This window comes from Centropristis striata, chromosome 22 (assembly GCF_030273125.1).
Source record: "Centropristis striata isolate RG_2023a ecotype Rhode Island chromosome 22, C.striata_1.0, whole genome shotgun sequence".
Classification (NCBI taxonomy): domain Eukaryota; kingdom Metazoa; phylum Chordata; class Actinopteri; order Perciformes; family Serranidae; genus Centropristis; species Centropristis striata.
In genome coordinates this window covers 2,615,549-2,759,727 of record NC_081538.1, presented here as the reverse complement: position 1 = coordinate 2,759,727, position 144,179 = coordinate 2,615,549, and the positions used below count along the sequence as shown (strand labels likewise).

At 38.1% G+C, this 144,179-nt stretch overlaps 2 protein-coding genes and 1 long non-coding RNA gene across 3 annotated transcripts in view; all 3 read left to right on the top strand.

Moving 5' to 3' along the window:
* Positions 1-38,600: 38,600 nt before the first annotated feature.
* On the top strand, positions 38,601-96,940 carry sema3aa (sema domain, immunoglobulin domain (Ig), short basic domain, secreted, (semaphorin) 3Aa). The gene is made up of 17 exons (XM_059325450.1): positions 38,601-39,512; positions 60,230-60,390; positions 64,788-64,850; positions 71,593-71,712; positions 74,608-74,698; positions 74,792-74,911; positions 79,072-79,214; positions 80,238-80,352; positions 80,459-80,528; positions 84,151-84,295; positions 84,396-84,615; positions 86,792-86,883; positions 87,000-87,041; positions 87,274-87,431; positions 91,078-91,145; positions 91,240-91,388; positions 94,450-96,940. The coding sequence occupies exons 1-17, from the start codon at positions 39,407-39,409 to the stop codon at positions 95,167-95,169; spliced, it is 2,583 nt and encodes an 860-aa protein (XP_059181433.1). The 5' UTR covers positions 38,601-39,406; the 3' UTR covers positions 95,170-96,940.
* Positions 96,941-98,431: 1,491 nt separating this feature from the next.
* LOC131960290 (uncharacterized) lies at positions 98,432-102,463 on the top strand. Its single transcript, XR_009389632.1, has 3 exons — positions 98,432-98,593; positions 98,861-98,929; positions 102,342-102,463. It is a non-coding gene; the product is annotated as an uncharacterized LOC131960290 (long non-coding RNA).
* A 16,703-nt stretch (positions 102,464-119,166) lies between these two features.
* Positions 119,167-144,179, top strand: part of pcloa (piccolo presynaptic cytomatrix protein a) — an 87,016-nt gene continuing 62,003 nt past the window's right edge. Inside the window, exons 1-4 of the mRNA XM_059325460.1 lie at positions 119,167-119,544; positions 122,911-123,638; positions 123,696-124,075; positions 126,131-127,162. Coding sequence (XP_059181443.1) covers positions 119,333-119,544; positions 122,911-123,638; positions 123,696-124,075; positions 126,131-127,162 — 2,352 coding nt within the window. The 5' untranslated portion in view covers positions 119,167-119,332. The remainder of the gene's footprint in view (positions 119,545-122,910; positions 123,639-123,695; positions 124,076-126,130; positions 127,163-144,179) is intronic.

The following is a 144,179-nucleotide window of genomic DNA, read 5'->3' as shown; positions in this document are numbered from 1 at the left end:
TGGATGTTGGTTTTTTGGATGAGCTCCAGTGCCTCCACCAGTAATACTCTGCATGTGCTCCCCACATACAATCAATTCACACACACATTCTGCCCCCGGGTGCTTTGGCTATTGATGGCAGTGATGATGGACTTGGGCAGACACAGGAGTCATGCAGGGGGGGAACTGGGTCAATGTCAGTCCCGGTTCGGGATCGACCCGCCTTGAAACGCCCGTCACTCAGTGTTAATGAAAGTGGCCGATCGATGTGGGTGCACCGTCCTGTCACTGCTACAGAACTCATCAGCCCAGCTAAAGTCATTGACCATTGATGGGGTTATTGTTCCTGCTCTGCTAATTAAGTAAACATTTATCTGAGCTTTTGTCTCCGTAAAGGTTGGAGGATAAAAAACTGGTCTTTAAGGCCCCGTTTACACGAGGACGCTTGCGGGTAAAAACGAGAAAATATTTTATCGGAAGTGCCTTTCGTTTAGACCAGGGGTCTCAAACTCAAATTACCTGGGGGCAGCTGGAGGCAGTATCAAAATGATAAAAAAAGACACAAAATGACAAAAAAGATACAAAATAACCAAAAAAGACACAGAATGACCCAAAAAAGACACACAATGGCCCAAAAAAGACACAAAATGACTGAAAAAAGACACAAAATTACCAAAAAAAAAAGACACAGAATTACCAGAAAAGACACAAAATTATTATTTTTTTAAAAATACAAAATTACCAAAAAAAAAGACACAAAATCACAACAAAAAAAGTAATTAACGGTACCTTCCACACACAACACGGTAAAGTGCCATTCATATGAAACACATTAAACTTTCATATCAAGGTGGGGGCCACAAAATATCGTCACGAGGGCCGCAATTGGCCCGCGGGCCGCGAGTTTGAGACCCCTGGTTTAGACGGTGACGGTGTTTTTGGGGCTTAAAAACGCAAAAATCTGAAACCACCCTCCAAAGTGTAAAAGTTGAATCCTCTCCTCCGTAGCGTGTCGTCTACACTGACAAGACACAAAACTCTGATCTGATCTGCTCACGTCACGTATGTGTCTACGTCACATACATGCTCCAGGACAGGAAAATAAACAAACGTGGGATTATTTCCATGGTGGGACCTTCAAGCTGCTCTGGCAGCTCTAATAAACTTACAGGAGTCTTTCCACCAAATGTCCAGGATATGTACAGATAGTATTAGTGAACAGAGAAGGATCTGGAATTACCTCCATCACATTCTGGATGCAGCGATTGGTGGGAGGAGCCAGACGGCTGTGAACGAGACCTGGGAGATCTAGTGATGGTGGAGAACTTTGTGGAAGGAGTAGTAATGGCAACAAAAAGACACAAAATGACAAAAAAAGACACAAATTGACCAAAAAGACGCAAAACAACCAAAAAAAAAACAAAAAAAGATTTAAAATGACCAAAAAAAAGACACAAAAAGACGCAAAATAACCACAAAAAGACACAAATTGACCACAAAAATACGCAAAAAAAAAAACAAAAAAAGATTTAAAATGACAAAAAAAGACACAAATTGACCAAAAAGACGCAAAACAACCAAAAAAGACGCAAAAAGATGCAAAATAACCAAAAAAAGACACAAAAAGACACAAAATAACCACAAAAAGACACAAATTGACCACAAAAATATGCAAAAAAAAAACAAAAAAGATTTAAAATGACCAAAAAAAGACACAAAATGACCAAAAAAGATTCAAAATTACCAAAAAAAGCCAGACAGCTGTGAACGAGACCTGGGAGATCTAGTGATGGTGGAGAACTTTGTGGAAGGAGTAGCTGATGAAAATGTGTGGTGTGAAAACTTCCACATGCCCAAAGATGCTCTTATCGCTTTAAGTGATGCCATCTGGCTGCATACAATTGAATTTCACACACTTTTGCGTCACCGTATGCAGCAGATTTCCTCCCGAAAACGCTCGTCTAAACGAGGAATAAAAAGTGAAGACGCGACGCTACTTTTGCGTCTTCTGTTCAGACCGTCATCATGTAAACGTAGCCTGAGTAAACATTTATCTGAGCTTTTGTCTCCGTAAAGGTTCGAGGATAAAAAACTGGTTTTTAATTCTCATCATAAATCTTGTGCTCTAGTTTTCTCCTTGGTAAAACCCTTTTAGCACAGAGGCTGAAAAACATCTTGTACAGCTTCACATAATTATGTATGACCTAATCGGGGCAAACAGATAAATTACTAAAACTGCTGACAGGCTAACAACTTACAATGCTATGTATAATGCTACTTTCCTGCTTGGGTTAAGCTTATATATAGCAATATTTCAGTCCAGACATTCTTCAACAATTAGATGTTGCTCCACGTCTGTTTTTCCCTTTTGAATCAGAAGAAATCACACATTTAAACTGAAAACACAAATGTTTACAGCTGAATTATGGCCCAATTAGCGTTCATGAAAATAAGCTGTTTCCCTGCAGTTTTGTTTTTGCACGCCAAAGTTCCAAGAAACCAGAATAGCTTCCACTGTGAGGACCTTAATCGCCCTCTTGGTCCATTCATCCTCTTCCTTTAAATTAAATAAATGATGGCCTGTCCCTGTTAATGAATTTCATCTTCATCAAAAAATGATCTCAGTCCTCTCTGGGCTGAATTATCTCTTAGAATCAGAGCCAATCCTGATGGCTCAAAGGGAGAAAAAAAAGAAAAAATCCACATACTCAATGGCAGAATATTACTATTATTATTGTAATTCATCCTTAAGTCCTCATATAACCATCACAAGGTCCTTAGATCCTAAAGAAATTGTCTTAAGATCCTTAAATCCTATAAAAATTGCCACAGAATCCTTAAATCCTTAAACACTTTATATTATATATTATTTATTTGTAAAAAAAAACAACAAAAAACTGCAACTGATGTGCACTGATTCCATCTAAAACAATCCAAAACGAATGTTAAACATGTTTGTTTTTCTATCGAGCGTCATATCCACTAGAATGTTTTGTCACAGTGTGAATGTGGGACAAAACTTTTAATGAGCATGAGCCTCTGTGGTTCCAACAAAGAGACTAGGACATGGCGGTCCAGTATTGTCTGCTTCCCTGTTGTTCCTCGCTGATAAGATTCAGCCTTGTGTCTGCTCATCCATCTAATTATCTGTCTACCTGCCTGCCTCTGTCCATCGCCACCCTCCTCTATTGTGATTCTCTCCAGGAAGGGCAAACATGACTCGCTGACCTCTGGCCATTAGGGACCTTTCAAGCTAAAAGAAAGCTGTGACCCCTTTTTACCTGTGGCGCTCAGGGTCATTGAACGCCACTGTTTCAAAACCATTATCATCATTTGTAAAGAGGATAATGGAGGTTGGAAGGTTTCATACACTGTAAAAAATGTTTGTAGAAATAACAGTAAAACACTGTCAATTTCAGGTTCCAACATGGTCTCACAGAAATCCGTGGAATAGCCACGGAATCGCTCAAATTTCCGTGAAACTGACACGGATTTCGCTACAATGCAAGTTAATGACAGTCATATCCCATGGCTATTCCAACATACAAAGTGATTATGTACATTCACTGAGTGAATATTTAGAAAATAAAACATATATTTCTCGCTAGAAATGTGATCAAAATCCATTTTTTTGCAGAAACTAAGTCAAAATATTGATTTTTTCACTAAAAATGAGAGAACTGTCCGCCATGTTTTTTGTTCTGACCGCCGGGACCTTGAAAGTCACGTGACTTGGACCATGAATAGCCACGGGATATGACTGTCATTAACTTGCATTGTAGCGAAATCCATGTCAGTTTCACGGAAATTTGAGTGATTCCGTGGCTATTCCACGGATTTTGAGTTAAGCGAATCCGTGGCTATTTCACGGATTCCTGTGAGACCATGTTGGTTTCAAAACCATTATCATCATTTGTAAAGAGGATAATGGAGGTTGCAAGGTTTCATACACTGTAAAAAAATGTTTGTAGAAATAACAGTAAAACACTGTCAATTTTCATCAGAAATAGGTTGTAAAATTAAACATTGTACATCACCGTAGCAGATACTTTTAATTACTGTCAATCAAAGAATAGTAAAAAGCTTTAAATTCTACCGCCATAAACTGTAGAAAACACACAGTTTTGCTGTAAAAATATAAATTTTTCATGTAAAGTTAATGGAGAAATACCACGATGACACAATTATCCTAAAAGTAATGGGATTATTCAGTATAAATTACAGTTTTTGCTGATATTTACATTTACATACGCTCACTGTATTTTTTACGGTGATGTTCTGGCAACCACAGCTGTCGGTATTTTGCCGTAAATTAAACAGATTTTTTTTTTACAGTGTAGCCTCAACTTTGACGACAGCTTCCAAATGGACAACCCAAACTGAAACCAACTTCTTTCTCTTGACACAGCTTCTCTTCTGCACTTGGGGGTTAATATATAATCACACACTCTTCCAAGATCTCAAAGACACAGAGAGGGCTTGACCTGGATTTCTGCAAAGCTCTAACTCTGGGCGACAGTCGTACTATTCAGGGATATCAAGTCTTATCATCTTTTTTTTTTTTTTTTTTTTTCTAAGTAGGATCACTTACTTTGGTAAAAGCTCTGGCTTGTAACAATAGGCCTTATTCTCTCAGTGATTGAGGTGCAGCTTTACGTTATAGCCCTTGATGCATAGGAAGGTAATTTCATGGCTCCTTCCTGCAGACATGAATCAGACACAGCGCTCTATTATCAAGCCCTGGATATTAGGCTCCTAGCTAGGGGACGGAGGTGGAGGGGATGTTAAGCCTCAAAGTGGCTGTGTGTGTGTGTGTGTGTGTGTGTGTGTGAGGGACTTGAAGCCAGGGAGAACCTGAGTATATGTGGTCTTCATGAAGCAAAATAGATGGAATGCACTGTAAAAAAAAAATATTGATAAAAAACGGTAAAACACGTTTCCAAACATTTACTTCAAAAATAGTAAAATACAGAAAATGTCAATATACGAACCGGGTCTCACAGGAATCCGTGAAATAGCCACGGATTCGCTTAACTCAAAATCCGTGGAATAGCCACGGAATTACTCAAATATCCGTGAAACTGACACGGATTTCGCTACAATGCAAGTTAATATTTTTTCCTATTGCTTCCTTCCAAGTCATGTGACTTTTAAGGTCCCAGTGGTCGGAACAAAAAACATGGCGGACAGTTCTCAATTTTTTTGCGAAAAAATCAATATTTTGACTTTGAAATGGATTTTGATCACATTTCTAGCGAGAAATATGTGTTTTATTTTCTAAATATTCACTCAGTGAATGTACATAATCATTTTGTATGTTGGAATAGCCACGGGATATGACTGTCATTAACTTGCATTGTAGCGAAATCCGTGTCAGTTTCACGGAAATGTGAGTAAATCCGTGGCTATTTCACGGATTCCTGTTTGACCAGGTTGGACAATAAGACCCAAGGTGTAATATTCAGGAATCTTTCTTTCAGCCATGTTGACTCTTTATCTGTTCAAGTTGTTCTGACTGAATCTTGATGTGTGCCTTCATGCATCCACGTCATCCGCATTCACTTCCACAACCATGGCGCCCACGTCCTCGTCTCTCATCGCCCCTTTAGTCTAAACAGCCTTTTTAGCTGTTTACCCCAAACAAAAAGATGTGTGGAAGGACACAAATATTCACTCAGTGAATGTACATAATCACTTTGTATGTTGGAATAGCCACGGGATATGACTGTCATTAACTTGCATTGTAGCGAAATCCGTGTCAGTTTCATGGAAATTTGAGTGATTCCGTGGCTATTCCATGGATTTTGAGTTAAGCAAATCTGTGGCTATTTCACGGATTCCTGTGAGACCAGGTTGCAATATAGGTTACCTGTACAGGCAGAGAAATACGAGCTATATTTACGTTTTACTCTATCTAACTCTAAAAGTTATTTACAGATAATTTCTTTTAAAATACAGATAATATACAGTCTGTGTTTAAAAAAATATGTACTTCAGGTGTTTGACAACTTTTGTTGCCAGACTTTTTACAGTTTTTTGTATGATTTCATAGTTCTTTTATTTAATTTTTTTTTTACATTAAATTAAAAACTTTACTGTAATTTTACTTCAAGAAACATGATGTGAATTTACATTGACTTTAATTTTGTGTTTGTGCGTGTCTAATTTCCTGTCATGTTAAGCGACTTTGATTACCTTTAAAAACGCTATAAAAATTTAATGTATTATTATTATTATTATTATTTATTATTATTAATTTACATTCACTGTAATTTGACATTCAAGACCATTTAGCATTGACATATCCTATAAAAATAATGTAAATAAAAAATGTTCAAACTTAATGTACATATTTCAACTTCCATTGTATGTTTAATATTCGGAATAAATAATTAAAACAAAAATTGCACTTAATGTAGAAATATATAAATAAATAAATAAAAAAAATTCTGTAAAATAATCCCATACATTCCTGGAAAATGAATGAATGAATGAATGAATGAATGCTTTATTTCGGTTACAAAAAACAACAAAAAAAGACAACAAAATAAAATCATGTTTTTACAAAAGAATCCATCAGACAGCAACCGAAAAAGGAACAGGCTGAAGCCCCACTAAAGGCTTATTTTTTGCCTCTCCTGTACTATCTACATGCATATACATTACATTATATACATTACATTAACTGAGTAATTCACATTGTTACAAAACACATGATGCCTTAAACTGAAAAATCAAATTCAATCAAATTTCATTGTAACCCTTGATAATTTTAGATTTTAGATTTTTTAGATTTTAAAGTCTTCTTGAAAACTAACACATCTTTATTTCATCATTTAGTCCATTCCATAATTTTACACCCAAAACTGATCACTTTTTTTTTTTTTACAGTGTAGAGTTGGGGGTTTGAGCGGTCCTGCATGATGTATCGTGTTGCTGACTGTGTGGCTGCTGCAAAGAACAAAGAGGTGTTTATGTCGAGCCTGACTGATTTGTTTTTTATTAATGTCTTACCTCCCTTTTCTCCCCCACTACCATCAGGTCCACACATCACTCCCCTTCCCCCAATATATTCACTCCAAACGTCGCTTTGGAGACCACACTCATATCTTCTGCATTTGTCTCACACTTTTACACACACACACACACACACACACACACACACACACACACACACGCATTCTTGTACTTCTATCTTTGTGAGGACCCTCATTGTAATAGTGAATTCCCTACCAAGGTTATAATAGTTTTGGATTTTTCATTAGCTTGCGTTTTAATTTCGTTGTGAATTTTTGTTTTCGAATTCAGCTAGTTTTTTTTTTATTTTTATTTTTTTAAACATGTTTTTATTTGAAGAAATGAGTATTGATCACAGATATTCAACATACATCATTTTTCTTATTTTCTCCCCCCCCACCCATCCCCATCGTGCTGTCAATACGGAAAATAAATTTAAAAAAAATTAAATAATGAAAATAAACTTGTGAGTGAGAAGTACACCTTAAATGTTATACGAAAAAAAAAAAAAGAAAAAGTTACAGGCATGAAAATATATCCAAGGTTAAAATAATATTGTAATACAAAATAAATCTAATATCTATCTAAATAAAGTTAAACTAAAATGAAAAATATATATATATATACATATATATATACATACATACATACACACATACATATACACACATATATATATACACATATATACATACACATACATACAAAAAAAAAGTAATTCAGTTAGTTTTAATGAGTTTGCTACTTTTAGTTTAGTATTTCTCTTTTGAAATGCCTTAGTTTTAGTTGAGTTTTTATTAGTTTTAGTTTTTAGTAATGGGGTATCTGTTGGGTGGGAGATTAAAAGAGGTCACAGTAAATTTTGCTTTTATTTCCTTTGTCTGAACCATCTTCATTATGTATGAAAAAAATAGAAAAAGACAAAAACAAAGGACATTTTCACTATAATTTTAATTAGATTTGTAACCACACAATACAGTTTCAGTTAATTATCATTATCATGTAACCTTTAACCCTTAAAACAAAGTCTGAAATCTTAAAAAAAAAGCCTTTAAAGAAGTGAGGACTGGCCGAAATGTCCTCACTTTGCAAAAAATGTCCTCACTCTGTTGGTTAAAATCGTGTTCCGGTCCTCACTATGTAGGAAGTACAAGAACACACACACACACACACACACACACACACATATGTGCAGGGGTTCTTGCCCGACTCAGCTGGGGCCCCTCTGAAACGTGCCATGTATTCTCCCAGAGTGGATGAAGCGCCCAGGCAGACATTCATCCCCACTTGAGCTCCTCTTTCTCCCCCCGAGCCATTTACACGGTGGAAAAGGTTAATTGCTTGAAACACCAGCGGTGTTATTTCAGCTGAATCCAGAAGCGTTGCATTTGATATTAAAACAGACAAGAGACGATAACAAAGTGCGTGCCAACAGAGTATTTGCACATGTGAATGGGATATGCTCTAATTCTTGGGATACGTTATGGAGATAAGTGTAAAAGCTTCCACTTTCCTTTTTTTTTTTTTAAATATCACAGCCATGGTGCAGTAAATAGAGAGACAATTGGAATTCAAAGCAGCTTTTACATTACATTACATGTCATTTAGCAGACGCTTTTGTCCAAAGCGACTTACAATAAGTGCATTCAACTAAGTACATTTACTCAAGTACTGGACTTAAGCACAATTTTGATGAAGTTGTACTTGAGTATTTCCATTTTATGTAACTTTGTGTATTGTAACTCCACTACATTTAGAGGCAAATATTTCCTACATTTAGCTGACAGCTTTAGTTACTTTACAGGTCGAGATTTAACATAACTTGATCACTTGTAACGTGATTAGACTTTTTTAATTAAACCCCAATAAAGTATATTAAGTAGTTAAAATGAGCCTTACCTTTACAAAATGAAAACACTGCTTACATAAATGCATCAATAGTAATAATAATACAATAATATATCTGGAACATATAAACCAAATAAAATATGAACATGATATAAAAGTGTATTTGTGTGTGAATTAGAATTTTAAAACAGCAGTTAAATGGGCTTTAAATTAGCTTCAAAGTTGTTAAATCATTTTCAGTTGAATCTGCCTTTACTCTCAGCTGTCCTCACCCGTGAGTGATGGGTCCATGTGCAGAGAGCTGTGCTAATCCCTTATGACCACATTGTGCGCGGTATCGTCACCCCATGAAGACCATTAGCATCATAGCTGTGGGTGATCGGTTTCTACAGCTCAGGGTCAGCGCTCGGTTTACTTTGAGGCTGCCCGGAAGAAAGAAGGATGTGGATCAAAGTGAGGATTTTAGAGGAGACAGACAGACAGAAAGAGCTTAACGGAAAGATACATTTGACTTGACAACGCGGAAAAATGTTGTGAAGGAAAAACCCAACTGACTAAATGTTGACGGGTGGTTTCACTAACTCACCAATTAGCATCTGCTCCCTGACCTAAGATAAGCTAATCACTGAGATCTCCCTTTCTGCATCCTGATTCAACAAAACAATATTATGTAATGACGTTAAGAGGGCACTACTTTGGTAGTTAATGTGAACTTTATAGCAGCTGTGAGAAAGTCTTTGGATTATACTTTATCATTTCTGAACTATCAAAGTGAAGCATTAAATTAACCTGGAGGTTACCAAACACTCTTTTAACCCATTGAAGCCTGGAAAGCGGATATGTCGTTTTGTAGTATTTGTTTAAGCTCTCAAATACTTTTTGAATTTCATTTATATCTGCTACAGAGGCTGAAAAATCTATTATTTAGTAGGAGAGTTGACACTTCTGTTGAATTTCCAGAAAAACTTCAGGTTTTAGGGGCTTATTTTATAATCGCCCAGAGGTTTTACAGGCGTTTTAGGCCTCAATGGGTTAAAAAGGCAAAGTATTAAACAAGTTACCTTGCATGGCGACTGGATTCTCATAATATCATGAGATCACGCAACAATCGCTAATACATCTTGCCAGACTCCAAGTAAAGCTTTTAAAGTTCTGACCTGGCAGCTTTGTGTTTGTGACGAGACAGAGAGGTTCAAAACAACAATGGCGGCTCCTCAAGAGGTTAGCGCAGCTGCAATAGCATCCGTTTAATCAGAACTGGAGAGTATTTCACCATTAAAAGAAGAGCACTGAAAGCTTTTACTTCTCTCCCGTAACAATGATTCATAGATGGTTCATCCAATCACCTGCAATGGGTTTTTTTTCTGCACTTTTCCAAACAATTTCCAGTGACAGTTTCTCAGTTTGTTCTGGGTAGTAAACCATCTGGCAGCAGCAGGTTACCAAACAATAACCAAATGTAACAGAAGTTTGTGAAATTAAAAAATTTCCTTGCTGAAATAAGTACGGACAACCCTGGAAATATGTTTCTCCAAAACCTGGTGGCATGGTAGAGTCTTAACTTGCATTTTTAGATGCAGCGATGAACCTGTAGTAATGATCTCTGTGCATTGAAGGTGACGGACATCCAATGTTGGTTTCCGGCCCGTTTCGTGCAGACATTTCTAATTAATTAATTAATTTTATGGATGTAGATGTGAAATACCTAAATTCATTGCAATTGTACGTTGATGAACATTGTTCTAGTGTGGTGATTTGTTTGTTGGCATGCTAATGTTTCCAAATGATGGGAATGTCGTATATGTGAACCTCATGGTGGCGCTAGAGAAAAAGTTGATGTATGTTTGTACAAAATTTCACACCAATGCATTTGGTTGTTAGAGTTATTTTAATCTATACTGAAGTGATGGACATCCACAGAGACATGCTGCTAACATTATAACAGTATAAATTAATTAAAAATGAGCCTCATAGATTAAAAAGCATCCTACAATTCACAGTAGAGTGCCCTTTAAATGTTAATTATTTATTTTCAGTGTATTTTATTGAAGATTGTGCGTATTTACATGTTATCATAAAGTTTAATTAAATCCAAGGCTGAATTTCTGGCACAATTGCTGCCTCGCTTCATGAATTACAGTTATTTTCTCTGCATTCAGCTTCATCAGTTGTATGCTCATAGTGAAAATGTTTTCTGTGTGTGTGTGTGTGTGTGTGTGTGTGTGTGAGGGTTTTATGTGATTCTGTGAGCGCTCAAACACGCTAAGTGTAAGTGGCGTCGGAAAGGCTAGCATCGTCAAACAAATTACACAAAGAGAGAGCTAGCCTGTGCTCTCTAACACGTTACAGTGATTGAGCCTGAGAGGTAGAGTGTGGCATTCTTTAAACACGCCGTGTTTGGGGAGAAGTGGCGTATTGAAACACACTGACGAGAGAGAGATGGGGGTCGTGGAGCAAAATGCATTACGGAGTCGGAGAGGTTGAGGGAGTGCAACATTTCTAAACACATTATGGCGGAGCGGCGATGGCATGCTTAAACAGAGTGTTGATGGAGAGCCGAGAGAGAGGGGGGGTCAAGAGAGTTTCTGTTTTATTTCGGCGAGGTGTGTGTGCTTTGTCTGTCCATTGAGTGCTGACTGAGTTTTGACATCAGCTCAACCTGGGTACACAAACTTACCTCAGTGATTCGTCTCACCTAAAGCACTCTTGAGGGTTTATTGGCACACACACACACACACACACACACACAATGACTGACAAACACACATGCAAAGAGACATGCATGCATATGTGAATACACTCACAAATTGACATGCAAAACCCAGTCTGTCTTGTTATTTTAAACTCGAGGCATCCAATAAAACAGCATGTAGAATCACTTCCAGAACTACACTCCTGACCCCGCCGATAAAGCCCGTCATGAAAGATTAAGCTCAGATCCAGCAAAACACTTCAAGACATGTTCCCCCATACTTTATCTTGGCACCGTGTCCAGCCCAATTAACCTTACAACAGGGCCTTTTTCACGTTGCCAACTCTGAAGCAGCAGGGGTACCTCATCCCTGGCATTTTTCTTCGCCTGGCAACAGAACACCTTCAACAATGCAGGAAAAAATGCTCTCTTCTGCTCCTGTGGCCGCACTCAGGTTGAATCTTTTCAATTAGCCAGGTTGACTTTGCAAGGCTAATTAAGTCCTCATCCTTGATGAGCTGTCTGACTTCTCCTCCAAGCCTCTTACCGGGGGCTTACAGCCCCGCGGGGGCCACCGGCCAGACAGATTGTTGTCCAGCTGGAATGGGATTAGCAGCCCGCCAGGGGCCTGAGGCCCACAGTCCCCGAGCTTTTGTTTGAATGTGAAGTGTCGAGTTGGAAGGGCTGAAGCAGGCAGAGAGGATTGAGGTAATCCCCTCCTCTTCAGGACTGCTCCCCAGAGGAGCCAATCCCTAGTAAACCTCTGAACGCTGTAGACCACCAACCACCATCAGAGCCACTGTTTACCCATCACACCCCAGCAGGTAGAGGGCCAAAGAAGCAGACTCCCCCGCCCCGACATGAATCAATGTATGTTCTGAATGCTCATATTGAACGACTGTAATCAAAACATGTTTTTCCCCGGCCAAGCGTAAATGATAGGAGTTGTCTGGCAGGATTAGAGGCTTCACGCTGTGTAGCAGCAGGATGTGAAACCCACCTAGTCTGCTGGGAGTTTGTTTGCTAGTACAACAAGATTATTAATGTAATCAACCAGCTGCCAATCTCTTAAAGAAATTGGATATTGGCAAGAAAACATTTATTACACATCCAAACAAAAACTTCTAGAAATCCCTGAGCACTAAATAAAACATATTTGCAAAGCTGCAGACTTTAGACTTTTTAACTACTATGCTGGCCTTCAGACAAAACTGAACATTGTATGTTACTTATGTATCAAATGATTCTTATTAATAAATGACTGATTTTACATAATGCTGACTCTCAAAAGCACCCAAACACACCTGTGCTATGCAGGTGTTCGCATGTTCTTGCTATAGTGTATACAGTATGATCATACAGTGTTGGTGTACACTATAAGAGATGATTCAAAAGGTAGGAATTTTGTTAAAGAACATGTCTTGTTTTGTGATGTAAGTCTTGCCTACATTTTTCCCCTGACAACTGTTGTGTTAAGGTAATCCCATATAGAGAAGATGAAGACATGTTAGTCACAAATAGCTCCGCTGCCGAGGCTAAACTTGTCAGTTTTGCAAAATCCTGAAACAAAGAACACAGTGAGGAGTTTGTTTTAAAAAAAAAACTCCACCCTTTTTAAAGGATTAGGGGAGGGTAGAAAAAAAGTAGAATTCTGTAAATTGTCAGGTTAGTCACTGCAAAAAAATCAGGTTTTGCAAGTTCAAACCAGCATGTTATCACTGCTCGAGGGTGAATCTGTCCTTGCTAGTTGGCTAATTTGTTTCACTTATAAAGCGAATGTTAAATATTATTTTGTATTGTTTGCATTGCATTTTTGAAGATACAAATGCAGCGTAAGGCTGAGCTAGCAGTGTGACCTCTCTCACGGTGCACCTGTGCCAGTGAGTCAGCTCCAGCATTGAGCCAATACCAACAGGCTGTCTTTCATCGCAGTGTGACAGAAGCACATGAGATTAGAGCAGAATCCACCAAAAACAACCACACTGAGCTGAGGGATAATCCAGAGCCCAAACATCAGAGGGAAACAGGAGGACACTGCTTCATCTATCATCCAACAAGAATCCGCCCCGAAGAAAAACACAGGGACGAGATGCGCAGCTATTGTCCAACCTCGCTGGCACAGGAGGGGGGGGAGGAAAAAAAAAAAAAGGGACGTGATGAGTTTCCATGCCTGAGGTGACGGCTGAACCGCTGTGCCATCAGCCTCCAAACATGTGACACTGTCGAAGCAAACAGTGGCTGCATTTATATGAAAGTATCAAAAGATATGTTCATGTTTGTAGTCTGCGTCATTTGGAAGTACACTGCAAAAAAAGAAAAGTTGGGTGAACTCAAAACTTCAAGGCAACAAACTTCGATAACATTTTAAGTTGGACAATTAAACTAAATATTAGTTATAAGTTTTGTTTTTGAGTTTGCTCAACTCTGAATTTCTCTGGCACGATTGTAACGCCGCTATGAAATGTCAGCTAATGTTGTGACCACAATTTTGAGAAAGCATTGATACGCTAATGGCTACTCTTGTAGCTGTAACAAGCAGCGCCGCTAGCAGCAGTTAGCCGCTAGCATCAGTTAGCCGCTAGCATCAGTTAGCCGCTAGCTTTTGCTAATGACCGAATTTCACAACAAAGAAATAAGAGTTAGCAGAACTATTGTCCCTTGTTTTGAACCCCAACTTAAAGATATAAGTAACAACAACTCACCAACTTGTTTTTGAGCAGACAACTGGCTTCCTTTGTTGTGCTAACTTACATTATTGCCCTAAATGCCAGTAATTTATATTTCCAAGTTTTACCAACTTAAATCACTGTTTTAGGCCAAAAAATACAAGTTGGCTTTTTTGCAGTGTAGACATGTGCAAAAAAAGTTGGCAAACAAGTGCAGCTTTAGCATGCTGACGCTCTGAATAGACTTCAGCCTTCAGGGCATTTTTTTTTTTTTTAAAGTTCAGTATGGCAGCGCTAATTTGAACAGTGCACCATTATGCACCATTCACTGCTCAGGTGACTGATGTGGTTTTTCGCTGTCACTCTTGTCCATCTTACTTTACAGTCATCACAAAGGCTTTAGTTCAAAGACGTGATTCAATGCCAGAACATATGCAATACAGCTGTTTGAGACACTTAATACATCCGTATCATCTTAATCTTTTCTTTTTATCATCAACCAACACCCCTACCACACACACACAGCCGCCCCTCTCATGTACAGTATCTAGTTGGCTCTCCCTATTGAAATGCAAGATGGCTAGAGTACAGTGAGTCTGTATGTCATCGCATAATGTGTGTGTGTGTGTGTTTGTGTAGCGAGCTTTGCCCAGTTCTCACCAGCAGGACAAGAGGCTGTTTTTATAGCTGCATTTCTTGCGTCAGTTCTCTGAGATGTCAGGACTGACGGGTCAGAGAAAAGGAGCCTCCAACCGGAGAGGAATGAGACTGATCCGCTGCCAGACAGCCTCAGCTGGGGGCGAGCAGCCAGTTGACTTTCCTAACAAGTCCCCGCCCCCAGGAACCCTCCTCCGTCCACACTACGTCCACCCTGCCCGGAATTTATTTCTGGACGTGCACTGATAACAGAATTTGCGGGGAACTATCCAAACACACTGCCCCTGTGTTGCAATGTGCACTGCGTGTTGTGTTTTGGACACAAATCTGGATTACTCCATTAGATGAGTATCGCTTGTCGCTGCTTTGTCAGCATGTTAACAGGGAAAAGAAAGTCCCCATTTGTGCTGATGAGTAGTGGAACAAACCACAGCTCAATATTTGTCCTGTAAATCGATTCTATTTTGTCTCCTAAATTGCCAGATGCAGCACTGTTGAATGTGGATCTTTATGCTTAAGCTCCAGATATTTTCTCTCAAGCCCCAGATGGACTGTGTTGTGCCGGTCGAACAGAGCATACAAATGACACACTGACTTATTTATTTTTACAAGGCTTGTTGTACAGACACAAACGGCTGACGTTTATATTCTTCCTCTTCTCTGGTCAAAAGAGGAGTTCTCAAAAGTCAGCATCACGGTCATTTCTCCTCATCTATGGACACTTTTTTTTTTCCTAACTCATGACATTCTTTAAAGACATTTATTATAAGACAGTAAAGAGTAATGGGGTGTTTCATTTGCCATAATGAAACCTAATCACCCTGTGGACAGTGCTTTGAATCCATCTGTCCAGTGGTTTTATAGTCCAAGTTGAGCCGGGGAACAGTCGGCAGTCGAATGCAGGGATTCCTTTACATCTTAAAGGATTGAAGTGTGCGGATGATGATGAGATGAATAGTTTGAAGTCCCAACTTTTTTTTTCTCCCCTTGGGAAAAGATTATTCTGACAGATGCTGGTGAATCCTTTAGGAGAAATCGCATTGGGAGTTGTTTGCAGGAAATGAAACTTTTATTTTTACTGTCGTTTTTACTGCACAGCAAAATGACATTCCAGTGTATAGTTTTTAGGCTTCTTCCTACCAGCGTTTAAAAAGGCAAAAAAATTGCAACAAAATCAATTAATTCAAATGGAGCCACCACAATCAGATGATGAACCAGTGGGGGCAAATTAATGAGTTTAACTTCCGTTAAGCTTAAGGACAGTCATGAGACCGGTCGTTGTATAAAAAAATATCTTTTGACTTAACTAATTGAACTCATTTTCCAAGGAGCAGCCCATTAACGGTTGCTAATGGAAACCTAGCAAGCTTGCTAACAACACTTAGCAAGCTTCTTCGCTCGATGAGCTTCCTGTTCCATTTTAATACTATAATAGTATTAAATTAAATGATGTGTTGTCTTGAGAACAGATGCCAGGAAAGAAAAAATCAAGCTTTAATAATTAGCTAGCACTAGCATGTTCCCAGCTGGATAACGTGTTAGCAGCTAGCATGCCAGCTACATCAGTTTATGGACTAGCCCTCTGTTGTTTATTTAGGTTTTGTTTTGTTTTTTTACTTTTATTTTTTTGGTATCTTAGAGGAGGCCTAATTTTATTGCATACAATTATTGAAAACATTTAAAAAAAACTCTTGAGGGTCGGTTATGTTAAATATATTACATAATTCAACTGAAAGAAAAAATATATATATAAACATTTCAATAAATAATAAATGAATAATATAAAAATAAATTGTTTGATGAAAATTAATAAAATTGGTGCACTTCCCAACCTACTACTACAACTACTTTACCTATATTCAATATATAAAATAAAAACTAACTAAATAAAATTAATTAGAAAATCAATTAAATGCATTGCCAAAACCTACTGAAAACTATATTATAAATATTCAACATTTTGGTAAACTACAAGGTCGCCCACACAGTTGGAATAATTTTGTTTTCAAGACATAATCCTTTTAATTGTGGTTTCATTTTCATTGTGATATGTTTGTAAGAAATGTATTAATACAGTTTTGAGAAGATATACACTTTATCTGTCAGAAATAAAAAACATTCACAATCATTTGATGGAAAGAAGTAAAAAATATTTTATTCCAACTTTAGGGCAACTGTGTTTATTAAGCATATTCCAGTAACTTTGTAACTTAGGAAAAAAGAACATTGCTGTGAAGGAATTTGCTGTGCTGGATTTACAAGAACAGACAAAACAAAACAAGAGCATCATTGTGAAACCGAATGTGGCATAATAATCATTTTAATTGAATATAAAATTGTATTAATGGCTCTGCCCTATCTCAAAGAGACTATTGTTGAGATGTATTAGCAAGATAGCAACCATTCTCACACAATTTTTAGCCGTAAAAGGATCTCTTCTTTTCTGAACAGCACCATTATCTGCATATAACTTTTCTATAGTGTCGAGGTAAAAGTTTGCTGTTTAGTATCTGCCTGACTGTGTTATTTTCCAAGCAAGTGTGAAAGATAATTGGTCACCTAGGAGGTTTTAATGGAGCTGCTTTGATGGAGTCATTTAGTTGCACCGCTTTGCATTTCATCACTTCTGTCTGTCAATTATACTTGATTTACAAGGTGTCGAAGGGACAGCGAATGTGAAGCATCAATTTGTGAGTGGGTGATTGCACTAGAGAGAGAGGAGATGGCGGGATATATCATTCATTAACATGGCAGGATGTCCTTCAATTATCCCTTGTCGAATTGGAGTGAGTCATTTCAGTCATTACTCTCATGAGGAACGACCTCTCGCAGGTATACAGCCAAAGTCTGCATGAGCTTGTGTGACTTGTATAAAAAGGTGCATAACCACTTCAGTAGGAGACTTTTTTCCGGAGGTATTGTGCTGTACAGGTGGGACTCATCGCTCACCATACCGGCCTGTCAGAAATGTGTTTGCACAGATGGTTCGTATTCACCCAGGGCCCTATATGAATGCTGTAAAGCAAGCAGAATAGGACGACTTTGTCTGCACAGAGAATGGAATAGAGCGTTTTGTTCTCAGTGTTACATGACACAGAGTCTCATAAAAAGTGAAAGGCAACAGACACAAAACACTTCCCGCGGACGGACCGGGACACAAAGGTCGCCCGGAGTTCCCCAAGGCTGTATTATGAGCCCTGATAAATTTGAACTGATAATATTGTGCTAATGGCTTCGGGGAGAGGGCTGGGACAATAAATAAAAGAAAGTAATTACCTTGTTAAAAATGGGGGCCATAAGTGTTCAGGAGTAAGGTCTTTTATCTGGAGTAAAAACAGGGTTAAGTAATGAGAGGTGATGAAGTTTGGTGCCAGTCGAGCCGCGTATCCGCGATGAGTTTTCATCTCCTGATAAAACACAGAAATGTTTTCACTTGGCGTGGAAGTGTTAGCCTGTTCACACAGCTGGGGCGAATCACCCTGAAATATGTAGCGGCTGAGTCACCCGCATGCCACAACACATCGACTATATTAAAAGGAGACATTTACCAACCAGGCTTAAACACATAATTTCACTTTCAGATAGCTTTCCCTGGGATCATATGGTAGTGATCAATGTTGGGCTTGCTCCTCAAGAAATATATTGTTCTCATTCGTCATTTCAGAAGGAATATTATCACTTTACCTACTCCCAGAAGCAGTGATTTATTGCACTTTTTTTGCATTGTTATGCACCATTATTGGAAAGTGCTTCTTCTCCTACTCCTAAATATGAGGACAAATCTGCTACCTCTCCTCCCTGTGAATGATCAGAAATAAAAATGAAAAGTAATAGTGTCGAAATCCAATATCCCATTCATCCTAGAGTATCTGTTCTTACTCATCCATGCACCATATGTGAGGGGAGGCAGCTAATGATAATTTGGAGGATGTGGTATCATGTTTTTGCATAATTTTCTTCATATATCTTAAAGTGTGAACATTAACATGACTAACTTAACTAAATGAGACTTTGTGGCTGTGATATAATTGCTGGAAATTAAAAAGTAATTTATCATGTTGCTCAACACTGTGAGAAGTACTTATATTGTTGAGTAATTAATTATCTCCATGTGCAACCACAGGGGCATGAAAAGTGAACATAATGTGGAAGTGCTTCTAACCTGCATTCTTTCTAACTATATAGTGGTCTATTAGAAAATTACTTCTTACTTCTTACTTGATTCTTACCTTGGTACACATTTTCCTCATGGGTTTATAGTCTCAATTGCTAGTTTCAAGTCTTCTTTAATACAGCATGATGTTCATTTTATAAATTATGGTCCCATTTAGAGTAAAATAGACAATGTGTGGTCACCCTGTGGTTGGCAAGTCACTGCTGTGGTGACCTGTCAATCAGGAGAAGCTACAATGTACAGTAGTGTTCAAAATAATAGCAGTCCAATGTGACTAACCAGATTAATCCAGGGTTTTAGTATATTTTTTATTGCTACATGGCTAAAAAGGTACCAGTAGGTGCAGTAGATTCTCAGAAAACCAACAAGACCCAGCAATCGTGATATGCAGCTCTTAAGGCTGTGCAGTTGGGCAATTAGTTGAAAGGGGTGTGTTAAAAAAAATAGCAGTGTCTGCCGTTGACTTTACAAACTCAAAACTATTTTGTACAAACTTTTTTGTTTTCTAGCAACCCTGTTGTAGGGGTATCTGGTTCAGATACACATTGCCTCCAGCAGGGGTACCAAAATATTTAGAGGTAAAGCTAATTTAGATCAATTTTGCTATCAGAAATTGACTAAATTTATATTTAATACTTTAAATGAATTAAAGTTACTCGATGGGGCACCACCTATTCACTTAGGAATAGGAAAAGATAGCAAATTATAGTTAATCAGTCTCATAAAGTTAACAAATTATCAATTTGGAACATTGATTATTAATTATGAATATAATTATAATCGAATTACCTTATTAATATTTAGTAACGGTTGAAGGAATTTTGAGTTCTTTCCATAGCAGAGGTTAGCAAATCACTCATTCATGTGCAACATTAAAGGGAGAAGCATATTAATCCAAAAACATATTTATTCTAAATAAAGCAAAGCAAACAGAACGCACAATAACTAATCTAAAAGACTATTTACAGTGGAAATGTGGGTGAAAGAATGTGTAACAAAATGGCTGCCGAAAGGCGGTCATTTAAATGAATCAAAATGGCGGAAGCCCTTTTGTTCTTGAAGAACAATAGACCATGCGGTCGTGAAGGTCTATGTGTTGTAGGAAGCCAAATTAAAGTATATTTCATGTGGATTAGTGTGTGAGTAAATCAAAGGAGTTATAGCTAATTTACATGTACAACTTGAGATATGTAGAGCAACATTAATCATACAACTTCAAGTGATCTAACTACACAAAATATCCCAACAAATATACTTAAACACACAACAGATCAACACCATTGATTAAAACTTAACAAACTTGTTCTTGCTTACTAACTGCCCAGTACTATACCACAAAGTCCAGAGTTGAAAGGGGAAAGCAGCACTCCTTTTGAGGAAGAATCTGGTTCCTGGTTGGGTTTTGGTGGTTATAGCGTTGGTTGCTGTTGGCTCCAGAAGCTTGGTGAGGGTCTCTGTGATTATGTCCAGGATAGATCACAGGCAGGAAACTTAGAAGCGTTGTGGTGGGCCCACTTGGTTTGGGGCCTCTTAGAGCTGGAGACAGAGGGAAGATGTCTGGTCTTCCTCCTGGTCTTCCTCCTGGAAGATCAGACCAGGACAGCAGACCTGCTGTTCCTCAGGGAGTTGAGAAGAGAAGAGAGCAAGAAGGGGTGGCTGCAGGACACTTTTGTGTCTCAACCTGGAAGTTGTATTTCCTGTTGGTATCAGCCAATGAGACGCCTTTAGGTATCTCCAGATACCTGTGGGGGTGGGGTCGTTTGTCTTTGTTTGGAGGGGGACAAAGAACGACCTCCATCTTGAAGCATGGAGAGAATTTGTTGACAATTCTCACTGAATTCAGTCTTTAATCCAAATGAATCTTCTGGAGTAGCTGTGAGCCCTACACTGTGAATCACTAAACTAATATTTAGTTGTATGACCACAGTTTTTTATAACTGCTTCACATCTGTGTGGCAGGGAGTCAACCAACTTTCAGCTGTTATTCCACTGCAAGATTCTCTAACAACATTACACAATTAATTTACATTTCTTGGTTTTGCTTCAGAAACAGCATTTTTGATGTCACGAGTTCTCAATTGGATTAAGGTCCACTCCATAACATCAATGTTGTTGGTTTGGAACCAAGATTTTGCTGGTTTACTAGTGTGTTTGGGCTCATTGTCTTGTTGAAACACCCATTTCAAGGGCATGTCCTCTTCAGCATGAGGCAACATGACCTCTTCAAGTATTTAGACATATCAAACTGATCCATGATCCCTGGTATGTGATAAATAGGCCCAACACCATAGTAGAGAAACATGCCCATATCATGATGCTTCACTGTCTTCACTGTGTTCTGTGGCTTGAATTCACAGTTTGGGGCTCGTCTCACAAACTGTCTGCGGCCCTTGGACCCAAAAAGAACAATTTTACTCTCATCAGTCCACAAAATGTTCCTCCATTTCTCTTTAGGCCAGTTGATGTGTTCTTTGGCAGATTTTAACCTCTTCTGCACATGCCTTTTTTTTTTTAACAGAGGGGCTTTGTGGGGGATTCTTGTAAATAGATTATCTTCACACAGACGTCTTCTAACTGTCACAGCACTTCCAGGTAACTCCAGACTGTCTCTGATCATCCTGGAGCTGATCATTGGCTGAGCCTTTACCATTCTGCTTATTCTTCCATCCATTTTGATGGTTGTCTTCCGTTTTCTGCCACGTGTCTCTGGTTTTGCTCTCCATTTTAAAGCATTTAGCTGAACAGCCTATAATTGTTTGCACCCCTTTATAAGTTTTCCCCTCTCCAACTTTTTAATCAAAGTACGCTGTTCTTCTGAACAATGTCTTAACAACCCATTTTCCTCAGGCTTTCAAAGAGAAATGCATGTTCAACAAGTGCTGCTTCATCCTTAAATAGAGGCCACCTGACTCACACCTGTTTTTTTTTGGTTTTTTTTCACAAAATTGGTGACCTCACTGATTGAATGCCACACTGCTATTTTTTTGAACACGCCCTCCTTTCAACTAATTGCCCAATTGCACAGCCTTAAGAGCTGCATATCACGAATGCTGGGTCTTGTTGGTTTTCTGAGGATCTACTGCTCCTACTGGTACCTTGTTGTACCATAATAACTTAGTGCTTGCTATGCTAACGACAATTTTTTTTTTTTTTGCTAGCATAAATTAGCACCCCAATTGATGTCACAGTTTACATAAATTACATATGCACCTTGCTAAGTAAGCTAGCTAACATTAGCTGGTAACTCAGTGCTTGCTATGCTAACAATAATTTTTTTTCCTAGCATAAATTAGCATCCCAATTGATGTCACAGTTTACATAAATTACATATGCACCTTGCTAAGTAAGCTAGCTAACATTAGCTGGTAACTTAGTGCTTGCTATGCTAACGACAATTTTTTTTTCCTAGCATAAATTAGCACCCCAATTGATGTCACAGTTTGCATAAATTACATATGCACCTTGCTAAATAAGCTAGCTAACATTAGCTGGTAACTTAGTGCTTGCTATGCTAACGGTACCTAGTCCTGCTGGGTTTGTAACCTATGTAACCCCCCCAGCTCCAGCCTCTTGTCAAAATCCGGTCACTTCCTGCTCCATAACATTTTGAATTATGACTCTGTTTAATGATTTAAAAAGCACTCATGACTGTAGCAGAAACACTGGGGCAGCCAGAGTCCCTTGGCTAGCTTTTATGCACATAATATATTAAAATATTCAGATATCTATTAAATAAAATGGGTTGTGATGTTTTGTAGAGGGATATAAAAACAGTAACTTAATGTAACTTAATGTAATTGACCACTGGACACTTGCTCAGCAGCGTGAATGCACTTAGTCCCATTTGCGCCCTGTCTATCTATCTGTCTGTCTGTCTGTCTGTCTACCTCTCCTTATTTAACACGCATATTCTTAGAAGCGAATGTGAGCCATATTAAATCTGACTCCTCTGCCCGAGCGGTAATGCGAGCGCCGGCGGTTAGTTTTATATGTTTCACAAGCGTGTAAATATTTAATAGAAGAGCGGGACGGAGTGCTGTGTCACTGTTCCTGCCCTGTCAGCCGCACAGACGCAGAGAGAGAGAAAATACTGGGGGAATTTCTTTCTGACAGGAGAAATTTATGGAGCAGCGAGAAGATTCATATACAAGTCTTATTCCTATTTCGTCGCAGTCGGATTCTTGGGTCGAGTGACACAGACATGGATATACAAGCTGTTTATGGTTGCAGAAGATGTTAGTTGGTATAGATGTTGATGTCTAACTTGATATGTATGAAACATGGCTGACAGCATTCCAAACTCTGGATGTGTGTTTGGTCTATTTGGTTTTTTGTTACTGTATTCGAAAGTACAAAGGCTGATTGGACTTCAGATGCAGTTTCTGGTCTCGTAGCATTTTCCATTCATATTTGTGAAACCCACAATGGTCTTGCGCAGATTTCGATTTATTTGGAATCCCAAACAGTCGACGAGATGAATGCCTGTGCATGACTAAAACAAATCATCAAAGCTGAATTACACTGACGTCAAACTCTCATTTGGAACTCTTTGTGGTGAGCTGATATTCATGGCCATTATAGATTTGCATGGCTAACATATTGCCGATAAGTTGAAAATCAACTACACATCATATCCCTTTCTTTAGTTCCCCGTGTTTCCACTCTGATTCTCCTTTATGAATTACAATCAAATAAAGGGAAAAATGCTTTTTATACAGTACAGGCCAAAAGTTTGGACACACCTTCTCATTCAATGTGTTTTTCTTTATTTTCATGACTATTTACAATGTAGATTCTCACTGAAGGCATCAAAACTATGAATGAACACATATGGAATTATAAACTTAACAAAAAAAGTGTGAAATAACTGAAAACATGTCTTGTATTTTAGATTCCTCACCCTTTGCTTACTAGAATATAAGACATGTTTTCAGTTATTTCACACTTTTTTGTTAAGTACATAATTCCGCATGTGTTCATTAATAGTTTTGATGAATTTACAATGTCAATAGTCATGAAAATAAAGGAAACGCATTGAATGAGAAGGTGTGTCCAAACTTTTGGCCTGTACTGTAACTGATTAAGTCATTATTTAAAGGGATACCATGCAGGATTTTGAATAAAAAAACAAAACAATGTCTAGACTCAAACATTACTTATGACCCACTAGAATAGTGTGGCAGTGTCTGTATCTGCAGAGATCCGGCCCTATGCCTGAATGTTCTCCTTTCCTTTCGCTGTGTTTGGGCGTCACCCGTTGTACACAAAGTTATGAAAATAACGAACATAGTGCTGAAAACCCCACTTTAAATTTGGCAGACAAAGCTCATTCCAACACAGCAGTAAATCTGAGGTTTGCTTTCAGTTTTGTTGACCTGGAGGAGACGGACAAACTTAGAATGTTGTGTTTAAAAACAGTAAGCAACAATTCCTGCATATTATGCCTTTAAGCACAATTGCCCAAAAAAAATCCCACAGATTCCAGCTGCTCGAATGTAAACAGCTTTGATTTGGGTGTAACTTGGGCATTGGGATATTGCGATGGGCAATTTTTCTATTTTCTGACATTTCATGGACCAAATCATCTCTAAAATAATCTCTAGATTACTTTGTGGCAGCCCTAGAATGGGTAAATTGTAAAATGTGTATTTTTTTTAGGTATTTGGTTTTGAAATATGTTTTTTTTGCCAACATTATCTTTATTGAGTTTTCAAAATGTTTCCAAAATACATAAATATACAGAAAAAAGAGTGCTCTCACAACAAAGGGGCAACTAAATTATTGTCCAGCATTCAGATTGTCCTTCCTTGAAAATCAGAAATTTATGAGATAACATAGAGCAACACTTAGGTGAAAATACAAATATAAAATACAAAAAAATAAAAAACAAACAAACAAAAGAAACAACAACCAGAATAATAATAATAAGAGTTTCTCCATCTTATCACGAGTTAGCCCAGGTTATTTCACTATTTAGCATGGTTCAAAAATACAAATGCAGATGTACAATTCACACAGAATAAAGATATCACATATCAAAATAAAAATTATTTTAGATCACTGCAAGGGATTACCCCTAACTACGCCTCGTCAGCTTCATTCCCCACATTACTTAAATCTACACTCTCCATATATTCCATAAAAGGACCCCAAATGCTTTGAAATAGTGATAGTTTCCCTTTAATATTGATGTTTTATTTTGTTTAAGTATAAAAAGTGAATTGTTTATGGTTGTGTTGTGTGTTCCAGCTGTAAATCGAGATTACCAGTATTTCTTGATGCTATGACAGCATCAATATTTGTATTCTGAAATAAAAAGACGACAAGTTGCAGTGTGAGTTGAGGACACACAAACTGTTCTTTAAGTCTGAATACCAAGTTGATGTCAACCATGTGACTGACAGTAAAAGACTTGATTCATCCCTCCACATGCATTAACTGATGCAGGATTTCAGTAATTGCCTCCACCAAGGAGGTTATGTTTTCAGTTAGCAGGATTAAAGAAAAGGTACATGCTAGATTTTCATGAAACACAGTGAAAGGATGATGCATGGGCCGAGTAGGAACATATTACATTTCTGAGCAGATCAAAATCTCAGGGCGGACACACAAATTATTTTACACTTTCCTGAACTTTGCGAGAAAGGGCATGCGCTCTCTGAGTGCCCTTCTAGCCATCAGACAGAAAGTGTAGAAAAAATAAATATATTTTTCTGTTATTTCAGTGTGGGCGACTCAAAAAAACATTCAGAAAAAGTGAAACTAAATTGGCATTTTCCAACCTTATGTGAAATCTCTGCAGACAAGGTCCCGACCTGATGCTTTTAGTCTCATCATTACTCCCCCACCTCAACAAACCCTTACCACTCAATTAGTTTACACTTTAATTTCAGCGAGCTAGCGGAGAAGCTAATGCTCTTTGAGAGATCTCTCAGCGGCTTTATACACTTTGACTGTGGGTGTAGACGGGAGGGAAAGCAGATCTCTCCAAGGTCTATAAGCTCCCTGATTTTGCCCATATAGAAGGAATAATGAGCCTCTCCACTGTTGTCTCAGCCCGACCCCGGATTTAAGTCCTCCCCCAACAAGCCTCCATTCACAAACGGTGTGTTTTTACATTTACATATACATACGATTTAAAGGAATCCTTCAGGTCTTGGATTAGTCCACGCCCCCCCTTACTTAAAGTTTTCTATTGGTCTTTTCCGCATCAGTGGTGCCTCATGATGAGCTTCCTTTTGACTAAAACCAGTTAGAAGTCTTTCATCTCACATTTGGAAGTCGCTCAGTCATTCATTCGCAACATCGTACTTCTTCAGCTGGTTTAGCTGGTGTTTTAGTTTTTCATTATGATTTATGTTAGTGTGGCTCCGTCTAGTTTTACTTGAAACGCACACTTCAATTATGGAGCGTGAGGATGTAGTTGACGCGTGTCTTAAGCCGAAAAAATCCCACAGTTTCTTTCTTATGGTTTATTGAAAACCTTTCGTTTGAGCATTGCAAACAATAAACTGCAGCAATCCAAAAAATAATAATAATTATGAGCACGGTCAAAAACTAGTGTGCTCTCCTCGTCTCCATAATCCTAATAATCCGAATGTTTTAAGTCTCGTCTAAAGACCCATTTTTATTCCTTGGCTTTTTAACACTGCGTGAGTTTTGTGGTCCTCTGTGTCTTTTATTTTATTTATTTTACTACTTTTAACCGCGTCTTTTATTTTATTTTCCTATGTTTATCTGTTTGATTGTATTGTTTTATTTATGGCATCATTTTAGATTTATACACTTATTATTTATTGCTGATTGGTATATGGAATTGTTTGTTTTATTGTTGATTTTATGTACAGCACTTTGGAGACGTTTGTGTTGTTTAAATGTGCTATACAAATAAAGGGGATTGGATTGATTGGATTAATTAAAACAAGTAAGCAATTATGACGCTACACACATCTCAGCCAATAAGAAGAGTGCAATTCCTACGAACCAATATGCATTCTTACAACTTAAATAAAGAACTATGAACTATGAAATACAAATCTGAATTATTTATCAGCTTCTCTACAGTGTACAAAATGGCTCTAACAATTTATTTCCTAAGAATTTACACCTCTGCTCAGGACATGTTGTTCCTCAACAAGTGCACACCAGCTGATGTGTATAGCTTTTATGCGCATTTTTAAAAAAAGTTTTATAAAATGTTTCCATCAAGCTTTTCTTATGCAAATCTTCAAAATATTCACAGAAATGTGTTGGTTAAAATATAACTACTGTCTGTTTTATTTAAGTTTTAGACAAAATCCAAACTTTTTTGAAATCCTTGTTGTTCTATTATATTCTAACCCTAACCCTAACATTTTTAGAGTCACTATATAACCCTCTGCATCTAATACCAACACAATGTTTATTGATTAATTGCACTACAGGTACATTAATGCAGCTGTTCTCAACCTTGGGGTCGGGACCCCAATTGGGGTCGCGAGATGATTTCTGGGGGTCGCCAAATCATTTTGAACACAACATTTTTGGTCATTCGTGTTTTTTTTTTAAAAGTAATTTTGTGTCTTTTTTTGGTCATTTTGTGTCTTTTTTTGGTCATTTTGTGTCTTTTTTAAGTCATTTTGTGTCTTTTTTGGGTCATTTTGTGTCTTTTTTGGGTCATTTTGAGTCTTTTTTGGTCATTTTGTGTCTTTTTTTGGTCATTTTGTGTCTTTTTTAAGTCATTTCTTCGTCTTTTTTGGGTCATTTTGAGTCTTTTTTTGGTCATTTAGTGTCTTCTTTGTCATTTTGTGTCTTTTCTGGTCATTTTGTGTCTTTTGGTCATTTGTGGTCATTTTGAGTCTTTTTTGGTCATTTTGTTTCCTTTTTTGGTCATTTTGTTTCTTTTTTGTATGATCTGAACTGTGCGTGTGAAATTCTGTTCAGTGAGCGGGGGTCGAACCAATACTCGAATACCAATCTTACAACTTAAATAAAGAACTATGAACTATGAAATACAAATCTGAATTATTTATCAGCTTCTCTACAATGTACAAAATGGCTCTAACAGTTTATTTCCTAAGAATTTACACCTCTGCTCAGGACATGTTGTTCCTCAACAAGTGCACACCAGCTGATGTCAGACAAAACAACTCCTCCGTCCTCCTCCCCCACACCAGCGTCAGCAGGATCAGATTTTATGAATCAGTGTTACGTTTCAGTCAAATCTCCCCGCTTCCTGTAAACGGTTCCTGATCTGCCTTGCACCACCGTCATCGTATGAGTGGAGCGGACACATCTGTGTGAGGCAAAGCTCCACAGGAGACTTCCGTCGCCAGAAGATGGATGGAAATGTATCAGCAATGAATAAATACGCCCAACAACTTCCCTTCATCCCTCCCTCATTGCAACAGATGTTACAGCTCCGTCGTGTTTTCTCTCCCATGGTGCAATGTGGTTCCACTTTTGTTTATTTATCCACTCGTTCCCGTACTTGTCTTGAGTGGATGCGGAAACTGGATGTGCACGCATTGGAGCTACGTGAATGTATGTGTAGGTGGAAGGTCTTGCAAAAAGGAGATTACCCAAGCCCCGTCATGCACACGATGGGGCTGCGTGACCCCCTTTGTAAACCTGGAGGCCGACCTTTGACCTTTTGAGAAGCGATGAAATGGAGGGAAACCTCCCATTTCCCTCCGCCGGGGTTTGGAGGCTCTTCTAGTGTAGAGGAAGCATTGTTAATGAGCTCTAGAATGGATTTTTAATGAAAGCGCCACTTTGTTTGAAGAGTACGAGCGGGGCAAAAAGAGCATGCAAGAGCAGAAACAGGTGTTGACTGGACATATGATGAAATAGGGGGATTATTTGATATTTTTTGTCATTGTGAAGGCCTTAAAATTACATGGAAATGTGTCTTTAATGGCGTAAATGCCAGACCTTTTCTCAATTACACTCCAGATGTCTCTTCTTAAGCCGAAAAAATCCCACAGTTTCTTTCTTATGGTTTATTGAAAACCTTTCGTTTGAGCATTACAAACAATAAACTGCAGCAATCCAAAATATAATAATAATTATGAGCACGGTCAAAAACTAGTGTGCTCTCCTCGTCTCCATAATCCTAATTAAAACAAAGTAAGCAATTATGACGTTACACACATCTCAGCCAATAAGAAGAGTGCAATTCCTACGAACCAATAGGCATTCTTACAACTTAAATAAAGAACTATGAACTATGAAATACAAATCTGAATTATTTATCAGCTTCTCTACAATGTAGATGTAAATAGGGGGATTATTTGATATTTTTTGTGATTGTGAAGGCTTTAAAATGACATGGAAGTGTGTCTTTAATGGCATAAATGCCAGACTTTTTCTCAATTACACTCCAGATGTCTCTTCTATTCAAATTATCTCTTTGTCTGGACTTTAGAAACGCTGGAAACCTTGAGTTGACACTTTCACATGCTATCGGAGACGTACTTTCAGGCTTCATATACTGTGATATATAGCTCATTGTACAGCTCTCACTGACACAGACAGGTTTACAGAGTTACCGTAATGATTGCCTACACAGATGTGTTTTTTCTGTTCCCTTCCCATGCCTTCACATTCAGGTAAATGTTTAATTGTGACATACCGCATGCGCAACTGCTGATATATTAGGTGATCTTCCTCTTTTACAGCCAAATGTGTGTGATGAAAAAGTCCAGAGTTGCACAGTTATCTCCTTAACTTATGCTCCTCATGTTCTCCTCCCTTTTTTTGCAATAAACGGCGTCAATATAACTCACCCATGTGCTGATGTTTTACAGTTTTACTTTCCTCACTTGTGATCTGTTCCTGCATATTTTATGGTGTCATATGATCGTGGATACAGCCTAGTCTAGATTTATTCTAGCTCAACCTGAAAATTAAAAATATTTTTTTTTCCTGAGTTGCTAAGTGTTATAAACTGGCTGTAGAGATTATTTTGAGTACAATAAAACTATATGGCATTTGGCTTCTGGTGCTCATAGCACAAAAACTAGTTTAACGTAGGAACTATTTTCTTTATAGTGTACTTCCTGCTTAAAACTGCTGTCAACAATGCTGTTAAGTATTCTAAATGTATTTCTTTTTTTGCGCTTTAAACACCACAAGCCAAGTGCCGTTTACAAATCATTTCGGAAGTCAGCTCTGTCTCCACTGTGTTAATGTGTTTTAGTGTCTGTTTTGGTAATTTTGTGTCTTTTTTTTGGTAATTTTGTGTGTTTTTTGATCATTTTGTGTGGTTTTTTTTGGTCATTTTATGTCTTTTTTTTTGGGTCATTTTGTGTCTTTTCTGGTCATTGTGTGTCTTTTTTGGTCATTTTGTGTATTTTCTGGTCAGTTTGTGTCTTTTTTTGGTAATTTTGTGTCTTTTTTTTGGTCATTTTGTGTCTTTTTGGTCATTTTGTTTCCTTTTAGAGCCATTTTGTTTCTTTTTTTGGTCATATTGTGTCTTTTTTGGTCAATTTGTGTCTTTTTGTGGTCATTTGTTGTCATTTTGTGGTCAATTTGAGTCCTTTTTTTGCTTAATTTTATGTAACTTTTTGGTCAGAGAGATGTTTTAGTTGTTGTCTGCTTCATTATTTGTCCAAAATATCAACTGAGCTTGTATGATCTGAACTGTGCGTGTGAGATTCTGTTCAGTGAGCGGGGGTCGCGACTCAAAAAGGTTGAGAACTACTGCTTTAATGTATGACAAAAAACACGTTTTCCTGATTTTGGGGGTGAACTGTCCCTTTAAGGCCTTGGCTAACCACCTCACAAACAGAAATGCTGCTCTGTTATAAAAAACCCTTCTTGCTACTGTTCTTCCTCTGCTCCTCCACCCGTTTTTCCTGACTATCTCCCTCCTTTTCCTCATCCATGTTTCCTGGACATGTCATTCGCTGAGTCAGGGTTTGCTGTGTGACCTCCCGTAACACGGACTATAGGAGGTGGCGTTTGGGAACAGGAAGTGAGTAGGAAGAGGAACTCCCCCTGGCATAAAGGACGTGATAGAGAGTCCGTACCTTGAACTCCGTGTGTCATTTATCGAAACAGCAATAAGTAATTGTGTGGTGGCAGTGGCCTCTGGGAGGCTGCGTAAGCTAGGCGTGTGCTAAAGAAGGGGAAAGGTCAAAGGTCAGTGTGTGTACGGGGTGGGACATTTCCGATGTTCTCTGTAAAACAGACATCTGGGGTCATGTTACCATAATCATTTTCTCTAACACACACACACACACTCATGCAGAGAACATTAACAGCGCCTCCCATAGCGCCGGATGAAGATACACCATCATATCAGTAACAGCACATTGACACTTGCCACACACACAGACCTGTTTGACGCCTATCCCCTATCCGCTGTGTCCTCATAACCAGGGTGTCTCGTGTCCTCTTCTATTTTTACCGGCAGGCACTGAAAGCCTCTGGAAGCTCCTTGTCAATGGGCATCTCATTCCACCGCCAACGGCGTGTCACCATTTATTAAGTCGTCATTACTCAGGGCCACTCCGGGTGCCGGAGGGGGGGGTGGTTGCAAATAGATCGGCGAGGATAGGTCGGACTGTTGCTGCACTCCCTAAAGGGCAAGCCATAACGGCGTGTTCCAGCACATCTCACTCCAACGGTGAAGATCGATGCAGGTAGCCCGGCTGCCATTAGTTTGGCTAATGCAGATAAATGGGAGGAAGGTGGCTGATCGGGGCGGAGCAGAGAGGCAGAGGTCGATGGAGGGAGGCTGAGAGCGAAGAGAGATGATCTGATGATGGTCATTTTGTGTCTTTTCTGGTCATTGTGTGTCTTTTTTGGTCATTTTGTGTATTTTCTGGTCAGTTTGTGTATTTTCTGGTCAGTTTGTGTCTTTTTTTGGTCATTTTGTTTTTTTTAAAATAATTTTGTGGTCAATTTGTGTCTTTTTTTGGTCATTTTGTTTACTTTTTGGGTCATTAAGGCCTTACCGGCCTTATTTATTATTATTATTATTATTACTATTATTATGATATATTATATTACTTTACTTGTAATTACTCTATTTATATTTTTTCATTTTACTTTTATATTGTTTATTATCTACTATTACATATTATGTTATATTATATTATATATATATATATTATATACTGTACTATTATTATTATTATATACCGTCTAGTCACTATAGCATCGTTGCCATCATATCACCAGTTTAATTATTACCATCATCTTGCCAACCATCCTACCAACTGATGATGTTCTTTTCTTAACTTCTTAAGTGTCCTTGTTCTTTTCTGTGTTTTTTTTATCTATCTATCTATCTATCTATCTATCTATCTATCTATCTATCTATCTATCTATCTATCTATCTATCTATCTATCTATCTATCTATCTATCTATCTATCTATCTATCTATCTATCTATCTATCTATCTATCTATCTATCTTATTTCTTTTTTTAGTCATTTTGTGTCTTTTTTTGGTCATTTTGTTTCCTTTAAGAGACATTTTGTTTCTTTTTTTGGTCATATTGTGTCTTTTTTGGTCAATTTGTGTCTTTTTGTGGTCATTTGTTGTCATTTTGTGGTCAATTTGAGTCCTTTTTTGCTTAATTTTATGTAACTCCATTAGTTTGGCTAATGCAGATAAATGGGAGGAAGGTGGCTGATCGGGGCGGAGCAGAGAGGCAGAGGTCGATGGAGAGAGGCTGAGTGCGAAGAGAGATGAGAGTACCTTCGTGTGTCCGTCCACACATCTTTTTGTTTGGGGTAAACAGCTAAAAAGGCTGTTTAGACTAAAGGGGCGATGAGAGACGAGGACGTGGGCGCCATGGTTGTGGAAGTGAATGCACAATGGAGGACGTGGATGCATGAAGGCACACATCAAGATTCAGTCAGAACAACTTGAACAGAGAAAGAGTCAACATGGCTGAAAGAAAGATTCCTGAAAATTACACCTTGGGCCTTATTTTCATAGATTTAGCTGTAGTTTTTCCCAGCTTGGGATAAATAAAGTCTATCTATCTATCTATCTATCTATCTATCTATCTATCTATCTATCTATCTATCTATCTATCTATCTATCTATCTATCTATCTATCTATCTATCTATCTATCTATCTATCTTTTATGGCTGACTATAAATTAAAATCTAATTTAAATGATCAAAAGTGAAAGTACTTTTTCTGCAAATTACATATTATTAGATTTCACGTTATTAGACAAATAATATTGATGAATAAATGCAAAAGTAGCACTAACTTTATGTTGGTCAGTGAAGTTTGGGAGGTTCCCGGCCCCTCCAAGAGCCACAAGATAATTCAATTCAATTCAATTCAACTTTATTTATAGAGCTCATTTCATGCACAAGGCAGACTCAATGTGCTTCACAATGTATATACACAAGTACAGTTCAAAACAGAAAACAAGACAACAGAAAACAAACAAACAAAAACAAACACAATTAGATGAGAGGACTTGTAAGATAATTATTAGGAAAAGAAAGAAGAAAAATAAAGTTTTGAAACACATATTTATAGTAATAGTTTAGACATTTCTGTAATGATTGACTTTAAAATATAATAAAAAATTGGGTAATTTGTTCTTTCTGGGTACAGCTTCCTCCCATAGTCGAAAAAACATGCAGCTTAGGTTTAATTGGTGACTCTAAATCGCCCGTAGGAGTGAATGAGAGCGTGAATGGCTGTCTGTTTCTATGTGTCAGCCCCGTCTCTCGTCCAATGTCAGCTAAGATCGGCTCCGGCCCCCCGCGACCCGACTTCAGATAAGAGGTGAAGAATGATGGATGGATAACTTGATCTCTCTGGGATTCAAACAGTTATTTAAATGTCAACCAGTGTATTGGAACAGTTTAGAGGGAAACTCCTGGAATGTCTGGGAGATGAAGAGGAGGCAAAACTAGACCAGCGACTGGCTTCATCTCGAACAGATGTATTTTATGACAATCATACAATTGTTCTTTTTTAAATAAAAAAATAAATACATCCATCAGATGACTGTAGTGCAGTAAAAATTCACTATTTGTCTCTGAGATGTAGTGGAGTTGAAGTATAAAGTAGCACAAAATGGAAGTATTTAAGTATGAATACCTCGAAATTGTAAATAAGCATAGTACTTAAGTAAAAGCACTTCCAACACAGCAGTTATGATTACAATGTGCACACATCTGGGAAAATAAAAAAGGTTGACGAGGCACAAAGACGGCAGTGATGGCTCAGATTATCTAAACCAGTAGTTCTCAACCTTTTTGAGTCGCGACCCCCAATTTAACATGCGACCCCCGCTCACTGAACAGAATCTCACACGCACAGTTCAGATCACCCAAAAAGAAACAAAATGACCAAAAAAAGACACAAATTGACCACAAAATGATAAAAAATGACACAAAATGACCCAAAAAAGACACAAAATGACCCAAAAAAGACACAAAATGACCAAAAAAGACACAAAATGACAAAAAAAGACAAAATGACCAAAAAAAGACACAAAATGACCAAAAAAGACACAAAATGACCAAAAAAGACACAAAATGAGTAAAGAAAGACACAAAATGACTACAAAAAGGAAACAAAATGACCAAAAAAGACACAAATTGACCACAAAATGATCAAAAAAGACACAAAATTACCCAAAAAAGACACAAAATGACCAAAAAAAGACACAAAATGACCAAAAAAAGACACAAAAAAGACACAAAATGACCCCAGAAAGGAACAAAAAATGACCAAAAAAGACACAAAATTACCCAAAAAAGACACAAAATGACCAAAAAAAGACAAAAAAAGACACAAAAAAGACACAAAATGACCCCAGAAAGGAACAAAAAATGACCAAAAAAGACACAAAATGACCAAAAAAAGACACAAAATGACCCCAGAAAGGAACAAAAAATGACCAAAAAAGACACAAAATGAGTAAAGAAAGACACAAAATGACCAAAAAAAGGAAACAAAATGACCAAAAAAGACACAAATTGACCACAAAATGATCAAAAACTGACCCCAACTGGGGTCCCGACCCCAAGGTTGAGAACAGCTGATCTAAACCACTTCATTTGGAGGTAAACCCAAAAGAAAACGCACCTGAAATGTCCATTATTACACAGGAAACTGGACTTCAGCTATGCTAAGTACAGAAGGTCAAAGTTGTAACAGGGAGATCGGTCTTTGAACTGTAATCGGTATTTATTATGGACAGTTTGGATAATAATTTTACAGTTTGGCTAAGAGTTTTAAGCACCGATGCTGTGTTTCCAAATCATAGCAGCTATCTCGGAGGGATAAATATTATTTTATAGGAATGGTAATGGCCAAAACTACAAAAACAAGATCCAAGTTCCCAAGATCCCTAATAAGCCGGCCCTTTAAGGATCGGGTTCCTTTAAGGAGACAAATGTCCCACATGCAACTTTTCTTGTAAAGTTCCTGGAAATGATTTAGGACACCGACTGCAAAAAGTTATACCTCAGCTTTATAGAACACACAGACACACACAAAATCTCAGGTTTTTCGTGTCTGCTTTCCAGTGCAGCAACAATAGTTTTGTAACATAAAGCAGCGCTGGGAGTGCTGGAATATGAGGGTACCCTTATATTATAGCACACCAGCCCCAACTCTCAGGTTGTTTTCTTTTGAACCTGGTCTCACAGAAATCTGTGAAATAGCCACGGATTTCGCTTAACTCAAAATCCGTGGAATAGCCACGGAATCGCTTAAATTTCCGTGAAACTGACACGGATTTCGCTACAATGCAAGTTAATGACAGTTATATCCCGTGGCTATTCCATAGATATTTGTTCCTATTGGTTTGTTCCAAGTCACGTGACTTTCAAGGTTCCGGCAGTCAGAACAAAAAACATGGCGGACAGTTCTCTCATTTTTAGTGAAAAATCAATATTTTGACTTGAGTTTCTGCATAAAAATGGATTTTGATCACATTTCTAGCGAGAAATCAACATGGTCTCACAGAAATCCGTGGAATAGCCACGGAAACGCTCAAATTTCCGTGAAACTGACACGGATTTCGCTACAATGCAAGTTAATGACAGTCATATCCCGTGGCTATTCCAACATATAAAGTGATTATGTACATTCACTGAGTGAATATTTAGAAAATAAAACATATATTTCTCGCTAGAAATGTGATCAAAAATCCATTTTTATGCAGAAACTAAGTCAAAATATTGATTTTTTTTTTACTAAAAATGAGAGAACTGTCCGCCATGTTTTTTATTCTGACCGCCAAGACCTTGAAAGTCACGTGACTTGGAACAAACCAATAGCCACGGGATATGACTGTCATTAACTTGCATTGTAGCAAAATCCGTGTCAGTTTAACGGAAATTCCACGGATTTTGAGTCAAGCGAAATCCGTGGCTATTTCACGGATTTCTGTGAGACCATGTTCCAAGAAATATATGTTTTATTTTCTAAATATTCACTCAGTGAATGTACATAATCACTTTGTATGTTGGAATAGCCACGGGATATGACTGTCATTAACTTGCATTGTAGCCAAATCCGTGTCAGTTTCACGGAAATTTGAGCGATTTCTGTGTGATTTTCATGTTGAAAGCAGCGCTGGGAGTGCTGGAATATGAGGGTACCCTTATATTATATTATAGCACACACTCACCACACCATGCAGCCTCAACTCTCAGGTTGTTTTCTTTTGGTGTCTTGAGGTGTGTGAGTTGACACATCAGCACTCCTGTTTATCAAAGCTTTTATCACCTCAACACTGCTATTTCACCCTCGGAGAGGAAGCAGGAGGTGCCCACACACACACACACACACACACACACACACAAACACCTGCAGGGGCGAGCGGGGGTTGAGAGGAGCGAGGAGGGAGGAGGGGTTGTTGTTGACCTGCCCTGCTGATGTGAATGACTTAACCAGATACAGGATCTGCCTCAGACTACACAGGTTAACTACCAGCATGTGTTCCCTCTCAACCGGCAGATTTCATCTGGATAAGTCAAAAACACTCTCAAAGGCTCGACCCTCTGTGGGAAAATTGCTGCTTATAATTTATGTACAATGATCCTCATAACTCTCTGAAAAAATGTAAATTCTGGAAATCAAAAGACAGGCCTTTTTAAGTAATCTCCCTTATAATCTACTTTGTTGAAGCTTGGAGAGAACATTATATGGCTATTCTAGAAATTAGAAACTCTTGTTCTGTCTCGCCTGGTCCTGATTTATTTCCCATAACTTTTCCCAGGGCTGGGAATATTTCTCTATGTTCAATTCTCCTCCCACGTTTCAATCTAAACATCCTGAAAAAAAGTCATAAATATGATCCACAATGCAATTAAAATTAAGAAAGATAATGTGGATGATCCTTTTTCACCAGTGCTGAACTCAAAGTGGTGTATTTTCAGTATATAAAGTGAAGTTCAGATGGTGAAAAAACTGTGAATTCCTCCCACATTCCCTTATGTCTCAATCCTGTTCTCACATATATTATTATACATGTTTACTCAGACAAAACCAAACAAATAAGTCTAAAGATTCAATCCAACATGGCTGTATAGTCCTTAAAGTGCTAAAAAAATAAGTACAAGTTTAAATAAAAGTTAAATATCCATAGAGCAGTAGAGGTACCCCAATCCTTTAGTTGAGGAAAAAAAGAAATAAGACAATTTTAAAATACTCGATTATAAGTAAAAGTCAGAAATTAAAATGTTATTTAATTAAAAGTACAGAAATATTATCAGCAATATGTACTTGGTACCAATACCAAAGGTGTGCATTTTGCATGTAAAACTCCTTTTACAGTGTAATTTTATTTAAGAAAAGGATTATTCTATAATATTATATCATATACAGTTACATGCATGTTGTCCGCGACCCCCGCTCACTGAACAGAATCTCACACGCACAGTTCAGATCACCCAAAAAGAAACAAAATGACCAAAAAAATACACAAATTGACCACAAAATGATCAAAAAAAGACACAAAATGACCAAAAAAAGACACAAAATGACCAAAAAAGACACAAAATGACCAAAAAAGACACAAAATGACCAAAAAAAGACACAAGATGACCAAAAAAGACACAAAATTACCCAAAAAAGACAAAATTACCAAAAAAAGACACAAAATTACCAAAAAAGACACAAAATGACCAAAAAAAGACACAAAATTACCAAAAAAAGACACAAAATTACCAAAAAAGACACAAAATGACCCCAGAAAGGAACAAAATTACCAAAAAAGACACAAAATGAGTAAAGAAAGACACAAAATGACCAAAAAAAGGAAACAAAATGACCAAAAAAGACACAAATTGACCACAAAATTATCAAAAAAAGACACAAAATTACCAAAAAAGACACAAAATGAGTAAAGAAAGACACAAAATTACCAAAAAAAGAAAACAAAATGACCAAAAAAGACACAAATTGACCACAAAATGACCTAAAAAGACACAAAATGACCAAAAAAAGACAATCAGTGACCAAAAAGACATTTGTTCAATGTTGGCCCGCGATTTTATTCCAGTTTTAAATTTTGTCCCATTGTGTATTTGAGTTTGACACCCCTGGGTTATAAGACATAAGGTGACCTGAATCAACTGACAGGGTCAGTAAAGCCAGTTTTCATAGCACGAGTTAAAGAGAAATTAGAATGAAGGAAATGGAAAATCGATGACTAACAAAAAAAGGAAATAAGTGCAGAAAGACAGTCCTATAAAAGCCACGATACTTCCCATCCAGTATACTGGTTCCATCGCTGCCCGCCCCCCTCTCTCTCTCTCTCTCTCTCTCTCTCTCTCTCTCACCAGCACTCCCCTTCTCTCTCTCTCTCAGCTGCTCTCCCTCCCCTCCCCTCTCTTCCCGTGGATAGTGTAGCTCTCTCTCTCTTCCTCTCTCTCTCTCGCAGTCTGGTGGAGCCGCACACAAGGATTAGAGGGTTGCTGTGAGTGTCTGCTCAAAGAGAAGAAGCCAGAAGACAGAAAGAAAGAGATAAAAAAAAAAAAAAGATCTCCAGAAAAGGATAGCCTTTACTATTGTGGATAAGTGATCTGATTTACCTTTTACACAGGCTCTTCCTCTCATCTGACGCCAAGCTGAAGCCCTGCTGAAGCCTTCACCTGGGGGAAGACACTGATAAACCAAAGGGACTATATAGCCTGGACCTCCACCCGGGGAGCCATGTGAGCGGCACCCCTCCACCCACTTCACACTACAGAAGTCCCCCCACAGTCTGCTCTCTGAGCTGGGGAGCAGGATTTTTATTTCACCCCCCCACCTTCCTTCTCCCTGGAACCTCCACTTTCAGGGACTCTCCAGGCTCGGCGGACCCCAGCGGGAGACACTCATCTCTGGGTTACTGGTCGGGGGTGTGAGTGCCCCCTGGTCTGGAGGCCAGCCAGCAGCACTCCAGCACCATGGATTACCTGTTTGGGATTGTAGTGCTGCTGTGCGGGGCGGTGCAGCCGGGAAGAGGTGCTGAGCCCAAGCACAACGTACCCAGGCTAAAGCTGTCATATAAGGGTAAGCCTATTCTTCTGTTCTCCCCTGACTCCAGGATATATGGGACCGCGGTGGTTGCTGGTGCTTTTAACGCAGCTTGTCTCGTCTGTTTTGTTGCCCGTGGGTGCTCTTTTATGCCTTTTATCCCTTTCATCCATTCTTTCTTATGTTGAGTATCCCTTTTTTCCTCTTCTATTTCTGTGAGTCTATTTCTGCCTCTGTGTCTCTCTCATTCACTCTTTCTCCCTCTTGGTCAGCACACATCTAACTCCCTGCTTAACCTCCTGTATTCCTCTCTCCCCATTAACTCACTCCTTCCTCTGCCTGTCTCTCAGAATTCACTATTCTTCTTACAAATAGTCAGATTGGTTCCATATGCTGAGGAAGGACTCTCGCCTGGAGTTAAATGTATATATTGGCCCCTGTACCAATTTTCCCCTTGTGCTGTCCCCTTCTGCTAGCACTGTACAGCCCTGTTAAGTGCTCCGAACAGGCAGTGGAGCCTCTGTTTTAATGGCTTCTGTCCCAAAAACTCTGCTTTCGGTCATGACACAGAGCCTTTTCTTTAAGGGGCCGTGCAGGTTTCCCCCCCTGACTTCTCGGTGTTGTAAATGGATCCAGCAGTTGTAGAGTTTTGTTTAAATGGAAAACTATATATGCATGTTGATTTAATGTGTGTGCATTAAATAATCCATGTGCAGCAGAATGCATTTGCAGAGAACGAGAGAGGGAGTTTCGTGTGTCTTTTTATATCGTGCACGTGTAAGTTTTTGACGTATACAGCAAACATGTTATTCTCTCTCCTTCTGTGTTATTTTGAGGGGAGACTGCGGAGCGCCGGTTCTTCCTCTCCTCCCTCTCTCTCTCTCTCTCCCTCTCTGTCTCGTCTCCTCTCTCACACCCTACACTAAATCAGGCTCTTTGTAATAGCAGACTTTTCATCTCAGCTAGAAATAACTGGCAACATTTTTGGCATATTTTGGGCAGGTTTTTTTGCTTCTTTTTTAATGTCAGTGAGGGAGGCTATTGTGGTTCTTTGTCCTAAAACATGACCGAAAGTATATGGCTGGGAGTGTGGTCTCCCGATTCTTTATTTTAGTCCCGTTTCTCTCATAAAACATGCCCTTCTGAAAATTTATGAACGTGCTGATTTGCCGTTGTTTAGCAGCATCCCCCCTCGTGCGTTTGACTGTCACCCAAAGCTTTGGTTGCTCAGATAATTTCAATTCACGTTTAGGGAAAAAATCAGTCATGGAGGGGGTGAATGTGATGTTTGTCACTCTAATTCATTTTCTATCTTTAGCCGAGACGTTTGGTGTAACTTATGTTTAGAGGCCTGCTATATGACATGCTTTATTCTTTAGATGGAGTGCAAGTTGTAATTTTGGTATAGTATATTTCCCTTCATCACCCCTTCAACTTCCAAGTGCGTATGGCGATTGTCTGCGCTCTAAATCTAAAATAAAAAAAGCACTTTAACATTTAATTAGCTGTCCTGATGGCACTGTTGTTTGCTTTTGCCAGCACATCACAATAAAGGATTTTAAACGGGTGATGACATGCATTTATCACTTGATTCAAATGAATCTGGAAAGAATCATCGCTGAACTTACCTGCCACAAGTCATACATCCCCTGGGCTCCATCACGTCAGTTCACACGCAGCCGAGCCTCTAGGCATGATGGGAAAAATGTCATCCCTTCTTTACGCAGCCATCTGTTTCAAGAATGTGAATATAGTTCCCTCCTGCCCCCTTTTGTGATCCTCTCCACTGTTCAGTCTGACAAGTGAACATGTTGCTGACAACAATACCAGACAAGAGATATGTCATCAAGCATCAAAGTCTGCATTGACTCACTGTACGAGTGATGGATGAGAGAGCAGGTCTGCAGGGAAAGAGTACCCTGTCATGATGGAAGCACTTTAAGTGGATGCACGATTATTTTTTGCTAAAAGTACATCAAAGCCTTGTTGTTTATGTGTATGTGCGCGTGTGAATGTTCTTGCCACGTCTTGGTGTGAGGACTCAACACCCTCTCCTGCGATTTCTTCCCCTTTAGACTGTAAGTGGTGTCTGGGTGTGTGAGTTTGAGTGTGTTTTAGCGAGGCAAAAATGTGTCAGGTCTGGCGTGCACCCATATAATTAGACACCTGGTTTTGTGCGTGTGCCCGTGCACGTATGCATGCATGAGCTCACCAATCGGTATCTTTTATTGTCCTGTTGAATCAGTGTTTCTGTAATTATGTGCGATTGCAAACTGCTGTTGGTTCCACTTGGTGTGTGTGTGTGTGTGTGTCATTGTGTGAGTGATCACGAGGTGTAAAGGCATCAGTGTATCATGCGCCGATGTCTTTGTGTGTCACTGCTCGGCAGTATCTCGGGCCCACAGGTGTTTGATGGCTCTCTTGATGCCTGTCGGGGGGGGACAATTCCCCGTTAACTCCCACATTGTGGGAGGACGAGAGGCGTAGTGGGGGTGACGGCAGAGGGGAGGAGATTTGCTTTTAATGAAGGAAAAGCTGGCAGACGTACAGTTAGGCGACGCAGAAGGAAAAGGGAGGCTGGTCGTTAAGTGAAGTGTCACTCATCCCCTCTCCCTCCACCAAGCCGGCATAGTAATTAAGTCAAATAAACGACAAGGAGGAATCCTCCTGGGAAGGACAGTCAAACAAACGCAGAGTGGGACGATCACACGAAAAAAAAAAGAGAGAACCAAGACGAGAACAAGGAGGGCCTGTGATTTGGGGAAAGTCAAATGAACAGCAAGCAGGGTCCCGTGAAATCACTCTCCAATGAGTGCTGATGACACGCCTCCAGGGACCGATAGTCGTCTGCTAGAAAAGGACAGGCGAACGACTGCAGAGTGAGCAGTTTGAGAGGCGGAACGTCTGAGAAATGGAGGCAGGTAGATAAAATTACCTCTCATGGGACGGCTGGCGCAGCAAGTGCCGAGTAAATGATTTCCCACCGGGGTCAGTTAGACATCTCTCTCAGCTGAAAGGATCTGGCTTCATGGGGACAGAACTATGATCACAAGAGTTAATGATTTTCTCTTCTCCTTGAGACTAGAATAGCTGTTACTTTCTGTGCTTTGACTCGAGAGGAAGAGAAAAGGTGAAACTCACGTCCAAGTTAAAAAGGAAAAGATCAAGTTGAACAAAAGCTGACTTGTTCGTGCACATTGTGTTGCAATATTTATCTAAAACAACCCAATTTGGACTAAAAGTGAGTCATCAGAACCAGGAATTGCTCAGCAAAGCATAACTATCAACATATTGAAATCATCATCTAAAATACTGGTGATTTAATGTTGCACAACTGAGACTGCTCAGTGCTGCAGCAATACAGCAACAATGCAAAAATGCAAGGATAAAGCAATGACACACTCCCATGGATCAATGCATACCTGCACACAATCACATTCCTGAACACAATCCATCCCCAGCACCCATCCATACTGTACAGCCACCAGGAGGAACACTGACCCCTAAAGGTCAATCGATGCACATGCAACACAAAGTATATTCTGCAGAACTTGACCCTATTGTGATCCCTTTAAAAAAGGAGCCAGCGAGCGGCACTTTAACACTTAAAAGGCCTCGTCAAACAACCTGATAATTAGCCTCGGCGCGGGTAATTATGGAGCCTACTGTATGACCTCTTAATGCCATCACAGCCGCCCCGCGCTGGCTGCATGGGTGGAGGAGACACAGACTGAGAAAGAGACAGGGAATCTGGAATTGGCTTACAACCTTTCAAAATAGACACTTGGTGTGGAACCGCACTCAACGCAGTCTGGACTCAGCCCCGTAATAAGCCGGTCTGTGTGTGCGTGCGTGTGTGTGTTTGTGTGGGCGTGCCTGCCTATAAAAATACGGACTGTTTGTGGGTGTTTGCAAGTGTGTTGGTTTATCAGTGTATCTTGTCTCTTCATTCTTTTCTATGTGAATGAGTGTCTCTGTTGCTCTCCGTTCCTCTCTGTTGTATCTGTCCATTCTGCGGGCCGGGGCTGACAGAGCGGATGTAGATAATTATAAGGTGTTCTCCCAACGCGCCAACTTTGGAGATGTCTGCCTCCCTCTCTCTCTCTCTTTCTTTCTCATCGTTCTTTTCTTCCTACTCCCTCCTCCCTCTCCTGCGGCTCGGCCGCTTCTCAAAGAACCACAACACCGCAGACCCTAAGTACAATCTTCAAGTAGGCTGTGTGTCTCTGTGTGTGTGTTTGTCCTCTTTTTTCTCCTTTTCCTGTCTCTTTGATTGCAGCTCGGTTGATACATATCTTTTGGCTATCCTTTTTTTCAACTCTTTTTGCACACACACACACACACACACACTGAGCTGCCCTCATCTTTGCTCCCACACAGCCACATTCCAATAGTATAAACCAATGTTTTGCAGTGGCTTGCTTTTCAACTGTGCCCTTATGCTACATCCGAAATATATTACATTTCCTTACACTGACTCACATACCTGACCACAAGTTGAAAGATGGTGCAATTAACTGTGTGTAAGTGTGTATTTCTGTTGACACTCATTGCCCCACGGATAATTGTGCAATGACACAACTCACTTGCAAAACAAAAAGCTATTCGTCACTTGTCATTACAGATTGTTTCATGCTATCTAACTTATTGCATGTAATTTAAGCTAATACAGGACGGCGGGAGTGTGTTATCATTACCCCATGTTGCAAAATTGGCTGGTATAATGTCAGTTTATGACCTTTCGATTGCATGCGTCTGTAGTTTGCTTTCCAACTAGCTGCATGTGTTGGAATGCCGTGCATATCCCAACTGTTCATAAAATGTTCTCTAATTACAGTGCTATTTTCCTTCAAATTTTTTATTTAAACCAAAACGATTATCAAAAACAATCTGGATGTGTGCTCAGAACCACAAAAGGATGTAGCGTCAGCGCAATGTGTGTTTGCTAAAAGATTAATGAGTCCGCACGCAGCAATCGTGTGTTTTCAGTGTACATTTTCGTCTGTGTGTACATAAGCGCTGTACGGACATGCACGCAGGAAAAATACCCCGCGCCTTTGCATCTGTGTTTGGGATGAGGGCTTGGGTTACAGCACGGTGCAGATTGCTGGACCGTGGGTATGAATGGGTCCCGCCACCTGCTAAGTCTTGTCAGTCAGATGGAGAAAGGGTGCACCGTTCAATCTGAACAGAGTCGTGTTACAAATGAGGGGGACATCTCTGCGGGAAGACAGACTGAAGGACTGATGGACAACAGACGGACACGCAAAAACGAAAAAAGCGGCAGAAAAACAGAAATGTTAAATAAGTAGAGCTATTGCGTTGTGACGTTTTGTGCAGTATCGGTGCTACTAAAGTTATCACGATACCAGAATTTAAACTTCGCTACAATACGAGCATAAGATAAAATAAAAAATGCGATTCCTCTTTCGTTACCATGCCAACAAGAAAAAAGAGTCCTACGCACACGAAATGATTTTTTCTTATCTTTTTAAAAAAATTCACAGTTCCTCGTTGCCTTTTTTTTAATGTTGACTATTTTTTGTTTTTATTATCTATTTTTTTTAAAGTCCTGCGCACACAAAGTATGATTTTTTCTTAACTTTTTTTTAAAAATTTCACAGTTCCTCATTGCCTTTTTTTTAATGTTGACTATTTTTTGTTTTTATTATCTATTTTTTTTAAGTCCTACGCACACAAAATATGATTTTTTCTTATCTTTTTTAAAAATTCACAGTTCCTCGTTGCCTTTTTTTTAATATTGACTATTTTTTGTTTTTATTATCAATTTTTTTAAGTCCTACGCATACAAAATATGATTTTTTTCTTATCATTTTAAAAATTCACAGTTCCTATTTGGCTTTTTTTTAAAATGTTGACTATTTTTTTGTTTTTATTATCTATTTTTTTTAAAGACCTACGCACACAAAATATGATTATTTTCTTATCATTTTAAAAAGTCACAGTTCCCCGTTAACTATTTTTTGTTGTTTATTTTTTATTTTTTAACTATGATCACATAGTTTTTTTTAACTATGATCACAAGAGTTAATGATCAATTTCCATATTTTTCGGATATAGATAATAGTAATAAAAATAATATTAATAATACATTCAATTCATATAGCGCTTTTCTAGATACTAAAAGACGCTTGAAATAAAAGAAAAAAATAAAGAAAAAAATAAATTCAGATATTGTGTAAACACATGCCATTAAAAAACTACCAAAGTATCGATATTTTTGACAATCTTAAACGTCCCGTTTCATATCATTATTATCATCCAACTCCACCACTCAAATATATTTTTAATATCAACATTTAAAGTCAACTTGAAATACTTGTCCCTTTAAATCTTAATGTGGATAAACATTTTTTTCCCTCTTTCCCTTCGTCTTGTTATTTCTCTTTCTGTCATAAATACCAGAAGCATCATGAGATATAATTGCCACCTCAGGGAAAATTACAAACATAAATCTCAACTTTATATACTTTAAGAATTTGGGATTTTGTCGATTATCATCTTCCAGTCCAAATGCATTTCCTGAAATGCAGACACTCATTTATTACACGAGACCTCATTTTGTTGGCCCTTAAATAATGGTTTGCAGAGCTGAAATGTGCATCCATGCCTGTGGATTTGTGTGTTTTTTTCCTCGAGTGTCTGTGTCGCATCAGCGTGTTTGCTGTCACAGTTTGCCTGGGACACATTCAGATCTGTAGCCCTGCCTCATTAATTCCTAATAAAATGGCAGAGCTGACATTCAGTTACACGGTACAGCTGACAGGCTGCACTAACAGGCAGTGGCTCCAGACATGACCACGCTAACCACAGCCTGGTTCCTCTCAAAGTCCATCCATCAAACTGCCTCACAATAGCGCTATGCTATCTCTCTCTCCGTGCACAGCTTTGCAGAGGAGTGATTTGTGCACGTGGACACACACACGGTGCGTTTTGCCCGTTTGCACGTATTCAAACAAGTCTGTGTCTACGACGACTGTATTTGCATACAAAAAAGTGAATTTGCAAGTGTGTCTGTGTGTGTTTTTCCCTTAAAAGTAATAAGAACCAGAGAGAGGCTGAGCAGCCTGGTTATACAGTGAGCATTTAGTGGTGTGTGAGTGGGCTTTCTGTGGCAGGCATGGCCAGGCCTCGAGCCGTCTGTGGTTACAGCGCTGGTGGAAAACCGCTCTCTGCGGTCCAGCCGTCCAATGACAGGAGGAGACACACACTAATGAAATGGTTCCATATTCCACCGCTTTTGTTGAATGTGTGCTTTTTTTTTTTATTCATTCTGCGCTCATGTTTCTGCCTTAGTTTGCTTTCATTATCCTCTATTTTTTTTGGCTCTACTGCTTTCTCTGCTTTTCCTTCTCCTGTCCACCCTCCCAGTGTTCTGTGCTCTTGTGTCTTTTTTCCTCGATGTCGTGTGGTGACGAGGAAGTCTAGCATTTTGGTTCGAGAGAGACGAACGGTGCTGTATGGTGAAATTCAACACATACTTAGACTACTCATATAGATTCTTGTGGTTTGGGATGTGGTCACGTTTTCCTTGTTAGTCCCTCTGATAAATATCCTATGGCCGAACACACTCTGAGTCATATTCACGGGACAGAATATGGTATTAAAATGTCTCATAAGATGCAGTACTTGACTATGAATTATGGCTATGAGTCACTTTGGTTCAAAAATAGAAAATTAAGTTTCAAATCCAACTGAATCAGTGTTTTGCAGAGCTGGAGTCAACAAAAGAACACTCACTCTTTCTGAAAAGTAATATCACCATGGCTTCAACAGCAAACTTCTCACATATTTAGTGTGGTTGTAATGAATAATCAATCAACACACACTTTGTTCATGCACACATTATTTGCTGCTTTGGATTAAAAAACACATGCAAGCTCTCCTCACTAGAACCACCAGGTCGCTGTACACTTCAAACCACCCATAAAATGTGCTCGCTATTAGAATGCATTCATTTTCAAGGTAAAAGGAACAAATTATTTGTCATTTTCCAACAGAGTTGTATAACAAAATGCTACAGTTGTAGTCCCTTTATGCTACTCATAAAGTGACAATAAAATAATATAATAAAACACTTTATTTATAGAGATTTTTTCTTATTGAGGTTCCAAGAATAACAGCAATTAAAAACAATAAAGAACAGCTGATAAGGAAAAACAACAACAAGGCAAATATGTTGAATGTCATTTATTTTGTGATTATTTTAGTTTCTACTTAAACACATTACTTCATACAAATCATACTTCAAACAAATTACCTTCTCTCGTCCATAGGCAACTTTAGCCTATGACTTATGCTATCTAGATGTGCAAAGTTAAATTATTAAATTTTAATAAAATTGAGTTTTTTTGCCACTTATTCAACCCCAATTTCCAAAAAGTTGGGATGCTGTAAAAAAAAAAAAAAAAAAAAAGCAGTTTTTTATATAATTTTAATATATAATAATATAGTACTAAGACAAGATATTTAATGCGCAAACTGGGAAACATATGTTTTTTTGTAAATAAATACACTCATTCTTTATTTGATACAGATTTTTTTCTGTTTTTTTTGTTTTCATTTAGTGTCCTAACTTCTTAAAATCAGTGTTTGTAAATATAAATGGCCTTTTTTTATGTTTATTTTTTTATTAAAAGATTTTATGATTCATAACATGCTAAAAAAGACTAAGACTGTGGGAATTGGATATTTTATTGGGGAAAAAAAGTGAGATACAATATAAAAACAGCTGCCGGTTGGTGGTTCCAGTTTAATCGCAGAGTTCACAGCGCAGTGCGTTAGGTAGCACATTTCCTGTCAGAGCTGTCACTCAGCTGCACCTGAATGAGAAACCCAACGGCCCAGGTTGTGTTATACAGACGGTCGCCATGGCAACCAACCCACACCTGCTTCTGTGCTCAGAAAGAGAGAAAAGGGAGCGAGCGTGTGAGAGCGGGGAGGTGAACTTTTGAGGCATGTGTGGATATCCTTGAGCTTAGGATAATATTTGAACACTTTGTTAAGCAAAGCTCTCAGCAAATTTCCATGGGGCGGCCTGCTCGTGTTTTTTTTCTGACACCTGTGTTTTGTGGCCGAGGCCATCGTGAGAGCGGGAAAAACGCACACCGCGCCACACACAGAGAAAAAAAGAAAGCATTCGGAGGAGGAAAGACAGAAAGAGAGACTGACATGCCAAACCAAACCGCTGGAGATATTACAGTACTGTGTGTCTTTGCTTTCCTCAAGCTAGCCTTGTATTTGAAAGATAAACATGTGTAATTCTCTGCGCCAGTTCCTTTTGAGCTGCCATTTTCTTTTCAAACTGTCTTTTTTTTCCCCCCACTGCCTGTCAATGGAGGAGCTTTTTAGAGAAACACAGACTTCCACACTCTGACAAACCACAGAAACACACCTTTTGGGTCTAAGAAAAGAAAGCTGTGTCAACGAACAGGAAATGAACAAGTTAAATGTGTCATTCACATCACTTTTTTTTTACTTCTAAAAAAAAAAACAACCTCTCCCCTGTTTAGCATTCACTGTATATATGCACAAGAGAAACACTTGAACAGTGTTGCATTAGTTTAATGGAATATTACCCATCTGTTGAATCTCAGTCAAGTGTTTTCCTCTGTCAGGCTTTTATGTTTAATGTCACTCAAACACACACTCGCACAGCGGCGCATACACACATTCAGATAAACATAATTTAATGCCCCGTCGCCTTTCTTTCATGCCGTTTCATTATTCCGCTATTGCGTGGCATGTAGGCGTCTAAAGCGCCTGCCTGTTTGGAGAATGGGGGAGTGAAGAGTACTCTACAGACAATTGCACTTGAATTTTGAATGTAGCTCTTTTTTTTTTTCCCGGGGCTTTTTTAGACAAGAGCCAGGTTGTTTTCCATAATGGAGTATAACAGAGGGACAAATGATAATTTATTTGAATGAATTGCTTGTGTTTGCCAGTTTCAAGAGGGCGTCCTTGAATATATAGCGTGTTTGTGTGTGTGTGCATGGAGCGAACATAAAAAAATGAATAACCTCATGTAGATTAGCATGTATAATAAATAAAACGTACATCTTTCAGCCATATGTGAAACTATATCATTGAATGCATGCATGTGTGTGTTTGCATTTGTGCATGCATGCATGTGTTTGCATGGGACCAGTGGCGGTTCTAGACCAGTTTTACTGTGGGGGCCAAGCAGGGGCCAGTGTTTAATCAGAGGGGCACTTTAAAAAATGGCAAAGATGATATTTAAGCATTCAAACCCTTTATTTTAGCTTATTTAAAAATCTAATTTAAATATATTTGGAAGATACAAATACACTGATTGAAACAATGAGACTTACACAACAATAACAATAACAACTATTTTTACAATGACATTTATAATTTTTGTGCACAATTACTTTCTTTTATTTTGAAAGCTTCTATTGCACAACAAAAAAAGTATTGTACAATGTACACATTCTGGGTTCATTTTGTGTACAATGAGATATTGTTTTAACAGAAAAATAGGGAAGAAGTGTTCCGTTATTTTATTATTAATTTGACACAGGGGCCACAACAGGGGCCTAGGGCTTCTTCACAGGGGCAGTGGCCCCTGGAGGCCCCTGTGAAGAACCACCACTGCATGGGACACGGCGTCTGGATACTTTTATTCGTAAAAAAAAACAGAATGTGTGAGTGAAAGAGAGCAGACAGAGGATGTGTGTAACAAGAGAAAGTGTGATGGACTGAACAGAGTGTGTGTAGCCATGTGTACGAGTGTGTGAAGTGAGTGGAATGCATGTGCACACACCAGTATATGTGTTTAAATGTGTCTGTGTATCCAGTGGCTAGTGTAAGCAGAGTGTGTGGTGAGGGAGGGCGCGTGGCGTGTGTGTGCGTGCACATGCATGAGAGGAGGTGTGTTTTTATGTGTGTGTGTGTGTGTGTGTGTGTTGGGGGGTCCGGGGCCAGGGAGTGTGTTAGAGGTGGAAGCTGCTGAGTGTGCTCACTGTTCGACTAGTTCATGCTGCATAAGCAGAAATACTGATTGGATTACAACTTAGTCTGGGAAGTGTGTGCGTATGTGCATGTGTGTTCAGGGGGAATTGATGCAGTATAAAAACATTTAGGTCAATATTAATATATGCATGTCACTTAAAGGGTGTGTACTTGCATTTTTAAAGCGGAGCAGAAAAGATTCACCATCAACCTGCTTTGCATGCACATATGTTATTCTATGCTTGTCTTTTTGTTGCTGTACTTAAGTACAATTTTGAGGTACTTGTACTTTACTTGAGTATTCCAATTTTATGTAACTTTATACTTCTACTCCACTACATTTTGAGGCAAATATTGTACTTTTTACTCCACTACATTTAGCTGACAGCTTTAGTTATTTTTCAGTTATTTTTAACATAAAAACATGATGAATTTAAAGTGATTAGACATTTGTTTTTATTAAACCTCATAACAGTATATAAGGCAGTAAAAATTCACCCTATCTTTACAAAACTAAAATGCTGCTTACATAAATGCATGAATAAAAATAATCTTATAACATATTTGGAATATATTAAACAATCTTAGTTGGTCCGTTCTGCAAAACGAGTACTTTTACTTTTGATACTTAAAGTACATTTTGATGCTGATACTTTTGTACTTTTACTTAAGTAAGTTACGAAAGCAGGGCTTTTACTTGTAGTGGAGTCATTATTACAGTGTGGTATCAGTACTTTTACTTACACTGTAAGACTTTGCTGTAAATTTACAGTCAAATTCTAACAGTAACTTGCTGTATTATGATTGTACAGTATATTGCTGTGAAAACAATGCATTGTGGGAGTTATCATGATTGCTCAGGCATTCCAACGGTTTCTCTTGACTTTTTGACTTTTTTTGATTTTTACAGGAATTTACTGTTTTCAACTGAGCATGTAGGGAAAATAAAGCCGTTATATTTGATATTTTTGTCTGGGCTGAAATAATCACAATGTGTTGTTTTTCCAGTAAGCCTAATATAGAGTTTAAATGGATTAGTTATAACATAAGAGTTAAACATTTAAACATCACACTATTTTTTTTTCTTCGTTACGAGACAGTTTGTCAGTAAACGGACCTTTATTTCTATAAAACAGTAGAGGTACTGTAAATTTTACAGTAACTTACTGGCGAAAGTGCTGCCAGTAATTTACTGTAATTTTACAGTAAAAAGTTTTACAGTGTAAGTAAAGGATCTGAATACTTTTTCCGCCACTGCTTACTGTATTTTGTATGAGCTGTGCTGCCACTCTTGGATCTGCCCGTGCTCTCATTTCCAAACGAGCGTGTCTGTGTTTAGGTTAGGGGTCCTTAGGTGCTCACGCCCAGTTCCTCCAGTTCCCCAAACCACAGCAGATCCCAGCTCAGATAAAGCCTCTCTGTGTGTGTTTGTGTATGCAGGCCACCGTGTCTTTTTGTCAGAGATCGCCACGTGTTGACATACGCGCATGTGTTTTTTCTTCTTTGGCTCATCTGGGGGAAACCTTTCGTGACTGAACCACATTCCCGGGCTCCTGGGTTCAGCTCCAGCCTCTCACTTTCAGATGACACAGGCATAGACTGTGTTAAAATATGGATGTGGTCTCCGTGATGTCACCCATAGGTTTACAAAGAGCTATTGTGAAGCTCAGTGTAGTGGCTCAGGTCAGCGCCATCTTGGCTGCGTATGACTCCGCCTTACCCCCGGATAATCCAAAACTGGGCAAAGAGGTGAAACCATAAACTGTAAATAAAGATGGACGATATGACGGCTCCCCAAAACATCTGGCTGGTGGCTGCAGGATAGGTCATAAAGCCCACCAACGCCATGTTAGCAGATGGGCCAAATTAAAAATCAGCATACACTGTAAGACTTTGCTGTAAATTTACAGTCAAATTTTACAGTAACTTGCTGTATTATGATTGTACAGTATATTGCTGTGAAAACAATGCATTGTGGGAGTTATCATGATTGCTCTGGCATTCCAACGATCAAAATTATATTTTTTTTTTTTCAGGAATTTACTGTTTTCAGCTGATCATGTCAGGAAAATAAAGTCATTATTTTCAAAAAGAAGACAAGTTTTATTTTATTTCTTTTTTGTCTGGGCTGAAATAATCACAATGTGTTGTTTTTCCAGCAATCCTAATATAGAGTTTAAATGGATTAGTTGTAACATAATTTAGGGTTAAACATTTAAACGTCACAATATTTTTGTGTAGTATAGTTTGTCAGTAAATGGACCTGTATTTCTATAATACAGTAGAGGTACTGCAAATTTTACAGTAACTTACTGGCGAAACTGCTGCCAGTAATTTACTGTAATTTTACAATAAAAAGTTTTACAGTGTACACATCAAAGTTCTTAAAATGGTGATGTAAGTTCAAGTGTTCATTCAGTTTGGGTTTAAATCTTTTTTGATGCTTTTAAACAGGTATAATGTCATGATTGACAGTTGGAGGTGGTTTGGTCTATAGTTGAAACATGCCAGCTATGATGGCACTCACCTGTCACTCAGTGTGGCATATGCAGAACTTTAAACCTTAATATAATTTAAACTGCACTGTAAAAAATGTCTGTAGATTTTACCGTGAAAAACTGCTAAACCATGACAGTAAAAGAACGTAAAATGATAAATGGGTTCATTCAGTTTCAGTAACAATGAAACATCATAAATGTATATATCAGCCAAAACAGTATTTAGTATTACATTTTTTTTTTTTAAATACAGTACTCCACTGTAAAATACACTGGCACCATGTTTGTCGTGCAAAAATATACTGTAATATATATACAAGCCGTCATTTTAGCATTTATTTTTTGTAAAAAATACTTTTTTTCACTGTTAAATGTACTAAACACCATATCTCCAACAGAAATATACTGTAATATTTAATGGTAAAATCTGGCATTTACAAAGTGTTTCTTGTCAGTTATATGGCAGAGCAGAGGTTCTTTTGATGGAATTTTTTTTTATTTTTATGCTAAAATATGGACTAAAATGGCATTTTAAACAGGAAATCAACAGTGCTAATACAATTTTACTGTAATATTACAAAAAGTTGGACCGTATTTATTACGGTAAAGTTCTGGCAACCACAGCTGCTGTTTTTTTTACCGTAAAAACAACAGGTTTGTTTTTACAGTGTGGCAAGTTTTATAATAAAGTGTCCCTCTATAAAGTTTTCATGAATGTTGAAAGTAGCGATGGTAATAATAACGTTCTGTACCAGGCTGTAAAAATGTTTATTTCTGCTCTAAAGTTGGGCATTTTTATCATTGGGGTCTATGGTGATTGACTCAGCCTCAAGGAACTGCAGTTTTTTAGCAAAATATAGAGAAAATAAAATATCCTGATATTTCTGACCAAATACCTCGATAATTGATATTGGTTGGCGATTTCACAAAATATTTTCACATTTACTTTTTTGATGCTGTCGATAATCATCAGTAGTGTGGATATAATGATGGAATGGGGGTAAAATTATAAAATTTGTACATTTACATTTAGTCATTTAGCAGACGCTTTTATCCAAAGCGACTAACAGAAAAGGGAAACAATCAAGGTCAATTAGTGCTAGGGACGATTCTTTAGTTTTTTGTACTTTATTATAATATTACAATATCTAAGACGATGTTAAGTGTCATATCACAATATCGACATAATATAAATATATTGCCCAGCCATAGATACAGGTTGTTACACTGTGAGAGAAATTTTAAAAAGTCTATCCAATATTTTTCTTGTTGTTGTCTGGTTTGTTCATTTTGCAACTGACTGTTTGTCCTTGTGTCTAAATATCAGCCAAATATTTTCCTCCTTTTTTTATTTTCTAATCATCAAATGGGCCCTAAACTATTTATTTTTCCATTCCATTCCCATTTTTTAAGTACGCCGACCTTGGCGTTCCGCCACGTGCATTTCTTTTTTTCCGTTACTTCATAGCTGAAACATAAGAGGACCTCCTGGAAATCACATTTCCTTACTTCCCTCCTCAAAACTCATTTCCTGACCCTGCGAGTTTGTGTCTGATTGGTAAAGTGAGAATAAGAAGCTATCTGATTGGCTACTGCATGATAACGAAGCGGCACTGACGACACTTCTTCTTATCTCCGATATTTAATGACTTGTCATCATAATTTGAGTGTTGTAGCAGACTTATGAGTGTGTATAAATGTGAATGCCAGGATGTCGGTGTAGGGAAAAACGATACCTACATACATACACACACTGAAACCCACACACATACGCTCAACCCATCTGTGGTACACTACAATTTCTCACACAAACACACATCCACAGACCTCCATTCATGCCCACACCCACCCACTCCATTTCTTTAGCCTCAAAACTGAAATCCAACTGACGCAGATGAGCTGCAACCGTCTTTATTAGGTGACAACCACGCCCTCTCGCAGTCCTCATACACTCCAATGGTACTCCACACACAGACACGGTTGACACGCCACTTCCTCCGTCTCCCCTTCCATCTATCCCTTCTTCTTTTATGTAGACACAGATGTCCAAGATCTTACACACTGTGAGTGGGCGCAGATGGCTCCTATAGCAGCCCGTCAATCAGAGCTTTGTGGGGAGAGCAGGGAGATCACAATCCACCGGACTGGCTGCGTGCATGTGTGGATATATATATTTATATATATATATATACAGTACCGGTCAAAAGATTTAGAACAGCCCAATTTTTCCAGTTTTTTATTGAAATTCAAGCAGTTCAAGTCAAATGAACAGCTTGAAAGGGTACAAAGGTAAGTGGTGAACTGCCAGAGGTAAATAAAAAAAGGTAAGCTTAACCAAAACTGAAAAATAATGTACATTTCAGAATTATACAAGTAGGCCTTTCTCAGGGAACAAGAAATGGGTTAACAACTTAACTCTATGGAGTCTTGGGCTATTTTGTCCATTTTTGAATTCTTTTCATGTCTTTTTTTGTCATTTTGTGTCTTTTCTTTGTCAATTTGAGTCTTTTTTTAGTCATTTTTTGACTTTTTTTTGGTCATTTTGTGTCTTTTAGTGTCTTTTTTTGTCATTTTTTGGTCATTTTGTGTCTTTTAGTGTCTTTTTTGGTCATTTTTTGGTCATTTTGTGTCTTTTTTTAGTTCATTTTGTGTCTTTTGGTGTCTTTTTTTGTCATTTTTTGGTCATTTTGTGTCTTTTTTTGTCATTTTGTGTCTTTTCTTTGGTCATTTTGTGTCTTTTGGTGTCTTTTTTGTCATTTTTTGGTCATTCTGTGTCTTTTTTTAGTCATTTTGTGTCTTTTTTTAGTCCTTTAGTCCAACATAAAATGTGATTTTGAATCTCTTTTTTTTTTGCATTAATTTCAGAGTACACTGAGACATTAAACTGCATAATTTTCAATTCAATTCTGGAAAAGTTGGTGTGTTCTAAAACTTTTGACCGGTAGTGTATATATATATATATATATATATATATATATATATACAGTACATAAGCGTGCGTATGTGTTCTGGCTTCTATATTGTGTGCCTGCGTGTGTCCATGTTACACGCTGACACTGATGATGATGGATGGTGTGGTGTGATAGTGAGGCTGATGTACCTGTGGTGAAAATATAAAGCACATGTTTTGTATCCAGCGAACCAGTCAGAGGCAGATGGTTGAGGGGTTAATTCAATTTCTATTCATTTTATCATAAGCCATATGTTACTGTTATTATGTTTTGAGAGAATCCGACACTGTATGAACAAAAATGTGGCTCAAGATTGACAAGTTGCACATTAATTGTGCGAGCTGCTCTTCAATTAGCTGAGATATTCTATTGTTTTGTTCTTAATTATAATTAAAGATTGATGTTTTTACAGGCGTTTGCTCGCCACAGTGGAAATGTGCAGTAATTAGATGATGTAAAGGGACAGAAATGAAAGAAATGAAATGTCTTTGTGGACACATACATAATGTAATAAGTGCTGCTTCATTTTGATTATTGTTTAATCCTCTGGTATCAAACCTGAGGGTCTGGACCTTATAAGAGGTCGCTAAAAAGCTTCACAAGGGCTCTGAAGGCCTTTTTGATTTTCAGAAGTGTAAAGCAACTTGTAACTTAACAATGCAAGTTAATATTTGTTCCTATTGGTTTGTTCCAAGTCACGTGACTTTCAAGGTCCCGGCGGTCAGAACAAAAAACATGGCGGACAGTTCTCTCATTTTTTAATGAAAAAATCAATATTTTGACTTAGTTTCTGCATAAAAATGGATTTTGATCACATTTCTAGCGAGAAATATATGTTTTATTTTGTAAATATTCACTCAGTGAATGTATATAATCACTTTGTATGTTGGAATAGCCACGGGATATGACTGTCATTAACTTGCATTGTAGCGAAATCCGTGACAGTTTCACGGAAATTTGAGTGATTCCGTGGCTATTCCACGGATTCCTGTGAGACCATGTTGAAAAATCAAGTTACCGGTATTTCATTTTAAAATCTGGAAGTGTTTGGTATTTTTTCTTGAATATTGCTTAAAGCAACATCAAAATGGTTCCAATATTTATTGTTTTGTTCACTGACTCATGTTTGAGCTCAATTATTTATATGGACTAAGGGAAGATAGAGTTTCTGGATGTTTCATGGATCCACTTGAACTGCTTACACTGAAACCACTTGTAGCTGCTGAACATAAACTGTTTGGTCTCAGTGTTGCGCTGCAACATGACGTACACGAAAACAAAAATTCAATCAGGAGGTTAACTGTGTGTCAGGAAGGGAGTGTGGCTCTTTGTTAATGTAACATCAGAGTTGATGAAACTGATCTTTCCTAGTTAAAAGTTAACAGTCTGGCTAAACTCTGTCCCATATGTACACTGTAAAAAATGTCTGTAGATTTTACGGTGAAAAACTGCTAAACCATGACGGTAAAAAAACGTAAAATTATAAATTAGTTAATTCAGTTTCAGTAACAATTAAACACTGTAAATGTATAAATCAGCCAGAACTATTTTTACAGGTTTTACATTTAAAAAAAACCATTACTCTATTACTGTAAAATACATTGGCACCGTGTTTGTAACAAAAAGCATCACTGTAATTTTTGCATTTATTTTTTGTAAAAATACTTTTTCTCACTGTTAAATGTACTAAACACCATATCTCAGACACAAAATAAGACACAAAATGACCAAAAAAAGACACAAAATTACTTTAAAAAAGACACAAAATTACTTTAAAAAAGACACAAAATGACTTAAAAAAAAGACACAAAATGACCAAAAAAAGACACAAAATGACCAAAAAAGACTCAAAATGACTCAAAATGACCCAAAAAAGACACAAAATGACAAAAAAAAGACACAAAATGACTTAAAAAAGACACCGAATGACCAAAAAAAGACACAAAATGACCAAAAATTACACAAAATTACTTTAAAAAAAGACACAAAATTACTTTTAAAAAAAGACGAAATGACCAAAAATGTTGTGTTCAAAATGATTTGGCGACCCCCACTGTAATTTTTGCATTTATTTTTTGTAAAAATACTTTTTCTCACTGTTAAATGTACTAAACACCATATCTCTAACAGAAATATACTGTAATATTTAATGGTAAAATCTTTAATTTATGCGGCATTTATAAAGTATTTTCTTGTCAATTACATGTCAAATCTTTTGATGGAAAAACCTTTTATTCATACGGTAAAAAATGGAATAAATGCAATCTTAAACGTGAAATCAACAGTGTCAATATCTTTTTACCGTAATATTAGAAAAAAGTTGCACCGTATTTATTACGGTAACGTTCTGGCAACCACAGCTGCCAGTTTTTTACCGTAAAAACAACAGGTTTTTTTTTTTTACAGTGTAAAGACTGTCCCAGTTTCCATTTAGCTTGGCTGCATATTGTTGCTTCATACTTGAAAACTTTGTCCACCTGCATGGAAAACTGTACAGAAAGCCATGTGCAGACACACACACACATCAATGTTGATTTACATAATAACCCATTTTACAGCTACATGCCACACACACACACACACACACACATACTTACTTACACAGTGTCTCCCCTAGCCCCGACTCCATATGAATTATTCAACCAATCACACGGCTGAACAGTCTGAACCGTGTCCCTGATTGGGACATGCTGTGTTCACTTCAAGTGTCTCACGCTATACCTGACTGACGTGTGTCTGCATGTATGTGTGTGTGGAAAAGCAATTAGGGGAACATGAAAAACAGGGCATCTTGATTGAAGAAGCAGATATATATATATATATATATATATATATATATATGTACACTACCGGTCAAAAGTTTTAGAACACCCCAATTTTTCCAGTTTTTTATTGAAATTCAAGCAGTTCAAGTCAAATGAACAGCTTGAAAGGGTCCAAAGGTAAGTGGTGAACTGCCAGAGGTAAATAAAAAAAGGTAAGCTTAACCAAAACTGAAAAATAATGTACATTTCAGAATTATACAAGTAGGCTTTTTTCAGGGAACAAGAAATGGGTTAACAACTTAACTCTATGGAGTCTTGGGCTATTTTGTCCATTTTTGAATTATTTTCATGTCTTTGTAAGTCATTTTGTGTCTTTTTTTAGTCATTTTGTGTCTTTTTTTAGTCATTTTGTGTCTTTTTTGGTCATTTTGTGTCTTTTTTTGTCATTTTGTGTCTTTTTTTGTCATTTTGTGTCTTTTTTTAGTCCTTTAGTCCAACATAAAATGTGATTTTGAATCTTTTTTTTACTTTCAAAACACTATCATGCTCAATAAAGAATTTTAAATGTTGCAAATGTGCATTAATTTCAGAGTACACTGAGACATTAAACTGCATCATTTTCAATTAAATTCTGGAAAAGTTGGTGTGTTCTAAAACTTTTGACCAGTAGTGTATATATTTTCCTTTAAGGTTTTAAAAAAAAAAAATTATACAACTTATGTTATCCAAAATCGAAGAAAAAAACATTTTAAAAATTAAGTGCTTACCTTGGGCGATAATTGCTCAAATTTTTTAAGTATGAATAACAGTGCTTTCACACAATATTTTATCTGCTGAAAATGTATATTTTACATCATGAAGTCCTTACTTTTAGTTTGCAAACTTCCCTTTTTTATGACTGCTGTGGTGTGCTGTACAAATGTGGGGTTGCTTTCCTCCTTTACAAACTGCTCTTTTCACTCTTTTACTCTTTTTTTAACCAATATATGATCAACAGAAGTCTTGTTTTCATCGATAAACTTCTATGCACATTTTAAAAGATTTGCATGGGAAAAAGCTTGATGGAAACACCAAAATTTGATGAAACTTTCAAAAATGTGCATTAAAAGTTTTTACACTCGCTTGAGGTGGTTTGTGTCCTTTTCAAAAAATAAGTATTGCACTAAAGAGGAGATGGAAACGCCTTTTCTGACTAATAATAACACATCACATGACTGATCAGCTGTTTCCACCCTGACATGAAAGAGCAATTACAAGTTGCCCAATTTAAACCAATTCCTGAAGTTTTCTCTCCAATTTCTGTCATGGGTGGCAAAAATTGTCAGATTAGCAACCTCTTTTTTGTTGTTTTTTCTCTCTTGTGCAATCTCTTCTTCTTCTACTGTTTGCTGACAGCTTAGACGGATTTTCTTCGCTCTGAACCAGTTGATGGAAACGTCCCTAATTTTCATTTTCTTTAATGCAACATTTCGATATTTTGCCTCTAAATGAGCTTCGACTTTAAATAGAAACACGGCTAATAAGTCCTCCTCCTCTTCCTCTTCCAGAGATGTTAGAGTCCAGTAACCTCGTCACCTTCAACGGCTTGGCCAACAGCTCGAGCTACGACGCGTTCCTATTGGACGAGGAGCGAGGGAGACTATTGGTCGGAGCCGAGGATCACATCTTCTCCTTTGACCTCGTCAACATCAACAGAGACAACAAAATGGTAAAAAATTCAGATGGACTCCACTTTATTTTGGTGACAATTTTGGGTGTTTTTATCGGTTTGTGTAAGAGTTGAATGCATTATTTTTGTCCAGTTTGTGATTTGATCCCTTCTCTTCTGTTTTCTCCTGTTCTCGAGTTGTCTTCTGTTCTGTTCTCTTCTATTTTCTTCTGTTCTCTTCTATTTCTTCTGTTCTCTTCTCTTCTATTTCTTCTGTTCTCTTCTATTTCTTCTGTTCTGTTCTCTTCTATTTTCTTCTCTTCTCTTCTATTTTCTTCTGTTCTCTATTGTTTTCTCCTGTTCTCCTGTTCTCGAGTTGTCTTCTGTCCTCTTCTCTTCTATTTCTTCTGTTCTCTTCTCTTCTATTTCTTCTGTTCTCTTCTCTTCTATTTTCTTCTGTTCTGTTCTCTTCTATTTTCTTCTGTTCTCTTCTATTTTCTTCTGTTCTCTTCTCTTCTATTTCTTCTGTTCTCTTCTATTTTCTTCTCTTCTCTTCTATTTTCTTCTGTTCTCTATTGTTTTCTCCTGTTCTCCTGTTCTCGAGTTGTCTTCTGTCCTCTTCTCTTCTATTTCTTCTGTTCTCTTCTCTTCTATTTTCTTCTGTTCTGTTCTCTTCTATTTTCTTCTGTTCTCTTCTCTTCTATTTCTTCTGTTCTCTTCTATTTTCTTCTGTTCTCTTCTATTTTCTTCCGTTCTCTTCTATTTTCTTCTGTCCTCTTCTCTTCTATTTCTTCTGTTCTCTTCTATTTCTTCTGTTCTCTTCTATTTTCTTCTCTTCTCTTCTATTTTCTTCTGTCCTCTTCTCTTCTATTTTCTTCTGTTCTCTTCTCTTCTATTTTCTTCTGTTCTCTTCTCTTCTATTTCTTCTGTCCTCTTCTCTTCTATTTCTTCTGTTCTCTTCTCTTCTATTTTCTTCTGTTCTGTTCTCTTCTATTTCTTCTGTTCTCTTCTATTTTCTTCTGTTCTCTTCTCTTCTATTTCTTCTCTTCTCTTCTATTTTCTTCTGTTCTCTTCTCTTCTATTTCTTCTCTTTTCTATTTTCTTCTGTTCTCTTCTCTTCTATTTTCTTCTGTCTCTTCTATTTTCTTCTGTTATCTTCTATTTTCTTCTGTTATCTTCTATTTTCTTCTGTTCTCTTCTAGTTTCTTCTGTTCTCTTCTCTTCTATTTTCTTCTGTTCTCTTCTATTTTCTTCTCTTCTCTTCTAGTTTCTTCTGTTCTGTTCTCTTCTATTTTCTTCTGTCTCTTCTATTTTCTTCTGTTATCTTCTATTTTCTTCTGTTCTCTTCTATTTTCTTCTCTTCTCTTCTAGTTTCTTCTGTTCTCTTCTCTTCTATTTTCTTCTGTCTCTTCTATTTTCTTCTGTTATCTTCTATTTTCTTCTGTTCTCTATTGTTTTCTCCTGTTCTCGAGTTTTCTTCTGTTCTGTTATCTTCTCTTCTATTTTCTTCTGTTCTCTTCTATTTTCTTCTGTTCTATTCTCTTCTATTTTCTTCTCTTCTCTTCTATTTCTTCTGTTCTCTTCTCTTCTATTTTCTTCTCTTCTCTTTTCTTCTATTTTCTTCTGTTCTCTCCTCCTGCTGCTCCCTCTGGAGTCCATTACACCTCCTCCCTCCCCTCCCCTCCTCCCTCCCACTGTCTGTCTTGGTCCAGACACGGCTGTCCATAATTCCATTACTCCACCTGGACTAGGTTAACAGTCTTTTTATCAGATTCGAGCTGCCATCACAGACACACAAGTCTGACACAGACTTGCCTGCAGGCTGCAGAGAGCTGAAAGTGCTGAAAAATACATAGTCAATGCAGAGAGGGAGAATGTGTCTCTGAATTATTTTTGCCCTTGGCTCGGAAGTGTATTTTTTCTTCCCAGTTTTTCGCTCTTTTGTTCTGATCTTTGCATCATTATCAGATAAAGGCCAAAAAGTAGTGATTAAGCAAATCTAATGTAATTACCCTGAAATGTGCATTGCAGATTCCCAGAGGAGGGAAACTCAGCTGATCCAAAGAGGAGATAAAGTCTAGGAATAGAACGAGGAATGTGCGTGTTATATGGACGTAATAATGTACGTGCGTACATTTCCTTTGTCCTTCCACATCTGTGTGGCCACTAGAAAGAAAGTGAATGCGATCGCACCCAACTTTTGACCATATAATCATTCCCTTACACATGAGCACGCCATGTGTGCTTCTAATTCATGTGACACCAGGGGCCATGGACATTACAAAGCCTCAAAAAAAGACACAAAATGACCAAAAAAGACACAAAATTACTTAAAAAAAAGACACAAAATGACCAAAAAAAGACACAAAATGACCAAAGAAGACTCAAAATGACCCAAAAAAGACACAAAATGACTAAAAAAGACACAAATTACCAAAAAAGACTCAAAATGACCCAAAAAAAGACACAAAATGACTTAAAAAAGATATAAAATGACCAAAAAAGACACAAATGACCAAAAATGTTGAATTCAAAATGATTTGGCGACCTCCAGAAATCATCTCGCGACCCCAATTGGGGTCCCGACCCCAAGGTTGAGGGAAAACTCAGCTGATCCAAAGAGGAGATAAATAATTTCCTTTGTCCTTCCACATCTGTGTGGCCACTAGAAAGAAAGTGAACGCGATCGCACCCAACTTTTGACTGTATAATCATTCCCTTACACATGAGCACGCCATGTGTGCTTCTAATTCATGTGACACCAGGGGCCATGGACAGATCCGTCTAAAGGACAGTACAAAGCCTTTATTTATTCCACAATGAGTTCGATCTTTTCCAAAACAAAGTAGCAAAAGCTTTCTTTTCAAGTGAAAAGTAAAACCACATGCTCAGGATTTAAGCTGTAGAAAGGAGTTTAACTTTTTAAATGCAATAATTTGAACCATATTTAGGTAATATAAAATGTCTTATCAACAGAGCAGGAATTTCTACTATGTATTTTTTGCATACTGTATCTTATCCAATTGAGCATTTAACATTGAGGCAACTCCACTCGCTGCAAATAGGTGTCAGCTTGTATAGAAATCTATGAGAAAAAGACCCTACTACTCACTTGATTTATTACCTCAGTCAATGTTTTCCTAATGAGTTTATTGTCTCGTTTGCTATTTTCAACTCTTCTTCAATACAGCGAGATGTTTATTTTGTCCCTTTTAGATTAAAATACACGATAAACAAGGATATACTTTAGGGTGTTTCTTACTTAGAACTTTGATGCTCCCACAATTGTCAGCTCATGAAAGTTAATTATAACATTTTTAGTCATATTTTGGGTTGCCTAAAAATATCTTGTTCACCATTCGGTTGTTCTAAAACAGTAGTTCTCAACCTTTTTGAGTCGCAACCCCCAATTTAACATGCATGTTGTCCGCGACCCCTGCTCACTGAACAGAATATCACATGCACAGTTCAGATCACCCAAAAAAGAAACAAAATGACCAAAAAAACCCCACAAAATGACCAAAAAAGACACGAATGGACCACAAAATGATCAAAAAAGACACAAAATGACCAAAAGAGACACAAAATGACCAGAAGACACAAAATGACCAAAAAAGACACAAAATTACCCAAAAAAGAAACAAAATGACTAAAAAAAGACACAAAATGACTAAAAAAAGACACAAAATTACCAAAAAAAGGAAACAAAATTACCAAAAAAGACACAAAATGATCAAAAAAGACACAAAATTACCAAAAAAGACACAAATTGACCACAAAATTACCAAAAAAGACACAAATTGACCACAAAATGATCAAAAAAAGACACGAAATGACCAAATAACGCACACAATGACCAAAAAGACACAAATTGTTAAACACTTTAACACAGTGGAGCTGACTTCCAAAATTATTTGGCGACCCCCAGGTTGAGAATAGCTGTTCTAAAAGACCCTCTGAAGGAGTCGGCTGTTCTTGCTAACCAAGCTAGCATCTTTCTAACCAAGCTAGCCAGCGCTAACTGAAAATATAGCTCCTATCTCTCATCCAAACATTGTCAATTCTGGCAAAAAAAAAACCCAAAAAACAAGAAACTTGCCAAACTTATGGCTACGAAATTATATTTATTTTAACACATTTTGGTTAATTTGCCTGTCACACAAACCCACTTTTTCTCCTCCACTTTGATTCTGTCTATCCTTATACTGTTTAAAAGGCCAACTCTTATTCATCATACATGTATGTAACACTGATGGAATGGTAGGAATGTAGAGGTGAAATGAGGAAGTGAGTAAACCAGGAACTGTCAAAATAAAACATGACAAACCCAAAAACTCATTCTCCAGGAATTACACAAATCTCTGTTTCCTCTGATTCACTGCCTTTACTCACTGCATGTAAATCTCTGCTCTCCACCTCCAGCACAGTATGACTTTGTCTTTCTCTCATGTGCACAGATTGCGTGGCCCGCCACCCCCTCCAAGAGGGATGAATGCAAGTGGGCAGGGAAAGACCTTGGGGTAAGTCCACACTCATAATGGCATCATCATTTCGGCTCTTCCCTGCAATTTTTGCTTCTATTGTTACACAAATTATACGTCCGCCCCGAATCCATGTAATTCTTCAAATTTGTCTGGAATGCGTGTTTTGGTTGCATAGTAGAAATTGGCTAGATCCAGAATACCTAAAGTAGAAGAGAAGCTCACATTAAAGCAGACCTGGGCATTGGTAGAAGCCAATATAACCGCAGTGCTTTTATTTTGAAAAAAAATGGCAAACATTAGCATTAGCACTAGAGCTAACAAGCACTTTTACTATAGTTAAGACAACAAATATAGCCACTAGTATATATGACAGAAGAAAATAAACTTTAACAAACCTTGTGTCCTGTCAGTCAGCCACTATAGAAGCCTTTTTGATACTTTATATCAACTTTATATGAATTACGACGCACTCGTTATTATTTACCGTTCGTTTTTTCATTTAACCGTTCTACCGGTTATTTCCTGTCACTAGCTGGACGGCACCTTTTCAAAATAAAAGCATCACAACATTGTTAAACACCTTGAAAATGTACAAACATGAAAAACAAGCTCTATAATACAAAAACACAAATAGGAAGCTTACTAAAGGACATTTACAGTTGTGTTTAAAATAAATGGAATAGTGATATCGTGATTGGAGTATTTACTACTTTTTACTGCTATATTTGATTTACTCCACATTAACAGTCTTAAAACATGTATTCCTATCAGTAGCAGCTCAAAACCAGACAATTTACTGTATTATATAAAGCGATTAAATTAATATTGAGCAGAATTTAGTTCAGAGTTTTGGTCCGGCGCCTGCAACCTTCTTGGTATTGGTCATGTGGCCCCTTGGGGAAATTAATTGCCCACCCCTGCATTAAAGTGATAGTATATATAACAGGACAGAAATATTCCACCTCACCCCCGGCACACTGTACTCTCTGTAGGCCGTAAACACACTGTATGACAGATGTTCAGTCACATTAAGGTGTACACAGTGTCCCAGTGGCACAAGGACAACAACGCATTACCTCAGAGGTTATTTGCTGCTGTGACGTACAGTTTAATGTCGGGAGTATGTTTATGTTTGTGCCTCGGAGTGTGCACATGTGTGCATATTTATGTGGGTGTGTATTGTTTGAGTTGTGGTTATCTGGCGCGGTGTGTTAGCTCACGTTTGCTGAACACATACTACGTGCCACCGGCTTTGTTTGTGTGCGTGACGGTGTTAGTGTGTGTTATCTCTGTGTTGCTGTTTGGAGAGGCCCTTTCTGCTTTGTATCTGATCTTAATTTCATGGCTGGATGAGTCCGAAGTGCAGCGGCTGCAGGGTTTGAGGATTATCCAGAATTACATAGTCATTTTAAATCGCAGAGGTTTTTACAGGGGTCTAAACTCACCAACAGCTTTCTGAGATTTCTCGCAACCACACAAGCAACACTACACCTTCGCTCCCTCGCACAGTGGAAATTTCTGGCAGCATAAAATCGCACAAAACACAATGATGAGGTATTTGCGTGCTGTGAAAATGTTTACCCTTGAAAATGAGGCGGTGAGAGCAGAGAGACGGAGTGCAGCATGGAGAGGCCTTGATTAGGACATTACTAAAGCATTCAGAGCTCCCAAAGTGATGCATTTCTCCAAAACCACAATTTACAGCCGCAGAACAAATGTAACAGCTGCCCCCCTCCAAAATGCCTGATGGCTGTATCATTTCTCCCTGGCAGGATAAGTGTGTAACATGGTCCAGGTTGTTGCATTTGATTCAGCGAACAAAGGCTTCAGATACTGGACTGTGAATTTTACGGTTTCGTAGAACCGCCTCACGTCATTTCTAAATATTTTTCCAGCAATTACAGATATTAAATGAAAAATAAGAAGTAATCCTACATTTCCAGTGCATTTTCACTCAACTCAACCAAATATATACAAACCCACATACAAATCTGTCCACCCATTTCGCCCATGGAAAGTCATCATCAATACCCAGTCCAAAGAGAGTCATTAGTTTGATCCAATAATGGCTCATTTATCCTCTGCGGGTGTTGTGGTTTTCACATAATGACATGGTTTGTGATCAGGGAAGCCATTTTTCACCTGGGGGCAAGAAAGAGGCTGCATGTTTGAGTGACTTGCATAACTCACGTCCGTCAGTGTTTATGTGCAGCCGACCTACCACAGAGCTAATGAGTCGGACTTGAAGACAGCCATGTAAAATCTTAAACAGAGTTGACACTGGTAGGGGGATTATTGGAGATGGTGAAATGCGTATAATAAGGTCGTGAGAATGATGTGGAGGGGGACATGTGCTCCTGCTGCTCAACAGTAGAAAACACAGAGGGTAAAGTCATTAAGTCACACAAGACTCTTCCTCTGTGAACTCAGTAATAGTACTGTGGTTAAAAGTGGGATAGTGGGTTAATGGTTACAGATTAAACATGTTGAATGCTCGATTGAATCCCGGTCATTAAGTAACTCCCTAACATGCAATAGTTTTGTATTACAACAGGTTAAGACGTTGACATAAAATTAAAGCTGCACTGTAAAACATTTTTGTAGAAATAACAGTAAAACACTGTCAATTTGCATCAGAAATAGGTCGTAAAATTAAACATTGTACATCACCGTAGCAGATACTTTTAATTACTGTCAATCAAAGAATAGCAAAAAACTTTAAATTCTACCGCCATAAACTGTAGAAAACACACAGTTTTGCTGTAAAAATATACATTTTTTATGTAAAGTTAATGGAGAAATACCACGGTGACACAATTATCCTAAAAGTAATGGGATTATTCACTATAAATTACAGTTTTTGCTGATATTTACATTTACATACGCTCACTGTATTTTTTTACGGTGATGTTCTGGCAACCACAGCTGCCGGTATTTTACCGTAAATTAAACAGATTTCAAGCAGAATTTCAAAATAAAACCCTCACTCTCTGTCCTAAGCCCCTCCCACCAGATGATTGCATATGCATGCATCTATACCAGACCTGGGCATTGGGCGTGAGGTTACCAAGAAATTAGAAATCAATATGACTGCAGTGCTTTTATTTTGAAAAAAAAATAGCAAACATTAGCACTAGCTAACAAGCACTTTTACTATAGTTAAGACAACAAATATGGCCACTAATATATATGACAGAAGAAAATAAACTTTAACAAACCTTGTGTCCTGTCATCCACCACTATAGAAACCTTTTTGATACTTTATATCAACTTTATATGAATTACTACGCACTCGTTATTATTTACCGTTCGTTTTTTCATTTCACCGTTCTACCGGTTATTTCCTGTCACTACCTTTCAAAATGAAAGCACCCGTTTCACACTGGACAGCACTTTTTCAAAAATAAAAGCACCTCAACATTGTTAAACACCTAGAAAAGGTACAAACATGAAAAAACAAGCTATATAATACACAAACACAAATAGGAAGCTTACTAAAGGACATTTACAGTTGTGTTTAAAATAAATGGACTAGTGATATAGTGATTGGAGTATTTACTACTTTTTACTGCTATATTTGATTTACTCCACATTAACAGTCTTATCATAACATGTAATCTTATCAGTAGCAGCTCAAAACCAGATAATTTACTGTATTTTATGAAGCGATTAAATTAATATTTAGCAGAATTTAGTTCAGAGTTTTGGTCCGGCCCCTGCAACCTTCGTGGTATTGGTCATGTGGCCCCTTGGGAAAATTAATTGCCCACCCCTGCTCTATACAGTAACCTGTACAAGTACTAGTCATTCATTTCAATCATCCAATCGCTAATATATGACAACAGTTCTATGATAATTACTGCCATGTTTCTTTGCAAACTTGTGGGCTGCAAAGTCCTTTAAGATGAGACTGTGCTAGCTCGCTACATTAGCATGAACTTGAATTAGAAGCAGCTGTGAGCCTTTGGCTTTGATAAGTAGAAGGTCAGATGCATGATTTAAAGTGTTTATTGTCAGACTCTTTTTTTAGACTCTCTTTGATCAGTCAGTCTTAGTTTTTTGGGGCTCTTTGCAGTGTAGGTAGTTGCACCAGGGGCCATTGAATCAGTCTTTCACCATCTCAAGGGACGAGCACATGCATCTGCCTTTGTTGGTAAGCCAATAAGATACCAACCTTGGTATGAAATGACCTGTGACTGGCCAAAGTTTCCAAAAAAGAGAGCCCAAAGGTGGTGCAGAAGTCTAGTTGTCTCCCACAATTCTGAAATTACAACATGCTGAAAGGTTATTATGGAATTATTACCCAATGAGGTAACAAAGTTATAATAATAACTGCCTCCCTCAGCTTTAAAATCAGATTTGGAACATCAGAAAAAAAATAGGAAAATATGCTTATTTGAGAGTTAAACAAGAAAATCAATACCCCCTCCTGTCTTTGCGGTCACTTTCAGGCTGCGGCCTGCAGCCAATTAGTGTAGACTGGAAACAGCTAGCCAAAGGTAACACACACATAGTTTCAAAATATAACCCTCACTATGTCATACATCTTGTTTATTCCAAGTACAAAAATAATGATTTGTGTTCTTAAGCACTAACTAAGCAGCATTTTCAAAATATTGAACCCTTCCCTCACTGAGGGGGCTAAAGAGTCAGAGCTTAAACCTAGCTTTCTGCATTTCTAAAATAATAGCAGGAAATTCTGTTTTTTGGGAAAGCTTTGCAGCGTGTGATCCAAAAGTCAATTTGTCAATTTTATGTTGCACTGAAGAATATAATCAATTCAACCTGAACTCAGTGAAGCCTCAAATCCATTTATGTCTCAATACTAGCTCAAGCACTAACTAAGCAGCATTTTCCAAATATTGAACCCTTCCCTCACTGAGGAGGCTAAAGAGTCAGAGCTTAAACCTAGCTTTCTGCATTTCTAAAATAATAGCAGGAAATTCTGTTTTTTGGAAAAGCTTTGCAGCGTGTGATCCAAAAGTCAATTTGTCAATTTTATGTTGCACTGAAGAATATAATCAATTCAACCTGAACTCAGTGAAGCCTCAAATCCATTTATGTCTCAATACTAGCTCAAGCACTAACTAAGCAGCATTTTCCAAATATTGAACCCTTCCCTCACTGAGGAGGCTAAAGAGTCAGAGCTTAAAGGAACACTCCACCGTTTTTTCATATTAAAACATGTTATTCAGGTAAGTAAGACGAGTTGATACAGACCTCTTGGGTCTCAATGCGTGCACTCAATCGCCCTGGCGCGCGGCGCCACTTGGCTAGCACTTAGCTTAGCCCAGTTCATTCATTAGGATCCAAACAGATGGACAGTTAGAAGCGACCAAACTCCTCCACGTTTTCCCTATTTAAATACAGCTACACGAGTAGTTAAACGACCAAGTATGGCGACACAAAATAAAACGTGGCGCTTTTCGAAGCGGATAAAAAGGATAACTATAATGTATGGCGGAATAGCACTTGGGAGCACTTCGACTCGGCGCAGTAATATCATCACTCCTGAGGGGAGAAGATTTTTCAGGAGTGATGATATTGTCACTTAGTGTAGACTGGAAACAGCTAGCCAAAGGTAACACACACATACTTTCAAAATATAACCCTCACTATGTCATACATCTTGTTTATTCCAAGTACAAAAATAATGATTTGTGTTCTTAAGCACTAACTAAGCAGCATTTTCAAAATATTGAACCCTTCCCTCACTGAAGAGGCTAAAGAGTCAGAGCTTAAACCTCGCTTTCTGCATTTCTAAAATAATAGCAGGAAATTCTGTTTTTTGGAAAAGCTTTGCAGCGTGCGATCCAAAAGTCAATTTGTCAATTTTATGTTGCACTGAAGAATATAATCAATTCAACCTGAACTCAGTGAGGCCTCAAATCCATTTATGTCTCATATGAAGGACTTCATCAAATCACCAAACTGAAATGTCCGTGAGTTTGAGAAGCCTGAAGAGATACATGTGTTAAAGGGAGGAAGAGAGATGGGTAATTTGGCTGTCTGCATGTGATGTGATGTGTGTGCTGCCAAATCCCCAAGCAAATGTCTACTTATTTGTTAGGTGGATATTCAGCATGTATTTATAATAAGTGAACCCCAGCCTAATCTCTAAAACACATGTGCCCAAATCAACTCCTCAAGGCCGCTAATAACCCGCCTACATTAACCAATCCCGTTGATTAGCACTCTAATAAACAGTCTGACACCACTGGGACTATCAACATGTGCTAGAGAGCCAACCCAAACACCCTCAGTACATTCAAGCATATGGATCATTAAAGATCTGAGGTAGATTTGCCTGATTTGACTTACAGGTGGGATTTCCTTGAAGGAGACTCAGTTTCATAAGTCTTTTCCAATCCAACTGGAAAGTCCCCGCTTTTAAGGGAATTCCAGCTGAGTTTTTCCCTATTCTCCATTATTCTCTGCTTCCTATTAGTCTCTATTTTCAATTCAATCACAGCAGGGCTTTTCTCTATTAAAAGTGTCAGTGTTATTTTCACAAAGGATCAAACTTAATTCAAACTTTATGATATTGAGGAGGCTTTTTGCTGTTTAATGCTAACATATGCAATCTCTTTCATAAAAATCCCCAAAGTTCCACATGCTTTGCAAGGCTATATAATATACTATAGCGGTAGGATTACTACGTAAACAGAGACAGCTATTTCATACACAAAATGTATCTAAATCCAATTGCCAGATGTATGTCTTACTGTGTGGATTCATACATTAGTTAAAGGTTTTTGATGTGTCCTTTCTTTTCCAGAAAGAGTGCTCGAACTTCATCCGGGTCCTCCAACCGTTCAACCAAACCCACCTGTACATCTGTGGCACAGGAGCCTTCCACCCCATCTGCTCTTTTCTGGAAATGGGCAAGAGGGCAGAGGTAATATATATTGAGTGCATTAATGTCGGTTCACCAAATGCTGTGGGTTTTTTCCCCCGCTTTTAATCAGTTATATACACTACCGGTCAAAAGTTTTAGAACACCCCAATTTTTCCAGTTTTTTATTGAAATTCAAGCAGTTCAAGTCAAATGAACAGCTTGAAAGGGTCCAAAGGTAAGTGGTGAACTGCCAGAGGTAAATAAAAAAAGGTAAAATACATTTCAGAATTATACAAGTAGGCCTTTTTTCAGGGAACAAGAAATGGATTAACAACTTAACTCTATGGAGTCTTGGGCTATTTTGTCCATTTTTGAATTCTTTTCATGTCTTTGTAAGTCATTTTGTGTCTTTTTTTTGTCATTTTGTGTCTTTTTTTTTGTCATTTTGTGTCTTTTGGTGTCTTTTTTGTCGTTTTGTGTCTTTTTTTGTCATTTTGTGTCTTTTTTTTGTCATTTTGTGTCTTTTTTTGTCATTTTGTGTCTTTTGGTGTCTTTTTTGTCATTTTGTGTCTTTTTTTTTGGTCATTTTGTGTCTTTTTTTAGTCCTTTAGTCCAACATAAAATGTGATTTTGAATCTTTTTTTTTACTTTCAAAACACTATCATGCTCAATAAAGAATTTTAAATGTTGCAAATGTGCATTAATTTCAGAGTACACTGAGACATTAAACTGCATCATTTTCAATTAAATTCTGGAAAAGTTGGTGTGTTCTAAAACTTTTAATCAGTTATATATATGCAGAAGGGTAATGAAGATCTCAATTGAACATTCATTCGAGTCATGAAATGTGACCAGTTCTAAAGTAAACTAATGACAAAGAAAGCCCTATATTCTTTCCCCTTAAAAGAAAAAGTGCAATTTTATGCACCATTGTGAGGTCCACACACACACACACATGCAAAAAAAAAAGTCTGTCGAGCACAGCAGTAACCATTCCTGTCATTGATTATCTTCTCATCAATGTTTTCTTTTGTGTGAAGAAAAAAAAAAGTGGCTCCACTTGAGCCGTCAGAAATTAAAGCACCTCCCCGACATTAAAGTTTAATCAGTCATCTCGATGAAGGTCTACAGGTTAATCAATGCACCAGCATGGCTTCTGCAGTCTGACAATGGGGAGGAATGACTGTTTGCACCATGCAGGCTTTGACTATGGGAGACCCTGCATGAGCTCACTGGAGTTTAAAGTACTGTTGTCAGTAATTGATTTAAAGAGAACCGAGTAAGTTCGGTGTCTCTTTTGTGACTTTTCTTTTGAGAGGGTGAGCTGTGCTTGGTAACACTTTACAATAACCATCTAAGTGATGTTTATAGATGGTTTATAAACCAATTATTATTAACCATTTACAAAATTCTATGCATATTTAATCTTTAAATGTTTTCAAGCAATTTCTTAAAGGTATAAGAATCATTTTGAAATCATTTACATACTTAATATGGTGTTAAAAATGTTATTATGAGTGTAAAGCTATTAATAAACTAATAATTATGTTTGTATATGGTAAAGTAATCTATTTGGCATTTATAAATTATAGTTCAACATTATTACATTTTCTATTCACCATTCTAAATGGCCTATATACGGTTTATAAATGATGATTAAGCATTAATAAACTATATGTTTACCATTTATAAATGGTCTTTTTACCATCTATAAATGATGGTTATTGTAAAGTGTTACCCTGTGCTTTTGCTGCATGATCCTTCTTTATTCTCCATTATTCCTTCTTGTTGAAGAAATTATGGTAACACTTTACAATAACCATCATTTATAAATGGTAAACAGATTATTAATACAGTTTATTAATGTTTAATCATCATTTATAAACCGTATATAGGCCATTTAGAATGCTAAATACATATTTTTATGAATGTTTAACTCACTAAATCATTTATAAATGGCAAAAAGATGGTATATTAATGTAAGTTTATAGTTACTTTACCATTAACAAACAATTCAATTATAATTAATAGTTTATTGCACTCATTATAACATTTTTACCACCATATTAAGTGTGTTAATGATTTTGAAATGATTCATATACCTTTAAGAAATTGGTTGAAAACATTTAAAGATTAAATATGTATAGCACTTTGTAAAATGGTTAATAATTGGTCTATAAACCATCTATAAACATCACTTAGTTGGTTACTGTAAAGTGTTACCGAAATTATTGTTGATCTATAACCAAAGCCAGTGGTGGGAAGTAACTAAGTACATTTACTCAAGTACTGTACTTAAGTACAATTTTGTTACTTGTACTTTACTTGAGTATTTCCATTTTATGTAACTTTATACTTCTACTCCACTACATTTAGAGGAAAATATTGTACTTTTTACTCCACTACATTTAGCTGAGAGCTTTAGTTACTTTTCAGATTCAACATGAAAAAAAGATTTAATATGATTACAAATTTATAAAACATAACAGTGTGTTCAGTAGTTAAAATTAGTCCTATCTGGACAACATCAAAATGCTTCTTATATAAATGCATCAATACAAATAATCTTATAATATATTTAGAACATATTAAACAATCTGAGTGTGTCCACTCTGCATAACGAGTACTTTTACTTTTGATACTTTAAGTACATTTTGGTGCTGATACTTCTGTACTTTTACTTCAGTATGTTTTGAATGCAGTACTTTTACTTGTAGTGGAGTAAATTCACAGTGTTTTATTAGTACTTTTACTTAAGTAAGGGATCCTAATACTTCTTCCACCATTGACCAAAGCTGAACAAGTTTTTCTGAAGCTGTTATGTTTTGCATCCCAAAAGCAGCGTACTATAATGAGAATCTGTTGTAATTTGAAACAGGCTATAAATATTCCTTTAACCAGGCTCAGTGTGGCTTCAACTGGCCTCTTGTTGAACTTTGACCCCTTCCACCACAGGACAACATCTTCCGACTGGCCTCACACTTTGAGAACGGCCGCGGGAAAAGCCCCTACGACCCCAAAATGCTGTCAGCTTCACTTTTGCTCGGTGAGTTTCATCTCGATTAGTTCCAGGAAGTACACCTTCACTCCAGAACTGCTCGTTCCTGGATCCTAACTGCTCTTTTTGTCTCCTTGGCAGATGGAGAGTTGTACTCTGGCACATCTGCTGATTTCATGGGAAGGGACTTTGCTATTTTCCGTACCCTGGGAGATCATCATCCAATCAGAACAGAGCAGCATGATTCAAGATGGTTGAATGGTAAAAAAGGAAAAAAAAAAGATTATAACAAGGCTTTTATTACCATGTGAAGAAAGTATCAACAGTGCGGGGGGAAAAAAGAATTTTAATCCTGAAGGAATGCATTTTCCTGAAAGAAAAAGACGTGTTTTGTGTAATTTGATATTGTAATGTTTTATGATGGGATTTGTAACAGTACTCTACTCAAATATGTTGTCTTTCCCTTGGTTTTTTAAGAGGCAATTTCCGTCTAAAAGCTTACAGTGAAAGCAAATACAAAGCAAAAGACAAAAAAACGCCAACAAACTTTTACTATTAAAGTAAAATTGGACACTTGTGGCCAACATGAACCTCAACTATTCAGCACAAGGTGGAAGTAAACTCTTGTCATTGGCCGGTTTTTGGATAAAGAATACCATTGAGCTTTCCAAGTGGACTTTGAAGCATTAAATTCTCTCACAAGCCTCAAGTCTCCAATAATTTCCATTCATGTGCAGACATCAGATATCAGAGCCCATTCAGAAACTCACTGGATTTGCCTGTGCTAGTAAGATTAGCGAGGCAGTGAGGGGTTATTGACTGTTCAGTCTGTCTGGCTATCTTTCGGCACCGTGGAGGACTTAGGGAGCCACAAAAGGTCAGTTTGAACCTTTCCCTCAAGCTGTGCCATCCCTTTTCCCCCTCTTTCCCACAGAACTAATCCGCTCTCAGCTGTTTTCCTGTAGTGGAGTCAAATTCCTCCCAGTTCCCCTCAACCACCCCCCTCTCCACCCCAGCACCATCAAAAAACCACAAACACTGTTCTCTGCAGTGCTGATTGCTGTGACATATTAATGAAGAGAGCTTTAAAAGGAAGAAGCCATTGTTACAGCGTTAATCCCCATCGATCTTTCACCTTGTTCAAACAAATTCGCCAGGGATTGTATCCATTCGGCCCCACAAAATCCAACTCCGTCTCCACAAAGAGGGGATTGTAATTGCATGGATTACTAGGATGGGGATATTCTATTGAGCCTTTATCAACAAGGTTACATGGTACTCAAATGCAGCAAGAAAGAAACTTGGGGATGAATTCTTAATAGCAGTAACGGATTTAGGGTTAAACGTAGCTTTGCCTTTGCTGATCTTTATTCATGCAGTTTATTTACACGTCTCCTCACCCTGTAATGCCCTCTCACTCAACATCGAAGTTGGATTAACCCATTGAAGCCTGGAAAGCGGATACGTTGTTTTGTAGTGTATAAGCTCTCAAATACTTTTGGAATTTCATTTCTATCTGCTACAGAGGCTGAAAAATCTATTATTTAGTAGAAGCGTTGACACTTCTGTTGAATTTCCAGAAAAACTTCAGGTTTTAGGGGTTTATTTTAAAATCGCCCAGAGGTTTTACAGCCGTTTTAGGCGTCAATGGGTTAAACCCCGGCTGGATACAGTGGCCTTTTGTTGGGAATTAAACGTAATGAATCGTATGACCTCAATGGTTGGCGGCAAGGGCAGAAGCCTGTTTTCGTATGCGAGGGCATGAAAGGTTGAATTTACGAATGTGTAGATTTAATGGCACATATTCCACCCTATAATGCCCTCTCACTCAACATCGAGGTTGGGTTAACCCATAAGAACCCACGGTGACACCCGTGTAACAGACACTTTCAATCTTCTTGAACAGGGGTCTCAAATTCAAATTACCTGGGGGCCGCTGGAGGCAGTATCAAAATGACCAAAATGACTAAAAAAAGACAAAAAATTACAGAAAAAAACCTAAATTACTTAAAAAAGACACAAAATTACAAAAAAAGACACAAAATGACTGAAAAAACACTAAATTACTTAAAAAAGACACAAAATTACTAAAAAAGACACAAAATGACCAAAAAACTAAATTACTTAAAAAAGACACAAAATGACCACAAAAAAAGACACAAATTGACAGAAAAAAAACTAAATTACTTAAAAAAGACACAAAATTACACAAAAAAAAGACACAAAATGACCAAAAAAAGACACAAAATTACCCAGAAAAACCCCATCATAAATGTGTTCTATGTGGTTTACTTGGTCTGTGATATATCCCCCATAACTTTCCTTTATGGATAACTGGGTCTGGGTTCTTATGGGTTAAACCCCGGCTGGATACAGTGGCCTTTTGTTGGGAATTAAATGTAATGAATTGTATGACCTCAATGGTTGGCGGCACCGGCAGAAGCCTGTTTTCGTATGCGAGGGCATGAAAGGTTGAATTTACGAATGTGTAGATTTAATGGCACATATTCACAACAGAGCGATGAGGCGTGTGTGGGGTACGCATGATTCATACCAGAGGTCTCGCACCCGCACAGCGCTTATAAATCTGCTTCCCACTTTGGCCACACTCGTCTTTTTCACAGCTACTCTATATCCTAAACGGCCACGGAGGCGTAACATGGCACTGCTTGTTTCTCTCCAGCTAACCCCCGAGCCTTTTAGACACAGGCTCATTTTACGCGTGACGACGCCTCAGTGACTGCGGCCACTTTCTCTTTTTCCTCGGTCCCTCTGCCCCCTTCAACTCAAGACACATCCCGGCCCCCGAGGCCCTCGGCTCACCCGTTTAGCTTTGATTTCCTCTTGCGCTTAGAGTTAAGATAAATTTATTCAAGTGTTACCGGGGGACAATCAGAGCCATGTGTGTTTGTGAGGATGTGGCCTAGAGAAAGGGGTTATGTGGGATTTGGGCTTGGAGCGCTCACTTGGGGTAAAGTCAGATACTGTGACACCGGGGTGTGAAGTGAAGGGCTGTTATTACTGAGCCGTGACTGGAGAATATTACGGGGGATTTGGTTTCGGAGGTGTAAAATAGGGGTGAAAGGATTGTCATTGGGGCAGAGACTGGGTTGTAAAATTACATTTGTGCAGGTTTGTGTGTGATTCTAGCGTGTATAAATACACGCTAGAATCATTGACCAAAAAAGACACAAATTGACCACAAAATGATCAAAAAAAGACACAAAATGACCCAAAAAAGAAACAAAATTACCAAAAAGACACAAAATGACTAAAAAAGACACAAAATGACTAAAAAAAAGACACAAAATGACAAAAAAAGACACAAAATTACCAAAAAAAGGAAACAAAATGACCAAAAAAGACACAAATTGACCACAAAATGATCAAAAAAAGACATAAAATGACCCAAAAAAGAAACAAAATTACCAAAAAGACACAAATTGACCACAAAATGATCAAAAAATGACACAAAATGATCAAAAAAAGACACAAAATGACCAAATAACACACACAATGACCAAAAAAAAGACATTAAGTGACCAAAAAGACTAATAATATATATATATATATATATATATATATTTATAAATGAATGCAGTGGTGGATTCAAGGGCTGAGGATGGGCGACCACCATCCTTGGTGCCACCATGGTAGAAAAAAGTGCCCCTATGGTAGATAAAATACAATGAAGTACCCTCTGGGGTGGCCTTAACCCATAAGAACCCAGACCCAGTAATCCTTAAAGGAAAATTATGGGGGATATACCACAGACTAAGTGGACCACATAGAACACATTTATGATATTTAAAAAAAAAAAAATACTACCCCTAAATGTCGAAGATCTGGAATGTGACATATATTAGGCGACCTTGAGTGCCTTGAAAGGTGCCCTATTAAATAAAATGAATTATTATTATTATATACGTTACATTGGGAGTTTATGGTATTTATGTTTATGATATTTCTTATTTTTGGATGAACAAACTAGACACATTTTCTGCATTTTCTACAAAAACACAAATTTGACTTTTTCTTCGCATCTCCACAACATACATAAAAATTGTGACATTAATAGTGCTGTTAGACAACAAATTCCATTTCAGATTTAAATAAAGTAAATAAAGTATATCTATCTATCTATCTATCTATCTATCTATCTATCTATCTATCTATCTATCTATCTATCTATCTATCTATCTATCTATCTATATATATATTGTTTTAAATCTTTCTTAATGTTAAAAATATAGAGAAAATTCCAATTTTTTTTTTTTTTTTCAATTTTATTTAATTGTATTATTATTTTTTTCTTAAAGCGGCAAAAACATTCATGTTGAATGACATCAAAATGCAATACTTTGTAATCCAGCTCAACCAACATTAATTAATTAATTAATTAATGACCTTTCCCCCTCTAGACCCCAGGTTCATCGGTGTCAACTTGATCCCAGAAAGTGACAACCCTGAAGACGACAAGATCTTCCTGTTTTTCAAGGAGAACGCCATGGACGGAGAGCACACTGGCAAGGCTACCATCGCCAGGATAGGACAACTGTGTAAGGTAACAACACACACACATACAAAACCCTCATCACTCATAATCCTTTCTTACATATCTGCACCAACCTGGTCTCACAGAAATCCGTGAAATAGCCATGGATTTCGCTTAACTCAAAATCCGTGGAATAGCCATGGAATCGCTCAAATTTCCGTGAAACTGACACGGATTTCGCTACAATGCAAGTTAATGACAGTCATATCCCGTGGCTATTGGTTTGTTCCAAGTCACGTGACTTTCAAGGTCCCGGCGGTCAGAACAAAAAAAACATGGCGGACAGTTCTCTCATTTTTAGTGAAAAATCAATATTTTGACTTAGTTTCTGCATAAAAATGGATTTTGATCACATTTCTAGCGAGAAATATATGTTTTATTTTCTAAATATTCACTCAGTGAATGTACATAATCACTTTGTATGTTGGAATAGCCACGGGATATGACTGTCATTAACTTGCATTGTAGCGAAATCCGTGTCATGACCAAAAAAGACACAAATTGACCACAAAATGATCAAAAAAAGACACAAAATGACCCTAAAAAGAAACAAAATTACCAAAAAGACACAAATTGACCACAAAATGATAAAAAAATGACACAAAATGATCAAAAAAAGACACAAAATGACCAAATAACACACACAATGACCAAAAAAAAGACATTAAGTGACCAAAAAGACTAATAATATATATATATATATACATATATATATATATATATTTATATATATATATATATATATATATATATATATATATATAAATGAATGCAGTGGTGGACTCGAGGGCTGAGGATGGGCGACCGCCATCCTTGGTGCCCCCATGGTAGAAAAAAGTGCCCCTATGGTAGATAAAGGAAATTTGAGCGATTCCGTGGCTATTCCACGGATTTTGAGTTAAGCGAAATCCGTGGCTATTTCACGGATTTCTGTGAGACCATGTTGATCTGCACAGTCTTACAGAAAGAATCACATGTTGACGTCAGAGATTGCAGGAATGTGTTGAGTTTTTGTGTGTGTTTGTATCACAGAATGACATGGGAGGTCACAGGAGTCTGGTGAACAAGTGGACCACTTTCCTCAAGGCTCGACTAATGTGTTCGGTTCCCGGGGTCAACGGCATTGACACGCACTTTGATGAGCTGCGTAAGTGTCTATTCTTTATTCCTGTTTGAAGTTATGCACACAGATTCTCTTTCAAATGCTGCTGAAAACCGCCGCCTTCACCACATTCTTGCTTTTGTGCTTCCAGAGGACGTGTTTCTCATGAGTTCCAAGGACCCGAAGAATCCCGTTATCTACGCCATATTCACCACGTCCAGGTAGAGAAGCATCCAGATATTTTCATCATGAAAACAATCCCAAATGTGCATGAAACAGCTCAAGCAGCGTGACAGATGCTGCTCGTATCATTTTTTTGTTTTGTTGATTTGTTGCTAGGAGATCAGAAGGAACTGATATAAATTAAATGGGCAACCATCCTAGACAAGTTATTTCCTCTATTTGGAAAACACACACGCCTCATATTTCCTTTTCCAGAATTCGTCTATATTCCATGCTTTTATCTGTAATTTCCAAACCATTTTAAATGACACGGCAGGATGCGAGCGACCAAGCGTGCCCCCGTCAAATTCCCAGACGGCGCTCTTTCTGTCCCGTAATCCACTTACAGGTGTCTTATGGTTACTTTCCCCTCCTCACATCTCTGAATGGAGATTGCTTTTATCCCATTTCCCTGCTACCTGTCCCCCTTTTTTCAGTCAAACCTTGGCAGAGGCTTGTAGGGAAATCAGATTATGGGGCAGGAGGGAGCGAGAGAAACATGATATTCACTCAGCAGGAACGAGCGTCTCTCCCCTGGCCGCCGCCACGGCCTTGAATGGGGTTTTCAGAAGGGCCGGGTGGGGCTCTATTGAAGCCTGGCGGCGAGGTGAAGGCGTGGGGCGAGGCAGATAAGCAAGTTGAAATGGCACAGATGGTGGCACTTATCATGATGATGATGAATTAGCGTTTCAGGGAGAAGGAGGGGGGGGGATTTTGTGTCCAGTAGTGTCTCTGCACCGCTTTGAAAGGAGGACAAACACTTCACCATCAATCACTGCTAATGATAAGACGGGCTGAATGGAGCGGCGGCACAAGCTAACGCATACCGACAGGCGCCTTGCATCACGACGCCCGTATGGCTTTTCTCAGCTTCCGGGAAATGTATTCAAAGCGAGAGGTCGGTGGGTGTAAACCTACGTACCCACATGTGTGCCCCGCGCTCGCACACATGCACACATACACACATGCACGCTTTAAAATTCAATTATGGGGCATTGAGGAATTAGAGTGGTTTAATTGGTTTTCTAAGTGGCCGGTTTTCAGAGATGAATAGAGCAGAGATTCAGAGGGACCGGCTTTTAATATCACTGCTTAATGAGGCACAAAGACGCTGCCACTGACAGATCAATGTTTGATTGTGCCGCTGTTTGTGTGTGTGTGTGTGTGTGTTCTTGTTCTTCCTACATAGTGAGGACCGGAACACATTTTTAACCAACAGAGTGAGGACATTTTTGCAAAGTGAGGACATTTTGGCCGGTCCTCACGTCTTGAAAGGCTTTTTTGAGATTTCAGACTTTGTTTTAAGGGTTAAAGGTCACATGATAATGATAATTAACTTAAACTGTATTGTGTGGTTACAAAACTAACTAAAATTATAGTGAAAATGTCTTTCGTTTTCGTCTTTTTCAACTTTTTTCATACATAATGAAGATGGATAAGACAAAGGAAATAAAGGCAAAATTTACTGTGACCTCTTTTAATCTCCCACCCAACAAATACCCCATTACAAAACACTACAACTAGTAAAAACTAAACTATAACTAAAGCATTTCACTCTAAAAACTCATTAAAACTAACTGGATTTGAAAATAAAAATTCACAATGAAATTAAAACTAAAAGTGATGAAAAATCCAAAACTACTATAACCTTGCAAGGAATTCACTGTTCCAATGAGGGTCCTCACAAAGATAGAAGTACAAGAATGTGTGTGTGTGTGTGTGTGTGTGTGTGTGTGTGTGCATTTTTGTGGGGTCGACTGAATTTGTGAATTTGTGCTCCTCTCCCTCAAACTGTGTGTATCTGCACAAACACATGTTCGCCCTTCTTAAAGCGTAGATATTGAAGTGTTCTTTTTTTTTTTTTTTTTTTTTTTTTTGCCCCTGGAGTTAATTGAATTTCTCTGTAATTAACATTTTCAAATGCTAATCCATTCATCTTCCATGCCTTGGTGAGTACTGTCGGCTGTGTGTGCGCCAGCCACATCTCTAATTAGTCTGATACAACTTCCCATTGCAGTCAGCAAGACAAAGGACGTCCCTGAATCTTATTGAAGCATTCGGTTCCTGCAAATGCAAGAGACAAATTAAAATCTGCCATCTGTAAAAAAAAAAAAAGGGGACAAAATGCTGATGAATTAACTCGATTTCTGAACATTTAACCTACAAGCAAATAATTACAAGTCTATAAAAACGTGTAACAAATCCTTATATGTGGTCAGAGGTTAATGGACTCCATGGTGTGCAGAGATTTAGTCAGCCAGCTCACTTTGTCACAATCTCAACAGGAATCTTTAAATAACTCTTTTGGAATATATATATACACTACTGGTCAAAAGTTTTAGAACACACCAACTTTTCCAGAATTTAATTGAAAATGATGCAGTTTAATGTCTCAGTGTACTCTAAAATTAATGCACATTTGCAACATTTAAAATTCTTTATTGAGCATGATAGTGTTTTGAAAGTAAAAAAAAAAGATTCAAAATCACATTTTATGTTGGACTAAAGGACTAAAAAAAGACACAAAATGACCAAAAAAAAGACACAAAATGACAAAAAAAGACACCAAAAGACACAAAATGACTTAAAAAAGACACAAAATGACCAAAAAAAGACACCAAAATACACAAAATGACAAAAAAAGACACAAAAGGACCAAAAAATGACAAAAAAAGACACCAAAAGACACAAAATGACCAAAAAAAAGACACAAAATGACTAAAAAAAGACACAAAATGACCAAAAAAAGACACAGAATGACTTCCAAAGACATGAAAATAATTCAAAAATGGACAAAATAGCCCAAGACTCCATAGAGTTAAGTTGTTAACTAATTTCTTGTTCCCTGAAAAAGGCCTACTTGTATAATTCTGAAATGTACATTATCTTTCAGTTTTGGTTAAGCTTACCTTTTTTTATTTACCTCTGGCAGTTCACCACTTACCTTTGTACCCTTTCAAGCTGTTCATTTGACTTGAACTGCTTGAATTTCAATAAAAAATGGAAAAATTGGGGTGTTCTAAAACTTTTGACCGGTAGTGAATATAAATATATATTTTGGAATATCCCCTTTAAACGCCCAAATTTTCCACTTTAATGAGTCACCGCTCAAATTGCTGTCTTCTGGACGACCCAGGACAGAGAATGAATTGAAATAAAAAATTCCCCCCTTTTTTTTTTTGCATGATTGATTGACCTTTCCTGCGTTGGACCTTGTCTGGCAAGTGAAAGCAAAATCCACCCATCTGGCTCCAGCGAGCGCTCACAAAAAAAAAAGTATTTGAGGGGATTTCAAATATGCTCTGAACCTGGTCTCCTGTTTTGTTGGTGGTGCGCCCAAATTCCTGTCTGTTCTCAAGAGGCTGGAAGCAATCAGAGAGAAGTTCCAATCTGTCATTCCTATACTTAGGTAATGACAAGCCTGCTCCCCTCCGTCTTTGTGCGTTGAAGGGTCATTTTGTTGTCTTTCTTCAGTATTTCACAAGCTCCTAATCCCTGTCTTGTGACCAATCGTTTATGAATCCCTTTTGTTTGTTTCTGTCATCTTCCTCTCACTCCCTCGCTCCTATTTTTTCTTTTGGTTCTAACTCTTCTTCTATGTTTCTCTTTCTTTCTCTGCAGCAACATCTTTAAAGGCTCAGCAGTGTGTATGTACAACATGGCCGACATCAGGAGGGTTTTCCTGGGTCCCTACGCCCACCGAGATGGACCCAACTACCAGTGGGTGCCTTTTCAAGGGAGGGTGCCCTACCCCCGGCCCGGCACCGTGAGTCTCCACAAATGAGACTGAAATCTCATGAACATAAAAAAAAACTTTAATCAGACATCTAAAACTTACCTGCCGGCTGTTCTGGTCTGATTCCCAGTGCCCCAGCAAGACATTTGGAGGATTCGACTCCACTAAAGACCTCCCTGATGATGTCATCACCTTCGCCAGGGGCCACCCAGCCATGTACAACCCAGTGCACCCGATAGGGGGGCGTCCCATTATGGTGCGGACGGACGTGGACTACCAGTTCACCCAGCTGGTGGTGGACAGAGTGGAGGCAGAGGACGGACAGTACGATGTCATGTTTATCGGGACAGGTACGCAACTTCACACACTTTGACTTGTATCTTTTACAGCAGGCTGCTCCGCTAAAAAAACTTTTCTTTCTCGGATGTACATTCTTCTTCTTATTAACCCATTGACGCCTAAAACTTCCTGTAAAACCTCTGGTCGATTTTAAAATCAGCCCCTAAAACCTAAAGTTTTTCTGGAAATTCAACAGAAGTGTCAACGCTTCTACTAAATAATAGATTTTTCAGCCTCTGTAGCAGATAGAAATTAAATTCAAAAAGTATTTGAGAGGTTATACAAATACTACAAAATGACATATCCGCTTTACAGGCTTCAATGGGTTAAATTAATTGCTATTTTTCAGAAATTTTATTGAGTAGGATGAACCCCTTGAGAGGAATCCTCTCGTTTTCGAGGGGGTCCTAGAGTACATTACAAAACAAAACACTCAACAATTTACAGACATACAACAACAAAGACAACAGGCATCAACACAAACATAACAAACAAAAAAATGAACACAAGAATAAACACAACCTCTCAATGGCCACAAGTTGGCCATGACATTAGCCTAGTAAAACTGAAAGAAGTAACATAATATTATTGTAAATTGAAATTGCATTTTTAAAAATAAAAATGACATAATATTATCTGAAACGTGCAGTTTAACTCAAAATAAGAAGACAGGGCATATTTAAAACTATGAAAAGATGTCAATGATCGTATGTTTAAAGGAAGATTATTCCAGTCCGATGGCGCTTTGAACATAAATGCTTTTTAACATTGAATCTAGCATTATTTTATTAATGAAAAATAGTCAGTCTAAACAATTTGGTTTGTTTACTGCTACAACAAGACTGTGATCACCACACAGTGAATAAACAAGCTCTTACAATTTCAGGTTTTTTTTATTATTATGAAAGAAATTGGCTGCAGGCAGGCTTTTATATTTTTGTATTTTTTTGGTATATTGTATTTATTTTTTTGTTTGTTTTGTTTTAAATCTGTCTTCCTGTTCAAAATAAACAGATACATTACAATTGTATGTAAAAACAATTTAAATTTGTTTTTTTCAGCAAAGCCTGGGAATTTTTTATTTTATTATTTATTTATTTATATATATTTTTTTAAAGTAGCAATTTCAAAAATACCCCTGCGGAATGATATTAAAATGCAATTATTTGTAAACAAACTAAACAAATATTTTACTTTACAGTAGCATCTACACAGTTGCCCATAAAGTTGGAATAATTTTGTTTTCAGATACAATTTGAGAAAATATACACTTATCTTTCAAGAATAAATCATATTGTTACAATCATTTCATGGAAAGAAAAAAATGTATTTTTTTTGCGGGGGGGCATATTTACTAAGCATATTACTTTTAGAGAAAAATAATCCATTATTTACAGTATGTATAATAGTCTAGACGGAACTGTCCAAAAAGTGAAAGTGAGGAGCATTTATGGATACAAGTCGGGAACTGGCCTACTTTACTTATTTAAAAAAAAAAGGTTCCCAAGCGAAAATTTGAGTTTTTGACCTTCTAATTTGCATATCAAAATGGCGGCCGTTGGTCGTTGGACCATTTTCCCCAAGTTTTTTTTTAAGTAGGCAATCAGAGATGAGGAAATTAAGTTTCTGGATCTTTAGTCTAGGGTCAGAGCAAGAATATAGTGGAGGCTCAGTGTCTTTTTTATGTATATATATATATATATATGTATATGCAAAATACCAACTTTTAAGGTGAAGCATTATTTGTGTCATTTTTTAAGGCCGACATAAATATTCAATCAATATCACTTTTAAATGTTCCAGTTGGTATTTTGCATATATATACATAAAAAAGGCACTGAGCCTCCACTATATGCAAGATGGGCAATTTGGTGGCCATTTGATATACAAATTAGAAGGTCAAAAACTCACAATTTCGCTTGGGAACCATTTTTTTTTGGACTCAGCACCCTTGAGATATGTAAGGTAGGCCGGTTCCTGACTTGTACCCATAAATACTCCTCACTTCTTATAGAAGGCCTTTATTCTGAAATCCGTCTAGACTATAAAGCATAAAGCATAGATATTCCAACACAGAGTAGCAGCCACAGATTAGGACTTTAAACTGTGGCTTTCTTTACTAGAAAAGAAAGGACTTATATCGACTTTTATACTCATACTGTATCTGAATATGTGTATTTGTTTTAGACATGGGCACGGTACTGAAGGTGGTGACAATCCCCAGAGAGAGCTGGCACGACCTGGAAGAGGTGGTGCTGGAGGAGATGACTGTCTTCAGGGTATGACACCTAAAATGGAGCGTTAACATCAATTTATGAAGCCGTTGCCTATAAAAATACACACACTGTCCATAAAGGTGCTTGTAAAGCAGCTGTGCTGTGTTTGTTTTGTGCAGGAGCCGACTCCCATCACTGCTATGGAGCTGTCCACCAAGCAGGTAACGGCTTGTTTCCACACACAATAATTTATCTGAAAGTTGTCGACAGGGCTGGAAAGCATAATAACTAAAAAGTGGAGATGTTATGGGCCTTTAAGCAAACACTGATATCCAAAAACAAAGATGCCTACTGCGAGCCAAACCCACAACCACCATCTCTCTTACAAGAGGCTTTCTTACCGAGCCTCACGAGAATACTAAAATTTTACATCTCTTTCTTTTGCTCCCACAGCAACAGCTGTACCTTGGCTCGGGCCTGGGAGTATCGCAGATGTCTCTGCACCGTTGCGAGGTGTATGGGAAAGCTTGCGCTGAGTGCTGCCTGGCCAGAGACCCCTATTGCGCCTGGGACGGCAGCGAGTGCTCGAGATACTTTCCTACTGCCAAGAGGTAGGAGCATGCACGCACTAAACAAACCTTTGACCTTTTATTTATCCTCGGAGGGTTTTTGCTGAGCCTGCATGCTTCTTTTCTGCAACATCCTGCTGTTGTATTAATGCCGTAATACGCAGAAACACCTGGGAGTTATCAGTGCACCTGCAGTTAAAGCAATTAGCTCTAAACGCTTTGCTCAAGGGCATCTCAATATGCAACCATGTTTCTGTGACACCACTACACTGCAAAAAAAGAAAAGTTGGGTGAACTCAAAATTTCAAGGCAACAAACTTCGATAAAATTTTAAGTTGGACAATTAAACTAAATATTTTAAGTTTTGTTTTTGAGTTTGCTGAACTCTGAATTCCGATTTTTGTCAACTCAACTGTAAGTTGTACTAACTTATAATTTTACATTGTAATAACTTTTAATCCTTACTTCTGCTAACTTCTGCAATGTGCTGAATTGGCACGATTGTAACGCCGCTATGAAATGTCAGCTAATGTTGCGACCACAATTTTGAGTTAGCATTGATACGCTAATGGCTACTCTTGTAGCTGTAACAAGCAGCGCTGCTTCAGTTAGCCGCTAGCATCAGTTAGCCGCTAGCTTTCGCTAATGACCGAATTTCACCGCTTTCCTGTATTTCACAACAAAGAAATAAGAGTTAGCAGAACTATTGTCCCTTGTTGTGAACCCCAACTTAAAGATATAAGTAACAACAACTCACAAACTTGTTTTTGAGCAGACAACTGGCTTCCTTTGTTGTGCTAACTTACATTAATACCCTAAATGTCAATAATTTATATTTCCAAGTTTTACCAACTTAAATCACTGTTTTAGGCCAAAAAATACAAGTTGGCTTTTTTTGCAGTGTAGCCTATTAGCAAGCACTGGGGATAAAAAGAAAAAGTACACAGCACAAGCCAAAACATCTAAACATGGAAGTAATCTGTAGTCAAAATACAACACGGGCACAAAATACAGTAATTAAACACACACACAAGCCAAGTATGCATTCCAAGAAGTACAACCTGGGTTATAACGGCTGCCAGCAACAGTTGTTCTGAGCTGTGATCCGTCGCCCTACAGCCAAGATGAACACACACACTCACAGTGAAATGACACGTGAATATACATCCACACAAGCACACACACACTCACACACACACTAAATTATAGCCAACAGGAGCTGTCTGACCGCTTCACCCTGCAGCCAGGAGGTATGAACATACACACCCTCAAATTACCCTCTGCTGTATCCAGCGGGATTAGGCTGACCACCGCAGCCCTCACACACACATGTCGCACTACACCCCTGCATCTCATTCATGCAGAACTTCTCACACCAGCAGAAGTAGGCCAGTGGGTATACTCCAAGCTTGACAGGGTTTCAGAGAAGGTGGCACACCCCGTGGTTAAGGCCGGGACCGGCTCCTCTCTCTCCGCTCTCCTCCACACTGCAAATATTTTCCCTCCCAGAACGAGAACCAGACACCCGGCCCCGCACGTGCTCAGACGGCCAAAAAAGACAGGAATGTCAGCCCAGGAAACGTCCAGAGGAGGGACATGTGTGAGAAAGAGACAGAAAGACGAGCGTCCAAATATGTTACAGCACATAGAAGTAAAGATGAGAGATGCTGGGGCCGTATTTTGAGTGCAGAATTGGGTAGGATGGCCTGCTCTGGCCACTCGAAAGGCTAGTCATATGTATACTTTCATTTATAAGGTAATATTGGGACTGCTGCCTTCGTTCATTTGCAGCTTAATTACTGTGAGAAATGCAGGATCTTATTCTCTTCGTTCACAAGATCAATTGTTGCTTTCTGTCCCTTTTTGCTCGTACGGAGTTGGGTAAAAGTGCATTTGTTTACTCTGCACCTTATGCTGGAATATGCGCCAGAAAGAATGGAAATTAACTGAATTTGTTTCTTTGAGCACTTTTAAATCCAAACTAAGAGTTATTGAGGCCAATTCCATAACATGCACTAGTTTCTCATGACGTGTTTAAGGTCTGTATGTTATGTAAATATGTAACTTTATTCTGTGTTTGCTGCCTCTTGGCCAGGGCTCCTTTAAAGAAAAAGAGGTTCTTAATCTCAATGGGATATTCCCTGGTTAAATAAAAAAAATAAAAAATAAAGAATTCACACAAACACTTAGTCACTCCATCTGTTTCTTTTCGACATCTAACAGCTCTACTTTATTTCCAAAGCCTCACATCACCTTTGGCTTACTCCACCTTTCCTCCTCGCTTTGATTTTTTTTTTATAGCAACCCATCAGAGATTTTTTTTAAATGTGACCATGACAACTAGGAACAGCGGAGACACATTTGCAGTTAGTTAGTGAAGCCAGGCTATGAAAAACGCCTCTCCATCGCAGCAAAAAAAAAAGCTGAATGACATAGTGGACTTTCATAATAAGAGCACAAAGAGCACGGCTGCTTTTACGAGGCTTTTCAAGGGCGAAACAATGCTGCATGTGTTTCATAATAACGGCTCATCAGAAGGTAATGAAGCACACTGTTTCATTGCTCTGCAGGTTTATGTTTCTTACATTCTGCCAGGGTTTTTTTTTTACTCATGTGATTTAACAGGTTCAATAAATACCCACTCTGAAATGTAAGTGAAGCTGAAGGTGGAATAGTGTTGTGTAACATTGCCCCCTAGTGGCTGAAATTAAACAATACAGGTGACAGAATGTGATGAGTGCACTTCTGGTCTGTTCTGAGGGACTCCTTTTTGTCTTTATTGTCAAATAAATTTAGTTTTTTTTGGATATCTGGTTATGATTTTCTAATTCATAACAACAGTACAAATAATGAGCACAGTTACTGCAGTACATTTGTGGGGAAACGAGTGATTTGGATGCATTTTGAGCAGATTATTTTCTTTGAATATTGCATGATTTTAGGAACTTTTAATACAAATTTCTACCTGAATTATGTTAAATTTTAACCATCATAAATGCTTAAAAGAGGTTGTCAAAATACTAGATTTTCAATTTTTGATGCAATTAACTATCAACTAGTATTAAAAATGGTACTCAATACTTATTTTAATGCCATCACAAAAGCAAAAAAGTAAGAGGCATAATAACAAGATTATTTATTTATTATTATAATTAGCTATGTGCACACGGTGCAACCACAAGTTGTATAAGAGTTGAATTTCTTCCCTTTTCTTTCATTTTTGAAGCTTTTGGTTGAAAATCTGATGTTTTTTTATACAGAACTCTGATCATTTCCATACTATAATTAAAGGAGATCATATCAAAAACGTATCAAAGTATTAAATCTTTGGCAATCTTAACCCTCAGTTTGGGATCCAGTGCTGAAGAACATGTGTTGCTTACATTACTTGCACACCCACCACTGTCATTAACTTCCATTGTACTTTAAAACATTATTAAAAACCTATTTATTCTCCTTGGCGTTCAGTCCCAGCTAGGCAAGAATCCTTGGCTTTCTTTTTTACCTTTTTACCCTTTTATTTGTCTTTTTTATCTCTAACTCTGTTTTGGATTGAGTTTTTATTACTATTTTATTCTATTTTATTTTATTGTTTATTTTAATAACTGTACAGCACTTTGGTCAACTGAGGTTGTTTTTAAATGTGCTCTATAAATAAACTTTGACTTGACTTGTGTTTTCTCCTCAGGCGAACCAGACGACAGGACATCAGAAACGGAGACCCTCTCTCTCAGTGCTCAGACCTTCAGCATCATGGTACCTTAATGACTCCTACACAAACACACACACACACTCTCTCCTCCTCTGTGTTGCACACTTCCCTCACCTACGTGTGTTTTTGTTTGAACAGACGACACGGACGGCTTCGGCGCCGGCGTGGAGGACCGGAGCGTGTACGGCGTGGAGAACAGCAGCATGTTCCTGGAGTGCAGCCCAAAGTCTCAGAGAGCGCTCATCTACTGGCAGCTGCAGAAGCCCAACGACGACCGCAAGCACGAGGTGTGTGTGTGTGTGTGTGTGTGTGTGTGCTTCTCAATTTGATTTGTACGGTGGCCCTGAAGTGCAAATCACAACAACAAATCAGAAAACACAACGACAAATCAAAAAACACAACGACAAAACAGAAAACACAACGACAAATCAGAAAACACAACGACAAATCAGAAAACACAACGACAAATCAGAAAACACAACAACAAATCAGAAAACACAACGACAAATCAAAAAACACAATGACAAATCAGAAAACACAACGACAAATCAGAAAACACAACAACAAATCAGAAAACACAACAACAAATCAAAAAACACAACAACAAATCACAACAAAAAAATCAGAAAACACAACGACAAATCAAAAAACACAACAACAAATCAGAAAACACAACAACAAATCAGAAAACACAACAACAAATTAGAAAACACAACGACAAATCACAACAACAAATCAGAAAACACAACAACAAATCAGAAAACACAACGACAAATCAGAAAACACAACAACAAATCACAACGGCAAATCAGAAAACACAACAACAAATCAGAAAACACAACGACAAATCACAACAACAAATCAGAAAACACAACGACAAATCAAAAAACACAACAACAAATCAGAAAACACAACAACAAATCACAATAGCAAATCAGAAACGACAACGACATTAACCAAACCGCAAAAGGTAGGAACCCTCGGGCGACATGAGTCGTCCCTTTTTGATTTGTCGTTGTGTTTTTTGATTTGTCGTTGTGTTTTCTGATTTGTCGTTGTGTTTTCTGATTTGTCGTTGTGTTTTTTGATTTGTCGTTGTGTTTTTTGATTTGTCGTTGTGTTTTCTGATTTGTCGTTGTGTTTTCTGATTTGTCGTTGTGTTTTACACTTCAGGGCCGCCGTAGATTTGCCTCTTCAAAGCAGGAAATGGAAAATGTGTGAAATGCAGCTGCATGATTGTCAAACCCACACACATCTCAATGTGGACTCAATTTCACGCTAATTCAATTGTTGCAAACAAAACATCATCTCTCCACCAAAGGCCACACCTTTCCTTCTCTGTGTTATCATGTTGTGACCTCTGACCCCTTTCACCTTCGGCCTCAGTGACCTATAAGGGGTGGTAACGTAGGCGTGTGGATGTTTAGATTGACTTTTGACCTAATGATGTCACCAAGTACTTTTGCCTGACTTTTAGCTGTGGCAGGGCGTGTAGTTTAAGATACTGCTGTGACTAAGCCAGTAGGTCTCAACCTTTTTGAGTTGCGACCCCCAATTTATCATGCATGATGTCCACGACCCCCGCTCACTGAACACAATCTCACACGCACAGTTCAGATCACCCTAAAAAAGAAACAAAATGACCAAAAAAAGTAAACAAATTGACCAAAAAGACACAAAATGACACAAAATGACCAGAAAAGACACAAAATGACCAAAAAAGACACAAATTGACAAAAAAAAGACACAAAATGACCAAAAAAAGAAACAAAATGACAAAAAAAGACAAATTGACCACAAAATGACAAAAAAAAAGACACAAAATGACCAAAAAAGACACAAAATGACAAAAAAAAAGACACAAATTGACCAAAAAAGACACAAAATTACCAAAAAAAGAAACAAAATGACCAGAAAAGACACAAATTGACCACAAAATGACCAAAAAAAGACACAAAATGACAAAAAAGACACAAAATGACACAAATTGGCCAAAAAAGACACAAAATGACCAAAAAAAGAAACAAAATAACCCAAAAAAGACACAAATTGACCACAAAATGACCAAAAAAAAGACACAAAATGACCAGAAAAGACACAAAATGACAAAAAAAAATATACAAAATGACTAGAAAAAGACACAAAATGACCAAAAAGACTAATACACATGAACACTTTAACACAGTGGAGACAGAGCTGACTTCCAAAATGATTTGGTGACCTCCAGAAATCATCTCACGACCCCAATTGGCATCCCGACAGCTGGACTAAGCAATACAAGCCAGAAAGTCCAGTTTGAGAAATGTGAGTTTTATCTGATGCAAACCACCACACAGCAGGTTATCATGTTATGAGGAAGGTTTTTACTTCTCTGGAAGGCGATCAATACCCATCATTTTCTTTTTTAAACATCATATCTTGTATTTCCACAAGCCCTGTTTTCACTTGTTGAGCTTCACTGTCTGCCAAAGGTGGATGTTCACAGTGGGACATGAGATTCTGTTTTCACTCATCTGCTGAAGGGAAAATTATGAGCTCTCCCAACCTTTGAGCTGAGGTCAAAACAAATATGTAGAAACATGAATTTTTGACATCACAAAGAGTTTGGAAGCTGATTGTGGTCCGACCTACACAAGGGAGAAGAAGAAAGTTGAAACCTCCAGTGCACATCCACTGATAATGGACTTTTCTGAGACATCCTGTAGTATTTAAACTTTCACAATAAATGTAGATCTTTACATATGTATAGATTCTGGATTATTTAATGAGAGAGAAGAACAGGATGGACAGTTTTTAATTACTGTCTGTAATTGAATGTTAAACACAAACCCATATAACACACACCTTTATTCCAAACAACGTATTTTTATGTCCTTAAAGATTTTTGGAGGGGATCAACTTTAGCATCTGACAGTTTTTGATTGATTAATAAAGTTTAAGAAGATATACACTTTATCTGTCAAGTATAAATTACATTATCACAAACATTCATGGAAAGAGGTAAAAAAATATTTTATTCCAACTTTATGAACAACGGTGTATTTAAAAGGAATACTTAAACCTGCAAAATTAGCTTTTTTATACCAATAACTCCCCTCATGTTACTTGAATTAATGAACTTTGTTTTGATCAATGTGGATGCATGCATGCTTCCTCAGTTTGTGCTTCGTTTTTAATGGGTTGGAGGGTGTTTGCTTGTTTCTATGTTTCGTTATTATTAGTAGTAGTATTGTTTTCTCCTTTTTTATGTGAAGCACTTTGTGTTACATTTCTCTTGTATGAAGAGTGCTATACAAATAAAGTCTAATTGATTGATTGATTGATCTATCTTCTTTTTCTCTCTCTCAGATTAAGGTAGATGAGCGGGTGCTGCGTACAGACCAGGGCCTGCTGATCCGCAGCCTGGCCCAGTCTGACTCTGGGCTCTACCACTGCCAGGCGGTGGAGCACGGCTTCATCCAGCCGCTGCTGCGCCTCAACCTCCAGGTCATCCCCGCCCAGAAACTGGGTGACATCCTGCCTGGACTTCCCAGTGCCGGAGGCGGGGCGGGTCACTCTCCCAAGCACAGGCTGTGGTACCGCGACTTCCTGTCTCTCCTGGACCACCCAGACCTCAACAGCGTGGAGGAGTTTTGCGACCGAGTTTGGAAGAAAGAACGTAAACAGAAGAGGGTGAAGACGCCCAACGGAAACAGTAAACCCGACAGCACCGGCGGCGCTTCAAACCCGGCGTTAAGGCCCAAAGCTCCGGCTCCAAACGCCCAGAAGCAGCAAGGCGGCCCGCCCCAGAGCAGGCCATGGCTCCAGGCTGGAGCTCCCACAGTGGAAGGGCCTGCACGGGGCCAGACTTCCCAGAAAGCTCCACCAAATCTGGGTCCGCAGAGTGGCCAGGCACCTAAGAACAATCAGAAGGCGCAAAGCGGCCAGAAGGGGCAGACTGGTTCTCAGGCGGCGGGGGGGTCTCGGGGGGGCAGCCAGCACGCGGCCAAGTGGAGACGGATGCAGGAAAATAAGAAGGGACGCAACAGGAGGACCCACGAGCTGCAGAGACCCCCGCGTAGCGTTTGAGAAAAAGCACAGAGATGCACACATGCAACCAGATCTACACATACAAGCACAAACCCATGCATCCACACACATACACACAAACACATTCTATAGATTGTGTGTCCAATGTATGATTCAGTGACCTCGCCATGAAAACAGCAGAACAAAAACACCATAAAAAAGCAGCAGCACACACTTTTAGGTAGAAATACATGAGCGACAGTAAAAGCTCTCATTCAAAGACACACAACACGTAACCTGTGAAGAGGACAAAGATGAACAGAGGACTGAAAAACTGGAATGCATACTGTAAATGTGTGAGGATATGGCCGGTTGCCTGGAATACTGCCTGGCAGACACTTCAACCTCCTGTACATAAGCTACTAAAATAAGACTGGGACAAAAATGTTTAGTGAGGTGTTTGTTGGTGAGCAGATGGACTTGTTATGCTGAGAGGACAGTAGTGGAGACATTTATAGAGACATTTACGGAAGCAGAGACGATGCATCCACTGCAACCTGCCGCCCTCTTCAACCTGAGCATGTGAACAGCAAGATAGTGTACATGGAATGGATTTTAAAAAAACTCTTATTTTGAAGGACTGTCTGAGGAGATCTAGTCTTTCGAGGGGAGACGGACAACAGCACCCTTAAAGGAGGAAAGGGAAGGGTTGCAGCAGTGGCCCTCGTGTTGTTTAAAGACAAACAGAAGCATTATTACATGCATTAAAAACTGCAAAGTCATGCCGCGGTGCAGAGAAAGTGCTTCATCATCTCCACCTGAGGCTGGGAAAGCATTGTGCATGTTGTTGTCAATCAATGTTTTAATAAGCTAGTTATTTTATGGAATTCTAGAGGCTTTTTTTTTTTTTTTTTTTTTACACCCTACCTTAAAAAAAAAGTTACATTTTTCTTTTTATATTTCCTTAATTTTTTCCAGACCAGTGCTTCTATTTTCGGGGCAAAAATTACAAGCAACATAGTAGTCTCATTGTGCATTATCCCTTCTGCTCTTGAGGATTCTGTGTAAGTTATTATGTTGTTGCTTTTTCTGGGATTTATAGAATCTGGGCACGAATTCCAGTTGTAGGCTATGCTAAAAAGCCAGTCTGAAATAGACTGCCAGTTGTTTTGTGTACATATATACAACAAACTTAACTCTCTGTGTATATACAGTACATATACAGTACAAGAACACCACTTGATTATTATTTATTGCTCATTGTTTTGTGAAAGGGTTGCATTTATTTTTGATATTATGGTATTTTTGGCTCATCAACATATTGGAGAAGCAACAGCAACAGCAACTAAGGAATCTTTGATGGACCAACTGGCGGAAAATTGTGTCAAGGAATCCCTTTTTGGGGATAAAAGGGTTGAAAAATGACTTCGGAGCACGAGTACAGGGGTTTGTGTCATTACATTTTTGACAGAGATCCCACTAACGATAAGCACAATTTTGTCTCTTTTGACTCTCATGACAACTTCATTATGTTCTCCTGAATCCATTCACACGTCTTTGTTCATCCAGTATCCATTATGTGTAAGATAATTCCCCAAAACTGAAAAACATTAGCTGTGAATCTCTGTAAGAAATAGTGGAGAAAAATGTTAAATCTAGTCTGAAGGAGAAGACACGTTATACTGCATGTGAATGCTACCTACAGTAAGTGCATCTTTTTTATCGTCTCTTTACGTGTTTTGTGTGAGAGGTAAAGTTCCCTTAAAGCAAGGTGTGAATTACTTTTGTCCTTTTGCCAAAACAGTGATATTAACAACTCTCTGGCCAAAGCTGTTTAAGATCCAAGCTCCTTAGACTTCGACTCAATAACGGTACCCCCCTCTGTCTCCCCCCGTCCCCTTAATACATAACAAGAGTAATGTGTCCATGCAATAAATAAATTAGAGCAGATAGTGTTCTCTACCAAAACTCCAAAGTTTGGTGTGTCCCCGATTCGGGTCTCTCCCTCAGAGTTAGAAAAGTGAGAGAGCTGAAAGTTACCGCTGCTGTAACACGGTTCTTTCTGGCATGCATTCAGTTGTCTAAATAAACATCTCCGTTACAAAAAAACAAACAGTCCCTTTGTTCTCTTTTCAGCACAAAAACTTCTGTACACACTGTCCTCACATGCACTCTGTTTTATCTAAGGTAACACAAAGGACTCCAGCTTTTAATCATTTATGTTTGCAAGTCCAAAGTAAAATAATAACACAGCTGCACACACAGGATCAGAATCTGTTGTTTTTCATTTCTTTCTTTTTTTTTGCCAAATAGGTATTCACTTTTTCTTTTGCTGTATTGCTTCATAACAACACCAATGGTAAGATAAAATTCAAGAAACATAAATAGGCTATAAAATAGAAAATATGGTGATAAAAATATTTAAAAAATACTATACATACAATACAAAATGTGTGCAACACTGTAAAAAATGTTTGTAGAAATAACAGTAAAACACTGTCAATTTGCATCAGAAATAGGTTGTAAAATTAAACATTGTACATCACCGTAGCAGATATTTTTAATTACTGTCAATCAAAGAATAGTAAAAAACTTTAAATTCTACCGCCATAAACTGTAGAAAACACACAGTTTTGCTGTAAAAATATAATTTTTTCATGTAAAGTTAATGGAGGAATACCACGATGACACAATTATCCTAAAAGTAATGGGATTATTCACTATACAGTTTTTGCTGATATTTACATTTACATACGCTCACTGTATTTTTTACGGTGATGTTCTGGCAACCACAGCTGCCGGTATTTTACCGTAAATTAAACAGATTTTTTTTTTACAGTGAATATACCTGCATTCCAAGAAAAGAAAGGCAAAAACTTTTGAAGAAGATAAATAAATCAAATGCTAAAAATTGGTTTTACTCAAGGGTAATTTTATCCAAATTATGTATAAAAAAAGACTAAAGCTGCGTTCCAAATCAGTGAAATCAGTGAAATGTGAATATGGGTTTAATCCACTTTTTGGCTTTTACTTGCTAAATAGTGGAGATTCAACCTTAAAACATCTTCTTCCATTTCCACTAATATGTGGCAGAGTGCTGATGCCAAAGCCACACCCATGTCGGTGAACTGTTTTTTAAATTGCAGCGCTGAATTTAAGCAGGACGTCTGTTGTATGCAGTATGCATCCAAGTGGGACTACTCCATCAAAACATGGCACCTTGACCTTTGACCTTCTGGCTCATATATAAATTGTGCAGAGGATTGTGGGTAAGAAAAGCAAGGAGAGCATGCTGGTTTGATGGAGCAGGACATCTTGGTTCTTTTGGCACACTGCATTTGACAAACTGTGTATTAGGACATCTTTTTTTTTTTGACATACTATAAAGATGACATTTTCAAAAACTTCACAAAACTGATCAGTGTTTCTGGAAAGATGAGTTGCTGATTAAATTTTAACCTTGTTCTGTGGAAGGCACCAGCAGGTCAGAAGTTTTTCCCAACATCTATTTTAATGGAAACTATGGTTTATAATCACAGTAGCCAATCCGCAAAACTAATGACACTTCCATCAGCTTCAGCAGGTTTAGGTCAAATATTAGCATGCTAACACATTAAACTAAGATGGTAAATATTAGCAGGTTAGCATGTTAGCATTTAGCTTCAAATAAAGCTTCACAGAGTCTTACTGCGTGTTGCAATACCCATTCTACCATACCATTTAATTCTGCAAAAATGGTTTTATTTTTAAGGCAAAATTCTCCTGGATGGATATTTTAAAAGCTGGAAAAATGAAACTACACTGATCTGCAAAGCCAGAGGTAAGTGAGATTTGTTGTTGTTCTCATTTGTAATTTAAGTGAACCAACATATTACAGCTAGCACAAGAAAACTACTGGACTATTGAGGAATGAAACTGCCAACATAAAAAACTTAATTAATGACTTAATTATTTGATGACTCAAATAAATTCATAAGGCATTTAATGTACCAAAAATCATATTAAAATAAATGCATTCATTTATAGAATGAGGCATAAATAGCGTATGCTTCTTTATGTATTAACCTTTGTATTTAATTGCCCAATTTATTACATTTTTGGGAAAAAATCCCATTTATTTATTAATTGCTAATTTTTTACATTTATATCTATATATTTTCATTCATTATTGATTTTATTTTTATTTAACACACATTTCGGATTTTATTTTCCCATTAATTATTTTCTCACAAATAACAAACAAACTGTTTAAGTATACTCTGCAGTTGACAACTTTATCAGTTTGACAACAGATGTTTTGACTTTATAGCAAGAACACATGTTACTAATAAATTAATGATTTATTCGTTCTACTGAGTGTCAGTATAAGCCAGTGAGCCAACACGCACAATATCAACACCCTGAAACTGAATCAGCTCCAAGGATTGCTGCATATTTATAATTATTTCAACATGTGCTTTTCTACTGTGACATGTCAAAATATCCTCCATGAAAAAGGCTCGTAAAGTCAAAACATTATCAGAATTAATGTAGGCATTAATACATTTATGAGTGACATAAATATATCCAATTTAATTTGCTTCTCTATTTATTTGCATTTGTATTTAATTGCCAAATTGTATTAAAACTTTGATTTAATGTTCCCATTTATTTATTAATTGCTCATTTTTTCCATTTATATCTATTTTTTATTCATTTTTTGTTATTAATTTTGGCAGCTTCCATACATACTGAACCACTGAACTAAAAACAAATGTGTTGTTAACAACTTTATTAGGTTTTAACAAAATGTTTTGACTTTGTAGCAAAAGCATGTTACTAATAAATTAATGATTTATTCAGTCTACTGGAGTTTCCCAGTGACCCATATCAGTAAACTTCTGCATAATTATTATTATTTGAACATGTGCTTTTCCTGACTTTTCGACATGTCAAAATTTCTTTAATGAAACCGACCTGTAAATTCAAACAATATAGAGCAGCTATTCTCAACCTTGGGGTCCCGACCCCAATTGGGGTCGCGAGATGATTTCTGGGGGTCGCCAAATCATTTTGGAAGTCAGCTCTGTCTCCACTGTGTTAAAGTGTTCATGTGTTAATGTGTTTTAGTCTTTTTGGTCATTTTGTGTCTTTTCTGGTCATTTTGTGTCTCTTTTTGATAATTTTGTGTCTTTTTTGGTCATTTTGTTTCCTTTTTTTGGTCAATTTGTGTCTTTTTTTTGTCATTTTGTGTATTTTTGATAATTTTGTGTCTTTTTTGGTCATTTTGTGTCTTTTTTTTGGTCATTTCGTTTCTTTTTTGGTCATTTCGTTTCTTTTTTGGTCATTTTGTGTCTTTTTTGGTCATTTTGTATCTCTTTTTGATAATTTTGTGTCTTTTTTGGTCATTTTGTTTCCTTTTTTTGGTCATATTGTTTCTTTTTTGGTCATTTTGTTTCCTTTTTTTGGTCATTTTGTGATCTGAACTGTGCGCGTGAGATTCTGTTCAGTGAGCGGGGGTCGCGGACAACATGCATGTTAAATTGGGGGTCGCGACTCAATAAGGTTGAGAACTACTGATATAGAGAATGAGGCCTGCAGGGAATGTGTATTCTCCTGACTGACCACCAGAGGTCACTGTTGTCTAACTGCCTGCATGTCAGAGCTTCTGTGTCTTGTGACGAAGCTCAACATCTTAACATGTTGTAATATTTTGGCAGAAACGTCTTCCCTTCCACAGTTAGACACAATTATCCATACTCAGCAACTGCGTGCATGTGTGTGTGGACGTGCATGTCAGCTGAAGTGATTCAGAGAGCTGCAATCATGTCCACTGCCCTCAAGTTTCACACGTGTTATGAATTTGCTGGCCCTGTTACCATGGCGACTATCCTTGAATGTCCTGTGAGTCTGTGTGCGAGTGTGTGAGTGTGTGTCTGTCTTAAAAATACACATTTCCAGCTGTAGAAAGGAGTTGTCTTCACCATTATGTTGGAGTATTTTATCACTGTGTCCTTTGCTTCAGGGCAGCTTCTTCACTGTCTGAAGAGCTTTTCTTTTCTCGTGTCTCATATCTGCTCCTCAGAGCTGCTTTTCTGTTTGGTACAAGGTTGTTTTTGCTGCAGAATCAAACAACAAAACAACAGTCAACTGCTAACATTGGCTGGCTGGAAATACATGCACTGTCAGCATTTTAAAGGCATTACTACAATGGAAAACAGTCTAAGGTTGATTATTGAATTAATTCCAGCTCGACTGTTTATATGTTTTGTATTTTTACATTATTATTATTATTATTATTATTACTACTGTTATTATTACTATTATTGTTGTTATATTATTCTTTTTATTATTATTATTCTAATTAACTTTTTATTACTTTTTAAAAAGATGTTACATCACACAAACAGAAAATAAACCAATAATAACAATAATATAATTTTTTAAAAATCAAGAAAAACTACAATAAATACATAAAATGAATAAAAATAAATTATAAAAAATAAAATAAATCAATACAATTATTTTATTTATAAATAAACAGTGGGTAAGTACTGGCATATCATATTATCATATTGCTATATATGGGAATTAATTGAGATTTTTAGAACAAAGTTGTAATATTATGATTTAGAAAAAAAAAATAAAAACTCCAATACAAATCCATACATTCATGACAGCTTTTCGGGTTATTAATATTAGTTTTTCCTCATAAGATTCAAACTTTTTCTCCAAATAATACCCACAAGCTCTAACTTTTCCCCCACAATATTGCCCCAAATGGCAACAAAGACGTGCCATTTGCAGTGTAATGTATCTGTGCATGATATAGAGCAAACCATTTCCAAATTTCATGGTTGAAAAAGCATAATGACTCCAAAGAAGAAGGAGGACTTTTTCTTCTCAGTTTGACGGATGATATTTCACCTAAACTTAAAATAAAATTAAAATGCAAACCAGTCTTTTGCATTTAAATTAGATAAATAATTCAGTGCATATTAAATTTAAATGAGGTGAAAATGGCTGGTCACATTTTAAAGTAACTAACAGCAGGATTCTTACAGGCTTTTGTTCTGAAATTTGTCAAACCCGTTCCTCAAAACCAACATAACATCAGTCCACTATGTATTTTGGTGTGTGTGTGTGGTGTGTGTGTGGAAATTTAACACAGTGGAGAGAAAAGGGGGAAATTGATATTCAACATATCTCCGTGTTGCCTTTAGCTAAACATATGTGTTTGTGTGTGTCCAAAGCTCCTCACGACTCCTGAATGTCGGCTCGACTCAGAAGCTCTGACTCATTCCTTCTTGCCCAGGAGCAAGCCCAGGGGATTGTGGGAAATCAAGTCTGTGGGCAAGCAGAGGAGATTTAGGCCAAAGGCAGGACGACACATTACACTGCTGAACTCACCCCCCCCCCCCCCCCCCCCCCCTCTCCCGCTACAGTATGTAGAACATATAACAGCTCCTCTTCCTCATTCTGTATGAAAAGTTTAATATTTATACAGGAAATTCTAAATTAAAAAGACAGTTTGCAGAATCAAACCAGTAAATTATAGCCATTTGGATTAAATGCTAGCCTTGCTTAGCATAATGACTGCAAACAGAGGGAAACTGCTAGCCTAGCTTAACATAATGACTCCAAACGGAGGGAAACTGCTAGCCTAGCTTAGCATAATGACTGCAAACCGAGGGAAACTGCTAGCCTAGCTTAGCATAATGACTGCAAATGGAGGGAAACTGCTAGCCTAGCTTAGCATAATGACTGCAAATGGAGGGAAACTCTTAGCATAGCTTAACATAATGACTCCAAATGGAGGGAAACTGCTAGCCTAGCTTAGCATAATGACTGCAAATGGAGGGAAACTGCTAGCCTAGCTTAGCATAATGACTGCAAACAGAGGGAAACTGCTAGCCTAGCTTAGCATAATGACTGCAAACAGAGGGAAACTCTTAGCATAGCTTAGCATAATGACTGCAAACGGAGGGAAACTCTTAGCATAGCTTAACATAATGACTCCAAATGGAGGGAAACTGCTAGCCTAGCTTAGCATAATGACTGCAAACGGAGGGAAACTCTTAGCATAGCTTAACATAATGACTCCAAACAGAGGGAAACTGCTAGCCTAGCTTAGCATAATGACTGCAAACGGAGGGAAACTCTTAGCATAGCTTAACATAATGACTCCAAACAGAGGGAAACTGCTAGCCTAGCTTAGCATAATGACTGCAAACAGAGGGAAACTCTTAGCATAGCTTAGCATAATGACTGCAAACGGAGGGAAACTCTTAGCATAGCTTAACATAATGACTCCAAACAGAGGGAAACTGCTAGCCTAGCTTAGCATAATGACTGCAAACAGAGGGAAACTCTTAGCATAGCTTAGCATAATGACTGCAAACGGAGGGAAACTCTTAGCATAGCTTAACATAATGACTCCAAATGGCGGGAAACTTCTAGCCTAACTGTGTTGACCTAGCAGCTGATGAGTATTTGTTTCCGCGGTGATAACAAGTTAACCTGATACTTATGCTAATTTTTGTTTATCCAAAACTATTATAACCTTGGTTCAAGTACAGTACAGTGTTTAGTAAATGTACTTAGTTATATTCCATCACTGGCTCTTGCTCATCTGATGTTAAAATATGGGTAAAACTCCACTTATCACTCTTTGCCCCTGTGGTTTAGACACATACGTGTGTGGAAGCTTACTAACAGCTGTAGGCGTGATAAACTGCACTGCAATGAACTGTAATGTGCATTACACTAATCTTCAAGTGATCCCATAATTAGGAACCCAGCAGGTGAGTGGCAGCTGCCACAGAAACCATGGCAACTGGGGAGAGACCTGATGCGGAGCGGTTCTCCTTGATGATCGATGACATTTCCAATCAGGACCAAAACCCCACGGAGACACGACTGTGATCTCCAGCTGCAGCTTTCTTTACTCACCTCCATCCCTGAAGAACAGTATATGTAGGAGTATATCATATTTTGGGATAGCACTACATTATATAATCAAACTGATTAATGGAGGAAAAAATGCAAGGAAAAAAAAGAAGAAAAAATAACAATTTTTAAAAACATCTTGCCCATGATGGTTGAAATTTGGAGGTATTTACATATGCAACCACACCATTTCTTTTGCTTTCTTGATTGTGTTTTTTGGGGGAAATGCATTTAATTTGGGCTAGATATTGCACTTTCCCCCCAATTATTTCTGACAATAGATTGCATATAAATAAGTCAAGTCAAACTTTATTTATAGAGCACATTTAAAACAACCGGGGTTGACCAAAGTGCTGTACAGATATCACAGTTGCAGGAAATACGGTAAAAACTAAAATTCATAAACACAGTGCAACAATCGAATAAAATAAATACAAATATAATAAAATAAATTAAAAATTTGAATACAATTTTTTTTGCAAGATGTCCACTTAAACTTGATTAAAAGCCAGGGAGAAAAAGTGTCTTTAAGTATGATCCATCTCCTCCTACTGTACAAAAATGAAGCCAAAGTATCCCAGATATGGGAGCTGCCAACTTGCACATTTGGAACCAGAGTCTGCATAGTAGTCATTTATTGGTGGAGCATTAGTATCAAGGTCTGTCAATCACCACATCACACACCCCTTTTTATAGCATTAAGTAACAAACAAAAAACACACTTATATTACAATACAAATATTAGTATGATAAGATCTACCTAAAATAAAAATAAAAACATCTTTGTTTCTGCAGCCAGCCACCAGGGGGCGATAAAGATATTCTGGCTTCAGTTTAGGGAAGCCGTCATGTCTTCCTTCTTTACATACAGTCTCTGTTTCTAACACTGCCTGCACATTTATTTATGATAAAAAAAATAATAATTTGTTGAAGCCCTATTAATGCTGTGGAGGGTGTTCCTTTTTTCAACCCTTCTCCCCATGCAAATAATTTCCATACAGTCCCTTAAAACAAGATTAACTGAACCCCTGATTTAACTTAAAATATTAAAAATAAAGCCTTCTGAGCCATGTTTGCCATTGATTTTCAAATACTAATCACACAAGCGAGCGTTTTGCCTCTCTGCGCCGATATTCCTCGGGGTTTCACTGTAAATGCAGTGTCCTCTGGGAATGCTGTTTCCATGTCTGTTGTTAGGAAGCCATGATTTATGGCAGTGCTCCCGCCTCCTCAACACTGAGCTACAAGGTTGGAAGTCATAAACAGAGACGCCGGGCACGTGTGCAGCCAGAGATATAAACTGACTCACACCAGTTTGACCTCTCCATTCACTGATTGCTTGGGATTGATGAGGTGATCAATGACCTATTCCCGTCCGTCTCAGGAGAGAATACTGATTCACACACTGGGCTGCAGGCTTACGTTCAAGGACTGCCAAAGCTTTCTGGTCCAAACATCATCTTTACTAAGCCAAGAAAATAGATTTTATTATAGCTGAGGCAGCATTTGGAAAATTCCCCCTGAACTCTAAAGAGACAGTTGGCATTTTAAAGGTATTACTACAATGGAAAACAGTCTAAGGTTGATTATTAAATTAATTCCAGCTCGACTGTTTATATGTTTTGTATTTTTCTATTATTATTATTATTATTATTATCATTATTATTATTATTACTATTATTGTTGTTATATTATTCTTATTATTATTTTCTAATTTACTTTTTATTAATTTTTAAAAAGATGTTACATCACACAAACAGAAAATAAACCAATAATAACAATAGCATTATTTTTTTTAAATCAAGAAAAACTACAATAAATACAAAAAAAAATAATAAAAATAAATTATAAAAAATAAAATAAATCAATACAATTATTTTCTTTTATAAATAAACAGTGGGTAAGTACTGGCATATATCATATTGCTATATATATATATATATATATATATAAGGGGAATTAATTGAGATTTTGAGAATAAAGTGATAATATTATGATTTAGAAAAAATGAATAAAAACTCTTATTTTAAAAATAAAATAAAATACAATCAACACAATTTAATAAAAACAAACAGCGGGTAAGTACTCGCAAATCATATATTATCATATTGCTATATATGGGAATTAATTGAGATTTTGAGAATAAAGTGGTAATATTATGATTTAGAAAAAAAGAATAAAAACTCCAATACAAATCCATACATTCATGACAGCTTTTCGGGTTATTAATATTAGTTTTTCTTCATAAGATTCAAACTTCTTCTCCAAATAGCACCCAAAAGGAGTGTTTTATGTAACCTCCTCATTAGCTTCATAATGTCATGTTTGTGTATTTATATGTACGTGCACACATTTGAATTCTCCGTCAGTGTGACTCATCTGTGTTTGGTCTAGCAGCTCCACCCGAGGGACTTACCCCCTTGTTGCAAAGTGATGACGTCACCGCCTGTGACGCACCACCTTGACAACAGGTGTGTGTTGTTAATGATTCATGAGCTGTGGGGGTGTTTATGACTTGATTGACATTCAAACCCACATCACTCTGACATTATCTCTCATCCGTTTCTTTCTAAAAACGAGCCTTTTTAAAAAAAAAAAATCTTTCCCTTCTAAAGAACTACTCCCAGTCCGCTTCCACTTCTGATGAATCAGCCCATTAGACCCCGGAGCAGCATTAGTTAAGATGTCAGCTGCTGTCAATTCACTAAGAAAAATGAATGTGGACTGTGGAGTGAGAGTGAGAGTGAGAGTGGGTGACGAGGGGAGGAGGAGACAGCACGATTCCATTATACTGGTGAGCAAAAGGCTTCTGAAGGTTTTTCTCAAATACCACTTTTTTTTTTTTTCAAAGAACATAAATTACAGCGGAAGAAAAGTAAATGCAAGGCATGAGTCAGATGTGAGCGGTGGCCCCCGTGATGTTTGATGAAATACCTCCTGAGACGTTAGTGTAGATATTTAGATAGGAATTACCACTGGCAATTATGTTTTGATTAGCAAAATCATTATTCGGTTCAAGAAAAGAATCAAGTTATAAGAATCAAGAATTGCTTGATTAAAGAATGATCTGAGCATATCTCCTTTATTTAGAATTAACCCTTTATCAGGCGAATAACTATATTTGGTAACTTCAGTGGATATCAAAATAGGGTAGAGAAAAAGGTTGCAAATTTACTAGATTGAAGTGGCAAATCTACAAGAAAAAAAGTTGCAGATTTAAGAGATTTAAAGTGGCAAATCTGCACGAAAAAAGTCGCAGATTTATGAGATTTAAAGTGGTGAATCTGTGAGAAAAAAAGTTGCTTTTTTCCCACTTCTTTCTCGTAAATCTGTGACTTTTTTCCATGCAGATTTGTCACTTTAAATCTCTTAAATCTGCTACTTTTTTCTTGTAGATCTGCCACTTAAATCTAGTAAATTTGCAACTTTTTTTCTCTAAATATTTTTATTTTGGGTATCCGCTGAAGTTACCAAATACGGTTCTTCGCCTGATAAAGGGTTAAAGGAATAGTTTTGGGAACTGTGAGTTAGATGAGAAGATGATCATGTCTGTATCCTACTTTAGCCCTTTGCATAGTGCTTTCCTGCAAAAGTGCCGTAACGAGCTCTGCTGTAATTTCGCCTTAGGACATTAGAACTGATACCGCAATGATGTAATATTGGCGTCCATTCACATTGAAATTAATAATTGCAGAATGAAGTGAGAGGAGATCGTAGTGGCAGTATGTGTACAATAAGAGACGACAGTATGTATACAACTAGAAAATTTCCTCTGGGGAAATTCTGAAAGGGCCACGGGGGCTACTGCCGGTGTGTGTACACTATGATGAGATTCTTCAGAGATTTCAAACTATGCCCTTTAAGTCTCTAGGTGAAATTATGCCGGAGAAGTAGACGTTTAAAAATCTCCAATTATTGTTCTTTTTCGCTCATTTTTTGTTGGCCGTCCCATTCATTTCAATGCAAAATTTTGGGCAGATTTTTTTTTATTTCCTTTTTTTATTATCCAGGAGTTGGTCGCACAAATAACGTACGTCACATATTTCCCGTCTTGTCCGCTCCCCCATTTCACATCGGTCCTGCTCCTCCTTCAAACAGTCTCGCCAGTTTTTGCCCCTCTGTTACTATCTATCTGAAGGCGGAGCAGAGCTGGGATCACTTGTCTCCTCATTACGCCTCTGGGCCGTTCAGATTGATGACAAAACATCACAGAGGCGTAAATATCGCAGCTTGAAACGTCAGTCTGAAGGGGCTTATGTTACTAGAGCCAAAATTGGTTAGCTTAGCTTACCATAACTCCTGGAAACATTAAAGCTGGGGTTCTGTCCACACATCACGTCTTTCTTTTTTTACTCTGTATAAAATCCAGAATGTAAAAACAAGTTGTGGTCATGTGTCAGAATATTTCTTGGCCGGAAGCTGAAACCTGCTGGAGTCTCTGCAGCAACCTCATTGTGATGCCAAGATTCCAAGGCTGCGGTCGAATAGTCAAAAACAATTATGTCCCAAGTCTTTTCATAACCACTTATTCTTGACCTCGATGGAAAACGTCACGAGGTCAAGGAAAGACGTGCTCTGTTATTATGCAACGGCGAGTCTGAATAATGAACTCAGCGCAAGTTCAATCAGGAAGATTTAACTTTATGCTTCATTCATTCACTATTATGTCACCCATTTCCTCACGCTTCTTCAAAATCAGCTGATCGTGGGCGTTCACTCTTTTGTTAAACCATCCAGATTTTGCAACAATCTCAGCAAAACATGTCAAGCAGCTCTCAAACTTTAAAGCTGTTATTTGAGGCTAAAATGGTTGCAGCATTCCTGCACCCCATTCACCTCCAGCCATATCATATCAGTGCCCAGGTCAAAGGTCAATCTTCATCACATTCAGAACATCAGTATCCTGCTCATTTCATCAGCATCAGCAATGCTAGATGGCTTATGGCTTCACCACCCACTTAAAGTATACACTAGCGCTCAAAAGTTTGGGGTCACTTTGAAAATGTCAATTTATTCATGAAATAATATACAATATATTCAACCTCTTAGAAGCCACCTAGGGTTAGATTTCCAGGTCATTTAACTCAGTTAGGAACCTTTTTATAAGCAAAAAGGATTATTTAAGTGCAAAAAAAAAGAAGAAAAACCAATATTCATAGTCTAAGACTATTTAGTTGTTTTCTGTGCTCTTCAATAAACCAATGTGAGAGCGAAAAATTAAATAAGTAAATAATTCCAGCACCTAATGTCCTGTAAAACCCAAATTTCTGTGTACACCGCGGTTTCTGCAAATATCCATATTTCTCAAAATGTTAATCTCTCCCTTTAAGGTAATAACCCATGGATATATTTAGACACTAATATCCATTCATAAAGGCTTTTCTGCTGTTTTTAAGCACAGTTTTAGGTGAGGCTTCCTCCTGTGAGCTTGTGTGGGACACACTGTGGAAAATCTTGTTAATTAGCATCAGCGGCCCCCATTGAAGAGACAAAGAGAGTGACTGGTATACTCACAGGAATTAAAACTTCCAAGGAACAAGACATCAGAGAACTGTCACACTGTCTGAGTGATCTCAGCGAGAAAAAGGGTGCCGAGCACAAACTGAGCTACTGGAGGGGACTTTTAGATATGTAAATTGTGTATATTTTACATGTATTTGTTCACCAATAGGTAGTGGTGGAATGTAACCAAGTACATTTACTCAATCCAATCCAATCCACTTTATTTATATAGCACAATTTTAGCAAACACAAGGTTTCCAAAGTGCTGCACAAACAATAAATACATAACACAATACAAAGAGATGTAGTAAACAATAGATCAGGAAGATGCAATAAGATAAAATAGATTAAAAATGGGATAAAAATAAATAAAATAAAATGTAAAATGTACTGCCCGCACAAAATAAAATATGCATGAATACAATAAAAACAAAAAATCATAAAATCATAAAACCAACATAAAATCAACATAAAATCAACACTCTAGGTGGTGTTAAAAGCCAACGAGAAGAGGTGGGTTTTAAGAAGAGATTTAAAATGAGACAGTGAGGATTTACTCAAGTACTGTACTTAAGTACAATTTTGAGGTACTAGTACTTTACTTGAGTATTCCAATTTTATGTAACTTTATACTTCTACTCCACTACATTTTGAGGCAAATATTGTACTTTTTACTCCACTACATTTAGCTGCCAGCTTTAGTTATTTTTCAGTTATTTTTAACATAAAAACATGATGAATTTAAAGTGATTAGACATTTGTTTTTATTAAACCTCATAACAGTATATAAGGCAGTAAAAATTAACCCTATCTTTACAAAACTAAAATGCTGCTTTAACATATTTGGAATATATAAATAATCTTAGTTGGTCCGTTCTGTAAAACGAGTACTTTTACTTTTGATACTTAAAGTACATTTTGATGCTGATACTTTTGTACTTTAACTTAAGTAAGTTACGAAAGCAGGACTTTTACTTGTAGTGGAGTCATTCTTACAGTGTGGTATCAGTACTTTTACTTAAGTAAAGGATCTGAATACTTTTTCCACCACTGCCAATAGGTCTCTCTTTATTTGCCCGCAGGAAGTGATGCTGCTGTTACATCAATCAGCCACTGGACTGGTGGCTTTGGAGATTGGCTTCCAGACTGTGACCAGTAAATCCTATTAACAGGCCAGTTACCAGTTTAAGTCTCCTCCCAACGCCCTTCAAAACACCATAACAAACTCACTTGGATAAATCTTACGGACACTGATTTCAGATCTGTTTCACTGTCCAGAAATGATCATCTTTATTCTTGAAATATATTATTTTAGGACAGAGATTTGGACTGACAGAAGCACTCAAATGCACTTTTTAAAAATATATATATTTTTAAATCCATCTCACTCATGACGTGGAGCTGCAGATGAGGTGATATGATATGCAGTAAGGCTGTTAACTTGCCAGACAATTGAAGCATGATATGTGTGATTTAGCTTTTACTCTTTTTAAAAAAAAAATTTTTTATAGAGATTTCAATCATAATACCAAAGTAAATACATCAGTATAAAAACATGTGCCTCCTGACACAATCACACCTGCAGAAAGATGTTTCACAAGTCACACAAATGCAGCAAAAATAATTTTATAATTAGGAAAATAATAATAATGATGAATCACAGTAAATAACATAAACATTGATATGACCACAAGCATACTGAAATGACCACAAAATGACTACAAAGATGCAAAATGTCTACAATTACTAAATTAATGACTACAAACAACCTAAAATGCCCAAAAGAGAGACAAAACAACCACAAAAAAAAAGTAAAAAAAAAAAAAAAAAAAGCAAAACATCAATGATGAGATGCTAAACGACTAAAACTATATGCAAAACGTTACAGAGATGCACCACAAAGAGACACAAAAGTCACTACAGAGACTACAAATAGCAAAAAACAGCTAAAGGTAGATGCTACAGGGAGATGCATAACTGGAATTAAATGAAGTACAATAACAGGGATGCTAAATGACCAAAAAATAGGTGCAAATTAACAACAAAGTGACTTAAATTACTACAACACGACTGAAAATGATGCAAACAATCACGTAGATGCAAAAATAACTACAAAAGGACACAAAATGACTAAAAGCATATGCAAAAAGTTATAGATTCAAAAATGACACCAGAGATGCAACTACATACAGAGACACGGAACAACCACAAATAATGTAAAACAGCTAAAATCAGATGGAAACCACCTACAACTAGATGCAAAATAACCAGAATATCATGCAGTACAATCACAGAGATGCAAAATGACCAAAAAATAGGTGCAAAATCACAAAAAAAGAGACCCTAAATTCCTACAACAGGCTGAAAATGATGCAAGCAATCACACAGATAACCACAAAGGGAAACAAAATTACAAAAAGTAGACTATTTTAAACTCTGAGTTTGGGTGTCTTGTTCCTGTGTAGACAGGATGGGCGTCCTCTCCAATATCTGGAGTCCATTTTCTCATAATCCATCTGTGTTTGAATGCATTTTCTTTATAGTCAGGTGGCTTAGCTAGATAGCTTATACCTAAATTCATGCAAGTTGGATCAACCTGTGATGTCATTTTTTTACTTTGATTTTTGGTGTGATTTAAAATCCAGGTTTTTATTACCAGTTTTCATGTCTTTTTGATCTCAACAAGTTATACAATGTAAATCAGTAAAGATTCTCACCGTAAATAATGTGTTGATCAAGATCTGACATGAGATGAAAGTGTTACCTTGATTTTTTTTTTTTGAGCAGTGTACATGGCAGCTAATCCGCACTCTCCCGTGAACAAATTCCAAACATTTTCAGCTCAGGATTCCTGCTGCAGCACTACCAGTCAGGGTGAAAATGAACATATATCTATTTGATCAAATAACCATCTATTGATATTCTCAATAGCTTTAAATGATTCACGACCCAGAAAATGTTTAATTTGACACCAAGATTGACCTTCTAAGTGGCTTGGAAGATATATTGGTTCTCATAGACTTTATATGGCTGCCATCTCTAATCCACAATCTTGATGAAGTGGCTCCTACCAAAAATTGAAACCTATATGGTGATGGAGAGCATGTGGAAAAAATTTGGTGCTTTTGTCCGGCGTGTCCCCATCCTTCTTAAATCTGGTCCTAAGCCGCCTGACTATTAGTCTGTAATACATGTTTCATATTTAACAAATATCTGTCTCGTTAGGGGGAATTAGATGGAGTGCAGCAGGGGTTAGGTACATTCCCATTAGCCACTCCTGAGTCATTTTAATTACACTCATATTAGCACGTTGGTGTTATTTTACACACTTTCTGCCATTAAATCTCAGAGACAAACATTCAAGCCTTCTGTTAGTTCAATGCACACACGTCTTCTTCACTCTGCATGCTGCTGCCTTTGTATTAGTGCTGCTGTGTGTTTGCATGAAACAAAGGAGACTTGTGTAGCTCCGGCATTGTGATGAGTGTCTGAATCAGACGTCTTTGTGTGTCTTCAGGGAGTGAGGAACGTTATTCTCAGAGAATTAAGCTGGAAGGAAACTGTCTCTACATGCTACAGTGTGAGAAAGAAATGCAGCCTTTTCCTCAGATGCTGCAGAGAAATAATATACATTTCCTGTTATGTCATCCACTCTTGTTGTTTGTGTTTGCTGGGCTCAACAGATGGTGGTGTTAAGGCTTCTCAGCGCAGCTTTGTGGCTGCTGTGAGGGGAAAGTATTCTTTGGGTAAAATGTAGTTTGGAAAAAGATGAATAATTGATTTTGGAGCCTTTTTCTGCCTGTTTGTTTTTGTTTTTTCAGTTGATTTGCCAGTTAACTTGACCCCCGACTGTAGCAGAAGAGTTACAGCAGGACGCCGTGCACTGTGTGTACGAGAAAACAGCTTACAGAGCAGAGCAGTGTGTGATTGGCCTATCTCTCAGAAGAAAAGAGGATTAGAGGGACCTCTTATGTCTGTGCATGAGTGTGTCTTTGTGTCGGAGCTTGTGTTTGCATGAGTGTGTGTGTGTTGGCACCAGGTGCATCCAAGCACGCCTACCCCGTGTGCGTGTGCGCGGGCATGCAGATAGCTGATAGTAAGATTGAGCAAAGAAAGGGAGCAAGGGGAGCCTCTGTGACTTTAAAGGTATTTTTAGTCTGCAGTAATGTCTCGCTGGTCAGGAGAAATTGGCATTGAGGGGCGGCGTTAGGCGCGTGCCAGGTAGCTAATAGGGATGAGGAAGGCTCAGTCCTAATGTACCAGAAATTAAATATCACGTGCAACTGCAGCGTCACCCCAGGAGCTGCCTCACCTCACCACACACCGGCTGTGAGGATACATAGTCCTGCATATTAACACACTAAAGTAAAAGGTATGTAACCCTTTTTCTCTTTCTATGGCTAAAGCAACCACTTGGTTCTGGATAGAAGAGGGGATTAGGATGTAAAGCTCTCAAGTGAAGGTTCTAGTAGATTTAATTCTAGGGGAAAAAGAGCTGCTGTGGTACATATATATGTCTAAAAAGTATCATATTTCTTTGGTGAATTGTCTGATTGCATAAACCTGCAACTTGTTGTGTTAAAGAAGATGTTGTTAGTACTTTAAAGTTTAGGTTTTGTAGTTCATGTGCCACTGAAAAAGCCTTTGTTAGCGTCTTTAGCCTCATACTGAGTATTCAAAATTAATGAACACAGAGCAGTGTGTGTTATCTGGTTACCAACCTCAAGTTACATTGGCCCGGCTGCACAGCACAAACATATCTCACTCAAATGCTAAATGTGAAATATAAAATCAGTGGTTGAAAGTACATTTAGTGCAGTGTTAAGGTACTTATTACAGTAATAGTAAACTTAATTTTAGATGGAAATATTGTACTTTTCATTCCACTAGATTTACACTACAATAGCTGTCGTCATTGGGTACATTTTGCATTCATATTTTACATTAACAAAAAAAAAGATAAATATTAAAAAGCAATATAAATACTTTGCTAAAAATGTAATCAGTGATTCCATATGGAATGCCATTTATATCAATAATAAATCAAATAAATAAATAAATACATACATACATAAATAAATACATAAATAAATAAAAGGCCTATAAAATAAGAATGAGATATGAGATCATGAGAATGAAATAAATCCTGAAAGAATGAATGTATAAATAAATGTAAATATATAATTGTATCAATATAGTTAAAAAAATATTTATTCCTGTGAGATAACATGAACCATAACCATAAATATAAATGAAAAGAGCAATGAAATAAATGTGGCACGTAAAAATGCCTCTAGTCCTTAAAATAATTTCATTTTTTAGTTAAAAACCTATTTATTTATGTAACTATATTGGCTAATTTATAGATTTATGTTTAGATGTAATTAGATATTTATTTCTGGATTTATTTATTTATTTCAGGATTAATTTCATACCAACATTTTATTTTATGAGCATTGTTATTATTTTAATTCATTATTATTATTTATTTATTTATTATTATTATTATTATTATTATTATTATTATTATTATTTAATCTTTTTTTAATAGAATTAAATGGTATTCCAAACATCCCAACCTTTCTGGCCTGTGACCCCTTACACACTGAGGCGTCAGTAATGATTTAATAATGTCACATATAATAATAAATCAGTCGCAGGGTTCATTTTTTTGTGGAAATAGTATTTTTACTTTTCATACTTTCAGTACATTTTGCTGATCATATTTCTGCACATTCACTTAAGTATGATTTTGATTGCATCTGAGCATTTATTGGACCGCAGGATCAGTTACATTACAGACAGAAAATCAATACGTTATTTAGTCTTAAACAGAAATATGCTTCAAGGGCCCTGATAGCATTGTACTAGTGAGTCTGCTGTGTGTGCGCTGTGTGCAGGTTTGTCTGTGTGTGTGTGTGTGTGTGTGTGTGTATAAACTGCTGGGTTTGCACATACCTCAGAGAGTGCTTGTCCCCAGGCCTGTGTTTGATGTTGTGTGTTTACACCTGTGTGTGTTTGTGTGTCGGTCCGTCTGTGCGTCTGGGTGAATGCGTTTGCTTTGCATGACTGGATGCTTCAGTCAGTGTGTTTATGCCAATGTGTGGGTGAGAGACAGAGAGAGAGAGAGAGAGAGGGAAAGAGAGAGAGAGAGAGATTGAGAAAGAGAGAGCATGCATGTATGTGCTGCTTCCGCCTCACAGCATAGAGACAATCAGGCCATGCTTCAGCGATCAGTGGGAAGAAGGGGAGGAGCAGAGCGGTCGCTACACTACCGTCGTTTATCACAGAAGACAGAAACCAAGACTCACCTCTGCCTACACATGCACATACACTGAGGTGAAGAGGAGGAGAAGGAAGACTGAGAGGAAAGACAAAGGCAACTATTTAAAAAAACCCAAGGCATATCTATAGATAGAAATAGCCAAGGTTATGATGCAGGGATGAAAAAGTATATAAATATAGATAAAGAAAAGAGAACTAAAGAAGGACTGTTAGCAGAACATGGAAAGAAACAGTGAAGTGATTTAAAGCCTGTGGCCACAACACCCACTGAGGTCAGCAACATGTTCACATAAGACCATTTCCGCCTCTACTGTATTAGAGAGAAAATATTTCACATTGGTATGATTTTTATGAAGCAGAGACAGGAGGCTGTTAGCTTAGCTTAGCATAAAGACTGGTAGAAGAGGGAAACGGTAAGCCTGGCTCTGTCCAAAGGAAAGAAAAAATGTGCATAAAGTGATTATGCACGTTTTTTCTTTCCTAAAGCTTTCCTAAAACCAGTTTAACATATTATATTTTGTTTGTTTGATCCTACATGTTTTGTTTTTACAAATATGCTGTATATAAATATGGATGATGCTTCTGTACGCTCTCCCACTGTACAAAAATGAAGCCAAAATATCCTGGCTACAGGGGCTGACATCTTGTGCTTGTGACATCATTTGGAGCCAGAGTATAGCATCAAATCAAAACTAATTAAAACCAAACTTATCAGAAAAGTGAACTCTTCAATGAACACCAGTATGATAATAACTATAGAAAATGACAGAAACTGTATTTAAGAAAAATGTATTTAAATTTGAGTTTTTAGTTTGGCTCATGTCCCATCCACTTACATGGTGGAGACGAGGGGTTTGACCTATACTGCATCCAGCCACTAGGGGGCGATCAAGATGTTTTGGTTTCACTTTTGGGGAACCGTCTTGTCGTCCATCTTTCATATAGGCTTCAGTCTATGGTTTTATTCACAGATTTTGGGAGGCGCTGGGTGTAGTAACTTCCTGCACGTAAAACCACAACTTTTTGTTTTTCCTCTTTTTGTTTTTATTTGCAGGAAGAGCAAGAACTAGTCCAGCACACAACCCCCCTGAAGACAGAGCCAGTTAGCCAGTTAGCTTAGCATAAACAATTGAAACAGTGAAATGGGTAGCGTGGATCTGTTAATCTGAAATGTGCCTAGCGGCTCTAACTCACTAATTTACACATTTGTTTAATCTGCACAATGTGTAAAAATGACGTGGGTTTTTGGGCACATAAACCCCTTAAAAAACAATTTGACTGTTTTTGCATGGAATAAATGAACAAGATGTTAATTTGAGAGCTTTCGAGGTACTAAAAGGTAGATTTTGTAATCTTTAGACTGAGCAAGGCTAGCTGTTTTCAGTCTTTGAGCTAAGCTAACCATCTCTCTGATTGTATCTTCATATTTACCGTGCAGACATGACAGTAGTATCAATCTTGTTATTTAATTAATTTACTTGTTGTGAATGGCCGAAATGATTCCAACTGTGCCATTTAAAAACAAATATACATTTTTGGCTAAAATCAAACCACCAAATCACAACACAGAAGCACAGACATTATAACATCTCACATGCAGCATTTGCTTTAAATGATGATCTGTTGTGTCATATGGTCCCTTATTTAGAAGCTTTTCCATGTAGTAAAAAAAACAGAGGGTAGGGACACATAAATATTGGTCTCTTGCCGTGTTCCCTTTGGTACGGACTCGTCACCCGGTCTTCCTCCTCACCCTGCCCAGGTACTGAGGGCTCTGAGCTGGGTGCACAGAGGACACATCTGCCCCAGAGCTCCACAGACAACACAGCAAATGAGCACTCGCTGTCATATTGCAACACATCAGCTTGATGTACAGCAGAGCCGACGTATTTTAATATCCTTCTCGCTGGATCTGGTGACTGGCTGTGCATATTCTCAGTACAGTGTAGCTACACATACTGTAGGCTTGTTCTGCAGTCATTTCCAGCATGTGGGCTGATGTAATGAAATTGTACCGTATCATTTTGTTTTGGGGTGTGCGTGCTGATGCATGCTGCAGCCTCTGTGTTGTCTTTTCATTAGTGAGCCTTTCTATTGCACTCATTTGATCACATGCAGTGTTCTCAAAGATAGCACCAAATATCTTCACAAGAGGAGAGGAGATAAAGAATTCATTGTGATGTTTCTGGCAACCTGATTTTCTCACATGCTTCTGCCATCATTCAGTTGCACATTGGAGAATATAAAGGGTTTAGATGTAAAATGAGACATCTTACAGCTGCCAACTGGAAAAAAGGGCAAAGCATATGAGATATTATTCATATAATGAGCCATCTGAAGACGTTTGCAGGTTTCTATCTGTGTTTATGAATATTTTAAGGCAGCGATCCACCTTAAAATTAAATATGTGCCATTTTTAATGACTTTGCGCCAATGCTTTTGTTGCTCTATGAATTGAATGGATAGTTGAGCTGCACATAGGGCTGATACTAGCATTTTTCCTCATGCATTTCACAATACTGGGGCACTTTGTGTGTGGAGAGGTGACATGTGTTTTCCATCCAGTATGTGACCTGAAAAACACAGATACTTGATCCACAAACGACTCCCTTCCTTCAGTCTTTCTCCTTTGAAATGATAAGAACTAGAATAAAAGCACTGGTGATCCCACCTGTCCCTTTATTCTCATGCTCACCCTCGGTTCTTTAATCAAACCAGACACATTTAGCTCTGTAAGTCCCCTTTAAAACATATTTTCCTCCACTGATGTCTTCTGATCACCTGTCAGAGGCAGCACATGCGCGGTGAGCAGCAGAGTCGAGAGGCTGCTGAAGAATATGCGTCAAAATAACCAGAGTTACATAGAAACAGAGCGGAAGTTGTGCAGGTTTGGTGTCAATATAAAAGCCTTAAAATTATTTATTCGAGGTTGCAATGAATGAAAGGATAGTGGCGGATATTAAAAAATAAAAATCAAGTCCAGAGTTTTTTTAAAAAACTAAAGCCAAGCAGATTTATGTTCCAATTATTTGTTAAACGATCTAATTGACCAATTATTTGTGTGGTATAGTGCACAATTTTTATAGAAGCATTATGATTGGTAATGTTTGCATTCATTGAAAGGTTTGCATTTTGTCATTAAGTTCTTTTTCCATTAGAAGACACAGAATAATTAGAATAATGCTTGTTAATTGGCCTTTTATTTTGTAAAAACTCTACCGGAAACCACCGTCTGTGACTGTGACTGTGAGCAATAGTAAAACAGAGACCCCCTCAACTGTGGTAACTGTGGTGTACAGCTGCAGAGATGCGCGACACAGAAAAACAAGAAGAAAGGAGGGAAATGGGAAGACAGCACCGGGGAGGACAGTAACCACTGAAGATCAATCATCTGCCATGCTCCGAGACACCGAGGGACACCGTCTTCGCTGCGCACTTTGGACATAAAAACGCGGCGAGGGCTCGGATCGTACATTGATCCGACTACAGGGGACGGGAGGGGTCGATCATGGGGAACGAAGCGAGCCTGGAAGGAGGCGAAGGGCCGCCGTCTGGGCTACCAGAGGGGCTGGCACCTGACGGGAAGGGCGGCTTCGTCCGGGTCTCCGATGGGACTCCGGTCAACCTGAGTGAACTCAGCGAGGAGCAGAGGAGGCAGCTCTCCGCCGCGATGTCAAGGGCGCAAGGCAGGCAGCCCGGAGGCGCAGCAGCTGCACGAAGGCAGGGCGATTTTACCAGCTTTTTTTTTTTTTTTGGTGCACTTAAAAAAAAAATATCCACACCAACCAAGGCTGTGAGAGAGAGGGACGAGTGGATGTTGGTGTTGTGGTTGTGTGAAGCATCATTATTTGGAAAAGGAGGCTGTGCGCTCGTTCACGCCCATTTTTATCCTCCCGACCGCACCAAGAAATGCTTCTATTCTTAGAGCTCTCTGTAATAATGGATTATCAGTAACATCTTATGATTTGCATGGCAGAAAGAAAAAAAAAATCTCCCCTAATGCAGCTGTGATATTGGCTGGGCAATATCTTTTCGATAAGCTGCCGCTTTGAAGCTTGTATATCTGCTGTTTTTTTACAGGAAGCTCGGTTAACTGCGAGCCATATCATGATCAATTTAATGTGTGTAATTAGCCTGAATTGGTGAATGGTTTGACTCAGTGTCCACGGTTTGTCTCTGTGTGAGATCAGAGAGTCAGAGACACACCTCCAGTATTTGTGCGAAATTTTCGAAATGCCTGCTGGGTAAGAAAATCTGTCGTGCCCAGTGTTTTTTTTTTCTTTTTTCTCCTCTCATCTGAGCGACGCTTGTTCATCCATCTACACAAATCAGCTCTCTAATATTGCCAATTAGACTTCTGAATTTCGCCTGAATTAGATTTTAAATCTGTTGTGTGGAAAATATGCTGTCATATGGAGGGGAAAGGTAGAAAGCTGCCAATGAAAACAATATGCTGCCAGTTCTATAACGCTCCAGATTTAAATGTTATTCATAGAATAGTGAAAGATTCCTCGACATGTGATCATCTGATAATATGACATGATTGGCGGTGCTGCTAATTGGCCCCAATTGGTGGAGAATTGTTATTTATATCTGAGCTAAACATGGGGGGAGGGGAGCATCAATATTAATACGACTATAAATAGACCAGCAGCGTTAATGTCATCACTCATAGGCTTCCCTACTGCTGCTTTCTGGTGTTTTCTTTAAATTTAAAAGTCAGATTTCATCCTCTGGTGTTGAGGCATCAGCCTTGGAGTCTGCTCGCTGTCCATGGTGCTGAAATCCACCGCTGCTGTCTGTGGTGCTGAGAATCACCCTGCAGTGGATCTGACAACAACAGGCATTGCAATACTTAATCAGAAATCAGAAATTTTTATTGAGTAGGATAAACCCCTTGAGAGGAATCCTCTCGTTTTCGAGGGGGTCCTAGAGTACATTACAAAACAAAACACTCAACAATTTACAGACATACAACAACAAAGACAACAGGCATCAACACAAACATAACAAACAAAAAATGAACACAAGAATAATCACAACCTCTCAATGGCCACAAGTTGGCCATAACATTAGCCTAGTAAAACTGAAAGAAGTAACATAATATTATTATAAATTGAAATTGCATTTTTAAAAATAAATAAATAAATAAAAAATATGACATAATATTATCTGAAACATGTGCAGTTTAACTCAAAATAAGAAGACAGGGCATATTTAAAACTATGAAAAGACGTCAATGATCGTATGTTTAAAGGAAGATTATTCCAGTCCGATGGCGCTTTGAACATAAATGCTTTTTTACCAATTGTTTTGTTCACTGTAGGAATGAAAAAGAAATACTAAGATGAGTGTCGTAATTGATATGTTGAGGAATATGGAATCAAAAATTGTTGTAAATAGACAGGATAATTGCAATGTATACATTTAAAAATAAACTGTAGCCAGTGAATATGTCTTACAACTTAAAACTTACAATATTTGCCATGCAAAGTCATGCATTGCCTACTGTAAAAAATAATTATCAAATGCTGTATCCATTACAGTATTAAACTTGACTGCCTGGTAATGTAATTTATCTCAGACATATTAGCAGAAGCACCAGGGAGTTTTTAAAAATCAGCCTAATAAACCACTAGGTCTTTTTTGTAGCATACACACATCATGATACAATAACAAAACATTAGCCCATTAGTCCATTGATGCATTCCTCTAAGGATCCTGTTGACGCTTGTGCTTAGCAGTGTGTGTAGGTTGTGTATGCTGCCTCTCAGCCTGAGCTAACAAAGATGTCTCAGCTTACCCCCACGGAGGCGAGCATTTCCCTTTCTATCTCAATGATCTACACTCCGTGTCATTCAGCGGTATTCACTTTCCTGTCAGCTTTACCCCAGGGCTGCTGGCTACACATTCTGTGTTCAGTGATGTGTTGAAAGGGCCCGGGATTAACAAAGGGCTAGTTCCAGGGTCTTAATTTAGCACAAAGAGGCTACAGTAGTGGCAGAGGAGTTGGTCAACATCTTAGGCAATATTGTTTGGGATGGAAAAATACAAAATGCATCGAACATAAAACATATACTGATACATCAGACAAGCCTCCTCACTGTCCATTTTTTAAAAGTCATCTTAAAACCTATTTTTATTCCTTGGCTTTTAACCACGCATGAGACTCTTTTATTTATTGTTTTTTAAATTGTCTTTTAAAAATTATTTAGTGTTTATTTCCTTTTTTTTTTTTTTTTTGTCCCTTGTTCTGTTTGTTTATGTACAGCACTTTATTGCGGCTGTGGTTGTTTTAAAGTGCTTTACAAATAAAGTTGAGTTGAGTTAGGCAATATTGTTTGGGATGGAAAAATACAAAATGCATCGAACATAAAACATATACTGATACATCAGACAAGCCTCCTCACTGTCCATTTTTAAAAGTCATCTTAAAACCTATTTTTATTCCTTGGCTTTAACCACGCATGAGATTCTGCTCTTGTTTTTAGTGTTTTGTGGTTTGCTTTTATTTATTTATTTATTTATTTATTTTTTTAAATTGTCTTTTAAAAAGCAATGAATCTATTTATTTTAGTGTTTATTTCCTGTTTTATTTTTATTTTTTTGTCTCTTCTGTTTGTTTATGTACAGCACTTTGTTGCGGCTGTGGTTGTTTTAAAGTGCTTTACAAATAAAGTTGAGTTGAGTTGAGTTAGGCAATATTGTTTGGGATGGAAAAATACAAAATGCATCGAACATAAAACATATACTGATTTTAGTGTTATTGAGCCAGCAGAAATATCTTCCAGTTCTGTGATTAATTCAGCAGAGAGATCTATTTTGTTTCAAGTGTTCATGATTTTAATGTCAGTTATCACATTGAAGTGATAAATTGGGGAATAAGGTAGATAAACTATATTTTAGAGCCATCTGGTCTTAAAGTCTCATTAATAGTTGGGTCTGTTGTTTTTATTCTGGCTCCGGGTCAGCTGAGAGTTGGTGTGGACTTGGCTTATAAAAATGTCAAATATTGCCAAAGTAACACAGACCAACAAAAGCAATAAAAGAAGTGCTAACAAAAACTTTTGTTTTTCTCTTTCCCAGACCGTCAGAATCAGATACCCATCAGCGTTCCCAGCAGGTCGGGGCCTCCAGGGGCCCTACAGGTCTCAGTAAGAGTCGCACTGTAGACGCCTTCAACCAGGGTCCACCTGGGAAGCTCCCGCCGGGTCGCAGCCCCTCGTCCCTCAGCCTTTTTGAATCCAGATTCCGGCAGGAGCCAAAAGACCCAGAGACCAAATCATCCGGCATGTTTGGCTCCAGCTTCCTCAGCGGGGCCAACCCGCTCAGCGCCGTGTCCTCCATGACCTCCTCCATGTCCTCCTCCATATCCTCCATGGGCGATAATGTCAACATCCCCAAGTTCGGACTATTCGGGGACGAGGAGGAGGGAGATGATGCACCTGCAACGCCCGAGTCCAAGCAGGGAGGAAAACCACCCGGCAAGGGCCCTCAGCAAGGGCCAGGTCCAAAGGGACCACAACAGGGTGGACCTCAGAAACAGGGTCAGGGCCCTCCTGGACAGGGGGTAAAGCCAGGGCAAGGACCCCCTGGGCAGGGACCCAGGCAAGGTCAGGGACCACCAGGACAGGGGCCCAAACCAGGCCAGGGTCCTCCTGGTCAAGGGCCGCCAGGGCAGGGACCCAGGCAAGGACAGGGACCACCAGGACAGGGGCCCAAACCTGGCCAGGGTCCTCCTGGTCAAGGGCCGCCAGGGCAGGGACCCAGGCAAGGACAGGGACCACCAGGACAGGGGCCCAAACCAGGCCAGGGTCCTCCTGGTCAAGGACCCCCTGGGCAGGGACCCAAGCAAGGACAGGGACCACCAGGACAGGGGCCCAAACCTGGCCAGGGTCCTCCTGGCCAAGGACCCCCTGGGCAGGCCCCCAGGCAGGGTCAGGGTCCACCAGGTCAAGGCCCACCAGGCACCAAACAGGGTGGCCCTCCCCAGCAAAAAGGTGGACCCCCTGGACCTCAACAAGGACCTGGACCCAAACAGCAGGGGCCACCAGGTCCTGGGGCTCATCCTGGAGAGCCAGCTAAGAGCGGAGGGCCTCCTGGTCCAGGGAAGCCTGGAGGTGGACTCTGTCCCCTGTGTAAGACCACCCAGCTGAACACTGGATCTAAGGACCCTCCTAATTACAATAACTGCACTGAGTGTAAGAACCAGGTCTGCAGCCTCTGCGGGTTCAGCCCCCCAGACTCAGCGGTAAGACAGTGATTCATTTTTTCTTAAAACTGTTTTTTATTTCGTCAATAAGTTCTTGTAAGACTTGCATTGATGTAATTATTTTTGTTTATCCAAAGGTCACACAAAATCCCAGTCCAATGCTACGATACTGACATTTATCCAAAATACACAAGACAGTCATGTTATTGATGGAAGGGGAGGGAAAGGTCACACATCACTCAACTTTTATGTGTGAAATATCATTTTAGCTTAGCTCAATCTCTGCTACACTGCAAATATGTAATTTCAAGCTTATTTACTCTTAGGAAAAGTAAAAAAAAAAAGGTCAAGTTGAATCGGAAACAAGGAACTGATTGAAGATCAACATGTTTAAATTAATAAATAGAAGTTAAATTCAAAATTCATTCATTTTTTTTACTATATTATGAATCAACACTAGCATATGAGCAGCATATTGCTGTTCTCTGAGCCTGGTGGGTGAAGGGAGTGCATCTCATAAGAGTGGCACATTATTTGAGGAACAGAGGGACCATATGGACCCAGGGAATGTTGATCAAGGTGACTCATGACATGGCCACAGGAAGATACTGTGCCAGCCTGTGAGGACACTCTATACACTAGTGGGACATGATTACAGCACAGCAGAATGACTGGTTCCTTCTGCTTGGGCCTCTTCTTGGGGTTTATTAATATTCTGATCAAGGATCTGGTCAGTTCTTTAACAGAGAGATCAGTTCAGGAGGTGGATTGTCTTTGATTTTTTTTATAAATGTACACTACTGGTCAAAAGTTTTAGAACACACCAACTTTTCCAGAATTGAATTGAAAATGATGCAGTTTAATGTCTCAGTGTACTCTGAAATGAATGCACATTTGCAACATTTAAAATACTGTATTGAGCATGATAGTGTTTTGAAAGTAAAAAAAAAAGATTCAAAATCACATTTTATGTTGGACTAAAGGACTAAAAAAAGACACAAAATGACCAAAAAAAGACACAAAATGACAAAAAAGACACCTAAAGACACAAAATGACTAAAAAAAGACACAAAATGACTTACAAAGACATGAAAAGAATTCAAAAATGGACAAAATAGCCCAAGACTCCATAGAGTTAAGTTGTTAACCCATTTCTTGTTCCCTGAAAAAAGGCCTACTTGTATAATTCTGAAATGTACATTATTTTTCAGTTTTGGTTAAGCTTACCTTTTTTTATTTACCTCTGGCAGTTCACCACTTACCTTTGTACCCTTTCAAGCTGTTCATTTGACTTGAACTGCTTGAATTTTTAATAAAAAACTGGAAAAATTGGGGTGTTCTAAAACTTTTGACCGGTAGTGTATGTGTTTGTAGTTACAGTATATTTATAATAGACCATCTCTGTTTACACAATGTGCAATAAGTACTTTTACACACACAAATACAGACATTGTTCTGTTCTAGATAATGATCAAACTGTCAACACTGGCCCTTTTAAACGCTGTGGTCTGCACACAGTGGAAACCAAGATACCCTGCACACTAAACAAAGAGCACTGTGGTGTAGCCAGGCTTTTTTTTTTTAGATATACTGTACGGTCCGAACAGAGACAGTGAAATGTAACTGTTTATGATAAGCCTTCATTAACAGTAGCCGTGATAAATGAAGGAAAAACAGCATTAATATTATTTCCCTTAATGCTAAAGACTTTTATTGCTTAATTGAAACGATCATGTGTATATAGCAGGGTTTTAGTCTAATTTAGTCAGATACAAATATTTAATGTAAATGTTAAAACTTATTAGTACTTGCTGTATGGATCCATTGCCAGATTTGAATTCTCTCATGTTCTGAGAAGCAATTTGGCTTGGGAAAACAGGATTCAACATCATTTGAAACACTAATTATTGGATATGTCTCTGAAAATGTCTTATATTTTACGTTAAACAAAAAGAGAGTGGTTATTTTAAGGGTTTAATTGGTTATGCTTGCCTGTGAATATACTGTAATTACACATGGCATTGATGCCTGTGCTCATAACAGTGTGTAAATGTGTTCTAGTCAAACCTAACCCGTCTTTTGTTTCCCGTGCAGGGTAAAGAGTGGCTATGTCTGAACTGCCAGATGCAGCGAGCGATGGGAGGGATGGATCCCCCCGGCATGACGAAGCCCAAACAAGGCTCCGCCCCGCCCTCGCCCCAGAGACAGGCACCTGGCAAACCTGGCAAGCTGCTGATAAAGCAGCAGAGTACCAGCGACCAAGGGTTAACGCCGCCAACCACACCGAGGCAGAAATCCCCAGGTCCCACCTCTCCTGGGCCGCTTTCCCCCGGCTCCTCATTGGGAGGTTCGCCCAAGATTGACCCCAAGACGGGCCGCCCAATCCAGCCGAAGTCTAGTCCCCAGCAGTCTCCAGCTAAACCCAAACAGGAGTCCAGCTTTTTTGGCGGGTTGGGGAGTATCAGTCTGGGAGGCTTGACGGACACAGCCAAACCTGCAGCTGCTTCTCAAGAGTCTGTTACAGGGAAACTGTTTGGCGGGTTTGGCGGTTTGATGGAGTCCTCGAAGCCTCAAGCTCAGGCCGCGCCAAAGCAGGAGGAGTCAGTGGCTGGGAAGTTGTTTGGAGGTTTTGGAGGATTGACAGAATCAGCAAAACCTCCCGCTGCTGCGTCTCAGATGTTCAGCTTTGGATCGTCACTCTTGAGTTCGGCCTCTAATCTCGTCTCTGGAGAGGAGGAGAAAGCACCGGAGTCTCCACCTGGGTCACCGCCAGACTCTGGACCAGGTTCTCCTCCAGATTCTGCAGCCGGCTCTCCACCTGACTCCCCCTTCTCTGCTCCTGGGTCTCCTCCTGATTCAGACTCTGCTCCTGACACTCCACCTGCTTGGTCCAAGAAACCCCTCCGAACCATTTCTGTGGAGAAACAGGAAGAAAAGGCGCCAGAAGCCAAATCTGCACCTGCACCTGCACCTGCACCTGCTCCAACAACCAAGGAAAGCTGTCCTCTCTGTAACGTGGAGCTGAACGTTGGATCAGCAGACACGCCCAACTTCAGCTTCTGCACCGAGTGCAAGAAGACAGTTTGCAATCTTTGTGGATTTAATCCTACTCCTCACTTAGGAGAGGTAAGAACTACACTTCTCTTAAGCCCCACTGCTTCCTGTGCTTCAACAAACTGCACCTAGCAGTAATTTATGCAATCTGTCGTGTATAAATAGAACGCAAACATCCTCTAGATGTTTCATTGAAATAGGTCACTGTAAAGATACCATCAGGAGTTTTCAGCGCTGCGTTTTTCCCCACAAGCATCTTACAAAGCAATCTGAAAGGAGGATAGCCTGTTATAAATGATACAAAGAACATTAGTTTACCCCCAAATAATCTGCCATAATAGCTAAACACATCTGACCACTGAATGAATGGATGTGGTCAGTTATAATGCACTTTAAAAATGCCAGTCTCATTACTATCAAGCTTCTTTTAGTGGAGAGGTCAGACAGAGATAAATTATGTTGTTTAAATGGACATCTCATCATCAGAGAGCACTACAAACAATTGACACTTGACTCTGAAACTGAATACTGTGTGTGTGTGTGTGTGTGTGTGTGTGTACAGTATATGTGACCTTGTATGTCTGCTCATGTGTATCCTAGTTTTTGCACGCATTTCTTCCTAATTATTGCTTTTATTGTGAAGTCAGATACCTGGTTGTGTGATTTGTGTGACGCTTGCTGCTGTGTGTGTGTGTGTGTGTGTGTATATGACGGTGTGTTCATTCATTGTCTTGACGATGACATGGAAACCAAACACTTTTGGCCTGCTTATCTCATGAGGTGTGGGGGCTGCTTTGTTGGTGTTACCATGGTGTTTTTGTCTCATATGCAAGCAACATTACAAAACTGTGTTGAGTTCTACAGAACAGATGGTACTCTATGGTGTAGGAGCAGTATATTACTGGAATAGAGGCCAAAAAGTGCTTTCAGTCGAGTGGTTTCTCAGCATGTAGCCCAAACATATTATGCTACACCCACTTCATATTTCATATGATCTTAGTTGTTTCCTTATGCCTCCCATGATCTACACATTCATCAAAAATGATCAGCTGTGCATGGTAAAATTGGCCAAAAGTGTGAAATTTACAGTGTGAAATTTGATTATATCCTCTTGACACGGTCAGGACACAATCACGTGTTTGTTTGTCAACCAGCAGCTCTATCCATCCTGGCTTCACGTGTACTTTGTTAGCTGGTGGTTTAAGTGTGTCTTCAGTTAATCTGCTTTGTATTTCTGGCTCGCTGTAAAAGTGAGTGGAGCTTCAGTATGTTGGGATGGACTCCACCGTGCAGGAAATGCTAAATTGTCATGGGAAATTAACTTTTATTTTGTAAAAACTACAAAAAAAAGAAAGAAAAAAGAGAGATACATTCTGATACATTTTGTATACCAGTGCATTGCTTATTGTTAACGATTAAAGGTATAATTTTACATTTTAGGATATATGCTTGTTTCTTATCTCATGGGGAGTTAGATGAGATGATTTATACCCCAGTTTATTTAATGTAAGGCGACCAGCAACTGGTTGGGTACATTGTTCTGTCATTGTTAGTCCCGTCATCCCGTTAGTCCGGCGTTAAAATTGTCAAATCATATTTTAGTTGCCTTTTGTAAGTTGATATTAATGTAGAAGATTGTGTTAAAAGGGCATATTATATCATCTCATATTGATATTGAGTTGATTCGACTCACAGTTGTATCATGGTAGACTTTGTGTTATCAAAAATTGTATCATGATCCAAAGAGTATATATTGTATCATGATGTAATTTGTGATTTGCGCCTTTATTTAATGGTGTGACAATGTTATTGTTAAGAATTGGTTAGGTACAAAAAACAGTTGATTAGAGCAGTAGTTCTCAACCTTTTTGAGTCGCGACCCCCAATTTAACATGCATGTTGTCCGTGACCCCCGCTCACTGAACACAATCTCACACACACAGTTCAGATCACCCAAAAAAGAAACAAAATGACCAAAAAAAGGAAACAAAATGACCAAAAAAGACACGAATGGACCACAAAATGATAAAAAAAAGACACAAATTGAGCAGAAAAGACACAAAATGACCCAAAAAAGAAACAAAATGACCCAAAAAAGAAACAAAATAACCCAAAAAAGAAACCCAATTACCAAAAAAAGACACAAAATGACTAAAAAAAAGACAAAATGTCCAAAAAAAGAAACAAAATGACCAAAAAAGACACAAATTGACCACAAAATGATAAAAAAAGACACAAAATGACAAAAAAAAAAACCCACAATGACCAAAAAAAGACATTAAGTGACCAGAAAGACTAAAACACATTAACACATGAACACTTCAACACAGTGGAGACAGAGCTGACTTCCAAAATGATTTGGCGACCCCCAGAAATCATCTCGCGACCCCAACTGGGGTCCCGACCCCAAGGTTGAGAATAGCTGGATTAGAGGGTAAGAGGTAGAGCATTTTTGAGACTATTGGAATGCTGTAACAATGACATGGCACCCAACTGGTTAGCATAGCTTAGCAAAAAGACGAGAAGTCTTAAAAATTAGTTATTTCGTGAGCTTTAGAGGTGCTGGTTGGCTGGTTTTGGACTGACTCTAGCTAGCTATTTACCCCTGTTTTCAGTTTTTGTGCCAGGCTAAGATAATCAGCTGTTGTAGCTCCATATTTACTTGATCTTCTAGTCTGACTCTCTACTAGAAAGTAAATAGACGTATTTCCCAACGCCAAACTATTCTTTAATTACTTTTTGACATGCCAGTATAGTATCATAGCTATAATGACAGTCTTGCTAACATTAGTTTGAGTTTCTTAAGCCCCCACTGTAGTTTGGTGTAGTTGTGTTATCAAAAAATGATGAAATGTAATTTTATATTGATGTAAGCATGGAAATAGATTGAGAGTAGAACAGACATTGAATTGTTTGTTGTGGTCGTTTGACTAGCTCAAAAGAAAATTGTTTTAAGTTGTTATGGTGACAAGTAACACATTAGTGGGGTTGTAAAGTGTGGCTAACTCACTAGCTTGGAGTCAGACAGCTGGATAGATAGTTGTGGCCATCAGTCTGCTGTTTTTTCCTGTTTCCAGCATAGCCTGAGATCTTGGTGGGATTAGAAAGCTAGCTAGCTAACTAGCGGATGGCTAGCAAATTAACTAGCTTAACTAACATGCTTTAATGCTGTATTAGATACAGAAAATGAGCTGACAAAGAGGTCACTCGTCCTGCTATAGCAACCCTACAGTCATAGTTCTTTGTAATGGCAATAGTGCAGATTAAAAAAAACAACATAAAACCATCATGACAATACCCCTTTTCAATTTATTAATTTCTATAGGTGTGAAAATATTAATTTGTTGCTATAAAACACATGACTTTGCAGCACTATTATAGAAATTTTCCCATATCTCACTGCTACACTAGCATTTCTAAAACAAGATGGCTGCCATTTGTTTACATTCATGACTGCACTATTAAAAGCTCAAGTTTTTGGGCTCCTTTTCCTCCGTTTTGCAGCTTTTAATTGCACACTCTTGCCGGGATAATGAGAAGCTGAACTGCACAATCACTTAATTGTGGCCAAGCATGAGGAAAAATGTAATTATGCTGGAGAGATGGGCATCCAAGCCACCGATGCTCTAATTGGATATAGATTAGTCCTTTTCAACACCATCTTGTCTTAAAGCCAGAACCGTCAGCTCAGCTTTGTCGCTAAGAAGGATGTCGCTACAAATTGATACAAGGAGGATGAATCATTTTTGACTCATCTTGGACTAAATAGTTCAAGGATACGATTAGAATAGAAGGTGTTAAGTCTTAAAACAGCCGAACCTTGTGGAGTAATGGCTGTAGGAGCACTTTGGTTGAGTCATCTAGCCCCTACGTATACTGTGCCTCACTTCTGTGTCATTCTCTGTCGGCTGTCAGTAGGGGTTCACTTGCTGACGCATGTGAGTGGGTCAGAGAGTGTGGACGTGACTGTGTGGAAACTGAGCAGTATGTTTTATTTGCAAGACTGTTGAGTTAGTCGGCTATGACTGAGACTGGGCAGATTGGTGTGAGCCTGCATCCTGTAGGTTGTGCTGCTTATTTGAATGACTTTGCATCACTACAATGTGTGTGCATGTGAGAATGTATCTCTTTGTTTAACCCTATAAAGCCAAGTGTATTACATTTGATACACAAGTTTTTGAGACCTCTGCATCATCAGTGTGATTTTTTTCCCCTGATAAACCTGATGTATACATGTGTTGAAGATTTTTAAAAAACTGAGCAACAAATTGCACAAAAATACCAGATGTATCAAAAATGATATGCAGGTTCCACTGGTGGATCTGTCATTGCAGCGTGAAAACTTCATATCAGCAGATGTATGATGTTGTGTTATATGGAAAAAAAATATTTTGCATGTTTGAGGAAAATGTTAAAAGGAAATTCAAAGTTTTAGGATAATAGGATAAAAATGTTAGGTTTTATATGTTTTTGTTAGTTCAAGAAAACAAACTGAAAGCAAAAAATTGCACAAAAAGACCTGATGTGTCAAATATGATACAAATTACAATTCATGTATGCAAATTGATATTGATTTTTTTCTTATTTGTCAGCAGGTTCACTAATCATTCCAGTTTTAAAAAATTTGAATTTTCTGGCAATTATTTCATGGTTCAGGCTTTCTAGGGTTAATCTATTTATCTCGTATGTCTTTCCACTGGAATCTGAAGGTTGAGGGTGCATGCATACTGTGTGTCAACACGTGTGCAGGCGTAATCTCTGTTTCCTAAAAGGATTTAAAGGGCAGCAGGAAGCCTGTCAATTCTATCGAGGCTTGATCCCAGACTCAAGTGTCTCTGCGTAATCCTCATCAATATGAGTTGTGAAAATAGGCACCCCGGAACGAAAAGCACTCACCTTCATGGCTCTTTCTTTCTTTCTTTCAGAGCTCTCCCTCTTTGTCTTTTTTGATGGTCACATTTTCTTCGGATCTCTCTATCATTTCCTTGTGTTTTATGTCTTCTTTTCCTCTATCCTTTAATCTTTTTAAGGCCTAGAGGAGACACTCTTAATACCAGTGGTTTTTTGGTGCTTATCCTCCTCTTAAACACAGTGTTTTTTTTCCGTGTCAGACTCTCCCTTAGTGGTGCTATCCCTTTGCCTTTTCTCACTGTCGTTCCCTTTGATGTGGGGAGAGTCTGTAGATGTGTGTGTGTCTAGTGCTGCACAGCGATGTTACTGTAGCTCAGGCTCCATGTCATGTTGCCCTTATCAGTAATGAGTGTGCTCGTCTGAGAAGTCTTATGTAAAATGGGAGAGGCATCACTTTGCTAACAAGCACGAATGAAAGAATCCGAGCTGAGAGAGGAGGTTTGCAAGCTCCATCCTGCATCACCTACACCGAAGGAAACCAACTAAATCGGTTCTTACGAAACTCGAGACTTGAGATATCAACATTTTAAAGCTTGATGACAACCTATGGTTCCTGCAGCTTAATATCCAATCATAGATACAGTGGTGTAGTTAAGGCTGAATGCACCTGCGCCCAGTTCATTCTGCATGTATATTAATATATTAACTATTTTAAACATCATTTAGAATGATGATTGATTGGGAGTTAACAGTTTTCACCTTTAATTTACCACTCCATTACTGTGGGTATTCAGCTGATAAAGTATTTTACTCACCACAAGATTGTGCTTCGCTATAATATATTAAATGTGCTCTCTGGGCTTAATTATTAAACACTGTAGGGCTGAGGGGAAGGGAGGATCCTAGCTGTTAAATTCTGTAAAGGAACAATGCAAAATTTTTTGGTTTTCTATACTATTACTATGCGCAAAACAGGATTTTTTTTGTTCAAGCAGTCCACAAAACTTTCCAGTTTCCTATTTCATTTATTTACTATTTACAGCCAGTTTCCTCTAGGTGCAACAACTTCGGTCCAAATGCAACACATAAAGTAGAGTTCCTTTTGTTGAAGGCAACCCCTCCCCCGGGTTTCCCTAGCCTGGCTAACACCAGACTAATCTCACATGAGATTTGGTCTGGAAACCAGCCGTTCCTTTCTCCATAGAGGAGGTGTGGTTTACGATCCTCCAGAGCCGTTTATTGGGCGCTAAGAATGTCTATCAAAAGCGTCTGTAGGTAGCTCTTAGCCAATCAGATCAGTTATACCAGATGACGTAGTAGAGCAACAGAAATGGATGTTTGTTGTGTGTGTGTCTGTGAGAGAGTGTTGCTTGCTGCGTTGCTCCTCCAGTTCTCGCTTTCTGCAAGCTTATTTATTTTCACGCTTTATTCCCCCTCATGTCATTCAGCCACACACATCCACTGATTTTATGGGCAATAAACAAGCTGCTGCGGGCCTCTCGGCGGCTCCGCTGTCCCCCGGCTCGTAGCCAGATCACTGTCGTTACAATAGCGGGGCTAATAGCTAATAGCCCCGCTAACGCCGTAACGCTACCGCTATTAGCCCCGCTACTGTAACGCCGGTGATCTCTCTACGAGCCGGGGGACAGCGGAGCTGCCGAGAGACCTTTCGCCTTTCAACTTTCGCTCTAAACTATTTAAAACGCCATCTACAGCTAAAGAGAGTTTCGCGTCTGCAGCAGCCATGTTGGATCCGTAAGAAAACTACAAGCTTCCAAGTGCCGAGTAGTACACGTCATCGTCTTGCCGTCCCTCCACGCTCTGTGATTGGATCCCTAAAACAGGGCTAAGAAACCTCCCTGGTTGCCAGACTGGATGGAGGTTCGAAATTAAATTTGAGCGCGCAAGGCAGTATGGGTATACCCAGGCTAGGGTTTCCCCACAATCCATGTTTTGCCATCTCATTGGCTGTAGCTCCCAACTCCCTAACAGGTCCAGGTATTTAACCTGCTACAGTAGGTTAACAAACCCCTGATCTGGGGTCATGTAGTGTGAACTATGCATAATGGTTATGGTTAAGGTTGGCCCTGTTCTCAAGTATGCATGTTTTTGTGCATCCTCACGTCTGCAAGGCTTCATATCACACCCACCCACTCACTACGTGGTATTTCCTGTGTCTTCCTCCCTCATTGTTATTCTGCGGTGGTGCCCACTGAATAACAACACCCTCCCACAGTCTGAACCCTCCTCAGTCTGCATTGGCAGATAAAGGCATGCTCCATGGTCATACATACAATACACACATGCATATGTAGAGTACACTAAAAGCCACAAACACACATACAGTCAGGGCCCACTGAAAACCTGAGATTATGTAAAGAAGAGAACAAACAAAACTAGGACATCACATCTTGCACAGACAGGCCAGTTGTGTTTTTGAATCTGTTTTTACTGTAGTTTGATTCCTGTCTGCGTGTAATCCAGGTTAGTCTCATACAGTCCAGTTGCCTCACAGCTTTGCCAACACATGCCCAGGAGGCTGAAGAGTACAAAAATAGTCACAGCCGCAAAAAAGCCACAAAGGGGAGAACACAAGCTACTGCAGGGCAGCTCTCCCTCCCTCCCTCCTCTCTCTCTCTCTCTCTCTCTCTCTCATGGCTCTTTTGTGTTTCCTCTTTCATATTTCCTCCTTTTTAAAAGGGTCTTTCTGTTGCACCAGGCCACCCACAGAGTCCCCCCACATGGCCACCTTGGAAGGCTAGAAATGGATGGTATTTTTAGGCATTAAGGTGTTCTTTTGTTTTCGTGTGGGATGCAATGCTTCGGTCTGTCTGCTGGAGAAGTATTTCAGTTCATTTGCCAGTGTGAATGATGGCACGGGAATAGGAATGTTCTGTACATACACTGTAAAAAATGTCTGTAGATTTTACGGTGAAAAACTGCTAAACCATGACAGTAAAAGAACGTAAAATGATAAATGGGTTAATTCAGTTTCAGTAACAATGAAACATCGTAAATGTATATATCAGCCAAAACAGTATTTAGTATTACATTTTATTTTTTTAAATACATTACTCCACTGTAAAATACACTGGCACCATGTTTGTCGTGCAAAAATATACTGTAATATATATACAAGCCATAATTTTAGCATTTATTTTTGGTAAAAAAATACTTTTTTTCACTGTTAAATGTACTAAACACCATATCTCCAACAGAAATATACTGTAATATTTAATGGTAAAATCTGGCATTTATAAAGTGTTTCTTGTCAATTATATGGCAGAGCAGAGGATCTTTTGATGGAATTTTTTTTTATTTTTACGCTAAAATATGGACTAAAATGGCATCTTAAACAGGAAATCAACAGTGGTAATACAATTTTACTGTAATATTACAAAAGGTTGCACCGTATTTATTACGGTAAAGTTCTGGCAACCACAGCTGCCGGTTTTTTACCGTAAAAACAACAGGTTTGTTTTTACAGTGTACCATATTTGTGTCTTGCCTTTGGGATGCACAAAATGGGTAAATGATCAGGGTGTTTGCTCTATATACCAGGTCCAGGACCTTGTTTAAGCTGTGACAAGTGGTTTAGTATTGTTGTACAAATTGCAATGATTGAAATGAACTGTCCTCGGGCTCTGCAAACGGCGTCTTCTCCTTCCTTTTACACAGCTCGCCCTCAAGCTCCTCTCCAGAATGATTTCCAATTATCCCCTTTCTAATTTACTGGTGCTTGCAATGCTTAGCAAGGGCCACATTTTAGCCACTGAGCCTTTAGCGCCAAGATGAGGGGGGAAAAAGCCAAGACATGGTGTGTGCCAGCGCTGAGCCCTGGTGAGACAGAGAGGCAAGGACACACACACACTTGAAAACACACACATTCTGGCAGCAGCCTCATCTAGTTAGCACAGGCTGTTGTATTTACTCTCCCCCTTGAAAACAGGCTTTACTGGAGTGACAGGAGAGCTTCTGATTTGAGTTGAAAGTTGGCTTTGTGGATGGATGGAGTGACTTTCTCCCTAAAAATTGATATTCAATAGGTGCAGCCAACAGCAGAGCCTGGATTAGGAAATGGCTTCACCTCCAAAAATCATTTCCATGCAATAAAAAACCTGAGAGGAAAGTGGATTAGCTTTTTTTTCCACGCTTAAAGTAGGGCCTTTCATCGTTATTGGATAGAAAGTGGTGAGGGGAGTGGAGCTGGAGGGCACTTGTTGGATTGACAGATTGAGACACAAGATCCAAGTTACAAACTGGCCCTTTTGTGTTCATTCACAGGGAAATAGTAAAGTCAACAAATACACATTTTTGCTGGAAAACATACACTTTCTATCCTACAGAGATGTAAGAAAAATGTGTATAAGGCCCCGTTCACACGAGGACGCTTGCGGGTAAAAACGACAAAATATTTTAGCGGAAGTGCCTTTCGTTTAGACGGTGACGGAGTTTTTGGGGCTTAAAAACGCAAAAATCTGAAACCACCTTCCAAAGTGGAAAAGTTGAATCTGCTCCGCCGTAGCGTGTCGTCTACACTGACAAGACACAAAACTCTGATCTGATCTGCTCACGTCACGTATGTGTTTACGTCACATACATGCTCCAGGACAGGAAATAAACAAACGTGGGATTATTTCCATGGTGGGACCTTCAAGCTGCTCTGGCAGCTCTAATAAACTTACAGGAGTCTTTCCACCAAATGTCCAGGATATGTACAGATAGTATTAGTGAACAGAGAAGGATCTGGAATTACCTCCATCACATTCTGGATGCAGCGATTGGTCGGAGGCGAGCCAGACGGCTGTGAACGAGACCTGGGAGATCTAGTGATGGTGGAGAACTTTGTGGAAGGAGTAGCTGATGAAAATACGTGGTGTGAAAACTTCTGCATGCCCAAAGATGCTCTTATGGCTTTAAGTGATGCCGCCTGGCTGCATACAATCGAATTTCACACAGTTTTGCGTCACCGTATGCAGCAGATTTCCTCCCGAAAACGCTCGTCTAAACGCGGAATAAAAAGTGAAGACGCAACGCCACTTTTGCGTCTTCTGTTTAGACCGTCATCATGTAAACGGAGCCTAAGAGCTGTGAATAAACATGCATCCAGCTTACATGTGAATGTGTACACTTCCAAAACAGAATGGACACAATACTGTGACAGAACGAGGAGTCCAACAGGGAGTCAAGAGGATGTGGGGTGTCACAAAAGATATGGGTGCTGCACAATGGCCCCCTAAGCGGTGCAGACCATGACAACCTGACTATTGTGGTTTGTCGTAGCACTGTGACTCACGCCTCAGAGTCACACTAGCAGCACCTATAGGCACAATTTACTGTCAGGCAGAAGGTTGTGATGAAGCAAGGAACTGTAACATCATACAGGATTTTGTAGTGTAGGAAGCAAGGTTATAATAGTTTTTCATTAGTTTTAGTTTTAATTTCGTTGTGAATTTTTGTCTTCATATTCAGTTAGTTTTAGTTAGTTTTTAGAGTGAGTTTTCTAGTTTTAGTTTAGTTTTTATTTTTTGAAAATGCTTAGTTTTAGTTTAGTTTTTATTAGTTTTAGTGTTAGTTTTAGTTTTTTTTCTAATGGGCTATGTGTTGGGTGCCAGATTCAAAGAGGTCATAATACATTTTGCCTTTATTTCCTTTGGTTTATCATCTCAGCCCCAATAAGGTTATTAACTCTTACAGTTCTGGGTGTTTTGAATTTTGGTTCTAGTGTAAACATCCCAGTCTCAGTAAACATATTCACCATGTGTTGCATGTTCAAATAGAAACACTGAATTATGAAAGAAAAAACAAAAACTAAGGACATTTTCACTATAATTTTAGTTAGTTTTAGTTAGTTTTGTAACCACGCAATACAGTTTCAGTTAGTAATTTAAAAAAAAAATATTATTATTTTTATTTCAGTTAACGAAAATATTTTTTTCAATTCTAGTGTTTGTTTTCTCGTTAGTTTTCTTTAACTATAATAACCTTGGTAGGAAGTGGCCGACACTTGAACTCAACATAGCAGTCGTTCTGTGTTGACTTTTGTAACCTATGATCTGTTAAAAAAACTGTCAGAAAAATATAATTTTGACGATAATAACATTTTTATCAGTTATTTAAATAAAACCTAAATTCCAGAAGGAACCAAAACTATTTGTTAGTTTTGGTTCAACACGTAGCAGAAAAATATTACAGTTGCTTGTTGTTGAAGACTTGAGTGACTTTTTTTTACACCAGTCAGAGAAAAGTAAACTTCTTTGTAAACTCAGTGGCATTCAAATATAATTATTGTGCAATTCTGGTACTTAAAGTATGACACAATGTTTGATTAGGTTCAGTGAGATGACAGATTTAACTAATCTAAAGTAAATTAAATCATGTCTTCCTCTAATAGGTTGTATTAAAGGGGACTAATTATGCTTATTTTCAGGTTCATATGTGTATTGTAGTTAGTGGTGGTCTCTTTAAACACTCTTTACGCATAAATTATGCATTTTAGTCCATGTAATGATGCAGTAAATGCACAAAACAAAACACAAAACAAACATGAAATATCAAATTTTACATATACAAAACATGTGGACTCAGCTGATTAATCTAATCCACAGTAATTAGCATTCAGTAGTAATTACCGGTAAATAAAAAGACTCTTTTTCTCTCAATGTGTATCTCCACCTCTTAACGCCATGTCTCCTTTAAATAACAGCAAGCTTCCAAATGTTTTCAGAAAGCAAAGCTCACAGCTCATTAGGCCTAACCTTTAGGCTCAATGGAAAAAAGGGTGGAAATCTTCCTCCCCCCTCTCCTCCCTGTCTTTCTTTCTCTTTCTCTTCTCTCTCTCTTCTGGCACAATTTCCCTGTCTACGTGCACTGATTGTCTGGAAAATAAACATGTATATGTATGTATCAAGAGAATATGATGACACACAACCCTGCAGCTTTGACAGTAACTGTCTAATATATATTTTAATGTGTTAGATGAACTGCAAAACAACAAATGCAGATTATCATTTTGTAAGAAGGGCGTTATGTTAGGAAAGAACTGACAAAATAGGACAAATATCATCATATAGCTAATATGTTTTAATAAAAAAAATTGATAAACCAAACTTTATTTGAATAGATAGATAGATAGACTTTATTTATCCCAAGCTGGGAAATTACAGTGTAGCAGCAGCATTACACACAGAGACAATGACAACACAATTAAATAAAAAAGAACAACCTAGGCATACTTCAAGCAATAATATAAAAATACAATAAAATACAATAAAAAATAAAGTGTCTAAAGAAGGAGTATCTATTAAGGAGTAGAATAGAATTCCAGTGCAGAATAAATATGAATATACAGTATAAAAATAAAAATGTTGGTGCTATGAAACAAATAAGGTGCAATCATAGGTTACGGAAGTTTTTGTCACAAAAAGTAACCAAAACCAAGCTAAAAATTATGATATTTCTGTCAAAATCACTTAATTCTACATGTCTCATTTAAAAAAATTGCCAAAAATAAACCATTTGGAATAACTTGATTCTGTTAAAAACATTAAATTCTGCACTCCTGGGCGAAACTAGGGAGCCATGATCGATTCTGCTGAGACGAACAGTCACCTGGCAAATATTCAGTGGTGGAAAAAGTATTCAGATCCTTTACTTAAGTAAAAGTACTGATACCACACTGTAAAAATGACTCCACTACAAGTAAAAGTCCTGCTTTCGTAACTTACTTAAGTAAAAGTACAAAAGTATCAGCATCAAAATGTACTTTAAGTATCAAAAGTAAAAGTACTCGTTTTGCAGAACGGACCAACTAAGATTGTTTTATATTTTCCAAATATGTTATAAGATTATTTTTATTGATGCATTTATGTAAGCAGCATTTTAGTTTTGTAAAGATAGGGTTAATTTTTACTGCCTTATATACTGTTATGAGGTTTAATAAAAACAAATGTCTAATCCCTTTAAATTCATCATGTTTTTATGTTAAAAATAACTGAAAAATAACTAAAGCTGTCAGCTCAATGTAGTGGAGTAAAAAGTACAATATTTGCCTCAAAATGTAGTGGAGTAGAAGTATAAAGTTACATAAAATTGGAATACTCAAGTAAAGTACAAGTACCTCAAAATTGTACTTAAGTACAGTACTTGAGTAAATGTACTTGGTTACATTCCACCACTACAAATATTCACTGAATATTGGAAAGGACTGCAGGCTTTTTACACAGAGCTGAGAGGAGAGGACAGGAAAGGAAAGGTTGTAAGTAGAGGTTGTAAAAATGCATATAGTTCAATATATGTTTTTTACCAAAGATACTTCATATTGCGAGGAAAGAAGAGCATCTTTAAATCGTTGAGTGTTTTTTTCTTCTGTTTCAGATGGGAGGCTGACACATACAGACAGATTATGAAGTGGGTTGTAGATAAACGAACACAGATGCAGACAGAAAACGCCCCGAAACAAAAGTCTCTCTCTCTCTCCTTAAATCCCTGGGCTCAGACTATATATAGGTGCTGTCTCACACCTCTGCCTCTGTGTCAGATCCACTTTAAAAAATATAGACTTAAACACATGAAAAAGTGACTTTTTCTTTCTTTTTTCCACTCACCTGACACAGAAATATCAGCCCACGATGTAGCGACAGAGCCTGTTCGTCATCTGTCAGCTTTGATTTGTATGTAGAACCGGGTAATTAACTTCTATTCAACCTTCATTTACCCAGAGAATGTTTTGCTCAGATGGCTTTCTGTGGTTTCCTGCAGCACTTTGCTTCTCTTATATTCAGTGTTACACATTCCCATCTAAGATCTGACCAGTACAACCACAGTAGTGCTGGTTACTAAGCAGCTGAGGGTTAAAAGTACTTTTCTCCGAGGCATTTTGAAAGCAGCGTTCGATTTATTCAACTTCCCCGCTCCTGCTTTTCGCTGCTTATTTCAGCATTAAAGCCAACAATCTCCTGGTCAGGAGCCAAGTTCTCCAGCCTCAAGGCTATCGCTGCTCACATAACATTTAGTTTCATGATTCAAATGGGAATTACATCAACACATGAGCATGGATCACTTGAAACGGGGTGCATGCAGCACGTTGAACCCCCGAGATTGGAACATCTATAACAGAGGGACATTTATTAGGACAAAGATCTTTTTTGGCTTGCAAAGGAGCTGATGCTGTGATGTTCTGCTTGTGCTAGTGCATTATAATTAAGTTGGCCACTCATCAATGAGAAAAGGGCAATGACTTTCAGACTCTACTTTTAGCAAGCGCTTTAGCACTAAAAGGTGACTTAAGCAGTGCTGCAGAAGGGACACTAACCTTTCAAACGCCTTATTACTAATATAATTAGGAATATATTATGTTTAACATGTCTTTATTAATCAGCTACATCAAATGTTCTGTCTCTATGTTTAATCAGGATAAAAATGTCCATATGTGATAGACAATACTGTAATTGCTTTCAACAATCAAATATAATATCCAAATAATAATATCCAAAGAGCCATAGCAGCACTCTCAAAGCTCAGTGTGAGCTGTAGGTGTTGCCCACTTACACAATTATCTGCTTTCTATCTTAATTAAAGTAACTGTGTGCAGTATATATTTGCCTGTACAATAATAGATACCTTGCCTGGGAACCAGGAGAATCTGGAAGCTCGTGTTTTATTTGCTCTGGCAGATTCCCCCAGCTGCCCTCCCCTGTAATAAAGCTGGGTGTGTTTGAGAAGAAAACCGTAAAGAGGAACACTGTTGTGACTGTTTATATTTAATATTAACAACCAAGATTGTTGCAGATGATTTTTGTTGAAGCCGTTATCGTGTCGGTGTTGAGCAAACGATATATTTTTTCCACTGAAAGAAAAACAATCAACTGCACTTACAGCTTTTTTTGAGATAGATGTGTTTGCCGTACTTCATACAGGATTTGTATTTGTCATTTTGTGTCTTTTTTTTAATCATTTTCTGGTCAATTTGTGTCTTTTTTGGTAATTTTGTTTCCTTTTTTGGTAATTTTGTGTCTTTTTTTTGGTAATTTTTTTCTTTTTTGGGTCATTTTGTGTCTTTTTTTGGTCATTTAGTGTCTTCTTTGTCATTTTGTGTCTTTTCTGGTCATTTTGAGTCTTTTTTGGTCATTTTGTTTCCTTTTTTTGGTCATTTTATTTCTTTTTTGGGTGATCTGATATGTGCGTGTGAGATTGTGTTCAGTGACCGGAGGTCGCGGACGACGTGCAAGTTAAATTGAGGGCCACAACTCAAAAAGGTTGAGAACTACTGGTTTAGGGTAGCCTCTGCCACCAGTATGAATGTGTGTGTGAATGGGTGAATGAGCGCAGTCTGTAGTGTAAAGCACTTTGAGTATATATCAGTACACTATATCAGTGCAGGTCCATTTACCATGTAGTCTGTTTATCTTTTTATTTTCCTCTGTTGTTATTTTTTTCCCGATCCACTTTGCACCCAGTCCCACCCTAGCGTGCTGTATTGGCAAATTAGGTCCATCTGCAGGTGCATTGTACTACAAGACATGTCAACTACATGACACAACCTTGAAAACAGTCACAGTTTGGTTGCTACATGCACCACTCAAATTTAGCAATTACACATAATATCTTATTTGATTAATACATACAAAAACTGAGGTGGGAGCTGCGACTTCCTGGAGTATCATCCCCGTGAGATTGATCGGTGGATTTTGTTTGTGACCTTTGGCTAACTTTTCAATCCTTTTGCTAAGCTAAGCTTTCAAGCATTATAGCATTATAAGTGATGAACAAAACTCTCAGCAAGGAAGCAAATAATACTATTTCTGACAACGGTGAACAATTTTGACAGCTTTTTTTAGACTGAATGAGGAAAGAAACCCTCACGGAGAAATGACATTGAGCAGCTAAAGTCAGTAAAGTTTGTGAACCTGGAAGCAGGACCTCAACTAACTTCTCAATCTGTACTTTAACATTTTAAGGTAACTGTTGGCAGTCATTGTGAACTGCAGCTTGCCCTGACTCCCTCGCAATTGATTAGCAGATTTACACGGTGATAATGTTAAGCTTGTTGGCAAGAGCTGGTGTTGAGTCACCTCCAATGACCATTAAGCTCCTTGGCTTCTCCTGCTTCCCCCTTTCCCTTCTTCTATATTTTTTTCCATCTTGTTTGCTTATCTGTTTCCTGCTCCTCTTTTGTTCTTTATTTCCCTTTCTTCTCTTCTCTTGGCCATTATCACCCTTTTTTTCGAGCATGTTCTCACATTTCCTCGGCACTCCTTCTCCATCCTCTCATCTGTCTTTATCCATCTGTGCCATCCTTCTCTCCATCCTCTGCCTTTCCCACTCTCAGTGCCAGCTTCTGTCTAATTTTAGATGGTTAAAACCCTCGTAGGATCCCTAGTCTTAATCAAAGAGCTGCAACCGACCTTCACAACACTCCAATTCCCAGTTGGAAACAATAACCGAACATGGGAATGGCTACAGCCCATCTTGACTCAATATCTGGTTGCCGTCTGCGGTTTTCAGTTTGTCTTCTTTCTGCGTCCTTGGAGGAAGTTTGAGAAGGATGGAAAGTTGTAGATGAAAGAGAAGTGGAAAAAGCTCTCACTGCATCTGTCCTGATTTATTCATGCATGTGCTTGTATTTGTTTGAGAAACGTCATGTGGGAAGAGAGAGAGCAAGTTGTCACTTCCTTCCGAGGTATTTCATGCCTTTCATCTGAGTGTATGTATGACATCAACACCGTCACAAACCCGTCTCAGTGGGTGTGGAAGTGTGTCAAGTTTTTCGGTATCCATGCACATGTTATGCTAGAAAAACGTCCTTTAAAGATGTCGATGCGAGCGAGTGACTCTCCTGCTTTTATGAGTCATCCGTGCTGCTGTTTGCAGAAGTCGTCAAAGCAGACAGACAGAAACGCACACAGGCATGTCACATTAATTTGAAAGCTTGCAGCAGGAAAGATTGTTATATAACAATACACCTGTCTCGTTAGCAGTAATTACAAGGCAAGGCTACGAGAGAACAGTGTAGCATCCCGGCTAATTTAAACCCAGTGGATTCCCTCGTTAAAGGAAAATGTGTGGTTTGTGTGTTGGTACATGGGGTTTCTGATCTTTTTTTTAACCTTTTTTTTCTCTCTGTGCTGCAAAAGCTCAAAATATTCCCCCAAAAACAAAACATCAACATGTTAGCGTTGTCACTGTTAGCCTGTTAGCATGCTAATGTTGCGTATGCACCTAATTACAGTAATAACTA

Coding starts and splice junctions, on each gene's coding strand:
- sema3aa (XM_059325450.1), top strand. CDS start 39,407: ATGGATTACCTGTTTGGGATTGTAGTGCTGCTGTGCGGGGCGGTGCAG. Junction 60,391..64,787: donor TCAACAGAGACAACAAAATG/GTAAAAAATTCA, acceptor TCATGTGCACAG/ATTGCGTGGCCCGCCACCCC. Junction 71,713..74,607: donor AAATGGGCAAGAGGGCAGAG/GTAATATATATT, acceptor CTTCCACCACAG/GACAACATCTTCCGACTGGC.